General features: G+C 35.5%; 1 protein-coding gene and 1 non-coding gene across 5 annotated transcripts; one reads left to right on the top strand and one right to left on the bottom strand.

Moving 5' to 3' along the window:
* Positions 1–46,037: 46,037 nt before the first annotated feature.
* Positions 46,038–91,596, top strand: LOC131148669 (glycolipid transfer protein 3). 4 transcript variants are annotated; one of them, XM_058098534.1, is made up of 6 exons: positions 46,038–46,505; positions 46,692–46,747; positions 47,695–47,825; positions 50,214–50,349; positions 80,469–80,612; positions 81,341–81,571. In XM_058098534.1, the coding sequence occupies exons 1-6, from the start codon at positions 46,256–46,258 to the stop codon at positions 81,374–81,376; spliced, it is 753 nt and encodes a 250-aa protein (XP_057954517.1). In that variant the 5' UTR covers positions 46,038–46,255; the 3' UTR covers positions 81,377–81,571. The 4 variants fall into 4 exon arrangements, with proteins under 4 accessions (XP_057954517.1, XP_057954518.1, XP_057954519.1 ...); XM_058098535.1 differs by having other exon boundaries at positions 80,469–80,526; XM_058098536.1 differs by lacking the exons at positions 80,469–80,612; positions 81,341–81,571 and adding an exon at positions 91,286–91,596.
* Positions 91,597–123,310: 31,714 nt separating this feature from the next.
* Positions 123,311–123,417, bottom strand: LOC131149958 (small nucleolar RNA R71). Its single transcript, XR_009135348.1, has one exon. It is a non-coding gene; the product is annotated as a small nucleolar RNA R71 (small nucleolar RNA).
* Between the last annotated feature and the right edge of the window lie 20,762 nt (positions 123,418–144,179).

Consider the following 144,179-nt stretch of genomic DNA (forward strand, 5'->3'; position numbering starts at 1 on the left):
AAGTTACAAGCCAAACTAAAAGAGAAAAAAGAAAACAAGCAAAAGAAAGCAACACAAGGGCAAAGCCAATACATAGAAAATACTGAAATACAACACAAAATGACAAACAAATCAATCATCATCAGAAGCATTTTCATCATTAGTTGCTTCATCACCTTCTTCAGTACCCACTTCACTTCCTTCTTCATATTCTTCATCATATGAATCATCAGTACGAGGAACAAAACTCGTATCCATGGGATCAACACTTCGAGACGAGCTAGCCCTATATTGCTTTATGCGAGTAAAGCGCTGGTCAAATGAAGAGCAAGTAGTGTGGAGTGAGGATACATTCTCCTAAAGTTACTGGAGACTTGAATGCATATCTCTGCTGAATGTAGTGAATTCATGGTGAAAGGGTACAAACCAAGAAGGAGTATTAGATGTAGGTCCTTGTTCCTGTTCTGGAGGAGGAGGTACAGCTGTTGGCCTTTGTGGTTATCCTCCTTTCAAAAACCAACCTTGCCCATGCTTCTCGTATCCCATTTGCTTTAAAGTTAAAAAGGTCGTACTGTGTATGGTTTATGAACAACTTAGTTGGGGTAGTGACATTAAGATGAGCAAAGAGGAGGTTTAAAGCACCACCATATGGAAGAATGACTTGTCAAGCTTCTAATTTTGCCCACATCCACTTCAAAATTAAGGTAGATAGATCGAGTTTCTTTCCTTTCAGCAACACCATAACAAAAAACAATCTATGTAGGATATGTGATCATATGAACCAACTTGTGGTAGGATATTGTTTATGATGATTTTCTGGTGGATTTGAGATTTTAAGTTCAGATGCTTATACATTGGAGGATGGCCAAAGTATACTGGTTCCTCTACCATGATCAGCAGCAAGAGTTCCTCAAGAGTGAAACCTTGCTCCATAATCCAAGTTTAAGCAAGTGTTGGGCATTCCAATTCTCCTAGGCTAATATGCAAAATTGGAGCCAAGGTGTTTGGCGTTAGGACTATCTTCTTTCCCTGAACCTCAGTGGTTAGTACATTTTCTCCATGTATCATATTTGTGTAGAAGATCTCTACTAAGTTTGGATATAATCCTTTTGATTGGTAAACCACAAAATTCTTCCAGCCAATTTCTTGAAACATTGGTAGAATTTCGGGAAATTCCAAACGAAAGAAGGAGGTATCAAGAATTTTACCAAAGATAGGTTCCATAGAACGAAGATAAGTTCAGTATCAATGCTTCGATTGAGGAGTTACGAGCTATTGTTCAATATTATTATCATCTCTGCTTAAAGAAGCACCTCGGTTTGCTGTAGTTTTGGTGCGAGGCATCATGATATTGAGAAACAACCGAATAGCCAAGTGACACCCTAGAAAATGTGGAAAAGATGTAGGAGAGTGATTATGAGGCTTTGATTCAAAGGGTTTTGAGCTAAGAATCAAGGGAAACCAAGAGTAGGAGCCTCGGTTGAGTGATGGAACAAAGGTCAGTAGCCTGGAGTCTAAAAAGTTTGAGTTTTTTATGCTTAAAATATAGAGGATCCGCAAGCATGCGGTTGATGATTTGGACTCATTTGCTTGACGATTTATGGAAATTAAATTTCAGCAAGCAATGTTACATCAGTCGCCTAAGGTCAGATGGCTCATGTGCCTAACCCTCCAATTTGCACCGCTTGGTCGACTAAGCTTCCAAGCTCAATCGCCTGACCCCCTTAATCTTTTAAATGTTCTCTTTTCACTCAACATAACCTCTTCCTAAACAAATTCCCTACTATTTAATAAACTTAGTTCTCTTCTAATTGATATAAATTTCTCTTTGGGAAGAGATTTTGTGAAAATATTCGCCCATTGATCATTTGTGTTTATGAATTCAAGTAATATGTCTTCCTTTTGTATGTGATCTCTTAGGAAATGATGTCTTATATCAATATGTTTAATTCTTGAGTGTGATATTGGATTTTTTGAAATGTTTATTGCACTTGCATTATCACACTTAATTGGTATGACTGAGTACTCTAAATTAAAGTCCTTTAATTGTTGTTTTATATAGAGTGTTTCTGCACAACAACTACCTACTGCCACATACTTAGCTTTAGCAGTTGATAAAGTTACAAAATTTTGTTTCTTGGAAAACCAAGAGAGTGAGAAGTCCCACTTGTACTTTTTCTATCAATCTTACAACCTGCATAATCAGCATTTGAATAACTAATCATTTCAAATTCGGTGTCCTTAAGGTACCAAAGTCCTAAATCAATAGTTCCTATTAAGTATGTTAGAATTATTTTCATGGCTATTTGATGAGATTCCTTAGGAGCTAATTGAAACCGAGTGCACATACATATGCTAAACATTATATCCGGTCTACTAGCTGTCAAATATAATAAATTTCCTATCATACCTCTATAGTACTTCATATCTACTAATTTTCATTTTTCATCTTTATCTAGGCTTATAAAGGTACTCATGGGGGTTCCTATTGGTATATTTCCTTCCATGTAAAACTTTTTAAGCATATCCCTTATGTATTTTGATTGATTTATAAATGTTCCATTTTTAGCTTACTTGATTTGTAATCCTAGGAAGTAATTTAACTCTCCCATCATACTCATCTCAAACTCATCTTGCATACACTTTGCAAATTCCTTACATAATTCATCATTTGTAGCAACAGATATAATATCATCAAAATTGATTTGTATGATAAGCATGTCTTTATTTTTTGTTTTAATGAGTAAGGGGCTATCCACCTTTCCTCTTAAGAAACCATTCTCTAGTAAGAATATGCTTGATCTCTCATGCCAAACTCTAGGAGCTTGTTTTAACTCGTATAATGCTTTTGTGAATCCAAATACATAATTGGGATTGTTTATGTCCTCAAAACTAGGAGGTTGTTCCACATAAACTTCTTCATTTATAAAACCATTTAGAAAAGCATTTTTTACATCCATTTGATATAGTTTGAATTCTTTATTAGATGCATATGCTAATAACATTCTAATAGCTTTCATTCTTGCTACGGGAGCAAAAGTCTCATTGTAGTCTATTCCTTCTTCTTGATTGTATCCTTGCGCTACAAGTCTTACTTTATTTCTTACAACTATGTCATTTTCATCCTTTCTATTCCTAAATACCTATTTAGTTCCAATTATTGAGTAGTCATCGGGTCTAGGAACTTAAATCCAAACTCTATTTCTTTCAAATTAATTCAATTATTCTTGCATAGCTATTATCCAAGAATCATCACTTAAAGCTTCGTCTATGTTTCTAGGTTCGTCTTGTGATATAAATGCATAGTGATTACATAAGTTCTTCAATGATGGTTAAGTAGTTACTCCTCTTGTAGGTTCTCCTATGATTTGATATTTAAGGTGAATCAACTCATAGTTTTCTATAGGATCATAATTTTTGAGTTTCTTCAATTTCCTCTTCTTTTTCTTCTTTGATTTCTAGGTCTTCTAGTTTTTGTGAAGCATCATATTTTTCTTCATTCTCAATTTCTTTTGTAAATGGGTTTGATTCATCAAAGGTTACATGGATTGATTCAATAATTTTTAGTGTTCTCTTATTATAGATTCTAAAAGCTTTACTATTTCCTGCATATCCTAGAAAAATACCCTCATCTGACTTAACATCAAATTTCCCCAAGTCATCTTTGTCATTAAGTACAAAACACTTACATCCAAAACCATGAAAGTAAACAATGTTACACCTTTTTCCTTTCCATAATCCATAGGGAGTTTTATTTAGGCTTTATCTAATGGACACTATTTATAACATAACAAGCGGTGTTAACCGCTTCAGCCTAAAAGTACGTAGGTAGTTGGTTTTCATTTAACATTGTCCTAACCATTTCTTGAAGGGTTCTACTCCTTTGTTAGACAACTCCATTTTGTTGTGGAGTTCTAGGTGCTTAGAAGTTATGTCTAATTCCATGTTCATTGCAAAATTTTTCAACATCTTTATTATTAAATTCTCTTCCTTGATCACTTCTAATATTTAAGACACCATAGCCCTTTGCATTTTGAAGTCTTTTACACAAGTTTATCAAGGTGTTACATGCTTCATCTTTTGAGGTTAGGAAAAGTACCCAAGTAAACCTAGAGTAGTCATCTACAATGATGAAAGCATATTGCTTTCCTCCTATACTTTGAGTTCTAGTAGGACAAAATAAATCTAAGTGAATAAGCCCTAGGGGCTTGCTAATGATGATGTGTTTCTTTTTCTTAAAGCTGGTCTTAGTTTGTTTTCCAAATTGACAAGAATCACAAATTTTATCTTTAACAAACTTTGTACTAGATAGTCCTCTAACTAAGTTCTTCTTAGCTAGTTTGGATAGTAAGTCCATACTTGCATGACCTAGCCTTGTATGTCATAACCAACTTGCCTCATTCATAGTTGCTAAGCATGTGACATTTTGAGACTTTAACTTTTCAAAATTTATGCAATATACATTATCAATTCTTCTAGCGGTGAATAGAATATTTCGTTTTTCACTATTTTTAACAATACATTTGTCTTGCTTAAATATCACATCAAATCCTTTGTCACTTAATTGACTTATGCTCAATAGGTTATGTTTTAATCAATAGACCAATAACACATCATCAATGGTGGGGGAAGATTCTTTACCTATCTTACCGATCCCAATGATTTTGCCTTTGGCATTGTCTCCGAATGTAACGTATCCACCATATTTTAGCCTTAATGAAGTGAACTTGGATTTATTCCCGGTCATGTGCCTAGAGCACCCATTGTACAAGTACCATTTGTCTTTAGATGAGGTTGTCCTAAGGTAGACCTACAAGAAGGGTTCAATAAGTTACTCTTAGGTAACCAAACTTTCTTAAGTTTCTTTATTTCAGATTTGTTTTCTTTAATTTTCCAAACTTTCTTGATTTTCACATTCTTTCTTTTAAATGGACAATCAAATTTTATGTGTCCATTTTTCTTACATAAGAAGCACATAGTATGTTGATAGATATTAGATGAAGATGTGCTTGCATAATACTTTGATTCTTTAACAAACACTACAAAAAATAAGGTTATTAGTGACGGTTTTAAACCATCACTAATACTCACAAAACCGTCACTAATAGTATTAGTGACGGTTTTCTGAGTATTAGTGATGATTTTCAATTAGTTGCTATACTTGCCGTTACTAATACTTATTAGTGACAAAATTTTCAAACCGTCACTAATAATAGAGTATTAGTGACGGATTAAAACCGTCACTAAAAATCTAAGCCCCTCACAATAGATTCTATACCGGATCGACCAACAAAAATCGTCACTATTGCTCCATTATTAGTGACGGTTTCAAAACCGTCACTAATGGTCTATTATTAGTGACAGTTCTCCCAAACCATCACTAATGCTCTATTATTAGTGACGGTTCTAAAATCGTCACTATTTCTCTATTATTAGTGACCGTTTTTAAAACCGTCACTAATGCTCTATTATTAGTGTTAGTTTCAAAACCGTCACTAATGCTCTATTATTAGTGACGGTTTTAAAACCGTCACTAATGCTCTATTATTAGTGACGATTTTAGAACCGTCACTATTACTCTATTATTAGTGAAGGTTTTAGAACCGTCACTATTGCTCTGCAGAACCATCACTAATACTTAAATTGGACAATTATTAGTGAATTTAATTTTTTTCCCAATCATTAATTCCTGTAAAAAATTGTAATTAAATTACATTTTTTTATACATAACATTAAACCATAATTTCAATAAAATTAATAAATTATTTAAAATTCTAATTCAAATTTAAATACAAATATATTATACAAATTCAAATTCAAATACATTTCATCTGTTCAAATAACAAAAAAAGTGAAAAACTGCATCCCTAGTGCATGACATCGTCCTGACGTTGTCACAGTTGCAAACCCTACAAATTAAGAAAGTTAAAAAAATTAGTATATGTTTTTTGAAAAATTTTGGCAGCATTTCTCCTGTAAATATGATATTTTCCATAGAGATATGCTCCAAACCTAGGTGTTTACAATAAATAGTTTATAATAATCCAACTAGTAATGAATTTTGCGAGTGCACATGAGCTTCATATAATAAACATTAAATAATGTAACAGTTATATATTCATGACATATGAATTATGTGACAAAAAGTAAATCAACGAACCATTTTAAAACTTGTTCGACCTTCTATCATGTAGGCTTGTAACTCTACAATTACTCCCCCCATATGTAATTACTAAAATAAAAATAATAGTGATTTATTGTTGTGTTGATCAATATTCATGGAACTTAAAATTAAGAAATAAATGTTGTAATGCTTTTCATCAATTCAATGAGCAGCACTATATTTTGGATTATCTGAATCCGGCAAGCTTATTGCGGTGCTCGACAACACCCAGTGGATTATACAACTACAAAGAAGACCCTTCAATGTATTTAAGTTCTAAAAACCAGAAAATTTTTTTGTCCTAAGAGTTTGACAAGGACTGAAATTGCAGCCAAGCCAGACCCATGTTCAAAATACAGGAAAGGCAAGACCAGAAAAAAACCAAGCAAGGCTCAATTTGACAAGGACTATTTTTTCCCAGGCCAAACACATCATATGCTATATTGACATACCCAATTGGAAAATATTTTCTGGACAATAAAGATGATTCAAATAAAATAAGAGTATTAATGATCATGCCTCAAAGACAACAGGTTCATTTTTTGAGCTGGGCATAATGCACAGCGACTGGGATCAATAAGCATTTACAGTTTCAACATACCTCTTGATTTGATTCCAACTCATATCCATTCTTTGCAGGCAATGCTTTAGCAATTCCAACAGATTCCTTTGAGTTCCAAAAGTAATGGTTCATCAAAAATCAACTTCACAAATTTAATTTAAAAAAAAAACAAAAATCATAATGGCCAACCTAACTTCTCTTACCAATATAGCAACACCAGTAATAAGCATTGCGGTAGGAATCAAAGACTTTGCATAACTAAAATTTTTGGGGATGGAAAATTTTGGGAGGCCCTCAGGTATATCTCCAACCTAAAACAACAACCCAACATTTACTAACATTTATGTTAAACTTCAATTAAAATGAAATTATAGAACAAGTTTGTATGATAAAATTTAACTAAGACAAAAACAGTAAAGACACATATGAACAAATAAATAAATAAACAATGAAATAACAGGGCTTAAAAACCAATCGTTGAATTGGTATCTACATATCCCCTGAGTGGGTGATGTATGAAAAAGAAGATTAGAGAACATACCACTTGTTGGCAGCAATAGCCACCAGTTCAGTAAAAGAATCATATCAGCTTAACTTCTAACAAGCACAAATTATTTGTATCTTAATATATGAACATCTTTTATATTTAAATCTGTAAATCTTAATTGATATGATTAATTGACTATTCAGGTTTTTTTTAATAGAGAATTGACTATTCATGTTGTTGTCACTTTTGCAATTTATACCTTATTGTTAAATTGAATACCCAATAGTTTAAAATGAGTTAGATTCATGCTATTCTCACCAAAGAAATGGAAGATGGATGAAATATTTTCACAAAAGTTGTACCCAAAGCAACAGCTGTGAGGGGACCGGCTGCTCGTAGGAATCGTAAATGCTTCCTTGATTTTCCTTGAACATAAACTTCAAAATCAAAATTAAATAAAAAATTAACAAGTACTTAGTTTATAAAAAAAAATACAATCATCTCATACCAAGTGCTTCATAAACATCACAAAAGGGGCTATGAGAACTACAAAAGGAAAAACACATGTGGTTAAATAAGGAATAAATGAGTGGAACCCCAGTGAAGACACGTCTTATAAAAAATAAAAAGATATACAAATGATAGAAGAAAGATTAAATCCACAAACTAGAATATGAACTAAAAAGTGCAAGAACACATCATGTGTACCTCACCTACAAGCTACAACTTCAATTACTGTATGAAGAGAAACAGGGCTTTTTAACAATGTGTACGGTCAAGGTTCTAAGGGTTTTATGATCCCCACAAACAAAGTGCAGTTTCCATAACATTAATAGAAATGCCACCTAGTAACATTTAGATGCACTGGCAGAGTTTGTTACAACCATATTCCTTGTACATATTGGCAAAGGAGATACAAGCACAAAGGATACGTGTTTTTGAAGTCTAGGACATGCAATTAGATAGAAAACTGAAAAACACTGCTAAACTGAGTACTCAGCAGAGTATAAAAAAGTGTTAAATATCTTTGACATAAGCAATCGACTAAGGATTCCATATCCAGCTCAGCAGACAACCAGATAACTGGTACCACATACCAATCAAAATACTTTTTGATGCATTTTAATAAGAAAATGTGATGTATGGAAAAATTATGATGCAGAAGACCTACTGCATAAGCATTGAAAGCATACATTGTCCAGACCAGATATTATACTCTTGATCAGTGGCACAATTTTACTACTTCGTATTATATCATACCCCAAGAAATATTTTGCTTGTGATAAGGCGATAACAATGGCTGAAGCTGTTGTAAATTCAGAAATCATAGAGTGGCTAATAAAATAAATAAGCCAGCCAAGCCTGGAGAAGAAAGGAAATAAATAATAGTCATAGGTTGGCACTGATGATAATGATAATATCTGGAAAACAAAAATGTATCATTTCCTTTTCAGTAAGGCAACAAAAATAAAATCATAGGGAATATGAAACCCCCTTCCCACCTTGACCCCCCACACGCACAAAGCCCTCATCTCTTTAACACCCAAAAAAAGGACAATATATGAATGCACGCATGTCCTTTAAGAACAAGAAAAGATAAATTACCTCAAGAGCCCCATTATGCATTCCAGTATCCCAACCATAAGATCATAGGGAATATGAAACTCCCTTCCCACCCTGACCCCCCACACACATACAGAGCATTCCATCGGCTAAGATGGCGTCGCAAATCGAGATGGAGGTGGAAAGCAGAAGGACCTCCGAGCTTGTGGCGGAGCTACCACTGAGAGAGAAGCAGAGGGTGTGAGTGAGTGGCCTACGGGCGGGAGTGGATAAATTTGGGAAGAAAAAGAGACCACAGGAGGGAGGATTCTGGAGGAGCAGAATGAAATTTGGGGAAAGGGTGGGAATTTAAGATTTCGAGCATCAGTGATGGTTTAAAAACCGTCACTAATACCCCATTATTAGTGACGATTCTCTCAAACCATCACTAATACTCTTAACTAAATTTTTTAAAATAAAAAACTATTAGTGACGGTTTAAAAACCATCACTAATACCTCTTAACTAAATTTTTTAAAATATTTTTTAAATAAAAAAATATTTGTGATGGTTTAAAAACCATCACTAATACCTCATTATTAGTGACGGTTCTCCTAAACTATCACTAATGCTCTTAACTAAATTTTTTAAATAAAAAAATATTAGTGACGGTTTAAAAACCATCACTAATACCCTATTATTAGTGACGATTCTCTCAAAACATCACTAATACTCTTAACTAAATTTTTGAAAATATTTTTTAAATAAAAAACTATTAGTGATGGTTTAAAAACCGTCACTAATACCCAATTATTAGTGACGGTTCTCCCAAACTGTCACTAATACCCCATTATTAGCAACGGTTCTCACAAACCGTCACTAATAGCCTTAACTAAATTTTTTATATATATTCATAAATATTATTAGTAATGGTTTGTTTGTCGTCACTAATAAGAGACTTTTAGTGACGAATTTAATCTGTCACTAATACCCTAAAATCGTTGCTAATATTTTCCCGAAAAAAATTTCGTGTGAAAATCATTTACCACAGTGTTTTTAGTGACGAAAGTATTAGTGACGGTTTTAAAACTATCACTAATAGGGTCATATTAGTGACGACTGCTTAACCGTCACTAATGCTTACACTATTAGTGACGGTTCATAAAAACCGTCACTAATACCAACTTTTAGTGACAGTTTTAAAACCGTCACTAATACTTTCGTCACTAAAAACCAGTATATTTGTAGTGAAAGTATCCCATATAAAGATTCTTCTTCTTTTTGTTCTCAATTCCATTAAATCCTATTCCTTCTTTATCTAACGACATTTTTTTTTTCCAAGAAATTTTTCAAAGTTCTCCTTTACTTTAGTAAAATTGTAAATGATTTTCTCTTTTTCTTCAATTTTACTTTTAAGGTAATTTATTTCTAAGTCTTTCTTGCTTTCACCATTTACTTGTAATTTAACTAAATCTTGAGATATGTTATTTATTTTCTTCATAAGCTCGTCAATGTGTGAGTCTTTTTCCTTTTCATCTACTTTTGATGTATCTAGTTGATTTTTGAGTGATTCATTTTGTTCCTTTAAAGCAATGTTCATTTTAGTTAATTTTATGAACCTATTGTGTAAGGCAAATAATTCAACTTGAATTTCTTTGTATGATGGTATGCTCACATACATCACTACATGATTCATCACTTGAATCTTTGGATGAACTATAGTAGGAATTTACCTCATCCTTATGAGCCATGAAGCATACGTTGGCCATCTTTTGTTCACTTGATTCGTTTTCTGATTTTCTTGAGCTTGTATCATCCCATGTTGCTTTCATTGCCTTATTTTTCTTCTTTTTGTCTTTCTTTAGTTGTGGACAATTAGGTTTAATATATCCAACCTTTTTGCAATTATAACAAGTAGGGGGTTCATTCTTATTCTTATTTTCCTTTTTACTTGCATCTCCTTTTTTGGTTTTTGAACCTCTAAACTTTCTAGAAAACTTCCTATTTCTTTTAAATAATTTACCAAGTCTTTTAGTAATGAAGGTTAGTTCTTCATCATCTAATTTATGTGCATCTTCCTCTTCTTCACTCGAGCTTTCTTTGGCGGCCTTAAGGGCTGTAGATTTTTTATTTTTGTTTTCAGCATTCCTTTCATTCATGGCTATCTCATGGGTGAGAAGAGATCCAATTAGTTCATCCAGTGATATATTTTTAAGGTTTCTTACTTCCTTTATAGCTGTGGCTTTGGGTTCCCAAACTAGTGGAAGCCCTCTAAGGATTTTTATATTCATCTCATAAGTAGAGTAAGTTTTCCCTAAAGCATTAAGGGAGTTTATGATATAAGTGAACCTAGTGTATATATTTATGATAGATTCATCCGGATTCATCCTAAAAGCTTCATATTCGCTAATAAGCATGTCAATTCTATTATCTCTCACATCAACGGTACCTTCATAGGTTACCTCTAGTTTGTCCCATAATTTCTTTTGCTGTTTTGCATGTCATAACCCTATTGAATTCATTTATGTCAATAGCATAATATAAAGTATTTATAGCACTTGAGTTAACTTGCAACCTCTTATGGTTGTTTTTGGTCATGTCTTTTTCTTCTTTGGGAACTTCTTTTCCTTCCACAAGTTTGGCAGGGATAATATCACAATGTGTGACAACCCTCCATGCTTTCTAGTCCATGGTTTGAAGGTAGATTCTCATTCTTTGTTTCCAAAAAGTATAGTGAATTCCACAAAAGATCAGAGGTCTGGTTAAGGATTGATCTTCTCCAAAGGGAGCTATGCCTATGTGTGCCATATAGATTTTTATATAGCTTTTAATTAATATTTTCTATAACCTCGCTCCGACACCAATTGAAAACTAAGGTGTAGTCCCAAGAGGGGGGGGAGGGGTGAATTGGGTTTTTAAAAGTTTCTTTTAAATGTTTTTACAAATTCACAACATTTTAGTAAATTTAGTAAACACACAAAAATGTTTTGATTTTTAATACTTAATTGAACCAACCACAATCCACACTCAATATCAACAAAAACCAAATACTTTCAACAATGACAATCATTCAACCAAACAACCAATCAATCAAACACAAGATACTAAGCCAATATATGAGCTGTAGCACCTCCAAGATTCAGTGTTTGCAAAACTTAGCATAGAGTTTGATTAAAGCCCTGTATTTAGGGATCTTATGCACTTTCTTTTAACTGAAATTTCTGAAAACGATTGATCAATGTACTCCTTTTAAGGTTTCCGCAAAAGATCAATCAACATACTTCCCTAAATTAAAATTTTTTCTCAATCTCAATGTTTTAGCTTCCTGCACTCAGATACACAACCATGCAATTTATATATACTAAAAAATTAAAGAGTAAGGATAGAGAATGAGATGGAGTTTTTATGAGGTTCGGCTTACACCAACCTACGTCCTCACCTTAGGCAAGACCACATAAGGATTCCACTATAACATTCCTTTACGGGTGGAATAAAACTATATAATCCCTCCTTCAATTAGGGTAGAGCCCCCTCTCCAAGCGATACCTCATGCTCGGTACAATGATTCAATAACCCTGAACTATCAAGAAGACAAAGAGACAAGAAAGAATTCTTGTGTATAAGAAGTGCTCTCAAATAGAGTTGGTTAAAGTAAAAGATTAAGCACAGTTAATACTTCAAGTAAATATCAAATAAAATGAAATTAAAGCTCAAGAATTTCACCAGGTTTCTTCCTTTTGATATGAATCAAAACTCAAAAGATTAGCTTTCAGAACAATGATTAGAGACTATTTTTTTTAGAAATTTCTCACAAAGAATATGTGTGCAAGAGGGCTTTGAGAGAGAGTGGGCAATATATCTTGAAAACTCATTTTCAATTCTTGGTAATTAATTTGATTTGAGAAACCATGTATTTATAGGCTTAAAAAGAATTAAATTCATGTTGCCCAAGTTACGTGGAGTGTTTCCCAAGTTTTAACAAAGTTTGGGGTACAAGCAACTCGATTTTGTAATTTTAAACTTTTTAAAAAACTAGTCGTTAACGAGGGTTAGTCGCCTGAACCCTTTGTGGTCAGCCGACTGACCTTTGAACACAGTGTAATTTTTCGATTCCCCTGAGGTTCCAGGGGTCAGTCGCTTGATCCTTCACTATTTGTTAAAAATTAATTCAGGTAAAATGTTAGTCGCCTAACCAAACACAAGTCAGTCCCCTAAACAGTTATAAATATTGTTTTTCAGATTACTTTCCAAAACTCTTAGCCATCTTATTTTGTTACATTTAAAATGCATTTTCTAGGTTTTCAAAGTAAGGTCTCTAAGTCAATATTAACCCCTAAAGAGCTTCAAAGCATTCAAAGTGATACTTAAAGTGAAGTACTTACATAAGACTTCCTAAAGACTTTAAAACTCGCTTAAAGTTGAAGTCTTCATGTATTTCTTTGCTTTCAGTCATCCTTGCCTTAATCTTGAGTATTCTTTAAGCCTCATATGTCTTCACCATCATGGATCTCTTTGAGCTTTTATTTTATCACCTTGTGAATGGAGTATAGCTTTATGATTCTTGTTATCTTTGGACTTTCATTTCTTGAACCTTTTCAACTTGTTATAGTTGGTTTCCTAAAATATCATCACTTAAACCATAACTTGAAATTATCCTTTATTTGTTATCATCAAAACAAGATTCGAAAGTCATGTTAGGCCAACACTATCATATATTATAGGTACTCGGTTAGAAGAAGGATTCCCCCCACGCATGTGTGCACATAGGTCTACTCTAAGAACCCAGAAAGCCCTACAACCTCTTTCAAAATAGGAGATCCCAGCCTTAGAACCAAACCCAAGCTGTAATGACCTAAAAATTTATATCATTCTTTTTTTACATATGAACTATTATGAACCCGCCTACTATGAAACTTGGGCCTCAGAAGGCACTGGGGTAATCCTGTATACAAAAATCATACCTACGCAGTGGAAACATAAATCATACAACCACATATACCATACAATACGAGAACTCAGTATTCCCATCACATAGTCATAAAATACATCTCTCCCCAGTAAAATCTATCTAAAAAAAAATATAAAACTATACACCATCTTACCCTGTAACCAAGGTAACGAAGAAATCTTTATCCGCGAGCCTGATCTGCTCGTCTAACTGTCTCACCTGAAAAAATGTTGGAATAATAAGGTGAGTCGATGCTTAGTAAGTGAAAATATGCTATTACTAGTGTGTGGCGACTAAGTTACCTACATACTTTAAATAGCATCTAAGCTATAATAAAATGATAAATCTGTAAAGCATATCTTACATTTTTCGCAATTTAAAACACAATTGTATTATCTGAGTTTTTCTACTTTTCATAATACTAATATCATACTATATTTATCAAATACCGTAAAACTATATACATATACATAACTTTGCTTTATCCCTAGAACTCTGTATGTCATGATTTGACCCCTTATGACAGGGTTGTGCGGCTCGTATACGGGAGTTAACCTGGTTGGCCCTCTAAGAAAGTCACTATACTCTACACTACCTCAACTCAGCCAAACTTCATACTCTCCTAGGTGTGGGACTAGCTGCTACCTCATTGTAGACACCCCATTTTTACCCAGGCCCAATATTATTATCATTATTTTTAATATTATTATTATTTTGCTATTATTATTATTTTTATTACTATTATTATTATTATTATTATTATTATTATTAGTTTTTTTATTATCTTTATTTTATTATGTTATTATTATTATTATTATTTTTATTATTATTATTTTGATTTTATTATTATTATTATTATTATTTTATTATTATTGTTATTAAATATTTTAAAATATTATTATTATCACTTTATTATCTTGCTATTGTTATTATTATTATATTACTATTATTATTATTTTATTATCTTTGTTATTTTATTTTAAAATTTCATTTATTATTATTTTATTACCATTTTACTCTTATCATATTTACTATTTTAATTATTATTTATTTTATTTTCATTATTATTTTCATTATTATTGTATATATTGTTACCATAAAAGTATGAAGAGAATAAAATGAAAAAGGAAAAGAAAAGAAGGATTTTTTTTAGGGTTGAAAAATTTTATAAAATGAGTCGGGGGAGGCAGGGGGCCGCACACAGCCGCCGCAACTTCTTCTTCTTCTCCTTCCACCCGGGGACTCCCTTGCCGGCGAGCCAGCACCAGCTGCTCTAGTCCACGCACCAGCAGCATCCTCTTCTTCCATCACTTTGGCGAGCCTACGGTTTGCCACATTCCAGCACCCCAGTTCCAATCCGACAGCCTCTCACGGCCTCGCCTGTAACCACACCACTGTGCATCCTCCGCGACCAAACACCACCGCCGCATCCACCGATCTTGCCAACACATCCCTGGCTTCCGGCATGTTACAACACAAACTTGAAGAAGACGTCCTGATTCTGATGGTTTCTCCACAGCTGCCATCACTCCGGCGACTCTTCACGGCAGCATCTCAAGCTCTCCGTTGTCATCACTGATTTGCTGCCCATCAACTCTAGCAGCCGGTTCTTCCAACTCCGGCAGCAATCCCCTGGTGAGTACTCTGCATGCGAACACTGACACACACAATACACATATATATTTATATATTTATTAGTGTTAATATATATATACGTATATATTGGTTTTGTTTGGAGTTTTAATACTTAAAGTTTAAATTTTTTTTATATATTGGCATCTGTATGTATATATTATATTGACCATATTAGTATTATTATTCGTATATTATTGATAGTAATATTATTATTATTTATATATTATATTATTATATTATTTGTATATCATTATTAATAATATTATTATATTGTTTGTATATTACCATTAATAATATTATTATATGATTTGTATAATATTTCTAATATTGTCATCACATTATAGGTGTATTGTTATTATTAGTATTATATGATTTATATATCATTATTAGTCATATTGTTATGTAGTTGGTTCATTATCGTTAGCATTATTATTATATTAATTAGCATTATTACTATATTGTTTATATAGCATTATTGGTAAGATTATTGTATAATTAGTATGTTACTATTATTGGTTATATCATTGTTAATTTATTGAGTATTACTATTAGATGAATTGTGTTAATATAAATGTTATATTATTTGTACATTATGGGTAGTATTAGGTACATTGTTTATATATAAATACAAGCATATTGTTTATTATTGTTAAAATATTATTATTATTATCATCATTATTATAATTAGCATGTTATTGATGTTTTTAGGGTTTGATCGCCTCTATATAAATTGTGTATTAATTTTAGGGTCATGAGTGTTTCCATATTATTATCACATTGTAACTTTAGGAATTGTTACGTTTCCAAATTATTGGTACATATTTTTTAGGATTTTTGATTTATTTCTATTTTATTGCACGTTTAACTTTTTCGGGTTTGATTATTTCCATGTCATTGTATATTTATTTTTAGGTTTGTCTAAATGCTATAATTTCGTCTTATTTGTTTCCATGTTTGTTTATATTCAACTTTTAGGGTTTGACCTATTGCCATATTTCCTTTATTGTTAATATTAGAGTGTTGTTAGTGTCATGTCAAAATCTTGATTATTTATAATTAGGGCTTTTGCCTGTATTTGTTAGGATATGTTATTATTATATTGTATAGTTATTTAAATTATGATGTATATGTATTATTAGTCTAGTAGAATTATTATGGTATAATATTAATATTTACGTGTTATGGTATATATAAATATTAAAGTGGTATTATAATATTGTATTGGTATTTATGTGTTATTAATATTGTGAGATATACATGTGTTATTATTATAGTAGTATTGTTATTATAGGTAAAGTATTATCATTATAATATATTAGGGCTATTATTATCACATATTTCTGGAATTTTCAACTATATCTTATGTTTATACTTCGTATTGTAGTATCTTATATTCTAGTATTACTATTTTTTATCTTTGTTATTAAGTTTAAATTATTATACCTATTATACAAAACCTCCCAAACTAGTATTTTCATACTTAGGAAAGCCCATAAAATTTCTAAAATTTGGGAGTGTATTTGATGAGGTATTTTTGATTTTTATTCCCTATGATTTTAATGCGGGGGTATGAGCCTTTGGGTTTCACGTACCTTAAGCTCTGAGGGAATATATGTATATATTTATTTATTTATTTATTTTTCATAGGTATTTATAAATTCATAAAAAGGAGTAATTTAAAGACTTATTAGATTAACTTAAGGATAATTTCAAATTAATTAGGTACCGTTCGTAAGAATGGGCGCGTAGGGGGTGCTCGTACCTTCCCCTCGCGTAACCAAACTCCCGAGCGTAACTCTGGTAATGTAGACCTATTTTACCCCTAATGGGGTAATCATCACGTGTTCTAACCACACTAAAGGTTAGTGGCGACTCCGACACTTTCATATTTTTAATTGAAAATTAAAAATAATTTTTAATTTCGCCGCCCGGGGCACACGCGCGCCCGGGACATCGCGACACTCATCAAATTGGCCTCCTCAACCCAACGAACTAGGATGCTGCATACTCTGCGAGCACAGTTGACAATACCCGCACACTATCTGAGATATGTGGTTGCACTCTTTCTGTATTAGCAACGATACCGTGCTCTATATTTTGTATTTGTATTCTGTATCTGTATCTATCTGTAATCTTTTCATAGGGATCTGATACTATATATTTACATATATACTCTTTTACTATTTTCATCATGTTTCCAAAATAACCATAACACTCTAATTTTGTATTGTAAATACTGTAATATCTGTAGCATCTTGATGCTATAACTGTATAATCTGTCTATATCTTCTATCTGTATAATTTGTTTGTATACTCTGAGTGTTATGGCATTTAAGAAAAACATGGCTTTCTATATACTTTGTATATACTGATTTGAAAACACATCTGTATACTGCTATATATATATCTCTCTGTGTAATCATCTGAATAAAACTGCATATGTATACATATTCTGTCTGTATAAAATCTGTAAATACTAACTATCTGCATAACTTGATATACTGAAAAACTGTATAAAACTCCATATCAGATAATATCTACTCAGGCCACACATACTTTAAAAGACTCATATTTTGTATAATAACAGGTATATATGCATATATATATATATATATATATATATATATATATATAATTTCTGTTGTGAATAATAAACAGGTAAAACATATAATTTATGCTGAAAACATACTAGAATTGCCTAGCATAGCATATTTTCCTTACCTAGTCTCTAAAAAGCCCTCACTGAACTCTGGCCTTACACTCGTAGGGTTCTCCACTCAACACCCTAAAAACGACATCTCTCAAAACAAAACGTGAGTATTTTCCTACAAACAATATTTCCTATAACTACAAGAAAAGCAGATTCTGAACAAAACACCTTACATTGAATTTGGGGATGAATTTTAAACCGACTTTCCCAACGATCAACTCCAGCAGACTTGCAGAGAACTTCGCTAGGAGCATCGTGGTAGCCTCAGATCTTCCATCTAGCAAGAAACGGAGACGGGATTGAAGAGAGAAGGGGAGAGGGGCGTAGAGAGAGAAAAAGAAGATTCCTACACTATAAATTCTATCAAAATCCAGTTTTTAGAAGTACTTATAGGCTCGGATTTGTCGATGAGACACGTCATCTCGTCGATGAGTCCTTAAGGAATTTCTTCGGTGAACCTTCCTTCCTTGTCGACGAATTTTAGACTGCTTAAAATCCCTCTCAGTATCTTCTCATTGATGAGGCATGGCTTCGTCGACGAAGCCCCCTTATATGCTCATTGACAAACTCCCCGTATTCGTCGATGAGATCCTGCGTAAATTTTCTAGGTTATTTTGCTTGCAGGGGGCTAAGACCCCCATGTCCGAACAAACCCCATGTTTTTAGATAGCCTTTCCACCGACATCCTTTAAGTAACCCCAAAGCCCACATTTTTTTATAGCCCAGGTAGTTAGCAAAGCTTAGCCTAGTAGCCCACAGTTTTCAAATATCCCATAAATCGTGAGTCTTGTTTTAAAAAAGCAGAAGGGGGCCAGCCCATCAAGGTTTTAATAAATATCCTAGACCCAGTTCTAGAAGGGTCCACTATTTCTTCTAAAACAAAGCCCACGCTTTTTAAAAATAAAAAATAAATAAATAATCCAAAGCTGATATTCTGAAAACTGCTTGAAGGCAACATTTTTAAACAGCCTAAAGCACAGTAGCCTGAAGCTTATGTTTTTAAAATAATCCAAATCCCTATTTTATAAAAACCCTTGTAGCCCAAATATTAAAACCAAACCCCAAAGCCCAGAGCTTAAGTTAGGCCCACACAATACAAGGCCAAGGTATTCAAGCCCCAAACTGGGGATATGAGAATACAAGTTCCAACCCAAGATAACCCTAACACAATTGCGTCCACGTGTCCCAAGCTCGAACCCCGAGTCACTTAGAGCCAACCTAGTGGGTTGACTCACTTGCAAACGAAATAATTTTTTGGCAATCCTATAATTAATTAAAAAAGATTGAAAAGGTTAGGATATATCCCCTCATATCTTTGGTCAAAGACTCAATCAGAAGAGGAGAATCAGCCCAAATCACATAAAAGAGGGGATTGGTTGTTGTAGGAAGGAAAGCACATGTGAGGATTTTAATGAAAGGAAGGCACTGGGAAAGGAAAGTCCTGAAGGTTGCCTAGTTAAGCTAATGCTCCAACTCTACAAATAGGGGGTTCGCAGACATAGAAGAACACACCAATACATTGAGCAGAAAGAAAGAACATTGAAAGAAAAAAGAGAGGCATTGCTGTGAGTTAAGGGATAGGTTAGTCTCAAAGGGAAAAAAACCTAGAGAAACTGAGGGGTAAGCTCTCACCCTACTCATATAAGGAGGTAGCATAACCCAGTGCCCCATGCAACTCAAAGGCATAGGCCAGAGCCCTTTGCCTACCCGAGGAAGTACTCAACATAGAAGACTACCCAAGGACAAAGCCAGAGCCTGGACAAAAAGGAATGCAGGGTTAAGAATACTCGAAGAAGTAGAAGACCTCATGTATATAATTCTTAGCTTACCCTTCCATAAAGTATCATATATCACAGGTACTCGGTCAAAATAAGGATTCCCCTCATGCATGTGTGCACATAGGTTTGCTTTGAGAACCAAGAAAGCCTTACGACTTCTTTCAGAAAAGGAGATCCCAACCTTAGAACCAAACCCAAGCCTTGCAGTGGGCTAAGACTCCCATGTATGAACAAACCCCATGTTTTTAAATAACCTTGCTACCCATATCATTTAAATAACGCCAAAGCCCATATTTTTTTTATAGCCCAGATAGTTAGCTAAGCTCAGTCTAATAGCTCACATTTTTCAAATAGCCCATAAATTGTGAGTCTTGTTTTAAGAAAGCATAAGGGGGCCAACCCATCAAGTTCTTAATAAATACCCCAAACCCAGTTCTAGAAGGGTTCACTATTTCTTTTAAAACAAAACCCATGCTTTTTAAAAAAAAAAAAAATAAATAACCCAAAGTCGATATTCTGAACACTGCCTAAAGCCTAGATTTTTAAACAACCTAAAGCATAATAGCCTGAAGCCCATGTTTTTAAAATAACCCAAATCCCTATTTTAAAAAAATCCATGCAGCCCAAATGTTAGCTTTGGTGTAATCCTAAGAGGGGGGGGGGGGTGAATTGGGTATTTAAACTTATTAATAGGTTTGACTAAATTCGGCAACGGTAATACTTAACATAGGGTCTGTCAATATACACATAGACCCAAATGCACAGATAAATATAAGAAGCAAAAATTAAATCATGCGCTACATTCATAGAATAACATACATATGTAGGAATGTAAATTATGGAAATGTAAAGTGCACACATGATATGTTATCAAGGTTCGGCCAACTGTGCCTACGTCCTCGCCTCTAGCTCGCAAGCCCGAGAATTCCACTAATGCTCACTTAATGGTTGGAGTGGCACCGGCTACAATCATGTCGATTAATGAGGCTAACCTCAACCTATAACCACACCTTACCAGGATGGTGCACCTAGCTTCTTAACCGAGTTTAAGCCAATTTAGGACTATTCATCAAGGCTAGTCTCCCTCTTCAGGCCCACACCTGGAATGCAAAAGATATAAAAATTTATGTACAACCAAATGCTTCTTTTGCAAGCAGATATGTACTACAATATAATTAATATGCACCAATAGTGTAAAAACTATAAGCTCAATGGTGTATATGTGCAATCAACACTCAGAATAGTGATGATCTCAAATCAAGCACAAAAGTATATCTACAAGCTAATATTTGAAACTGTGTAAAGATAAATCTCAATCACAACTTTAGGATTTCAAAGATTTGTACCTAGAGAAATTTAGAATATCTCAAAAATCATTTTCTCAATATATAGGCACAAAGAGGTATTCAAATATAATCTTGTAAAATATTTTTGCACAACCAAAAATACAAGCCCAATGAGTCTTGCAATATTAATGCAAAGACTCATTTAGCTATAATACTTTTCCCAACTAAAGATTTATTAAATAAAATCAAGGGAAAAAATGTAAGAACTTGAACCGTGATAAGTGGGTTTAAGTATTTAAAGAGAGGGGCATTTTGGTAAAAAAGCAGGCCTCATCGATGAAGTCTTTGTCCTTCTTGTCGACGAAATTCAGAGGCTTGTTGACGAGGAGAAGCCGAGGAGTTTCAGGAAACCAGGAATATCAGGATTCGTCGATGAATCCTCTGTCCCATCGATGATAGGACTATAGAGTCTCTTCGACGAGGACACCATCTCGTCGACGAGTTTACCCAAACTAAAGGGGCTATAAATAGAATTCTCTTTACTTCTCAACTAAGAAAACTTAAATATCTCTCTCTCTCTCTCTCTCTCTCTCTAAAACTCTCCCTACTCTCTAGATTTCTTCTTCGTTCATTGTTGGAATCGTGAATCTGAAGTTACCACGAGGATCGTGGAAGGATTCTCTACAAGTTCTATGGATCAGAATTACATTTCAGAGATTTTTGGGTTTCGGCATAAAATCGAGGTAATGCTCGGTTTCAAATTCTGATCTGATAGTTTTGTAGGAAATAGTCTTATAAGTATATTATGTACTGTGATTTGTAACTCGGTTCGCTATTTAGGGGCCTTGGAGTTTGGGATTTGTTAATCAAGAAAAAGGTAAGGGGAACTGTGTTTATATTGGTTATTTTTGAAATTGAACTCAGTGAAACTGTGGTTCACGGTCTTGTGTGTGTTTTGGCTACTAATTTGGGGGGATCTGATAGGGAAAACTATGGGTTTTTCATTATTACAGCTTTGGGAAAAAGGGGGCAATGGGCTGCATCCCTGGTTTTTTTGGAAACCAAACTTATATGTTGATTTATACTGTGTTATATAGATGGTCGTGCCTTGACTTGTTTAAACTGTATGTGTTTGGAAAACTGTGATTTTATATTTACCAAATGGGTGTGGTTTTTTTTGGTTATATGAGCATGCATATGTTGTATTTTGGTGAAATAGGAATGGGGTTTTGAATTGTTCTAGGTTTTAAAATCTGGCTTTTTCTGAAGAGTGCACAATACCACTAGATTGCTCGAATCTCGAGCCGAAGGGTGTGCGAACACCAGATCTGCACCGGTTCAACTCTGATGCTATGCCAGATTACCGAGGGCACCGACGTTTGCCAAAGGGTGTGAAATATCACCAGACTGCCGGCATTGACCGAAGGATGTGAAATATCACCAGATTGCTGGGTTTTACCGAAGGGTGTGAAATACCACTAGACAGTCCGACTTCGAGCCGAAGGGTGCGACGACACCAAATTGTATTGCTTGTTTTGTGAAGATATTGGAACTAGTTTTGATTGGTTTGACTATTGAACTATGCATGTTAGTATGTCATGATAACACTCAAATGCCACACACCAATATAACTTGTGTTCTTCCTTACTAAGAGGTGTCTCACCCCTACCATACATACATTTTTATTGGCCCTTCGAGTAACCAGAACTAGCATCCTGGTGTAGGGAGTGTAGTGGCCGGTGTACTGCAGTTAGTGCTTGGGTAAGTGCTAGGACTGTATTTTGGTGGGTTGCCATTTTAAGATGTTTTGGGCACCCATTTGTACGTTTTTGATAAAGTCGTGTTCTGCTCTTGTATAGACTCTGGTATGGTACTACATATGGATATATATAGAATGACCTTTTCCCGCTGCGTATATGAATGTGTTTGGATGTGTTTAGGGTGCCTGGGAACCCCACGGGGTCGGACCCTCATCCGTTGTACTGTATCTGAGGATGATTTGTATGATACAGGGACAATTTAGGTTACATTTTCACCCTTGGGTCCCATTTCAGGATTCGGGGCGTGACAGCTTGGTATCAGAGCTAACCAGCTTGTTAGGTATTGTAGACTTGGTTAGGCTTAGCTGTGAGTACATACTAGAGTATAGGATGATGGATATAGGTAGAGTTGGTTGAGGGTTGTCCGATTTCTAGACCGGGATTTATCGATGGTATTCCTTGTTTTTCCTGGGATGACGATTCCAGTAAAAGCAGGGCAGATCATTGATGACTTTCATGTCGGTGTGATAGGACAGACTCAGACCTAGTAGGGAATAGTTAACACGATTAGTGTAGATCAGGGTGTTAACTGAACGAGTTGTAGGGATACATATAGATTTCTATTGTGATGCATCATGGAGCCCAAGGATAATGATTTGGGAAGTGGTTCTGAGGAAACTCCAAGTGATGAGTCTCCTTCTGTGCCTCGGGGTTTGATGAGGCAGGTGTTACAGGAGATTAGGCAGAGTGTAAGGAGATGCAAGCGCTCTCCTACTGCTACAGGGTGCACCATTGAGAGGTTCACACGCATGCATCCTCCGAGGTTCTCTAGAGGACCTGACCCAACGGTAGCAAAGGATTGGGTGGAAAAGATTGAGAGCATCTTGGAGGTCCCGCACTGGATGGATAGGCAGCGAGTCCTTTATGCCACCTTCCAGCTATCTAGGGAGGCGGGTCAATGGTGGACTACAGTGAATTTGCTGGAGAAGCAGAGAGGTGGTCCTGAGGAGATGACATGGAGCCATTTCAAGGAGGTGTTCTTTGACAAATACTTCACGGCTTCAGTATGTGATGCGAAGGCCGATGAGTTTTCTACTCTAACTTAGGGGAGTTTGACGGTGTAGGGGTATGCGGCTCGGTACATAGAGTTTTCCCGCTTTGCACCATGTTTAATCTCAAGCGAGTATGAGAAGACTCGGATGTTTGAGAAGGGCCTAAGGAAGGATATCCACAAACTAGTGGGTATGCTTCTGATCTGTGAGTTCTCGGTGTTGGTGGATAAAGCCACGGTGATTAAGACTGGTATTCGAGAGGACGAGGTGGATCAGGGATCGAGGAAGAGGACATTACCTTCTGGTTCTCAGACAGGATCTCGTCAAGGATCGTGGAAGAAGAGGAGCAAGGGCTTGGGTTACCATTAGAATACCGAGCGCCAGGATTCTTAGATGAGCCGAACTCGTGGATGTTGTACCAGATGCCACAAATGGCACGAGGGTGAGTGCCGATCGTTTAGAGGTAACTGCTACAACTGTGGCTAGTTAGGTCATATGTTTCGTGATTGTCATGTACCGAGGCGAGACATGCCTGCATCAAGTGTGAACCGAGGGAGCAATCAGATACCTCAGGGAACCATTCAAACGAATACAACTCTGGCCAAAGTATACTCTCTTACTCCAGCGGACGCTGAGCATGCAGGGAACGCGGTGATAGGTACCTTATTGTTACTTTCAAGTAAAGCTTCTATTTTGTTTGATTCGGGTGCAACCCATTCTTTTTTATCTGTGAATTTTGTGGGATGATGTGGGGTTGAGACCCGAGACATGATTGAAGTGCTATTTGTTACTACACCATCTAGGAGTGTATCTTTCCGTAGGAAGATGTTGGTAGACTGCCTAGTGGAAATTCAGGGGAAGCTGCTACCTATAAATCTTGTGGTATACGACATGTCAGGGTTCGATGTCATTTTGGGGATGGATTGGTTGTTCTCCAGTTATGCTGTGATCGATTGTCGTAGGAAGGTGGTGGTTTTTAGACCTATTGGGGAGCAGGAGTACAAATTTGTGGGATCGTGTGTGCGTCCAGCGCAACAAATTCTGTCGGTACTACAGGCAAGGAGGCTACTCTTGGATGGATGTCAGGGGTACCTAGCTTATGTGTAGGAACCATCTCAGAATGAGTTGAGACTCGAGGACATTCGGGTAGTTAACGAGTTTCCGGATGTGTTTCCAAATGATTTACTCGGTTTACCTCCGGATCTTGAGGTGGAGTTTGTGAAAGAGTTGCTACCTGGTAAGGCACCGATCTTTAAAGCTTTGTACAGGATGGCTCCAGTAGAACTTTGGGAGTTGAAGGAGCAGTTACAGGAATTACTGGATAGGGGATTCATTCGACCTAGTGTTTTACCATGGGGAGCTCCAGTATTGTTTGTGAAGAAGAAGGATGGGTCGATGCGGATGTGCGTTGATTACTATGAGATTAACACGGTAATTGTGAAGAATCGCTATCCTTTACCTCATATAGGTGATCTCTTTGACTAGTTGTAGGGGACGCGGGTCTTTTTGAAGATCGATTTGCAGTCAGGATATCATCAGGTGAGGGTCAAATCAGAGGATGTAGCAAGGATGGCTTTCCGAACCAAATATGGCCACTACGAGTTTTTGGTCATGCCTTTTGGGTTGACAAATGCTCTGGCGGTGTGCATGGATCTAATGAACTGGGTTTTCCATGAGTACCTAGATCGATTCATGGTGGTGTTCATTGATGACATTATGGTATACTCAAGGAGTTCAGAAGAGCATGAGGATCATTTGAGGTTTGTATTACAGATTCTACGGGAGAAGAAGTTGTATGCTAAACTGAAGAAGTGTGAATTCTGGTTGAGTCAGATTGCGTTCTTAGGCCATGTGGTTATTGGGGAAGGTATATCAGTTGATCCCAGCAAGATTGAAGCTGAGGTCGACTGGGTAAGGTGGAAGAATGTGCAAGAGGTTCAGAGTTTTCTTGGACTCGCGGGTTACTATCGTCAGTTCGTAGAGGGTTTCTCTAAACTGTCTGGACCTCTAACACGATTGACCAGGAAAGGATTACAATTTGACTGGACTAGTGATTGCGAGCAGTGTTTTTAGGAATTAAAGCATAGGCTAGTTACTGCTATAGTATTGACCATTCCTTCAGGAGATGGTGGGTTTGTAATTTATAGCGACGCGTCTCTGAAAGGTTTGGGGTGTGTGCTTATGCAGCAAGGTAAGTGAAATTAGGATAGCTTCCCAAGAAGGGGGTGAATTGGAATTTTAAAATTATTTCAATTTGATTCTTTATTTTTATATCAACAATTTCAACAAATAAATATAAGAACAATTTAACCACAACCAATAAAAAACTCAATCTTTGTCTCAATAGCCCTGTAATGAATTGTAAAGCACACTGAATTTATATAAGCCTTGTGTTTATTCCAAACTCATAATTCTTCTTTGTGTTTAGCTTTTAAACAAATTTTCAGATTAGTAAGTTTAGATTGATCAACCAACATAGTCCCTTTTGGTTTCCACAATCAATGCTAATCAAGCCAAAAACAAATTATCCTTCGGTATATTTAACAACTACACACTCAAAATTAACAATTTAAAAACATACACACAAGTTATAACTGTTGCTGAAAAAGTAAAGAGTAAGGAAAAAGAGAGACACAGGATTTTACAAGGTTTGGCTTATACCCAGCCTACGTCCTCACCTTTGGCAAATCACCAAACGATTCACTAGTTCAGTTCCGTTAACAAGTGGAACAATACTGATTACAAACACTCCTTCCGTTATACTAAAGCCCGCCTCTCCAAACGATATTCCCTCATTTCGTCCAATGATTCTACAGCCCTGAATCGTCTATGAATAAGAACCAAGATAAAGAAGAGTTTGTGTACAAGAAAACACTCTTATAGCAGAGTAGGTTAGTACAACATTCAACACTATTATGCTTCAAAGTAATTCAAATATAAAAGAATTTGAAGCTCAATACTCAATATAAATCACCAAGTATCTTCCAAAACTTGAAATATTATGACTTTGAAAGCTTTACTTTGGAGTTTGAATTAGTAGCAATTCAGTAGTTGAACACAAGAGAGTTTAAGAGCCTTTGAGAACTTTGATTGCTTGAAAAATTTCTTGGTGTCTCAAACCTTTGAAGATTGGGGCTATTTATAGATGTTTAAAATTAATTCCTTACCCCCAAAGTTTCCTTGAAGTAGTTTTCAAGTTTTTCAAAATAATAGTGTCCAAAAAATTCATTTAAAAAATCTTGTCGTTGAGATTTTTTAAGCCAATGTTCGAGTGGCAGTCGCCTGAAACGACTTAGTAGTCGCCTGTCATAGAATAAACTCACAACGTAGAACACTGGCAGTCGCCTCCAGAACCAAGGCAATCGCCTGGCATGACCACCCAAGCGCCTAGCATGTTTAGGCAGTCGCTTGTTATGCTATTGTCTCTTTAAAAAATCCTTTACTTAATTTGGCAGTCACTTGCCATAATAGGAAAGTTGCCTAACCCTTCTGTTTAAAAAAAAAAAAAAAACTTTTCTTGTTCAAAACCTTTTCTTTTCATTGATTATAAAAGTTTTCTTTAGAGTTTTCTCAAAAATATATTTCTGAATTTCTTGAGAGCTTCAAATCAATTTGTACTCAAAATGATACTTGAAGTACTTACATTTAGAATATCCTTAAAAATTTAAATCTTTTGATCTTCAAATTTGTTCTTCCATCATCTTTGAGTTTTTGATCTTTTCTTTGAGCTTTCACCATGTTATCTTTAATCCTCATACTCATCAAAATCTCTTTTTATTCCATAAGCTTTATCATCCTCTTGAGCTTTGTCACTTCCTTTAAACTTTGTCTTTTTCCTAAAAAACTTTCACTTGAACCATATTAAACATATCATGTTTTGTTATTATCAAAATAAGAATTGTAAGCCTTATTAGGCCAACAATCACCCACTTTTTTATGATGACAAATCGAGAGCAAAAATAATAAAAATTAATACTCATGACTCCCCCTTTCAACAAGCATGATATATTCATCTTAATAAAATCAATATTAATTTCATCAATCATGCTCATCACTTTCTTTTGGTTTTACAAGCTTTTTCAAAATAATGTTCATGCTTAATTATGCTCAATTTTTGCTTCACAACTTCTCCCCCTTTTGACATCAATCAAAAAGAAAAGTAATGATTTAGTTCAAGTAAAATCACATGTTGAGCATATTATCAAACATACATATCAACATATGTACACGTTCAATTTATTTTTCAATATAGCATGTGTAGTGTGTTATAACATTCAAGTATATGAGTTGTAATCTTTATTACTAATAGCTTTTTCCTTTAGACAATATTCAAGATTTTAATTTTTGATTTTATGATACCGATTTAATATTGAATTCATGATATTTATTTAAAAATCATGATACCAATTGAGAAGTGATACCAATTGAAAATTTAATTCATGATACCAATTTAAAATTCTCTGAATTGATTAATAGGGAAACAATCATAATATAAGTAATATGACATAACACTCCCCCTGAATTTAATGCATTCAATTTTGTTATCAATTTTGCTTTCATCATCCCATGTTTCAAAACATTGATCAACATCATGTATCAAATATCAATAGCATGCTAATATCATCAATGTCATACTATGCTCATAGATATAATCATACTTGTCATGCTTAAAATGCAAATTTAACTTTTAGATTTTGATACCAAGTGAGCTTTGTAAAATTTTGATACCAATTAAAATTTTTAGAATGTGATACCAAAAATATTCTGGGATACCAAAGACTTTATCACATTATACACAACTCATGGATACCAATATAACCATTATATCTCTCATAGTTCATGGATATCAATATAAAAAGCAGTAAGTCTATCCATGTAATTCATCAATATAATGCATGATCAAGAAATAATCTCATATCAAAATTCATGCTTATACTCAATAATCTCATGCTCAAATTTTCAACATAGTTTGCCATAAATTTTCAATATAAGTCAAGCATATCATGTAGCATATCATATAGGCATGTAAGCATATAGCATCTCATATAGTCATTTATTCTCAAACTTATCTTAGACTCCTCTGTAACTTTTTCTATTTTAACTAGTTTGTTTGTTGGTAATGAATTAAGTTACTTTCTTAAATTTTAAAGGGAATGACTTCATCTATGGAGTTTTTCATTTATGAACTAGTCTATCATCTCGGTACCCATACTTTCTTGGGTTCAGTTGGTTTAACAAGGAATGATTCCTTAATCTTCCATACTTGTTTAATTTTCACACCCTTTCTCTTAAATGGTTCAAACTTTATATGCCCATTTTTCTTACATTGATAGCATATGGTGTTAGTGTAAGCATTAAGGGATGTGCTTGCATTATCATTGGAGGCTTTTGAGAAATAACCCATGTAAAGATTCCTTTTCTTTTTATTTTCAATTCCATTAAATCCAATGCCTTCTTTGTTTAGAGACATTCTTTGTGAGCCTATCATCTTATCAAGATTTTATTTTCCTTTAGTGAAGTTTTAAATGATCTTATCTTTATCTTCAATTTTACTTTTGAGATCATTTATCTCTATGTCTTTCTTGCCATCAACTTTCTTTAATGATTTCTCTAATTCTAGAGATAATTTTCTGATTTTATCCTCTAATTCAGAAATATACATATTGTTAGAATTAGTGTATTCCCAAGAGGGGGGGGGGGGAGGGGTGAATTGGAATTTAAAATTTATCGCCTAGGTTAAACCAAATGAACAGCAGTATATACAAAACCTAGGGTCGGTCTATTCAATTTCTGAATGCGTAGATAAATATAATATGGAAGTTAAGTCATACGCATCATTCGCCCATAATATACATGTACGGTAAATATAAAGTGCGGAAATGTAAATGAACACACGATATGTTATCGAGGTTCAGCCAACTGTGCCTACGTCTCTGCCTCTAGCTTGCAAGCAGGAGGATTTCACTAATAGCTCACTTAAGGGTGGAGCGGCACCGTTTACAACTACGTCAAATTAACACAGGGCTGACCTCAACCTTAACCAAGTCAATTAGCGGGGCTGACCTCAACCTACACGCCTTAACAAGACGACGCACCTAGCTTTCCTAACCAGGTCTAAGCCAATCCGGGACTATTCCAAAGCTAGTCTCCCTCTTCAGGCCCGTGCCTGAAAATATAACAGTATTTGAAATACAATCAAATGGTACAATGAATAAGCTTTCAATTAAAGAAGATGTGTACCCAAATACGTGCAATTACAAACACCACAGTATGATTCAATATGTAAGCTCAATGTGGTCTAAGATGTCAACTCTCAAATAGATTTACTATCGTTGTAATGAGTGCGTGAGAGTGCAAACAGTATGATCTTTGTATCATAAGATATTCAGGTAATATGTTCACACAAAGATACTAGCCAAGCAATATATGTGTATATTTCAAAGAGCGGGTTTTCTTAAATGTATGATGCTCTTGAAGTGTATATGTTTGGTTTGCAGAAGGATATTCAATCTTTGTATTCAGCAAAGGATATATGAGTTAACAAATATTGCAACAAAGATTTTATCACATAAGCAAATATCTCATCAAATATTTTCAAGATACAAACACAGTAGATATTTGAAAATGTCTTTACAACCAATATACAAATACAAACTTCTTAAGATATTGCAATAAATATGCAATACTCTGAAGTTTTATATAAGTCTTCTTAGGAGAGACTTATTACCAAAGTCCCCTAAGAATTCTTAAGGTTTTAGCTCTCAAAAATAAGTTATTCAATCCAAAGATAGGAGAGCAAACCAATCAAGACAAACACTCAAAAACCAACTTACAAATGATGTAGGCAATATGGGAAGGTAAGATTGAGTATATGAAGCTTGGAATGAGTATTATAGGGTTTTGATTTTTCAAAGAATTTTCCCTAACCAAAGTGGCTAATCTATCCTAATTTTCTCAAATGAACTCATATATATAGGCAAGGGAGAAAATATGACCGTTGGGGACCTATTGGGTATTATTAGAAAAGTTTAATGATGTTTAAAGCATTTTAACCCTGTTTAAAAAATATTAACTGCGGTAAAAAATTAGGGCAACTCGAGAGGTCCGGTCGACCACAAATAGTTTGGTCGACCAGGACTCAAATGGCTTGGTTGACCAGGGGACTTTTGAACTGAATGGTTGGTCGACCGGGGCAAGGCGATTTTCCAAATTTCAGAGGTTCAACCGATCGGGCCTTTTTGAACTGCATGGTTTGGTCAACCAGACCGCTGGGAATTGTCCCGAGGACCCTCCGATCGACCAGGTAGTTTGAGTACAAAGGTGGTCGGTCGACCGGGAGGTCAAAATGTTGACTCCTAGGTGGTTCGGTCGACCGGCAAGAAATGAACTGTGAAGTTCGATCGATCAGGCCAAAGTGAACTGTGTTGGTCGGTCGACCGAAAGTGCACCAAGTGTGCATTTCGGTCCCGTATTGAACCAAACAAGTCCTATTTCAAGTGCCTAACAAACATATGTGTACATGTGTGTGTCTTAGGGTCACTTAGGTCCAAAAATAGAGACACCGAAAAAGTCCAGTGTCGGTCGACCGGGTACACCCTAAGGTCCTTTCTTATTCATGGTTTGTTTGAGCTTACGTAGTAAATCATACATGTGATGTGTGTGAGCTTATTACAAACCAAGTACCTACTTACTATTACAGACCAATTAAATATATTACATTATGAAATAAAACTTTGGTCTTCGGGAATTTCTTAACTTTGTGCACATCTTTATTTTAACACCTTTAGTTCCTGCACAAAACCTCAAACACTCATTAGATACAATGAGTATTTGTCATAATCAAAATCGGGCGTGACCAATAAGGTCAACATATATCTTTCTCATATACAGTAGAGGATAAGGATCAAAGGTCTTCTATCATTTGGTCATTCTTGCTTTCTAGTTTGTTAGTTTTCAAGTTGTTTTCTTTTTCAGCAAGATTTTTGGATTCTATTTCTTTCATTGCTGATTTGTACTTATGTTATAATTTCTTGAGTTTTGAGTCTTTATCTCTTTCAGCATTCTTTAGGAATTCTAACTCTTTCATTAAACTTTCATTCTTATTCTTCAATGAGGTGTTTTGTTTATTTGCTTTCATCATTTTATTTGAATAGATCATTTTGAGCATATCAACCCTATTATCCCTAACATTCGTTGTTCCTTCATAAGTAACTTCTAGCTTATCCCATATTTCCTTAACTGATTCACAAGCCACTACTCGATTAAATTCATTAGCATCCAAGGCAAAATATAAAGTATTTATAGCACTTGAATTTGTTTGGAGCATTTTATAATCTCGATCAGTCATATCTTTCTTCTCTTTTGGGATTTGTTTTCATCTACTATCTTAGTGGGAATTTGATCTCCATCTATAATAACTTCTCATACTTTCCAATTCATGTGTTGGAGGTAGATTTGCATTCTCTTTTTCCAAAAGGTGTAGTTGTGTCCACAAAAGATTGGTGGACGAGTTGAGGATTGGCCCTCTCCAAAAGGAGTTACTCCTATATTAGCCATTTAGATCTTTTTATAGGTTATTGTTAGGAATTTGCTACAACTAAGCTCTGATACCAATTGAAATTAGGACAGCTTCCCAAGAAGAGGGGTGAAATGGAATTTTAAAATTATTTCAATATAATTCTTTATTTTTATATCAACAATTTCAACAAATAAATATAAGAACAATTCAACTTATAGGAATTCTAACTCTTTCATTAAACTTTCATTCTTATTCTTCAATGAGGTGTTTTGTTTATTTGCTTTCATCAGCATCTTATGTACTTTGAATAGATCATTTTGAAGTTCATCATAAGATGGCATACCCTCATCACTTGATTCATCACTACAAGAATTATTTGAAGATTTAGTTGAGAAGCTTTCTTCGTTATCCCATGCCATAAAGCACATGTAAGCAACCTATTGGTCACTTATTTTATTCTCCAAACTACTTATACTATCCCAAGTAGTGGCTTTCATGGCCTTCTTCTTTTTCTTTTTAGACTCTTTCTTTAATAGTGGACATTCTGGTTTTAAATGTCCAACTTTATTGCAATTGTAGCATTTAGGAGTTTTATTCTTTGATTTGTTTTTGCTGATATCTTTTTCTTATGATTCAAAGTCTTGATTTCTTCTTTTGAATTTGTTTCCCCTTCTTAGTATCCTTGCTAGTTGTTTAGATATGAAGGCTTCTTCATCTTCATCCATTTAAGTACTTGAGTTTTCTTCTAAGGCTTTAAAGGCTATTATTTTTTGGGCTTTGGTTTTCCCACTCTTTTCATTCATTGTCATTTCATATGTGAGAAGAGAACCTACAAGCTCATCTAAGGAAGTGTTTAGATTTCTTCCTTCCTTTATAGCAATACTTTTGGTTCCCATTTAGGTGGCAGCCCTCTAAGAATTTTCCTTATCATCTCATAAGTAGTGTAGGTTTTTCCTAGTGCATTTAGGGAATTGATTATGTGAGTGAACCTAGTAAACATATTTGTAATTGATTCATCTGGATTCATCTTAAAGGCTTCATACTCGTTTGTGAGCATATCAACCCTATTATCCCTAACATCGGTTGTTCCTTCATAAGTAACTTCTAGCTTATCCCATATTTCCTTAGCTGATTTACAAGCCATTACTCGATTAAATTCATTAGCATCCAAGGCACAATATAAAGCATTTATAGCACTTGAATTTGTTTGGAGCATTTTATAATCTTGATTGGTCATATCTTTCTTCTCTTTTGGGATTTGTTTTCCATCTACTATTTTAGTGGGAATTTGATCTCCATCTATAACAACTTCCCATACTTTCCAATTCATTTGTTGGGGGTAGATTTGCATTTTCTTTTTCCGAAAGGTGTAATTGTGTCCACAAAAGATTTGTGGTCGAGTTGAGGATTGGCCCTCTCCAAAAAAAGCTACTCCTATACTAGCCATTAAGATCTTTTTATAGCTTCTTGTTAGGAATTTGCTACAACTAAGCTCTGATACCAATTGAAATTAGGATAGCTTCCTAAGAGTGGGGGTGAACTGAAATTTTAAAATTATTTCAATTTAATTCTTTATTTTTATATCAACAATTTCAACAAGTAAATATAAAAACAATTCAACCACAACCAATCAAAAACTCAATCTTTGTCTCAGTAGCCCTATAATGAATTATAAAGCATGCTGAATTTATATAAACCCTGTGTTTATTCCAAACTCACAATTCTTCTTTGTGTTTAGCTTTTAAACAAACTTTTAGATTAATAAGTTTAAGTTGATCAACCAACGTAGTCCCTTTCGATTTCTGCAATCAATGCTGATCAAGGCAAAAACAAATTATTCTTTGGTCTATTTAACAACTATACACTCAGAATTAAAATTTTAAAAACATACACGCAGGTTGTAAGTGTTGCTGAAGAAGTAAAGAGTAAGGAAGAAGAGAGACACAAGATTTTATGAGGTTCGGCTTATACCCAACCTACGTTCTCGCCTTTTGCAAATCATCAAAGGATTCACTAGTTTAGTTCCATTGACAGGTGGAACAATACCGATTACAAACACTCCTTCCGTTACGCTAGAGCCCGCCTCTCCAAACGATATTCCCTCGTTTCGTCCAACGATTCTATAGCCCTGAATCGTCTATGAATAAGAACCAAGATAAAGAAAAGTTTGTGCACAAGAAAACACTCTCACAGTAGAGTAGGTTAGTACAACATTCAGCACAATAATACTTCAAAGTAATTCAAATATAAAAGTATTTGAAGCTCAATACTCAATATAAATCACCAAGTATCTTCCAAAACTTGAAATATTATGACTTTGAAAACTTTACTTCGGAGTTTGAATCAATAGCAATTTAGTAGTTGAACTTTTAAGAGCCTTTGAGAACTTTGATTGCTTGAAAAATTTCTTGGCGTCTCAAACCTTTGAAGATTGGGGCTATTTATAGATGTTTAAAAGTAATTCCTTACCCCCAAAGTTTCCTTGAAGTAGTTTCTAAGTTTTTCAAAATAATAGTGCCCAAAAACTTCATTTAAAAAATCTTCCCATTGAGAGTTTTTAGGTCAACGTTCAAGTGGCAATCGCCTGTCATAGAATAAACTTACAACACAGAACACTGGCAGTCACCTGCAGAACCAAGGTAGTCACCTGGCATGACCATCCAAGCGCCTGGCATGTTTAGGCAGTTTCCTGTCATGCTACTATCTCTTTAAAAAATCATTCACTTAATTTGGCAGTCACCTGCCACAATTGGACAGTCGCCTGACCTTTCTATTTTTTTAAAAAAAACTTTTCCTTTTCAAAACCTTTTCTTTTCATTGATTATAAAATTTTTCTTTAGAGTTTTCTCAAAAATATATTTCTAAATTTCTTGATAGCTTCAAATCAATTTATACTTGAAATGATACTTGAAGTACTTACATTTAGAATATCCTTAAAAAATTAAATCTTTTGATCTTCAAATTTGTTCTTCCATCATCTTTGAGTTTTCGATCTTTTCTTTGAGCTTTCACCATGTTATCTTTAATCCTCATGCTCTTCCAAATATCATTTTAATCCATAAGCTTTATCATCCTCTTGAGCTTTGTCACTTCCTTTAAGTTTTGTCTTTTTCCTAAAAAACTTTCACTTGAACCACATTAAACATATCATGATTTGTTATCATAAAAATAAGAATTGTAAGCCTTATTAGGCCAATAGTAAGGTAGTGGTGTATGCTTCTCGGTAATCGAAGGAATATGAGAAGAACTACCCTATGCATGATTTGGAATTGGCTGCTGTGGTATATGCACTGAAGATCTGGTGATACTATCTATACGGGGTCTAGTATGAGATCTTCACTAACCATAAGAACCTCAGGTATTTCTTTACATAGAAGGAGTTAAACATGAGGTCGATGCGGTGGCTAGAATTGATTAAGGACTACGATTGCACGATTAGTTATCACTAGGGAAAGGTGATTACGCGTCAAAACTGCGTAATTTGGCGTTTAACCCGGGCTTTACGGTTTATATTTTTAATTAAATGTCCAAATTTGTTCAATATTTTAACAAAGTGCCACAATTATTATTCTTGAACTTTATTGCACTATTTATGAAGTTTTGGTAATTTTTTATCGCAGGAAAAATTCCCTGGAATCAAAACCGATACCTGTTCGTATTTCATGCATAAATTTTCTGTCCGAGCTCCGATCAAGACGATTCAAATTTTTGGAGAAAGAGAAAAGAATTATCTACAACTTTCATGTTTTTAGTTTTATGAGATACAGGCTCCATAAGAGCAGAATTTGCAACGAACAGAGAACAACAAAAAATGAAAAAAAAAAATATAATAAATGGGTTATTGATGTATGGCCGGGTCGGGTTGTCCATGCCAGATCCTAGGGCACCTAGCTCCTCCTTTAAATTTCCTTCTCTTCCTCTCCCTGCGCAGGCAGCCCAAGGGCTCCCCCACTATCTCCCTTGCTCCTTTGTCCTTTCCTTCCTTTAACCCTCTGCCCCCTCTCTTTCATTCTCTCTGTTTACTCAGCCCTTCTCTCTCTCATTCTCCTTCCCTCTGTTTTTTTTTATCTTTATCTTATTCCTTTCTCTCCCTTCTTCTCTCTGATCTCTCCCTCAACTCCCTCTGTTTCCCGGCCTCCCAGTAACTCCACAGCAGTAGCAGCAGCAGCTACCAGCAGCAGCAGGTTCTCGGCTTTGCTCCATCACAATCTCCACAGTCCCCTACAGCAGCCTCCTCTCAGCTAGCTAGCAACACAGCAGAAACCAGCAGGCTCTCGGCCAGTCTTCCAGCAGAAACCAGCAGCCCCGACCTCCAGTCCTCTCGGCCAACACCAGCACCACCGAGAGCCACCACCATAGCAGCCCTCCTTAGCCGGAATTCCTCTGTTTCACGGCCAACTCCAGCAACACAAGATTCCTTCAAGCTGCTCTGTTTTACTCTCTCTCTCTTTCTCCTTTTATTCCAATTGAAAGTGCTTTGTTTTTAAATTAGTTAGTTAGTTAAATAGAGTTTTTAAAAATTTGTTTGAGTGAATATTAAATACTTTTACTTTATCTTATTTTATTGATGTTTAGTTCGTACTTACTTGAGATTTCTCAATCAATATTGTTATTAGATTGGTAGAGTTTAGTTTTGTTTCTTTCAATTATTTATTTATCGTTCTTTAATTTAAATTCTGTTTTACTTCTAGCCAAATAATAATAAAATAAAATAAAAAAGAGTTTTTGTTTGAAGTTGTTTTTCCAAAATTTAGTCTTTTTATTGAATCTTGGGTTAGTTAGGGTCGGTTTTTATTAAAGTGTGTGTTTTTATTGTATCTTGTTTTCGTTTAATTCATTAATAATTTAGTTTTAATTCGAGGTTCTTCTTGTTAAAGGTTCGTTTTTTTTTTTTTCGTGTGTATTCATATCTAGTTAAGTTTCCTTTGCGTGTTTTAAATTTATATTCAAAGTTTCCTTCTTTAATTGACACGTGCTTTAATATTTCCTTAAGTAGGATAGGGTTTCCATTCTTGCTTTTTAATTTAGTGAATGTTAGTTTTAGGAATTTAATTTACATGTCATTTAATTCATAAAAAGTGAAATGAACGATTTTGAAAAACCCCGAATCTGAACCAAGTTCAGTGCATTTATAATTTCGATTGGAAGAACGTAAAATCTGAGATTAAACGCATTCCCTGAGGAGACGATCTAGCCCTTGGGCTTAATATTACACGACGTAACTCCTATACTTGGGATAGCTTTCGAGCTGCTCATTTTTGAGTGAGTCAAAAGGCTAATGTGGTAGCAGATGCATGGAGTCGAAAGTCAGAGCATGCAGCAGTAACTACAGTTGTAGCTCAGCATCACATTAGGCGGGATCTAGAAAGCCTTGGCATGGAGGTTATGTTTGGTGATCATGAGGCTTTCATTGCTAGCTTGGTGATTCAACCGACCTTATTTAAGCATATAAAAGTCGCGCAGACTAGTGATGCAAAGTTGGTGGAGGTTATGGAAAAGGTATAGCCGGGACTGGCTACAGAGTTTAACATCTCTGAGGGAGGTGTTTTGAGGTTTGGGACAAGACTATGTGTTCCGAACGATGATGAGATCAAAAGGACGATTCTAGAGGAGGCGGATCGTTCTTTGTATATGGTACATCCTGGTAGTACGAAGATGTATCGGGACTTGCGTGAAACCTTCTGGTGGTCTGGTATGAAGAGACAGATTGCTCAGTTTGTGGAGCAGTGTTTGATGTGTCATCTGGTGAAAGCTGAACATCAGAAGCCGGAAGGGCTGTTGCAGCCTTTGCCTATTCTGGTGTGGAAATGGGAGCATATTTCAATGAATTTTGTGATTGGATTGCCACCACCACTTCACGGGCAGAATTCTATTTAGGTGATTGTGGATAGACTGACGAAATCTACTCATTTCATACCGATGAAGGTTACCTAACCTTTGAGTCTAACTAATATGTACGTGCATGAGATTGTGAGAATGCATGGAGTACCAGCATCCATTGTGTTAGATCGAGATCCGAGGTTTTTTTCGTGATTCTGGACGAGTTTGCAGGAAGCATTGGTGACGAAGCTTACTTTCAGTACAGCGTTCCACCCCCAGAATGATGGACAGTCGGAGAGGATGATACAGATATTAGAAGATATGTTGCGAGCTTGTGTGTTAGACTTCGGTGGTAGCTGGATACAGTTTATGCCACTTGTAGAGTTCGCTTATAATAACAGCTTCCAGTCTAGTATTGGGATGGCACCATTCGAGGCTTTGTATGGTCGAAGGTGTTGATCTGCATTATGTTGGTAGGAGGTTGGTGAATGTCAGGTGTTAGGACCTGTACGTGTGCAGCAGGCGTCTGAGAAGGTGGGTTTGATCCGGGAGAGGATTAGATCAGCTCAGAGTCGACAGAAGAGTTATGCATATGTTCGCCGCCGTGAGTTAGAGTTTGAAGTGGGAGGTAAGGTATTTCTATATATTGCTCCGATGAAAGGGGTGATAAGATTTGGGAGGAAGGGCCAGCTGAGCCCGAGGTATATCAAACCATTTGAGGTTCTTAAGCGAGTGGGTCCGGTAGCCTACAAGATTGCATTACCTCCAGCACTTTCGAGGGTCCACAATGTGTTTTATGTATCCATGTTTAGGAGGTACGTGTTGGATCCTTCACATGTGATTAGTTATGATGAGTTGTAAATTGGGGAAACTTTAGCGTGTGAAGAGATACCTATTCAGGTTCTGGACCGTAAAGTTCAGAAGCTTCATACTAAGGAGATATCGTTAGTAAATGTTTTGTGGCGAAACCATGAGGTTGAGGAAGCTTCTTGGGAACTGGAAACAGAAATACGTCGGAAGTATCCACAGTTGTTTTGAGCATTTGTACATGATCCTACTATGGGTTAGGATAGATGGTTAGTCGTTGGGAGTGTGTGTATTGTGAACTCCTGAGATAGTTGTATATGTAACCATGGTTTTCCTTCGCCACAAGTGAGGGTATGCATGTGTATGTGTATGATGGGAATACGCTGTAGTAGTCGCCAGTTTTCTCTAGAGTTGTCTATATGTATTCGATTGTATAAATGAGTTTGCAAACGAGAGATGACAAATTTCGAGGGCGAAATTTTTATAAGGAGGGTAGGTTGTGAGAACCCAAACCGTGATAAGTGGGTTTAAATATTTAAAGAGAGGGGCATTTTGATAAAAGAGCAAACCTCGTTGACGAAGTCAGATTTTGTCGACGAAGTCTTTGTCCTTCTCATCGATGAAATTCAGAGGCTCGTCGACGAGGAGAAGCCAAGGAGTTTTGGGAAATCGAGAATATTAGGATTCATCAACGAATCTTCTATCTCGACGATGAGATGACTATAGAGCCTCGTCGACGAGGACACCATCTCGTCGACGAGTTTACCCGGGTCAAAGGGGCTTTAAATAGAATTCTCCTTACTTCTCAACTAAGAAAACTTAAATATCTCTCTCTCTCTCTCTCTCTCTCTCTCTCTCTAAGACTCTCCCTACTCTTTATCTCTCTAGATTTCTTCGTCGTTCGTCTTTGGAAACGTGAATTTGAAGTTACCATATGAATCGTGGAAGGATTCTTTACAAGTTCTACGGATCGGAATTACGTTTCAGAGATTTTTGGGTTTCGGCATAAAATCGAGGTAAGGCTCGGTTTCCAATTTTGATCTGGTAGTTTTGTAGGAAACAGTCTTGTGAGTATATTCCGTACTATGATTTGTAGGTTTTGGAACTCGGTTCACTGTTTAGGGGCCTTGGAGTTCGGGATTTGTTAATCGGGAAAAAGGTAAAGGGAACTGTGTTTATATTGGTTATTTTTGAAATCAGACTCGGTGAAACTGTAGTTCACGATTCTGCGTGTGTTTTGGCTACTCATTTGGGAGGATCTAACGGGAAAAGCAAAGGGTTTTTCATTATTACAGCTTTGGGAAAAAGGGGGCGACGGGCTGCATCCCTGGTTTTGTTGGAAACCAAACGTATATGTTGATTTATACTGTGTTATAGGGATGGTCATGCCTTGACTTGTTTAAACTATATGCGTTTGGAAAACAGTGATTTTATATTTACCAAATGGGTGCAGTTTGTTTGGTTATATGAGCATGCATATGTTGTATTTTGGTGAAATAGGAATGGGGTTTCGAATTGTTCTAGGTTTGAAAATCCAACTTTTGCCGAAGAGTGCGCAATACCACTAGATTGGCCGGCTCTTGAGCCGAAGGGTGTGCGAACACTAGATCTACACGGTTCAATGCTGATGCTATGCCAAGTTATTGGGGGCACCAACGTTTGCCGAAGGGTGAACTATCTCCAGACTACCAACGTTGGCCGAAGGGTGTGAAATATCACCAGATTTCCGATTTTTACCGAAGGGTGTGAAATACCACTAGACAGTCTGGCATTAAGCCGAAGGGTGTGACGACACCAGATTGTATTGGTTGTTTTGTGAAGATACTGGAACTGGTTTTGATAGTTTTGACTATTGAACTATGCATGTTAGTATGTCATGATAACACTCAAATTTCACACACCGATATAACCTGTGTTCTTCCTTACTGAGAGGTGTCTCACCCCTACTGTATGTACATTTTTACAGGTCCTTCGAGTAACTAGAACTAGCATCCTGGTGTAGGGAGTGTAGTGGCCGGTGTACTGCAGTTAGCGCTTGGATAAGTGCTAGGACTGTATTTTGGTGGGTTGCCATTTTGAGATGCTTTGGGCACCCGTTTGTACGTTTTTGATAGAGCCGTGTTCTGCTCTTGTATAGACTCTGGTATGGTACTGCATATGGATATATATAGAATGACTTTTTTCCACTGCGTATATGATTGTGTTTGGATGTGTTTAGGGTGCTTGGGAACCCCACGAGGTCAGACCCTCATCCTTTGTACTGTATCTGTGGATGATGTGTATGATACAGGGATAGGTTATGTTACATTTTCACCCCTAGGTCCCATTTCAGGGTTCGGGGCGTGATAAAATATCCTTTGCTTAACCCTCAATCAAAAATCATATATGTAAAAGCAAATAAGGGTTTCTAGCAATAATAATCAATAACTAAAACACTCACAATGCTAGATTTCTCAAAGGGATGGTAGTATATGAGTGTATAGAATGTGTAAAAAAAAAGGGCTTAAAAATTTTCAAAGAAAATTTTGACAAATCAAATCCCTAATCTCTCACTAATTTTTGCAATTGAAGGGTATAATTAAAATTTTTTAATGAATTTTAAAAATAATTACCCTTATTTAACCCGAGTTACCGCGGTTAAAAATTAAGCAACCCAAGAGTTTCAGCTGCCAAGATTCTAGGTTCGGTCACCCGAACACTCACAATAGGAAAAGATAATTTTTAACTTGGGGTGCTTGATGACAACTTCGGGTGGCTGAACCAAGGCAATTTTCATTCTATTTGAGGTTCGGTCACCTAGTCCTAAGTTCGGTTTACCAAACTCACAAGTTCGGTCACCCGAGAGTATTTTGAACGTAGAGTTTGGGCATGTGAGTTGGTAGAAAAGGTGAGCTTACAAGTTTGGTTGACCGTGGACGGTGAAGTCCTTATTGGTTCGGTTGCCCGAAGTCAGGTCAACTATTTGACCTTTCAACAGTTCGGTTGCCCGACATGTTTTTGAACATGAAGGTTCGGTCGCGCAAAATCTGTTCATTTAGCCTTTTAAGTCCTGTTTTAAGCCCATTGATTCCCGTGATATTATATGTGCTATTGGGGACAATCTTACGTGTAAGTGCAAGGACCTAGGGTCATTTCTAAGGTTTTAGGCATTTTAACTTAGCCTAAACAACCTGACATTGGTCGACCTGTCAAAGGTGTCTCAATTTCCAAGTGATGTGTAGGGACCTAGGGTCGTTCTAAGGCCATTGAGCTTGCAGTTCCTACATGCATGATGCACATCAATTATTATAGACCTTTTCCTATATTACTATTACAGACCCGAATAAAGCATAAAATAAATTACAAAAAAAATAAATATTCTGGGTCATTAGACTTTAAGTCTTCTCATGCCATCAAGTGATCTTGTTAATATGAACATACACACAAACTTGATAGACACTAAATACCTTGTATTTTTCATTATCAAAAATGAGATAAGACTCAAAAAGTTAACATCAAATATTAAAACAAAACCCCAAAGCCCAAAGCTCAAGTCAAGCCCACACAATACAAGGCCCAGGTATTTAGGTCCCAAATTGGGGATCTGAAAATACAAGTTCCAACCCAAGCCCACCCTAGCATAATTGGGTCCACGTGTCCCAAGTTTGAACCTCGAGTCACTCAGAGCCAACCTAGTGGGTTCACTCGCTTGAGTCAACCTTAACCAAACACCCACTGAGTTGACTCAGAATTAACCGAGTCTGACCTACTGGGTTTGGGGAGAGTTAACTCCCTCGAACCTGATTCAATCCCCAAGTCTAAGTACGAGATGTTTAAAAACAAAAAAAAAAAAGGGGACACATTTGTCATGTTGAAGCATATCTAGGGTTCTTATTTGAGCCCCAGATCTTTGTACAAACCTGCAAAATAGCCACAAAACAAAAAAAAAAAAAGAGAAAAAAAAAAAACATTAGAGGAGAAAAGGAGAAAGAAAGGTGAAGAGAAACGAAACGAAACATATTTAAGGTAGCATCGCAGCTCTAAAAACACTCATAGATCTGAAAACCCGAGGAGAAAAGGGTAATGAAGAGACATTGTAGATCCAAGAGATCGTAGATCTAAGTGAGAGAATAGAGAAAAGAGAGAGGGAGCTATGGGGGGTATGAGAGCACTATAGAAGTAAGGAAGCGATTAGGGATCTAAGAGGTTGCAGATCTAAAGGAGTGAATTAGAAGAATAAAGAAAGAAAATGGGTAGAAACCTTAAGGGAAAGAAAGAATAGAGAGAGAAAAGAGAAAGGGCGCAGAGAAATGAGAGAGAGAGAGAGAGAGAGAGAGAGAGAGAGAACACCGAGGAAGAGAGAGAGATGAGAGAGAAAGAGATTTGAAAAAATGAGAACAAATGGTTTTATATAAAAAGGGTTAGTGGTTGTGAGTCACCACCACGTGGTGACACATGGCACAATCTGGTCCAAGCACCCATTCAACAACGCAACTCAATATGGATTGTCTGATATGTGTTTCTGTGATTGGCTCAGATCACATCACATCAGCAATCCATGTCTCTGAGTTGACATATGGCCCCCCTCCACTCCTTGAACTGGTGGACTCGGATCAGATCGGTTAACCTAGTCCACTTGGAATAAACCGGTTAACCCGGTTCTATGTTTTATTATTTATTTATTCTATTTATTTTGCTTATTATTTTTAATTGAGTTTTTATTTTTAAATTTTTGGAAAATAGTAGAAAAATAAAAAAAAATCCAAAAAAATAAGGTAAACTTTGGAAAAATATACTTGAAGTAAATAAAAATATTTTGAGCTATTTTAACTTAGAAAAATAGAGAAAAATCTTTGAAAACTCCTAGAAATTTTGAAAAACTATTAAAAGTACTGAAAAAATTTTACAAAATTTTGAAAAATATGGGAATATTTTCAAAAGATATTTTTGATGATTCTTTTTTTAGGTGGGTGTGTCATTATGATTTTAAAAAGGGCAAAGGTGTATTTTTAAGCCTCACCTGTATCGGCTCTAAGAGGGGTTTTTATGTCAAGATCCCCTTTATGAAGGTATTATTAGATATTCCTAAGTCACGCCTAGAATTTTAAGTATCGTGTTAATTTTGTATATTTATTCATTTATTTGTTTATTTTAAAAGAAGTTAATTAAAAGGTTATTAAAATAAATTTGAGGATATTTCTTGATTAATTAGGTACTGTTCATAGAATAGGTGTGTAGGGGGTGCGAATACCTTCCCCTTGTATAATTGAACTCCCGATCCCAATCCTAATATATGCAGATCGAGACTACAGCTTCCTTGCCCTAAGTTTAGTCTAGTGACCAATCAAATGAGTAGTAATTATGTTTTCTAACCACACCAAGGAAAAATAGGTTAGTGACAACTCTTAATTCAAAATTTTTTTAAAACCCATATTTTATTCCCTCGCTTCTTCGGGGCACCGCCGCTCCGATTTCGGGACGTCACAACACAAGGTAAAGCATAGAACAAGCAAATGAATTATGTAGATGACAGAAAGTGATTCCAAGCTATTTTCTTGGTAAGATGGTAAATGTCTCTAATATGGATACATTTTTTTTAGAGAAACTATTTATATTTACAACTTGCCCATATTTGTTATGTCTGATGGGGATGTCTAGTTCACTAGTTAATTGTGCAGAACACTTTGGTGACTATTTGATACACATTTAATGTTCGCATTTTATTTACTCCCTCATATGACTACTAGACTAACGTTGTCAATTGCACCTTTGGTAATATACATGCTTCATTGTATGTTTTAAAGGAATGTGAGGTTCATTGGTTATTTGGTAAGAACATTTTTAGTGATTGTTTTGACGCACATCTAATGTTCTTATTGTCTTTCCACCCTTAAAGAATACTACATAGCGAGGTAGTCAATTGCATATCTGGCAATATGCTTTGTTATGTTGGTAAATGTTTAGGCAAATCATTGGAACTTCGTACTTCTCACAACAGAGTTTGTATATCTTATTGAATGATTCATTTTTAGTGCACATTGGGTTGTACTTTCTGCAAGCTTATTAATCTTACTATCATACTGTTGATACTAGCAAGCTTGTTAACCTTATCTCCTATCTATCAAAATTTTGATAATTGCCCTCCCTGATCTACTAAAATTTTGCTTAGTTAACAAATCCATGATATATATCTGATTGTGCAATGGAAAAGCTTACCTCAAGTAATTGAGTAAAATGTAAATCGTAGTTATCTTATATTTAATTAGAGGGACTTTGTAATGACTAACTTGCACTTTTAGTACTACAATGGTCATTTGTTAAAGGAAAAAAAATTGTCTACTTGTGCCATATCTTATCCTTTGCAAACTAGACTTGAAGACTTAGTTTAATTTATAAAATTGCCTTGTAATATGCATATTAACCTAGTTTTGAGTGTGTTAACCATTGCTAGAAATTGTCAGCCCATGAAGGGGAAATGATGAAAACTTTTTTACGTGGTTGAGCATCTACATAATGTTGGGAATGACAATTTAACTAACTTCCTTTACCTCTTGATCATATTTGGTTGTGCATTTTTTTTTTCATAATTTTGCATATGTGGGCGTTTAATTTTAGATTATTAATGAATGTGAAAGTCTATAGATAATGACTCCTACTTCTGTTTCTTCTCCCTTCTCCTTCTTTCATTTGTCTCCCCTGAGTTACATCACATATAGATAATAATGTCCCCGTTTGCTTGCCGTGATGAGCACAACAAATTTTCTTTAATCAATGAATGTGATACCAAGACAAACTTAATCGATGACACAGATTATTATATATAAGAGATAATCCATTTTCGTTTTCAACATCTCCCTACGCTTATAGGATGTATGGATGCGTACCGAGTCTATCAATTATATTTTAGAAACAGTAAAGGGATAGGTGATGAGGGATAACTCCAAGGTCAAATACGAGGTCACAATCACCAATGTCACATACACAAAAGAAAAAACAAACAAAGAAATGAACAATTAACTTTAATAAGGTATTTAAAATTGACCAAGGGCCATAGAAGAAGCTATCTTACTGGTTCAGGATATTAAGTTCCAGCCTGAACACTGCAGGCCGGGTCTCACCAAATGACACCCATTATTGCTACTTCTAAAATCTCTCTCTCTCTCTCTGTGGCACTGTTTACTGAAAAATGTAGAGGACAATAGTGTGTAGTTAGAGAAGAAAGAAAGAAAGATGGAATACTCAAAGGCGGGCGAGAGTACTGATGTGAAAAGGGAAGAACTGGGAAACCAAATAATAGAGAGGCAAAGAAGAGAGATGGAGACGATGAAGGGGTCTGCTTACTCAGAGATAAGGAGTGGCATAGAAGAGCTGTCTAAGCTGCAGGTCAAAGCCACACCATGTGGTGATGATCATCACAAGGCTGCCCATTTCCCCACCATGCCTTTCCTTCATCTCTCGAACCTCCTCATCCAAGTTCTTGGTTCCTCTCTTTCTCTCTCTCTCTCTCTCTCTCTCTCTTACCACAGCTATTTTGTAATATTATTATTTTTAGAATTCTGCTTAGTATTTGTGAGAGTTAATTGCTTGCATATTCCTTATTTTCTTATTAAATATTATTTGAAATTGAGAACTCCCTATATATGGCTCTGCTCTTCACTCTCTGCAGATAAGATAGGCCCAACCATGGCGGTTCTGAGACAAGACATACAACAAAATATTCAGGTATTTTCAAACCCCCTATTGAAAGCATATATCTGTGTGTGTGTGTGTGTGTGTGTGTGTGGGTGTGAATTGATTTACCTCCTTGCTAATCTAATTACAGTCTTCATCCCCCTTTTCAATTTTATCTCATTTGTGGAAAAAAAAAAAACCGACAAAAAAGGTAATACGTATACATTTTTTGTGGACATTTGAAGTGAACTATAAATGGTCTGTAGTAGATTATTCAGTCTCTTACCCATGGGTTCCTTAAAATATCTATTTGGCTGGCCCAAAGTTCCTTGTCAATCATAGTTAAGACTTTCATTGGGTCAGGGAGTTGTACTTATTTCATTGGTTAAGAAAAGTTAAGACATGTTCAATTGTGTAAAATAGTTTATTTGTAGCTTTCATTTTTAAAGATAATATTTTTTTAATTATCTTTTTTACCTTTTTTATTCAAATGTTAGAAAATTAATTTTTTAATGTATAAATATAACATGTTGTAAACAAATCATAAGCCTTGTTAAGTTTTTACCCCAGGGCTAAGCTCAGGTGGTGGAGCGATTTCCAGGGTGTGCCTCTCACGAGGTCAGCAATTAGCCACCCGTGATCGATTCCGCTTTGAGCTCCTGGTTTACCCTCCTCGTGGTGATGTGGGGCCGGATCCACGGGGCGTGGGATTAATCGCTGGCCGGTGCAGTGGACAGTAAAACTGACACTGTTGACGGTAGGCGGATACCCGGACGAATCCAAAAAAAAAATATTAGCTTAGATTTAGAGGGTGGGTGGCATGTTTCCTTTAAGTCATGCCTATAGGTTAGAGAGTCAGCTACCCTCCTCATGGCCCACTATAACTTAAGACATTACGGTTATAAAATAGTACGTCTTGGTTAATTTAATATACATTTGTTGTAATAACAGCGTTTCTATCGAAGGGATTGATTGGATCTCACATTTCCTTATGTCAGAGGTTGGAGATAATATATGAAGGCGACCCTTCAAAATATTCAAATGTGGTTGAGATATTAGAGAAAGAGATGTGTGAAGGCAATTCAAGAAAGCGCACTAGCAGTAGTAAAGCCTTTGTCTGGCTAACAAGGTAAGCAAACCTCTTTTCTTATTTTTTACATTCATCATAAAATAATAAGAATTGTTATATCCTATGTATTATTACCAATCTAATTATACACACACATACATGCGCGCGTATATATGTGTGTCTATATATATATATATCAAACAAATCAACTTTAAATTAACCAAGTAAATTTTTTTAACTGGATATGTATGTGACAAAACTTCACATTCATAGGTCCTACATGCATCATAATGTAATTTTTCAAACCAAGTGTTTTTCTATGCGATTAAACATAGAAAACCCATGCATGACAAAGTTGGAATTATAATTTTGCATTTTAAAAAATATTTTTTATGAAAATTGTGAGAGATGGGTCAAAATAATGGGAGAATTTATTTTTTTAAAACTAAAAATTAATGGTAATTTTATCCTTTTTTTTAAAAAAAAAATTATCAATAAACCTAGCATAATTTTTAATATATATGCGTAAGAACATTATATGTCTTGAAAGTTGAGCTGATTTTATATGTTAGCATCCATGTTAGAGCTCATTTGACTAACTTGTATAATTAGTCCTTAATCTTTGTGTTGGGTTCTATTTTGATCACTCAACTTCAATTCTTTTTTAATTTATGCACTAATGTCCCAATTTCATTAACAAGCAAATAACGAATTGACCAAATGATTGATGTTAATTAAGCTAGCTTATATGCACCCTTAGCTCCAAGTTTCTATTCTTTTGCATTCTCATTTCAATTCTACTAATTACTCAAATGGAGGAGGAAGATAACGAGGGAGGAGGCCTAAAAAAAAAAATTGTACATAATGAGGATTAAGAACATAAACACTCATAATAATCATGAGGAGTTAATTGTTTTATATAATCAGTATAAAAATTGTACATAAACACTATATGCATGTGTCCAATAATCATATGAGGATTAAGAACATAAACACTCATAATAATCATGAGGAGTTAATTATTTTATATAATCAGTATAAAAATAGTAACCCCAAGATGGTCATGTTTAGTACACACAAAGTATACTAGCACAAGGAGTTGGAATTGTACCATTCCCAATAGTCAAGATATACCTATGAAAACCTTGTGGTACAGTCCTACCAATGGTGTGTCCAATTTTATTTAAGACTGTGAACAATAAACTTATATTTTATAAGAATTGATAATCTAATCTTCTATATATTAGTCGTACTCTACACACTAGATCATCTACTATATAGAATAAAAGACACAGATGCATAATCATTGAATAATTAATGTTAGGAAAACATTACTCATAAAGATTCTCATTAAGATGGAATAACTGGAGTTATTAATAAATACTAAAACCGATTACATAAAGCATGTCTTTCAGTATAAATCTCAAACATTAAGTATGTAGTAATAAACAACATTCCTTACATTTTCCATATTCCAAGCCTTTAAGAACAACATTACTGAGATTTACAACCATAACACTAAATTTAGTTATATTAATTGGTGAAAAAAAAATATCGAAAAGAAAAGTGAAAGTGATCTATTTGTTATGCGAAATGCTAATGCTAGAGTAACAATTTCCTTGCCTCTAAATAGAACTCTTCATGTAGATCCAAAGAAGCTATTTTACACGTAACGTCATCTATATCCTTACTTATCCTCATATGCTAAAGCATGTAGGAACTAACTAACCTTCAAAATTGTTGCTCAAGGGGATTCTAATTCAAGATATGTTTGGCAAGATAGCAATACACACTACAAAAACTAGACAATTAGTGACTGATCAAAACCATCACTGATAATCACCAATAGTTACAAATTGTTACTAATAGTAATAATAATGTACATCATTAGTAAATCCTCCTTCATCTCTCAATCTAGCTTGGTTGAACCAAATGGCATCCTCGAGCCACAAGGCTCTCCACTCTGTGAGGATAGGGGAAAGGGTCATCACAATGTACACAACCTTACTACTATTTTATGTATGTAGGTTGTTTTCTTCTATTCAAAACCATGACCAATCAGGAAAAAAATAGAGACTTTACCATTTAAGCCCTACCATCAAATTAGCTACATAGATGATCATAAAGAGTTATTATAGTAAACTCAAAGCAACTCACTGCATATAACCTTAGAGTTGTTTATCTTAATTAAACAAATACTCGAATCCCATCTTAGTAGCTCGAAAATTGGACTTTCCATTTGAATTTGTGTGGATGCTGTCAAAATGAGATGTAAAAAAAAGAAATTGTACTTTTTCGTATAAATCCAAATCAAAGTCTTGAAATTCATGGTACCAAACACAAACAAAGCATAATTTTTAGTAGTTGTTTGTAATTCATCATTGGTAGTTCTTTTCTCATTATCATGGTTGATATATTTAAATTAATAATTTTTTAATTATTTTTTAGATCTATGGATTTTTCCATAGCATTACTACAAAAACTAGTGAAAGATCCTCAAAAGAACATGGTGCAAGCAGTGGAAGAGTCATACAGCACCACTTTGAAACCATGGCATGGATGGATTTCTTCAGCAGCATACAAGGTAATGCATCCCTTTTTACTATTTTTAGAACTTTAATCCACACAACTCACCCATTCACAACTTTTTTACACACTAGTCATACATAAGAAAGTGGTATCCCTAGATTCATTCATTGTTGGTGAATTGGGTTCACACTCCTATATTTTAGCCTTTGGACTATGTGAACAAGGTTGAATAGCAACAAGGATGTGCAATCATTCATTCAAGAAAACTTATTTTATGTACATGCAATATCTTTGCTCCATGAATTTTTTTATGCTATTCTATTTTTAAAAAATACATATATCTAATTGCAGAATATTAAAGGCATGCATTGGTGAAAAGTTATCTAAATGCAATAGATACTCCAATGTATGATTCGATCATGCATATGAGAACTCTAATGCTACTTTATGTTCAATAATAGAGAAAGAGGTTGAAATTAGCTAGGGTTTTGAATAGGAGATCAACCACCATTAGATTTTTTGGAAGTAGTCCCATATAAATCTAAGTTTGATGCACCATAATTTTTAAAAGAAAAATTTATGGGAACAAAATATTATGAAATGCTTCTGTGTCTAGTCAAGCCTTTCTATAGGTTGGTGATGTATCAAATTAGTCTAACAATGTCTCTTATATATGATATGTATCGCATTACTGAGCATGAACTGTATCTCTTTTCATCTTTGGCCATAAAATCCTATATATTTTTTGTACCTTGTAGCTTGTCTATGATATTCTACTTGTTCAATCATTTGGGAGAATGTACGAAATAAATAAAAATGGTAAGAAAGTAAGGAGTTTGCATAAGAGAAGCAAAACAAATATAGGTAGTAAATTAACATGAAGAAGTAACATAATTAACACCCTTCAAACACTTACACTCTCAAAATCGAATTTTAATGAGAAATATAACCAATAAAACAAGAGCATATGTGCAATACATATGTGTACAAGAAGTTAATAAAAACCGTTATAGCAAAAGAAAATGATTTTAAGTGAAGCACATACAAACAAAAAAATTGCATAAATTATGAGCCAAGTACGTTATGAAGCTACGAAATTATTACAACCAAATTTCACAAAAGAAATTAGTTTTCCATCACAATAAACCAATTATTTAAAAAGAAATCGCATGCTTCTTTTTAAAAAGAAAAGAAATGGAATAGATATCAAGCACTTAAATTTAGTTTCATAAAAATCACAATATAAGTTAAAGATGTATTTATGTAACTCTTTAAAAACTAAAAATTATATAAAACAAAAAAATGGAACAAATATTGTGCACTATAATTTTATTTCATATAAAAGGGGGGGGGGGAATCAAAGACACTGTCTTGTTTTTATAATTCTCTAATAAATAAAATGAAAATATTTTTTGTAACTAAACAACCACTTAAGAGTTTCCCAAAGCTTTTAAAAATTTGTTACTTTTCATTGCTTTTTTGCTTCATTTTTGTTTATCTTATTTGTTTCTTAAGTCAATGAGTCTTGGCTAAAGCCCATAGCCTCTCTTTCACTTTCTCTCCCCCACCCCCCTTTCCCGTAGTCTAAGAATGGGCTTCAAGATACATAAAGATGAGAAACAAGGGCATGTTGGATTGCACGATTGAAGATCTTTATGTAAAGGATATAAGTTTAGGATGACACAAAATGGGTGTAGTTGTGATTATCAGATATAGGATGCATAGAGAAATAAGTAAAACAAAAACAAGTAAATGAATCACAACCAAAAAAATAAGAAACAACAAGAATCAACACGAGGATTTACGTGGTTCAGTAAAACCTACATCCATGAAAGCAATCAGCAAAAGAATTTCACTAAGAAATTAGTAAGTACACAATACACTTCATAATGATCTCTTTCTCTTATCTCAAAATAGGCCTAGAACAACATATTTATCGACCCCTCGGAGGTTTCCCCCCAAATACCCGACCACCCCATCGTTCCAATTCAAAATTCAAATTCTTTCTCGCAACCCAGAAGCACTCATCAATGAGAATAGGACACTCTTCGACGAGACATAGAAGACCACTCATTGACTAGTATGGTCACATGTCGACGAGTCTTTACATCTTTGATTTTCGTGCTCTTGGTATCTTAGAACCTCTGAGCTTTTAGGCCTCTCAGTATCTACTCGTCGACGAGCATAGGGCACTCGTCAACGAGTCTCTGTTGTATTTCACCATTTACTCCATATGCTTTTCTTCTTCCTTTTTTTATAAGACCTAAGTATAAGTGCCTCACATAAAAATATAACAATCTCCACCTTGGCGATTATACACCCCTTAGGAGACCTCGAAAAACACATCTGATTGCTCCACCTTGAACTCAGAACACTCAGTGGTTTGTCTCCTTTCTATCACTTGGAGACATGGAGTAAGTTCAAGTAATGCTTGAACTTTTCATTAGTGACCGACTTTGTCAAAATATCTGCTATGTTTTCAGACATGTGAACCTTCTCTAATACTAGCTCACCTGAAGTAATCAACTCCCAAACCATGTGGAACCTCACATCAATATGCTTGGTTATAGCATAGTATACTTGATTCTTCACTAAGGAAATAGCAATCTTACTATCACAATGCAGGAAAACCTCGTCTTACTATAAGCCCAACTCTTTAACCAAACTGGTAAGCCATAACGCTTCCTTTGCAGCTTCGGCAATTGCCATATACTCAGCTTTAGTTGTCGACAATGCAATTAGAGATTGAACCATGGATCTCCAACATATAGGTTCTCCTATAAGGGTAAAAGCATAACCTATCGTAGACCTTTTGTCATCCATATCCCTTGCATAATCAGAATCGATGAACCCTATAACTAAATGATAACCCTGTTGCTTGCCGAACATGATGCTATAATCCTACTTACCCCGCAAGTATCTAGATATCCATTTAACGGCTTCCCAATGTTGTCTTCGTGGGTTAAAGAGAAACTTACTTACCATGCTCATAGCATATTCCAAGTCTAGCCTTGTACACACCATGGCATACATTAAACTCCCCACGATGTTAGCATAGGGGACCTTTGACATGTCCTAGATTTCCTCATCCATACTTGGGCTATTGCAGTAGACAACTTTAAATGACTCGCTAGATGTGTGCACACCGATTTTGCATTGGCGATGCTAAACATTTCAAACACCTTCTTCATATAACTATCCTAAGATGACCATAACCTCCCTATAGTTCTATCACGGCGAATCTCCATCCCATGTATCATCTTGGCTGAACCAAGATCTTTCACATCAAACTCCTTACGCAACCATTCTTTTACTAATTCACCTTAGTTAAATCTTTGGCAACTATCAACATGTCATCAAGGTACAATAACAAGAAAATAAGAGAACCATCATTAAGCCTGTTCACATATACGCAGTAGTCATACTCACACCTTTTGTAGTCAATCTTGATCATATAGGAATCAAATCTTTTATATCACTGCCTTGGAGACTGTTTCAACTCGTAAAGAGATTTCTTCAACTTGTAAACCAAGTTTTCTTTCCTTAATTCAATAAATCCCTCCGGCTGCACCATATAAATCTCTTCCTCCAAGTCATTGTGAAGAAATGTCATATTCACGTCCATTTGCTCCAAATGAAGATCGTAACGGGCTACCGACCCCAACATTATTCTAATTGAAGTGTGTCGGACCACAGGTGAAAAGATCTCATCATATTCTATTCCCTTCTTCCGTGAGTACCCTTTTTCCACCAACTGTGCCTTGAATTTTTCTCCTTCCTTTTCTACAATTGCTTCCTTATTCATAAATACCTATTTGCAGTCTATCGGTCTCTTCCCATCTAGAAGCTTCACCAATTTCCATGTTTGATTTTTATGTAGTGATTCCATCTCTTCAATCATTACATCCCCCACCTACCTTTCATCTATTCATGCACTGTCTCTTGAAATGTAGTTAGATCATTGCAACTGGTAAGAAAAATGTAAGACACTAACTCATCAAACTTATACCTTGGTGGTGGTCTGATATTACGTCTGGATCTCCGTTTAGGAAGATTGTCAACTTACTAGTTTCATGAGTTAGAGCTCCCCGCAACTATAGGACCATGATCATTGCCGTTGCTCTAAGCTTCCAACTCCACCTATATGACATGTTTATCTTTGCCCCAATTTTTTCGCTCCTTATGACAAGTTTGAGTATGCTTCACCATAGCCTTCTCATCAAAGACTACATCTTTACAAATCACCACATTATTTGCCCTTTGATCCCACAACTTATACCCCTTCACACCTTTTTAATATCCCAAAAAGATGTAACGCCGCGATTTTGGGTCAAGCTTAGACCTCTCCTCACTAGACACATGAACATAGGTTGGACATCCAAATACCTTCAATTCGAAGTAGTCTACTGCATTTCCTATCCACACCTCTTCTACCACTTTCCCTTCTAGTGATGCCCTTGGTGATCAGTTTATCAGAAAACAAATTATACTAACTGCCTCAGCCCATAGTTCTTCAATAGCCCTGCATTAAGCCTGAGACATCGAGCTCTTTCAATAAGAGCTCGATTCATCCTTTCAGCCACACCGTTTTGCTGAGGTGTCTGACAAATGGTAAAGTGTCTTTTAATGCTCTGCTGGGCACAAAACTCCATAAACCAAGAATCAGTGTACTTGGTCCCATTGTTCAACCTTAGATATTTGATTCTCCTCCTTGTCTGGTTTTCCACTTCAACTTTCCACAAATTGAACTTGACAAACATATCAGACTTGTGCCACATGAAGCATACCCAAACTTTCCATGAGTAATTGTCAACAAAACTCACATAATACACATGTCCACCTCTTGATGCTACTCTAATCGGGCCCAAAAAATTAGAATTAATATACTCAAGAATACCTTTCGTCTTGTGAACAACTGACTTGAATTTTGCCCAGTTTTGTTTTTCACAAACACAAATCTTGAAAAAGTCCAACAAACATGATTTTATATCTTTTAATAGTTTCTCGTGTAGTTCCTTCATACCATGTAACCCTATATTCCCAAGATGCATATGCCACAATACAGTTTTATCAGACTCAACATCTACGGCTGCAGCTCCACCTACAACAGTAGTTCCCTACAGTGTATAAATATTCCCATCTAACTTTTGTCCTTTCATCATCATCAGATTTCCTTTCCAAACTTTAATAACCCCACCATCATACTTGTAAATGAAACCATTACAATCCATGGTGCTAAGTGATATCAAACTATTCCTTAACTTCGGTATATGTCTTACATTGCTCAAGGTTCTTACAACACCATCAAACATTTTTATCTTAACATTTCCTATGTCAATGATCTTACAAGAAACATCATTACCCATAAGAATTTAACCTGAATTCACTAACTTGTAGGCGCTGAACCACTCCTTCTTTGGAGTCATATGGTAAGAACATGCCGAGTCAAGTATCCATGAGTCTGTAACGTTATCTGACCCTAATGAAACCGAAAGAACATCACCATCACTACAAACTGAACCTCCTTTTTGAACCAAATTCATTGATTTTGAAATTCCTTCATTCTCTTCAGCATTTCCTTACTTCCAATCTGGACACTTTGGTTTACCATGCCCCTTTTTATCGTATTTATAACACCGGATATCGTTTTTCTTCTTGGATTGATTATGGGATTTCTTACTTGAGCCACTCTTAAACTTTCCTTTGTCATGTTTATTGTGACCTTTCACCATAAGTCCTTCTCCTTCATCACATATTTTCGTCCTTTGATGAAAATTCAGTAAGGCACTTGTCACCTCCTCTAAATCAATAGTCTATTTTCCCCATATAAGAGTGGTAACTAGATTTTCATAAGTATGAGTCGATGACAAGGAGTTTAGTAACATCAAAGCCTTATCATCTTCATCAAATTTAACATAAACCCGTCTCAAATCACTTATGATTTGATTAAAGGCATTGATATGTTGATTTAAGTTTAAAAATTTAACCATCTTAAGTCAATAAAGACGCTGCTTAAGAAAAAGTATATTATTGAGTTATTTGGACATGTACCGGCTTTCTAACTTTCATCATACAGTCACTGGATAATCCTCCTCCATCACATGATAGAGCACTTCGCAAGCCAAACACAATCGTATTATAGAAGGAGCCTTTCCTTCCAATTCTTTCCAAGTTGCCTAATCTATTCCATCCAGTTGAATGCCAAGTAGAGGCTTAGTCATTCCTTGTTGCACAAGTATATCCTTAACTCTCCTCTGCCACAAACCAAAATTTTTTATTCCATCCAATTTGACAATGTCAAATCCTGCAGAAGATAATCTTGATGCCATGACAACAATCGCTCTGATAACAATTTGTCGTGATTATTAGATATACGATGCAAAGAAGATTATGTAAAACACAACTGGTAAATGAAACATGACCAGAAAAAAAAAACAAAAAACAAAAAGCAAATATCAACATAAGGATTTACGTGGTTCATCAAAGCCTGCATCCACGGAAACAATCAACACGAGAATTTCACTAAGAAATTAGTAAGTACACAATACACTTCACAATGATCTCTCTCTCTCTCTTGTCTCCAAATATGCCCAAAAAAACATATTTATCTACCCCTCAAATGTTTCCCTCCAAATACCCAACCACTTCAATGTTCCAATTCAAAATTCAAATTCTTTCGCGCAGCCCATATTCACTTGTCGACGAGAACAAGAAACTCATTAATGAGACATTGAAGACCACTTGTCAACTAGTATGGTCACTTGTCGATGATTCTTTACATCTCTGATTTCCCTTCTCTTATTATCTTAGAACCTCTGAGCTTTTGGGCCTCTCAATATCTACTTGTCAACAAGCATAAGGCACTCGTCGATGAGTCCTCGCTGTGCTGCACCATTTGCACTATATGCTTTTCTTCTTGCTTTGTTTACGAGACCTAAGTATAAGAGCCACACATACAAATGTAACAGATATCATAAACTTTTCATTGCGCTCAAGTCTTACTTAGCATAGGCACCAAGATGACATACCAAGTTTCCGTTATTTCTATTTTATTATGATGGACTAGATTTTTATGTGCCGTCGATGTATTTTTATATTTTTCACATATTTTGATTTAGTTTCATGTTACTATTGTGAGACCTTACAAATAAAGGTTTGTAATTTTGTATGGGGACTTTCAATATGATTATTAATTTCCCGTTTCTCCTATATTTTTATTCTCTTTTCTTTTGTCCATTCTTTTCTTTGTTTTTCACCCTTTCTTCTATTTTCTTTATCATTCTATTTTGATTCACATCAAAGTGAAAGTCTTGAAAATTCATCCATTTTTGCTCTTTCTTATGGAAATTCCCTATTCATCAAGATGTTTTTGTTATTCCTTCATTTCAATCCCAAATACATCTTCTTTTCCCCGAATATCAACCCTAAATCCCTAGTCCATAACACTTGTACTAGGCCCTCTTCATCCCATCCCCTCGCTAAAAAAGAAGAACCATTTCTCATAAAAAAAATATATATATATATTATCCCAATAAAAGTTTGCCTTCTTTTGTGATTTATCATAACCTTAGTTAAAACTAGGATGCAATCCCATTTTATTTTATTTTTTAAACAATCACTTTATAGTTTTTAAAGAATATAGAAGTGTTCATTTAGCTGTTGACATGCTAGTCATTGTTAATGTTGATTGCCCACAATTGAGTTATATCATTCCAAGTATCATTCATTGCCTTAACATACCATTACAATAAAAATCGCTTATCATTACTTCCATCACCACAAAGTTTCTACACATCTTCTTAATGTTTGAATATATCATTTTTTATCAATCATTGAGCTCACTGGTGGATTTAGTCATCATTAAGTGCTATGTGCCATCATCCATCTGCATTGATGCCATTTATATTATTTTGGGTACAAAATAACCCTTCAATCACATTGCAACAAGTGGCTTTCAATGGTATAGTGAAGTTTTTTTGCTTGTCAAATCTAGGATTCTAAATAACTATATTTTCTCACCCTCCCCCCCCCCCCCCAATCCAATGGAGAGGCAAGAGTACTCTTCTTAATCCTAAACCCTTATCATTGCACAAAACACCTCCATAATTCTAAATTTGCATGAGATCCTATAAGCCATCATAGGTCTCTGAGGATTTTCCTTCTTGATTATAGGTGTTCACTAGGGAAGCTATTGGTATGTAAACTGAATTTTGCATTAGCATAATCTAAGCTACCGCTATCATTTATTCAGATTTGATTAAAACCATTACTAAAAATATAAAGTATGTAAAGGGGTTCTTTTTTTCATTACAACAAATGAATTTTTATAGTCCACGCCAAACTAATCTTGCCTTAGTTAATATAGGTTAAATGTTTAAACTAGTTGATCCAGCTGTAATCGAACTAGCTTGAACAAATTTGAATTGGTTAATAAATGTATTAGATTTGTAGTTGTGCTTTTAAGGCTCATAACACTACTTCTAAAGTTTTTCATACTCTTGTGGCTATCTTCGCCCAAGTATGCCTCTTTATTTGAATATAGGGTCTAGTATTTCATCAGATCCTATAATTTTAAATTGGCTTTATACTCTTAGAACAATTTATTAGCTACTATGCTTGCAATTCCTATTCAGTTTTTGGACATACCTTTAATCCCACAATCACTCATTTTGCAAGTTATTTGTTAAGCTATTCTTATTAATTTTTTGTTCTCTATGTCTATGTTAGTTTAGTTTATATTTTAATTGCATGTTCCTACTTTGCTTTTGTTGTGGGATAAGATCAGTAGGACTGCTCTTTCAACCTCCGTAAACCTGAGAAAGGGAAAGGAAGAAAGGGCTTGGAGGACCCAGGGTGTACTCCGGGGGATTGCTCCAATGCCTAAGTAAGGAAAATGCTTCAGGGAGAGTAAATGCAATAGTAAGAATGGGAGTTGAATTACTTACCTTGGCCTCTTCCCTGTGTCCCTTCTTATAGGGGCTAGAGTTGATCCTTGAGTTGATTTATCTTTATGGTGCGGGGGCGTGAATTGCTCTCGAGTCATAAAGTGTCCGCGTGCATCACTCCAACCGTTTAAGGTGCCAGCATGGATCTCTCCTCCTCTTTATTAGGTTGGAGTTGATTACTCTCACCTGCAGGTTGGACTTGGGGAGTGATGACTATGTGTTGACTTCCTCTTATAAACTGATATATTTTGGGCACATCAGTTGTCCCCCCCTTAGTTTCAAATCTCTAAAAGGAATTTTGATAGTTTTCGTGTCCTCTTCTTATATATACTAATCATTATGCCCTTATCTTCAAAAATATTTTTTTTGTTTGGAAGTATATGTTGCTCGACTGGCTAACTCTAACCTAGTTCAGCTGACCTAAGTAGACAGTGGGTTTCGAACGGCTTGCTGAGTTGAGCAGGGTGGTGCAATGTTTCCAAGCCAAACTGAGAGAGGACACCTGATCCAAGCCATTAATGGGGTTTAGATGGCTTATCGAGCTCGACCGAGAGAGGATGGCTGATCCAAGATGTAATGGTGTTTAGATGACTTATCGAGCCGGCCCTGATAGGGTTTTGCTGATCCGAGCTATAGTGGCACGCAGCTTATGCCGAGCTGGTTGTCCCCTTCTTGAGGACCTGTGTCAGGTAGATATCCCCGAGCGACTCAGCTTGCTAATTCGTGCCTGATGGATCATCCTGACCAGATTCTAGTGAGCTACTCTTTGGAGCATTTTTGGCCAAGTTGCTGCTCGAGACATTTTTGCCAAGTTGCTGCTCAGGGAATTTTGGGTGAGAAGGTTCTGTCGAGCTGCTCTCTGGAGCAATCTTTGCTGAGGTATTGCTCCGAGGCTTTTTACTGAGTAGGTTTTTTCCAAGCTGCTCTCTAGCACAATCTTTGCTGAGCTGTTGCTTCGAGGCTTTATGTCAAATAGGTTTTATTGAGTTGTTCTCTAGGGCAATCTTTGCCAAGTTGTTGCTTTGTGGCATCTTAGTCACACAATGAACTATGCTCATTTGCTAGGCGATCATGTGGCCTTACGAGTTGTGCTTATCAATTTGGCCTTATCTGCCTAATGAGCTGTGCTTATTTGTTGAGCTATGTGGTGGCCTCATGAGTCGTGCTCGTCAGCTAGGCCTATTATGCCTGATGAGCTATGCTCATTCGCTGGCCTGTTTGGTGGCCTCACGAGTCATGCTCGTCATTTGGGTCTGTTCTACCTAATGAGCTGTGCTCATTTCTTAGGCAGCTGCATGGCCTTATAAGTCATGCTCGTCAGTTGAGCCTTACTTTCTTGATGAGCTGTGCTCATTTATGGGGCTGTCGATCTAACCACCTTCAATTTGGCCTCATCTGCCTAATGAGCTGTGCTCATTTTTGGGGGTGTCAGTCTGATGCGTTTTTGAAGTGACGTTGTAGTTTTTTCGCGACATCTTCTTTCCTACAAAAGAGTAATGAATGCATGTTAAATCGGATGGATCTCAGGAAGTCACGAGTTCTTGGAATTAGCACCACGTCAACATATGTACAAGGATTTTTCATATCTTTTCCCTCAAGATGCACATCCCTTTTCTACAGCCAAGCCTCCTTGAGATGCCAACTTCCTGGGGGATTCGTGCAGGTTTTTCTCTATAAAGGTGTGGGCTCCTTCATTTGCTTCTCATCTCACCCAAAGGGTTCCTTCTTTTTGCTAGGTACGCTCTACTTCAACCCCTTTCCTTGGTTGTTTTTCTCAGCTTTTGTGTTGAATTGTAGATTTTTTTTGCTCTTCATGTTCTTCAATGTTCTTGTTAGAACTTTGCCTGTTTGATCTATTTTTGCATAGTATCTGTCTTGTTTTTATGCAAAGTCTATCTGTTTGATCTTGTTTGGCACATTCTCTTCCTTGTTTTTGTGGGAGGCTCGCCTATTTAATCTGTTTGCATAAATTATTTGTGTCGTTTGTTCCACATTTTGGTTTTTTGATGGAGTCTTCCTCGCACCCAGCAAGGGCTTTGGCCATATTAAGGAGTGCTCGATGTGACTTGTCTTCCTCCGATATACAAAATGTTCGGTACTTTTTTGTTTTTCCTACAAACATTATTATTAGGCTACCCACCAGCTCAGAGTCGACCCTTGATCCGGGCCCCAGTGAGCTTTTCTTGTACATAGACTACCTAGACTTAGGTCTTAAACTTTATTTTCCCTCCTTTCATTTCTGATGTACTACGTTTTTACTGCATAGCCCCCTCACAGCTTGTTCCGAACTCCTACCTTTCTTTTGTTGCTTTGCCATTCTCCTGCTTAAACAAGGTTATCAGCCCACCTGGCCTCTCTTTGGAAGTTGCTTCCAAATGAGGACGCACTCGGTAGAGAAGGAACTTTACTATTTCAACTCTTTGTCTGGCTATAAACTCTTTACTTCGGACAGTTCTTCTATACACAATTGGAAGTACCGGTACTTCTTTGTGTCCGAGGAGTTGAATTATACCGGCTCTAACGTTTGGTCTACTCCTTTTGATGGTGACATTTTCTCCCCTTTATTTATTTATTGCATATGCAGGGACTATGTGTAGGGTACCATATTGCTTACCTGTTTCTTTTTTTCCTCTTTCAGCTCGGGTGCATCATATTCATCCGAGGCTCTCTCCTGGCCAGCAAGCCATGTTGAAAGAGCTATGAGCCCTTTGTCAGTAGGGGATAGTCCCTCACGAGAAGCTGCTCAAGGAGCGAGTCCCTGTGCAGTGGGGATAGTCCCTGTTTCCCCAAGTCTTATCTTGCCTTTGATTTCTATATATAGATATATCCAAATATTTATGTTGTTCTTGGTATTCTTACCTCCTCTTCTACCTTTACAGATAAGGATTTTAAGAAGTATGAATCTCTCATGGGGGAAACCAAAAAGCGAAGGGCAAGCAGGAGTAAGAAGAAGAGAAAGGAGCTTGAAAGAGAGTCATATCAAAGGGAAGTGATCATTGTAGGTAACAGTGAGGCTCTTGCTGTAGAGAACGTTGCAGTAGCGCATCCCCTAATCCCTATGGTTTATAATAAGGCAATTTTCCATAAGCCGACTCGTTCTGCTCCGGTGCTGCACAGGGCAGTCCATGTGGAAGATTTTGTGCAGGCCCAATGTTCTCTAGCCAACATCCTTTAGGCAAAGATCCGGCACACCACCTACTAGGCATCTGTTTAATTCATGCTTTTTGACTATGCTTTTCCTTTTCTCCTTGGAGGTTTTTAACCTGTTCTTCCCTTTCTTTGTTCTCAGTTAGCGACGATGTCCTTGGCACAAGAAGAGAAGGTTGCCGAGATGTATCAGCAGACCTTGGATGCCAGGGAAATATATGTTGTTGCCCAGAATGAGCTCCATGATGCTGAGATACATGAGCGGTCCCTTCAGACAGAGATCAAACATATCCGAAGGGAGGAGGTACCTATTGCTGCAGCTACTGCTGCTGCTGATGCTGCCTGAGCTGCAGTAAGGGAGTATAAGGATTCAACACGGTTTGTCATGGACACTATCAAAACTTATAGAGCAGGATTCAAAAGGTACTGAGAGCAGGTGAGGACTATGCACCCTAACCTTCCCTTGGATGGTGTGTGTTCACACGCGTATGGCCATGAGAATCCTAACTCCGTGGCAGAGATGGACGAGGAGGAGGAAGAGGAAGTTGGAGAGGGGAGCAAAGCAAGCTGATCTGCTGAACAATTTTATTTTATTTTTATTCAACATGATGCAATGCATTTTTCAGTTTATTAATGGTACAACTGTTGTATTGGAAATTTTACTACTTCGTTGTACGATACATTCAAGAGTAATATTTTTTTAGCATATCAGAGTTCCATGTATTTTTAATCTTCTTTTCCTCTATGTCCTCTAATTTGTATGTCCCTAGTTTTATTTTCACTATAACCCGATATGGTCCCTCCCAGTTCAGTTTTAGCTTGTGTGGCCCTGGTTCTTGTGGGCTAGTTCACGTCTTCCTGAGGACCAAGTCTCCAAGTTGGAAGTTCCGCACTCTTATGTGAGTGTTAAAGTACTTCACAACCCTTTGTTGGTATGCTGTGATTTTTAGGCTTGCCTGTTCTTGTCTCTCTTCTAGCAAGTCTATCTCTGCCCTAAGCTTTTCATTATTGTCCTACTCATTAAAGTATTGCCTTTGCCAAAAGTAGATCCCCACTTCTACAGGGATGACAACTTCTACACCAAATGTGAGCATAAATGGGGTTTCCCCTATCACTACTCGTTGGGTTTCCCCTTCAATTGTATAGTATCGTTCGGTTCATGTTTTCCACTAGGGGTGTGCCACTGATGCAAACAGGAGTTTAATGGACAGGTTAGAACAGAATTTTCTGAAGCACTCATTGTCGAACTGTCTTCCTTGGTAAGTGACTATAGCCAGTGGGATTCCAAACTAACAAACCACTGTTGTCCAAATAAATCGCGTTATGTTTCGCTCGGCTATGTGGATCAAGGCTTTGACCTCTACCCTCTTAGTGAAGTAATCAATTGCCACCAATAGGAACTTCCTTTGGCCGGTGGCTAGAGGTAGAGGTCCCAAGATGTCTAGTCCCCACTGAGTGAAAGGACAACGACTGGTTAAAGGGGAAAGAAGATTAGATAGCACATAAGGTACTTCCGTGCACCGCTAGAACTGTCACACCGTTTGACGAACTTGATCACGTCCTTCCTTATTGTGGGCTAGAAAAATCCTTGCTGAAAAGCCTTGTGACCTAGAGCCCTACTGGCTAGATGGTTTCCACATACCCCTTCGCGGATTTCCCTTACTACGTACTCTCCTTCTTTATACTCATACATCAAAGGTATGGCAATTTTAAAGATCGTCTGTATAGCTCCTTGTTTATTAGTGTGTACCTTGCTACCTTCCTTCTCAACTTTAGATACTCCTTCTTGTCCTCTAGTAAGGATTTGTCGTAGAGGTATTATCGTAGAGGCGCCTTCCAGTCCCCTTCATTGATTTTAGAATCCAGCAAGTTAACATTGCCCTCTTCATATAAGAGTTTTCCAACTTGCTCTAGGTAAATAACATCTCTCCATTCCAAGCTAGTGGCTGAGGCTAATTTCACAAGGGCATCAACCTTGATTTTCTCAGCTCTTGGCACGCATTCTATATTTGAAATGAATGAATTCCTTTGCATATTCTTAGGCCTTGGCAAGATACTTCTTCATTCTCTAATCCCTAGCCTCAAATTCTCCTTTCATCTACTTTACCACCAACTGAGAATCACTTGATACCTTAATCTGTGCTACCCCTAGTGCTTCTTCTAGGCGTAGTCCTGCGAACAAAGATTCATACTCAGTGTCATTGTTTGTCGCTGAGAACTCCAACTTTAGTGCATAAAGAGTCTTGGTACCATCTGGTGTCGTGAGGATAAAACCTGCTCCTCCTCTAGCTACATTAGATGACCCGTTAACGTGTAGTGTCCATACGTCCGACTTTCCTGCTATCTCGAGGGGTCTTTCAACTGTGAAGTCGGCTAGCACCTGAGCCTTGACAACAGGCCTTGGTAAGTATTGTATGTTGAACTCGCCCAATTCAATGGACCACTTCATCATCCTCCCCGAACTCTCCTGCCACTGAAGAATCTACCTCAATTGTAGGTTGGTCAGCATAATTACCTTGTGTGCCTGAAAGTAAGGCCTTAACTTTCGTGTGGCACAAATAATGGAGAAGGCCGCCTTTTTAGCTGTACTGTAATTCTTCTCGGCTCCACTCAGCACATTGCTAGTATAGTATATGGGTTTATGTTGTCTGCCTTCTTCTCAAACTAGGATCAAGCTGACCACATTTGAAGTTGAAGCTATGTATAAGTAGAGGTCTTCTCCTATCTTCACCTTTATTAATAGAGGTGGAGGGTCGAGATACTGTTTGAGTTGTTCGAAGGATTTATTCTATTCCTCCCCCCATTCAAATCCTCCTTTCTTCCTTAGTGCCTTGAAGAAGGGTAGGCCTTTGTCCTCTGAGCAGGAGAGAAATCTACTGAGGGAGGCTATCCTTCATGTCAATATTTGGATCTCTTTCTTCGTCCGCGGGGCCTCCATCTCTAGTAGTGCCCTTATTTTGTCTGAGTTGGCTTCTATCCCTCAGTGTGTCCCCATAAAACAAAGAAACTTTCCTGCCGAAACACCAAACACGCACTTCGAAGGGTTTAGCTTCATTTGGTACCTGCGCAACAGCTCAAACATCTCCCTCAGATCTTTGCAGTGTCCCCCCCTCTACTTTTAAAATTTTCACCAACATGTCCTCTACGTATGCCTCCATATTTTTTCCGAGCTAGTCTTTAAATATCCTATTCACCAATGTCTGATACATGGCCCCTACATTTTTTAGTCCGAAGGGCATTACTCGGTAACAATATAGCCCTATTTTGGTGATAAAGGATGTTTTCTCTTCATCATCTTGATGCATTGGGATTTGATTGTATCTCGAGTAAGCATCCATGAAGATGAGAAGTTCATGGTTAAATTCACTAGCTGATCAATTCGGGGAAGGGGGAAGCTATCCTTCGGGCATGCCTTATTTAGGTCAGTGAAATCTATGCAGGTGCGCCATTTTCTATTTGGCTTCCTTACTAGAACCACGTTGCTTAGCCACTATGGATAGTTAACCTCCCTGATGAACTTCGCTTGCACTAGCTTTGTCACCTCTTCATCAATTACCTTGATTTGCTCCATCACGAAGCTCTTTTTCTTTTGTTTCATAGGTCAGTGGTTGGGATCAACTTGCAACCTGTGCTCTATGATCGCTAGGTCAATACCCGACATATCTTCAGCTGACCAAGCAAACACGTCTACAAATTTTCCCAAAAGTTCGCTTAGTTCTGCTCTCAAGGTGTTAGGTAGGCGGCTCCCGATCTGCACACACCTCTCATGTTTGCCTTTTAGGGGTACCCATGTGATGTCTTCATCCACCGTATTGATTTTAGGGTATTACCCCCTCACCTCCAAGTCTTCTACAGTTGAGGTCTCCCAGGCTTCGGTTTTCCCTTTTAGGGCCATTACGTAGCAGTTCTGAGCTACTGCTTGGTCTCCCTTGACCACCCCAGTCCCGTGCGGGGTTAGGAATTTCATCTTGAGGTGGTATGTTGATGTTATGGCCCGAACCACATTAAGAAAGGGCTGACCTAGTATGATGTTGTATACTGATGGCTGGTCGAGAACCAAGAATTTCGTTAAGGAAGTAAGTTGTTGTGGGGTTGTTCCCATTGTTACCGGTAGTGTGATTGTTCCCATGGGATGAACTACGTCCCCACCGAAACTGACCAAGAGGGTTAAGATTGGTTTGAGTCGTTCCTTGCCGATCTTCATTTCTTCGAGCACCGACCATAACATAACGTTGGCCGAGCTCCCGTTATCTATCAATACACATCTTACTTTGTAATTTTCCACCAGGAGGGAGAGTACTAGGGCGTCGTCGTGTGATTGTTGCACTCCTTCTTTGTCTCTGCTGTCAAAGATGATAACCTCGTCTTGTTTATTCCTTTTGCTGCTTGGTTCCCCATTCTCCACCGAGAGTATCTTCTTAGCATATCTTTTGCAAGCACCTCTGCTGTCTCCGCTACTAGTGGATCCTCCAAAGATCACTGCAATTTGCCTTATGATTTGTTCTTTCTTCTCATCCCCATTTTTCTGTTCGCAAGGTTCTCCACGTCGATCTTCCATCTTTATGAATCTTAACAGGTATCCCCTTTTGATCAAGGTTTCAATCTCGTTCTTCAGCTGAATGCACTTCTCTATAACGTGCCCATGATCCCTATGGAATTGATAGAACTTGGATATGTTGCGTTTGTATGAAGGGGTTTGCATAGGTTCGATCCATGAGACATAGTCCTTCTTCCTTATATGCATCAACACATCGAATCGCGGTGCGTTTAGAGGTGTATAGGTGGAGAACTTACTTGACTACCCTCCCGACTTAGAGCTGGTGAGCAGTATACTGGTTCCCTGTCTCTTTGTGGGTCTAGAGGGTTCTCCCGTCTCTTGACTACTACCCTTCCTCTTGAGCTCGATGTGATTTCCCCTACTGTCCATCATTTCTTCCAAGTTGATGTACTTTTGTGCTTGGGCCATTAATGCTCCCACATTAGTCAGCGATTTCTTCCCTAGAGAGTACAAGAAGTTTTTGGGTTGAAGGATCATGGTTAAAGTTGCCAAAGATAAACCCATGTCTAGGTTGCTGATCTCCATGGTCACGGTGTTGAAGCGGTGCATGAACTTCTTCAGCGTCACCCTTTCTTCTTGGACCATGCTCATTAGATGGGTTGATGTTCTAACAATTCTATGACTACTGAGGAAGTGGCTGGTGAATAAATGTTCCATCTTCGAGAAGGAACCAACTAATCTAGGTCACAAGGTCCGGTACCAATCCCTGGCACTACCTTTAAGGGTTGCTACAAAAGCTCGACATATGATGGCATCAGGAGCTCCTTACAACTGCATCAACACCCTAAAGGTGTCCAAATGGTTGATTGGATCGAATAGACCCCCGTACCTTTCAAAAGTTAGCATCTTGAATTTGCTCGGTAGTGCAATCTCCATCACTTCTTTGGTGAATGGCAGCTCTGACGATCTTAAAGATGCTTCCTTATAGGAGGGGTTGGTCTTGCCTTCTTTCATAATTTTCTCTATTTGGTCTATTTTCTTAATTCTTTCTTCTAACTCTGTGGATCTTTGTTGGTTGACACCTATGCTATTCGTGTGTTTTACCTTCTTGGTGAGGTAGGTTTTATCCTCACTCTCATTGCTTATCAGCCTTCTTGGTTGTATCAGGGCTCGCCTATTGTTGATGGGGGACATGCCCTTCCCGACTCTTCTGTTGAAAGAACATGTTGAACATATCCTCCATTTTATTTTGAAAAGCAAGGAATTCTTCCCTGGTAACCCCGATGGTTATGCGGGTGTGGAGTGAATGGATTGAGGTGACTCTTTTTCGGCTGCAGGATTGGAGCTAGAACTGCTTGTGGTTGGCATTATTTGAATGTCAGAGGTCAAGAGCAAAATGATCACCTCTCAAAAGCAAGTTCCCAATGACGGCGCCAACTGTTGCGAGATAAGATCTGCAAGACTGCTCTTTCGACCTCCGTAGACTTGGAAAAGGGAAAGAAATAAAGGCTTAAAGGACCCGGGGTGTACTTCGGGGGATCGCTCCGATGCCTAAGTAAGGGAAATGCTTCAAAGAGACTAAATGCAACAGTAAGAATGGGTGTTCAATCACTTACCTTCGCCTCTTCCCTACGTCCCTTCTTATAGGGGCTAGAGTTGACCCTTGAGTTAATTTGTATTTATGGTGTGGGGGCGTGAATTGCTCTCGAGTCATAAAGTGTCTATGTGCATCACTCTAACCGTTTAAGGCACCAACGTGAATCTCTGCTCTTCTTTATTGGGTTGGAGTTAATTGCTCTCGCTAACAGATCGAACTTGGGGAGTGATGACTAGGTGTTGACTTCCTCTTATAAACTAATATATTTTGGGCACATCAGCTTCACATTGGCATACTCACTAATGGGATCTACAATATTTCTCCCATTCCCTGTCATTATTGAATTATAATTCTCAATAAAACCCCTGATAACATTCATTCACTAGGATGAAACTACTTGCGACTGGCGAGCAATTTCAGCAGGTCTTACAAAGTGAGAGTCCTTTAGTTTATCAATCCTATATCTAATTAGCATGTGCATTCACATAAAGGAGACCTTATAAAGGAAATTATTTCCTACCATAGTAGTATGCTATATGAGTGGCTTATAAACTTGCACAAGTCAAGCCTTAACATCATAGAATATATTCATTGCATTTGATTATAAGGTTTAGCCATGGGGAGGTTAAGTGGAATTTAGTGAATCAATTTGTTAATGAAACGAGACTAAAAGTCAAGTGGAAAGTTTATAGATATTTTTTTAGCCTCATACAAGGTAGATTGTATGTGGTTGAGATGTTTAGCTATTATTATCCAAAAAGATGATTTAATATGCCTTTGTTTATTCCTCTTGTTTTTCATAGTTCTTATGTTGTCTTATTGATTAGGCTTGTTTCATTTTACTATATCACTAATGCTACCCAATAAAGTTTTGTTTGCCATCAGATAGAGTCAATGACCTCTAATGCTCACCTAGTTGAATCCAAAGGATCTGGTAGTCATTGTTGGTATTGAGGATACTTCATTAATTAATGTTCTCATAGAGCCTTATCTTTAAATCAAGACCAAAGTTCTACTCCAGGCAACAATAATGTTATATAGGTCCATGCTTGCTAAGCATATAGAAATAGACAAAGGAAACATGCATTTGGGCGTGAGGGAGGACCACACACACACAAAACCATTTTTATGTGTAGGGATTGACTTTGCAATATTTTTAGTAACCCACTACAAAAAAACAAGACCTTTAGTGACAATTTCACTAATACTAGAAAATCGTCATTAATATGTTTTAGTGACGGCTTTGTGACGATTTTGAATTTGTAACTAAAACGACAGTGACAACTAACCATTAGTGACAATTTTAAAAACTGTTACTAATAATGGAATATTTGTAATTGTTTCATTCCGTTACTAAAAGTCTAAGACCATCACTATAACTAGCATATGTTCTAAGCTAAAAATTGTTACTAAAAGTCATAGTATTAGTGACAGATTTAAAAACTGTCACTAAAAATCATACTATTAGTGACGATTTCAAAACCATCACTAAAAGTCATACTATTAGTAATGATTTTTAAAACCGTCACTAAAAGTCATACGATTAGTGACAGTTTCAAAACCGTCACTAAAAAATCACTATTAGTGACGGTTTGGGAATCTGTCACTAATAGTCAATGTCATAAGTTTTAGTAATGGTTTTAAAACCGTCGCTAAAAGTTTAAAATAATTAATTTTTTTTAAGTCACCCATTACATTCTGTCAAAAGTTGTAATTAAATTTCTAGACACACAATATTGAACCAAAATTAATTAATGAAAAATTCATAATTTGTTCATAAAACTTCATATATATACATACATAACAAATTGTTAAGAAACGTTATATGTATACATGATTTGTTTAGATAACAAAAAAAAAAAAAAATTGCATTTGACTATAATGCTCGGCATCGTCCTCATCTTCTCCTAACACCCCGCAGACCCTACAAAGTAATAATTGCACAAAAACTTAGCATACAACTTTTAAATATGTACGTACTATAAGAAAAAAATGATTTTATAGCAAGAATGATCGGACATAGTTAAAAAAAAAAAAATGATATAATTTTAAATAACTAAGTTTGATCAATTGGAACTGACCCCACTCGGTGGCTACCTCGTATGTCTGACTTGGACACCTGAGTGCTTAAATCAACTAAGTTTGCTAGGTTAGCTCCTAAGTGCATAATTTTCAATCGAGGAGGAGTCTTATGTCAACTGAGTGATTAAATGCACTAAGTTTGTTAAGTTTATTTGTATTCTTATTTTGCTTCTAAGTACGTAAAAAGCTTACCAAGAGGAGGTTTTGGGCACTGTCAGCTTCACCATGTCCTGCTTAATGTCACAGACATATCAGAGCTGACCCCACTCCGTTTTGACCTCGTATACCTGACTTGGACACTTGAGTTCTTAAAATCAACTAAGTTTACTAAGTTCACTTCTAAACCTGATAATTTTCAATCGACGAGGATATTTTTGGGTACTGACAACTCCGGCTCATCAAGCTAAATGTTACAAATGTGGCAGGACTGACCCCACTCAGTTTGGACATCGTATGCCTGACTTGGACACTTAAGTGCGGTTAAAGCCACTAAGTTTTCTTTTATTCTAATTTTGCTTCTAAGTGTGTAAAAAGCTCACGGGGAAGAGTTTTTAGGCAACATATGATCTAGCACGTCCATCTCGATGTCACTGATGTGTTGAGACTGACTCTATTTGGTTTGGATCTGGTATGCCCGACTTGGACGCTTGAGTGCTTAAAATCAACTAAGTTTACTAAGTTCGCTTCTAAACACATAATTTTATACCAAGGAGGATTTTTTGGGTACTATCAAATCCAGAACATCAAGCTCAATGTCAGGGATATGTTGGAACTAACTCCACTCAATTTACATATCGTATGCTCGACTTGGACTCCTGAGTAGTTAAATCAACTAAGTTTTCTAAGTTTGTTTGTATTCTAACTTTGCTTTTAAGTGCATAAAAAGCTCTCAGGAGGAGTTTTTGGGTACTATCAGCTCTAGCATGTCCAACTCAATGTCACAAACATGTCTGGACTGGCCATACTTGGTTTGGATCTCGTATGCTTGACTTGGACACCATACTTCTTAAAATCAACTAAATTTACTAAGTTCACTTCTAAATGCATAATTTTCAACCGCAGAGGATTTTTTGGGCATCGTTAGCTTTAACACATTGATCTCAATGTCACAAATGTGTTGGGACTAACCCCACTTGGTTTAGATGTTGTATGCACAACTTGGACACCTGAATGGTTAAATCCACTAAGTTTGCTAAGTTTGTTTGTATTCTAACTTTGCTTTTTAATGCGTAAAAAGCTCTTGAGGAGGAGTTTTTGGGCACCGTCAACTCCAGCACATCCAACTCAATATCATGGATGTGTTAATACTGACCCCACTTGGTTTGGACCTGGTATGCTTAACTTGGACACCTGAGCGCTTAAATCAACTAAATTCACTAAGTTCACTTCTAAATGCAAAATTTTCAACTAGTGAGGATTTTTCGGATACCGTCAACTCTGGCACATCAAAATTCATGTCATGAATGTGTCAAGACTGACCCAACTCGGTTTGGACATCGTATGCCCGACTTGGACACTTGAGTGGTTAAATCCACTAGACTTGCTAAGTTAGTGACAGAACAAACTGTCACTAATGCTAACTTTGTTTGTATTAGTGACAGATCAGAACCATCACTAAAAGTCCACTATTAATGACAAAAATATTCGTCACTAATGCCCAAAAATTTGTCGCTAATATTTTCACACAATAACTTGAGCGCGAAATCTACTATTAGTGACGAAAGTATTAGTGATAATTTTATTTTCGTCACTAATAATGCATTTTTAGTGATGGTTTATAATTTCGTCACTATTACCTTAACTATTAGTGAAGAAATTAGTTTTCATCACTAATGGTCCATTATTAGTGACGAATTTTGTTTCATCACTAATAAATTCATCACCACACATACCTTTTTTTTGTAGTGACCAATTATGATTCAACTATACCTATAAAAGGTTTAATCGTAAACTAGATAGAGTCCAAACACATCACTTTAGGGTTGCTTGATCAATAGGACATCCATTTCTTCGACACAGAGCTTCTTAGTTGCTATTAGATAAGTAGAGGGATACTAAAAGTGAAATTTTGTGATATGTTATGTTTGGCTAACCATGGCTTTGTAATAAGGCAATGAAGCACTATTTGTGGGAGATGATATACACTAATTTAATTTGCTTTCAAATTAGGGAATATTTTCTTTGTTAACATTGTGAAGTGTAAGGCCCTAAATGTCGAGTTCTCCATTACATATGCTTTGCTAATTTAGCCTTCTATTTAGGTTGATTATTATGGTTTAAAAGGTGTAGGTCCAACTTTATGGTGGTTAGGATGTCATAGGTTTAAATAGTAGTTTGGTTCTTATTTTATACTTGATGTTAAAGGATTTATTGGTAGTAGATGCATACAATGTGCTAAACATACTTGTTACAGTGTCCCTTTTGTTAGAGGTGTTATAGAAATCAATTGCTTGATTGACTTCCTAATTGTATATTCCTTTTAGATGACATCCAACATGCCATAATCTATATCCCAAGATCTTCATGACCTAATCCACATCATTATATATAGAGCAAATCTTAAAGATTACTTTGAGTTGTGGATAAAGAAAAAAGGGACTCCTTTATAAAGGGGTCCAATAGGAGAGTAGTAGTCCGTGTGTGGTTCCTACTTGTTAACACATGATAAGAACCAAAAGGAACATTTGGAGCACCTTTTGTTATTTTTAAGACCATTATTGGAACTTTACTATATGTAAATCTTAATAAGTGTTGTTTAAGCAACCTTTAGTTTCCCTTTTCCATCATTTTCTTCTGAGGATGGTGTTGTTGAGCCATTAGAGACTAGTTTACATAAAAAAGTACCATAAATAAGACTCATGGTATTTTATTGTTAACCACTTTCTATAAGTATTTTATTTATGGTTTTGGAACCTTCCTAGCTCTTATCATAAAGAACAAGTATAGATTACCTAATGCATGAGGGATGGCAAGATGATGATGTTGGGATAGGGTTTCTAAACCCTTTAAGTTGAATAGAGTTACTACTAAACATTATTTAACATAGATATGTTTAAGTCGCGTAATTAACTATCAATTTATGAAATCCTAAGTAAATTATAGATCATAAAATAAATTGGGTTGGCTTTGTGTAATCAAACAAAGTTTAATTGGGAGCACGTTGACGCCAAGGGAAGGTTATGCACTCCTACACACCCTTTGCACAAATGGTACCTAATTGAACTAAGCTTATCTTAAAATTGACAAATAATGATATTTAGCATATTGAATTATTCATAATTACACTCCAATATTTTAGTACATTTATAATGCAATAATGGAAATTACCCTAGACCCTAATTCCCTTAAAAAGTATAAACAAATAAAATTTCTTTGCAAAAATAAATAGTGGAAATGAGTATAAAATACCCATTTATGAAAAACATAAATGCTAGATCATAGCACATCGAATTGCGAAAACAAATAAAATCAAAATTTCTTAAAGAAGTCAATATTTATGTATAAAAATGAAACATCTTTTTCGTTTATTTATTTATTTTTCCAATTTTTGTGGGTCTTTAAATTTTAAAAGATGACCATAAAAGTAAATAATTATATAAAATGTGACAAAATGTAGGAAATAAGAATATAAGTAATAACAATAACATACTAATGATGCTAAAAATAAATTAAACTAGCGAAAAGAGACCTTTTCCATTTTGAATATTTTTTTATTGTTATGAGTTTCTTGGATGAATAAGTGCAAATAAAAATAGTAATAATAGTAATCCTAAAATTAAATATACAACACAATTTTTTAAAAATATTTTTACTTTTTATTAAATTATGTGTGTTTTTTATTTTAAAATGGAAAAAAAATAAAAAAGAAACAAATGAATAATAAACAAATTCAGTCAACTTACCTAACCCGACTGGTAAAACTCGGCCAATCTAACTCTTTAATTTACATGGATCAAACTGCATAGTAATAGCTAGGAGGCCCTCATCTACTTCCTTGAAGCTTCGGCGAGGTGCTAATAGACCTGCTACATGCCACCACCAATATGCTATGAATGTTATTATCCACATTGTTGGGCTACCTTATTGTCAAGCTTTGAACATCACAAGTGAAATGCTTGCCATGCAAAGTCATTGTGGCTTATCTCTTTCTTCTTCTCTATCTCATCTTTCTCTCTATTAATACACAAAGATGGGCATCCATGGATGCCACCCAAACGCTTAGCCACAACTACATCATTCCAGTTTAGGAAGTCACTAACGAATTCTTGCCTTTATGTTGAAAAAAGCTATAGATTGTAAGTCAATGTTCTACATGATCTCTCTTTCCTTCCCTCTTTCTTTATCTCTCTTTAATAAACTAGAGGGTTACTCCTATATTATAAGAACAATTAGAATAAGAGCAAGAAGAAGGATCTAGGTATAGTAGAGTTGTTTGGGGCATATAAGTGTGTGTGTTCCCATGACTGGATCAAGTGACCCAATTTTGTGCATAACTGGTGGATTAGGAAGGTGTTGGGTTCATATGCTATTAATGAATATCATATAAATATATAAATACGCACGCGCACACACACACACACACACACACACACACACACACACACACACACACACACACACAGAGAGAGAGAGAGAGAGAGAGAGAGAGAGGAGATGACAATGATGATGGAAATCTTAAGGATGGTAAAGGACATATATGATGATGATGTTACTAAACATGGAAGGTAATGGTATAACTTATGGATGCATGAAAGAGTTCATGCCTAAAGGGAAAAGGTTGTTTTCCAAACCTCTTTAATGACCACATATAGAAATCCCCAATGTTTTCTCTCCAATTTCTCCATTAGTGCTAGTGTTGTGTAGATCAATGCACTGTGGATGCCAATAAAATTTTCACTATCTTGTGTTCAAAGACACTGAGTTACATCATATAGCAAGTATATATAACTTTCCAAAACTCTTTCCCTCCAAAACCCAACCTACAACTTTCCAATTTAAAATTTAAAAACCAACGTTGAGTTACCAAGCCAAACCGTCGATAGTTTCAAACATACCATTGATGATTTAATACCAAAAGCAAAGAGTCGATGTAACAAGAAAAAATAGTCAATTGTATCTTTTCAAGTCTACATCTTATTTTCTTTTATGTTTTCTCTTTGTACATTTCTTCCACTCAACATATAAGCCACATATTACAACAATATCTACCTTGGTGAATATACACCCCTTAGAAGAAAACTGAAAACATAAACCCGCTGCTCCACCTTGGGAAAATAGGTTGGGACCACCTCCTGTCTAGCAACTGGAGACATTTAGCAAGTCCACACAATGCTTGAACTTATTTGTCGTAACCAGCTTTGTTAAGATATCTACTGCGTTTTCTGAAGTATGAACTTTCTCAAGAGCAAGTTCACCTGAAGAAACCAACTCCCAAATCCTATGTAACTTGACATCTATATGTTTGGATCTTGCATTATAAACTTGGTTCATCTCCAAAATAGATTGCACTCTGACTATCACAACACAGTTGAATTCCACCTTGCTTTATACCCAGTTCCTTGACTAAACCTGTGAGCCATAATGCTTCCTTAGCAGCTTCAGTGACTGCAATATACTTTGACTTAGTTGTTGATAATGCAACCACATATTGTACCATCGACTTCTAAAAAATAGGTCCTCCCACAAGGGTGAGCACATAGCCTGTTGTATACCTTCTACCATCTAGATCCTCTGCGCAATCTGCATCAACATATTGCACAATTGGCAGATCATTCTGTTGCTTTCTGAACATGATGCCATAGTGAGAAGTACCTCGCAAGTATCTCAAAATCCATTTAACAGCATCCTAATATTACCTACCCAGATCTGAAAGAAACTTACTTTCCACATTGACATCTTGTGCCAGGTTTGGTCTTGTACATACCATAGTATACATTAAACACCTTATTGCACTAGCATAGGGTACATTTGACATGTCACAGATACCATCATCAGTCCTTGGGCATTGAGTGGTAGACAATTTAAAGTAGTTCGCTAACAGTGTATTTATCGATTTTGCATTAGTCATGCAAAACCTCTTCAACCCCTTCTCCACATAACTACCATAAGATAATCACAATCTCCCTACAGTTCCGTCCCTATGAATTTCCATCCCAATAATTTTCTTAGCTGCACCTAGATCTTTCATATCAAACTCTTTATTCAATAGAGTTTTCAATTGATTAACCTCAATCATACCCTTCTCAGCAATTAGCATGTCAACAACAAAAAGCAATAGAAAAATGACAGAATCATCATCAATATTCTTTACATACTTGCAAAAATCACACTCACACCTCCTGTAGCCTATACGGGTCATATAGGAATTAAAACATTTGTACGAATGCCTTGGAGACTGTTTCAGCTCATAAATTGACTTCTTCAGTTTGCAAACCAAATGCTTATGTTCGGGTTGATTAAACCCTTGTTTATACCATATAAATCCGCTCCTCCTAATCACCAAAGAGAAACACTATTGTTTTCATGCCTATTTGCTCTAATTGCATATCACAATGTGCCGCCAATCCCAACACTACCTTGATGGAAGTGTGCCTAACCACATGGGAGAATGTGATTGTTAACATACTCTATTATTCTATGTCCATTTGCTCTTCTCTCTCTCTCTCTCTCTCTCTCTCTCTCTCTCTCTCTCTCTCTCTCTCTTTCTCCTTTTATTCCCCTAACATACTCTATTATTCTATGTCAATGTGAAGAATATCCTAATTTGTTACATATTGAATTTTTTCTTCAAAATTTAGATGTATATTGAGTTTATCAAATTGTATTTGACAATAAATACAAAGAAGAAAAAGAAATATAGGTAGAAGTGTGTAACCATTAAAAAAGGACAAAGACCGTTTTTTTTTTTTTCTCAAAGGTTCTACCTACTTTGTACTTATAAATTTAGCATCTTATTTGCATTCCGACTAGTATTTTAAAGGAATTGGGACTTATATAGAATTTTATTTTATTTTATTTTAATTTTTTATTTTATTTACATTTACACACTCATATGAGAATAGGGGAGGAGGGCAAAGCCTTTACCTTGTCCACTCTATGTCCATAATGCTAAGCGTCACAATCCAACATTTAATATGCACTAGGGAGACCTTGACCTTATAAAGATAGGCAAGTTCTAAATTATAATTATATAAATCTTTTATAAAATAAATCGCAAGATAGAATATCATAAATTGTAAGACTGAAGCATAATTGTAAGTGTTAGAATTGGTGTATTCCCAAGAGGGGGAATGAATTGGAATTTTAAACTTTTCTCCTAGATTGAACTAGATGTTAGCAAAATATTACAACCTAGGGTCTTTCTATGCCGTTCCAAATACGCCGATAAATATAATATACGAGAATTTAAATCAAGCACATCATTCACATAATAACATACACGTGCGGTAAATATAAAGTGCGGAAATATAAATAAACACATGATATGTTATCGGGGTTCGGCCAACTGTGCCTACGTCCTCGCCTCTAGCTCGCAAGCCTGAGGATTCCACTAATAGCTCACTTAAGGGTGGAGTGGCACCGATTACAACCAGATCAATTACCAAAGGGCTAACCTCAACCTTAACTAGGTCAATTAGCGAGGCTGACCTTAACGTACACGCCTTATCAGGATGGCGCACCTAGCTTTCCTAACCGGGTTTAAGCCAATCTGGGACTATTTCAAATGGCTAGTCTCCCTCTTCAGGCCCGTGCCTAGAAATACAATAGTATTTGCAATCAAATAATATCGGTACAGTAATTGTGCTTTCGTGCAAAGCAGATATGTACCTGAATGCACTCAGTCACATACACCACATGATGATTTAATATGTAAGCTTAGTGTGGTCTAATATTTCAACTCTCAAAATATTTGCTATTAGTGTAATGAGTGCGTGAGAGTGTCAACAAGCAATTTTTGTTTCTCAAGATATTCAATTAATCGTGTTCACACAAAGATGTCAAAAAGCCTTAGGGATATCAATCAGCAGGATATCTCAATCATGTGAATATTAGATAATGTATATGCTTGGTTTGCAAAAGATGTGTAATCTTTGTATTCAACAAGTAATATGTGAGTGAATAACTATTGCACAAAGATTAATATCACAAACACAAATATCTCCTCACAAGTATATCAAATATAAATCACACAAGATATTTGAGCATGTTTTGAAAATTATTTTGCTACCCAAAGAGAAATACAAGTTTCCTAAGATATTGCAACACAAATGCAACACTCATAAGTTTAAGCAAGTTTTCTTAAGATAGGCTTATGAACGAAGCCCCCTAAGAACACTTAGGTTTAGCTCTCAAGAAAATTGTTTCAATCAAATAAACAAGGAGAGCAAACCTTTCTAATCAAGCACTCAATCAACTTACAGAGAGTTTGAGCAATAAGAGAAAGTAAGTATGAGTGGTTTTAGTATGAAATTGAGTATTATAGGTTTTTGGATTTTCAAAGAATTTTCCCTAATCAAATCTGCTAATCTCCTACTAATAATCCCAAATGAAGGGGTATTTATAGACACCCCATGAAATATAATCGTTGGGGACCTATTGGGAATTATTATGAAAGTTTAATGACATTTTAGCAAATTTAACCCTGTTTAAAATATTAACCACGGTAAAAAATTCAGGGCAACACGAGAGGTCCCGTCGACCAAAAACCTTTTCGATCGACCGTAGTTTATATGGTTCGGTCGACCGGGCCATTTTTAAATTGGGGACTCGGTCGACCGGATGAGTATGTTGGAGGTGATTTTTTCATTTTTTCGAGGTTCGATCAACCGGGCTATTTTGAACTGGGCGATTCGGTCGACTAGACAGTTGGGATTTCTCTCGAGGACCCTCAGTCAACCAAACAGTTGCAATGCATTTTGGACTCGGTCAACTAGATGGTCAAATTGTTGACCTCAAAAGGTTTTGGTTGACCGGGGGATTTAAACTACAATGGTTCGGTCAACCGGACTGAGGTCAAATTGTTGACCCAGACTGGATTCAGTCGACCAGGGTAAAATGGACTGCCAAGGTCGGTCAACCGAAAGTGCATATTCTGTGCAATTTGGTCCTTTATCATGCAACAAAACACTCTAAACAAAAGTATGACATATGCAAGTGAGTGTGTGAGTGTCCTAGGGTCTCTTCTAAGCCTTTTTTCAGTACACTGAAAAAATCCGGTGTCGGTCGGCCTTCGATCGACCGAAGGGTAACCCCTAAGGTCTTTCTAAGGTTATTTGCATTATTTGCATTATGAGCTTACGTATTTAACCATGCATGTGATGTGTGTGATTATTACATACAGAACGCCCTAATCACTATTACAGACCATTTACATGAATGAATTATAATACAACATGAGAAATAGGGTCTTCAAGCTACACTTGGTTTGTGTCCATCTTGATCTTTTCAATTTTAGTTATTGCACAAAACCTTGAACACTCATTAGATAGAATGAGTATTTGTCATGATCAAAACCGGGCGTGACCTATAAGGTTAAAAGTAAGGTAGGTGGCTTTGGGTAGTCTTGAGTTTAAGTTGTTCTTATTAACGATAGAAATAAAAATGGATAAGTTTAGAATGTTGGGATGAAAATATGAAAATTAAATGATCATGAAAAGTATGCCAATTTTCTTTATTACTAATACCACTTTTTTCCATACAAAAAAAAAAAAAAATTATGCAAAATTATTAGCATTTGCAAGGTGAATATGATAAATTTAACATGAAAAGTTGTAAGTACTTCAATCCAAAATGATGAATAACATAATATAAAGTGTATTTTTAAATGCATACACATATAACAAGTGAAATAGTTGATATGGTAGGCTTCAAATTCTCCTTGAGCTAACAAATGTGACATTTTACAGGTTGCTCTCAAATTACTTCCTGACAACAAAACCTTCATTAATCTTCTTATGGCCAAAGGTGAAAACCAAGAAACCCTTAAGGAGGAAATGCAAAACTTCATTTCATTACTTCTACCTGTCCTAGAAGAAAGCCACTATATCATGGTGAAATTCATAATCCTTATAATCAATATTTGATTACAGTATATAAACACATACAAATATGCATATATGCATGCATACACACATACACATATACATACATAGTTTAGAACCTAAGTCTTCCTCCTAAATAGGGAGGAGGAATTGTTTCTAGTCACCCAACCTTCTATTTGTGATATGCTACTCATCAAGTATTATGTATGTAACCTACTCTACATTCATATATACTTGCATTTACACATGCACAAACTTAATACACAAATTTTTAATGGAATCAAAACTCATTTCTCTTTGTGCTTGGAAATTTTTTTTTTTTTTTTTTTTGACTCTTAATGTGTTATAATAAACAATAAATTTTAATAATATTTTATAAAATAGAAAATTATAAAATTTATCTAATATATTTTTATCAATTATCTTTTTATTAATTATAATTAGTTAATAGGTGATTGTTAGTCTATGACCACATATCTATAATATTATATTTTATTATTATGATATATATAATGCTAAAATCACCAATTTGACTATCATTTTATCCACTAGTTCGATCGACCTGGTGGCTTCACCAGGTTGGTCACTAATTTGGTCACTAGTTTAGGTTTTTAAATCCATAGGTACAAACATACATACATACATACATATTTATGACTCTTCGTACTAATTCGTTATTCTTTTCCATTTTATTAATTAAGTTTTTTTTTTTTTTTGCTTGTTTATTGCACTTGTAGAGATCATATAACTTGGATAAAGTAAAGTCTACTTAAGGAGGGAAGACGCATGGAACATAAGAAATGTATAGAGTTTTTTATTCCCTTTTACTTTTCATGTACATGTAATCTGTAACTAATTTTTCTAATTAAGTTACTGTAAGTAAAATGTTCTACAAAACAATTAGATTTGTGTCTTAAACTACATTTGTCTCTGTATAGTAAAAGATCAACAAATTTTTATTGTGGTAATTTTTGTATTTTGTGCCTTAAGACTCTCAATGATCTTTAATTAAATTGAAAATCATGCACATGTTTACTAAAATTTTCAATTTGTAAGTGTTTGGCAATAAGTAATACTTGTGTGAGGGAAACAAAACATGGGGTGAATAATAATGAGGGGAACAACACGTGGGATGAATGATAATGAGGGGAACAATGCATGGGATGAATAATAATGAGGGGAATATAGCATGGGATGAATGATAATGAGAGGAACAATGCATGTGGTGAATGATAATGAGGGGGAAAATGCATGGGTGAATAATAATGAGGAGAATATAGCATGGGGTAAATGATAATGAGGGGAACAATGTATGTGATGAATAACAATGAGGGAAATATAGCATGGGGTGAGGAACAAAGCATGCTTGCATTTTACAAATTAGATAAATAATAATAATAATAATAATAATAATAATAATAATAATAATAATAATATGTCAAGTACAGCCCAATCTGCGTGGGGCCCATAAAGTCATGTGGAGCCCAACGAAGATATGTAGGGCCCACAAGCCCTGTAAGGGTTGTAAGAACCCGAGCTAGCGTCAAAGAGGGTAACGTTCACCGGATGTAGGAATCTGAGTGAGCGTACTAAAAGGGGTAATGTGCACTAGATATAGGAATCCATGCTAACGTACTAAAGGGGGTAACGCACACCGGATGTAGGAATCCGAGCCAGCATACTAGGAGATGCCGTGCATCGGATATGAGAATTCGAGTTGTAGTGTACCAGGGGATGTAGGGCCCAATTGAGATATGTGGGGCTTAATAGAGATATCTGGGGCCCACAAGTCATGTGGGGCCTACAAGCTACGTGAGGGTTGTAAGAACCCAAGCTAGCATCAAAGAAGGTAACGTATCGGATGTAGGAATCCGAACTAGCGTACCACAAGATGTGAGGCCAAATGGAGATATATGGGGCCCATAAGTCATATGGAGCCCACAAGCGTTATGTGGGGCCCATAAGCCATATGGAGCCCACAAGAGATATATGGGGTCCACAAGCTACGTGGGGCCTGCAAGCCACGTGAGGGTTGTAGGAATCTGAGTTAGCATCAAAGAGACTCAATTGTGAAATAAATCGGGACTTAATCGGATCCTCCTACTCTCGATGTACAAAGTTGACTTTCTTGTTACACAAGGTCTCCTTGGAAAGGCCTAGTGAAAATTGGGGTGCTTACATGTTGGATAGCAAAAGAAAGACTAGGGACCATCTTTTGCAAGGATGTGCCATTGGAAAACCTGAAATCATTTCTTGAAAATTCGCCCAGCATATGAGCACCGCTCATAAGGCCTAAATAATTAGCCCAACTAATGACCATAACTCGTGAGACTTGAAGAATTGGCCTAACTAATAAGCACAACTCATGAGGCCCTAAATAACTGGCACAATCGATGAGCACAACTCATTAGGCCTAAAAAATTGACCCAACTGATGAGCATAGCTCATGAGGCTTCAAGACCAGCCCACTTGATGAGCACACATCATAAGGCAAAAAAAAAGACTAAGCACTGCTCAATAAAATGACCCAACTGATGAGCACTGCTCAGGAGGCCTGAAGACTAGCCCACTCGATGAGCACAACTTATAAGGAAAAACAAAGGTTGACCACTACTTTGCAAAATGGTCCGAATGATGAGCACTGCTCATGAGGCCTGAAGACTAACCTACTTAATAAGCACAACTTATAAGGCAAAGCAAAGACCAAGCACTACTCGGCTGATTGGCCTAACTGATGAGCATCGCTCATAATGCTCAAAGACCGGCCCAACAGATGAGCATTGCTCATAAGACCCAAAGATCAACCATTTGATGAGTGCAACTTATAAGGCAAAACAAGGATCAAACACTGCTCAGCAAAGTGGCCCAATTGACGAGCATGAATCATAAGGCCCGAACAGCTGCTTGGATCTTTGATGTATGCTTGAATGAAAATAAAAAATTCTAAAAAATGCAGTCGAACAACTACTTGGATCAATTAATAGTTGCTGATATAAAATGAAGATGACTTGGATGAGCTACAAATGACTCAAAAAGAAGTTAAGAACTAGTGAGGACAGATCAAATTGTCTTGGACGAGCTGAACACGGCTTGGACAAAAACCATGAGTCGATAGGGTCAGATCTAAGCGACTCGTATGGAGCTGAAAAGGTTTTGTAGAAAGGATTTAAGCGGCTTGGGCGAAGTTCAAGCAAGATAACAAACGACTCAATTAGCCAAAGATGGCCAGTGTGAGTAGAAAACAGCTTGGATGGAAGCTATGAGTCGTTGCGAATATATCAAATTGGCTCAAAAGAAGCCAAAGCATGTTGGCAAGGTGGCTCAGCAATGGAAAAAATAGCTTGTAATAAGCCAGAGTGGCAACTTGGAAATTTCTTAAGATGTTCAAACATTGGTAATTAAATCCCAAAATTCAAATTCTGAGGAAGGGGGCAATTGATATACCCCAAATTAATACTTATAAAGAGGAAAAGAGTTACGAATTAACCATAAAGACACCTCTGGGAGCTTTAAAACATATACATTCATAGTTACAAGACTACAATAAAAACCCCATCTAAAAGCTCATAAAAACCTTGTAACCCCTATAAATGCAACAATGCACCCATTAATACCAGACCAAGAAAGGGTCAACTGCCACCACTATAAAAGAGGGCTTGGAGAAGAGATAAAGATCTGAGTCATACGCATTCTTTCTACTATTGCAATTTAAAGCTTCACATTAGTCCCTTATTTAGGCATTGGAGTGATCCCTTGAGGCATACCATGGGTCCTCCACACCATTCTTATTTTATCCTTTTCATGTGGTCATGATCAAGGAGCGTCTCTGAAAGTCGTTCAATTTTCAGGCAGAAAAACTATCTCTATGAGAATATATAGAAGAATTGATTAAGCTTATGATGAACAAAATTCAATATTTTTTTAAATTCAGTCATATTCCTTTTATTTATTGGATAAAATAAGGTGTGAGTTATATAGCTAGCTCAATTCGACATCTTTTGTATTTGGATACTAACTAAATAGATGAAGAATTTGATGTCAATGAAGGTGTGTATGGAGATTTATATGTGTAAAGCGCTACCATATTTTGTGGACATAAAATTACCAGATGGGGAGATTTTAACTAAGGGGTGTGGAGTATTGGAAACCTTTAACACTAAGTTTAGAGAGACCTTGGATTTGAATTTGTACTGGAATTGGATAAGATGTTTAAAGAGGTCTTGCATTTGAAATTCATGGTCCTAAATGCAGCCTAAGTGTTCAAAATGTTTGATGTTTGGTCAAGTGATAAGGCATGTTCAAAAAGGTAGGTTCCAAAAAGAGAAGAAGGAGAAGATGTTATAGCAACAAAGGAAGGTAAGGAAAGAAAGGCTAAAGATGGTATAAATATCAATCTTTCAAATTCTCCTAAGGTTCTGACCAATAATATTGAAGTGGTTGGGAATTAAGGTCTTAATAAGAGGGCATCTGGTTAGTTGGCAAAGAAGAAAATGCTAAGCTAGGAAATGGATGTACAAAATAGCCAAGTTATGTACAAGTTGAAGTTGAACATAATATATCAAGGACTTATGAGGGAAAAAATTGTGGATTTCTATTAGGGAGTTGTTTTAAGTCAATAAAATTAAGGGCTTCATCTATGAAAGCAGGTAATAAAGTCCTTCAAGTTCTCAGGCTAAAGTAGTGGGCAAAGAAATCCTAACTGAGAAGACTATAAAATCTAAATAATAAAGAAAGGGGAAGAAGAAGGGTTGGCCTCCAAAAAAATTAAAAAATTAGGCGAAGACAGAGGATTCTTTCATATAGCAACTTGGAACGTAAGACGCTTTAATAACCCCTAGATATTAAGCTAATATTGGAGGAGAAACAAATGATAGGAAATTTTGAATAAAAAATAAAGCCAAGAAGATATGATGAGGTTACTAAAAGCATTAGGAATGGATGAATCTCTGTATATAACTAGGATTTTTTTTGCAAGGATATGAGTTTGGTTTTAACATGTCTCAACATGAATTACCATAGATTAAAAGACATCAACAAGCTATCTCCGTGTTGGCAAAATTAGGAGTAATTTTTTAAAATTTACATGGTCCCTAGTTCTAGTTGTTTTCATAAGAGAGGAAAATTATGGGAGTAGTTGTAGTACTTTGCTACTTAAAAAAAAAAGTCTACCCATGGATTTTAATGGGTACTTCTGATATAGTAAAATAGTTGAAGGAAAGTTCTAAGGCTATCTTCTAGTGAGGTGATGAGTATGGGAGATATCGCTTATTCTTTTATCATAATGATCTTGATGATTTTGCGGTTATTGGGCCATTGTATACCTAGACAAATAAAAGAGAAATGGGCTTCATTGTAAGGAAGTTAGATAGAATACTGGAGTCTCCAAAAGTAAATGATCTATTTCCAAGATTTCAGTTGAAGAAATTGTCTTTAGGAATGCCTGACCACCATTTTTTTCTTATCAATATGAGTTACCCTATAGGGCCTTTCAGGTTCCTTAAAGACATGAACTACTTGTGAAATTAGTAGTTGATTCTTAAAATATTGTAATTAGTGGTACCCCTATTTTTTTTTCTAGACCATAAGCTCAAGATTCTTAAAGGGAGACTGAAATGGTTTCATAGACAATATTTTAGTTCTTTGAGTAATATAGTGAATGTGGATAGGGAAGAGATGATGTAAGCGCAAAAGGGGGTTTTAGGTCGAACGTTAGTCTTGATAAAGCTGAATTGCAATTGGAAGAAGTTATGAAACTTCATGTTGAAAAGGAGGAATGTTTGAAGTAGAGGGTTAAACATAAATGGTTACAACTAGGAGATAGGAATTATAAATTCTTTTCTAAAACAATTACGGATAGGATGAGCAAGACCCAAATAGTATTTTTGATTAATTAAAATGGATATAGTATTGAAAATCCAAATGAAATTTCCTCTCATCATTGAGTTTTTATGCTAGGTTGCTAGGTAAGAAGGATGAGAATTTTAAAATTCATATTACCACTCCTTTTTCTATAATGTTTAATGGATCTCCAAAGGGTTTCTTTAAAGGAGAAAGAGGGATTAGACAAAGAGATACCACATCCCCTTATTTATTTATTATCATGTGAGGACAGGTGTATTCCAAAGAGGGGGGTGAATTGGATTTTAAAACTTTTGGATAATTATTTTTTCCGATTCACCAACCAATATCCCAATCATAATTTAAAGCATGAATGTAAGTCAATCATGAGAATAAATAAATAAACATACTTGTGCCGAAATATAAATAAGATAAGGGGGGGGGGAGAGAGAGAGAGAGAGAGAGAGAGAGAGAGAGAGCAAACACAAGAATTTTTACGAGGTTTGTCAAATTCTGCCTACGTCCTCGCCTCAAGCCAAACTGCTTGAGGATTTCACTATCCTACTCCATTAAACGGGTGGAACAAAACCACTTACAACACTCCTTATAGGGTGGAGCCCCCCTTTACAGCACTCCTTTAGTAGGATGGAGCCCTCCTCTTCAAGCAATACCCCACCCTTGCTCCGCTCCTCTTCAAGCAATACCCCATGCTTGCTCTACTCCTTCCAGGTGGGGCTACCTCTCTAGGCGATACCCCACACTCGACACAATTCACTACCCAAACCACAGGGATACAAATGAAAATGAAATTTTGTACAATAGGATGCTTCTCAAAAGCTAATGTGTACAAATTGAAATCCAATACACTCTCACAATATATGATTTAAAGCTCAATAGAGTTTAGGGATATTTTCTCTAAAAAATATTTTTGGAATGAATGAGAGAGATGATCTTTGAATAAAATGAATGTGATAAATACTTCAAAGATTTTCGCCCAATAAAAGATTTTTCCAGCAAAGATTTTTGCAATAAATTTTGTTTAGAGAAGCTAGAATTTTGCTCTCAAAAATATATTCAATTGAATGAGTATATGAGAACAATAGCTTCTTTGATTTTAGAAAATGAATGCACAATAAAAGCTTCATAGATTCAAGAGCAATAAGAGATTTCTCCAAAGATATTCTCTAAAGAAGGTGTAGGAGAAACTAGGTTTTTCTCTCAAAATGATTTTTACAAAGAAATAAAGTGAGAAAACCTTTGATCTGTAAAATCAATGCCCAACAATGTAAGTGTATAAAAATAAATTAGCAAAAGTCATTTTAATTGCTTTGGGCAAGGTATTTATAGGCCATTTCAATTTCTAGCCGTTATGTGATTATTGGGGCATTAAATAAATATTATTTTTGAATTTTTCCACCGTTCAAAAGCTTAAAAATAGCCCAGCCTGAGAGTTACGGTTGAGTGGTAGTGTTTCCGATCAACTAGCCTTAAGCGATTTTTCAAATCCCCAAGGTTCGATCGACTGGGCTCAAGATACGATCGACTCAATCATCAGGTAGGTCGACTAGGCTTTAAGGAGCTTTCAAGGGTTGATTGACTGAGTCCTTTGTTAAGATGCAATTCTAGCCAAATGTATTGTCTGATCAACTAGCTATAAGGGGCGGTCAACTAGGCCTTTACAGAATTGATAAACTGGTTGTATGGTTTGACCGGTCGACTGGAGCTTAAGAGCTAGTCGAATCAACCTTAACAAAAATGAGCTTTTGACCCTTTTTGACCTTAAAATCATTTCAAACCTTTTTGTGAGTTTGGCTTTTTATGTAAAAGGTTTTTTATGAAAAGTTTGGTTCCTTAAGGTCATTTTATGGTCATTATTAAGCTTTGAAAAAAATCAAGATAGACATGTATATACAATAAAATCTAGATGCATTACAACTCAAATAATATATGTCTTCTCTTCTTTGCTCTTCAAACCTCTGTAGAATACATCAGATAATATGAGCTTCAAGTACTTCTTTGACTTCCATTTTGCATCCGTCATGTCTGCTTAGAAAAAATAAACATGTTCATTCACTCAGAACACAAATGAGATGTTGTGGTTTGTCATAATCAAAATAGGGATCAGACTAAAAAATTCAACAATCTCTCCCTTTTTGAAGATGACAAACACGAAAGCAAAATGAGGTCAGCCTGAAAAGGCTCCCCTTTACAATATGCATAATTTTAAAAATAGACAATGTATCTCAAGCATATCTAATGACATTATAATTTAACATGCATTTAGTTATGGAAATATTGCTCAGACATTTCCCCATCTAAAATTTTCAAGTAGTAGGGAGAATTTGAAAATTTTGCCATTTTGCTCAGAAATTTCTCCCCCTTTTGTCATCAACAAGGTTCGTTCGATCATCTTTCATACATGGAATGTTTTGTTCTTTGGTGTCTTCTTAAAGAAAAATAACTAGATTTGGCCAGCTTGATTATAAAATGGACATGGACCAAACTAGATTCCACCAGGGTTGTTCTCCGCTATGGTGGTGTCCTCACCCTTCTCTTTGCTCATCTTCATATCTCAAATGTTTCCAAATTCTTCATTAAAAGGACCTGATATGATCTTTACAATCATGCCACCTTAAAAAAAAATTGGGTACGACAAAGGCAATGAGGGTTGGTATTTTAAGGCTAGTAGACCTCAGCGTGCTCCATCAACCTCAACAGTAGCTCCTCCTCCTCCTACACATGATCAGGGATCTTCACAAGAAGCACCCTCGTGGTTTTTGTCCTTTCAGCAAGACTTCTCAAATTTCTCATCTAAAGTGCAATCTAGGAGTCAGAGCATCAAGGAGAAAGTCACCTCACTTGATTAGCACTTAACCCAAATTGAGGAACATCAAGCAAAATCCTCTAGGGGTGGTGACCCCATGGACATCAGCTCAGCTCCCTGTAGTGAAGCTAATAGTTATGAAGAAGAAAGTGATGATGAAGAAGAAGGATTTGAGGAAGAAGAAGTTCAAGAAGAAGAAGGTCAAGAAGAAGAAGAGGAATAGGAAGATGAAGAAAATGAAGATAGAGTAGATGACTAGCTGATGTTGTATTTATGAGTTGTTACTGTTTGAGTTGTTTGACTAGCTAAAGTTGTTTTGTGAGTTGTTCGTTTTTGTTACTTTCTCCCTTTATGTGTAATGACATATTTGCTATTATAATATGATTCTATTCCCTATCCCTTGTTTCTTTTTAAACGATGACAAAGGGGGAGAAAATTGTTAGCAAAGATGATACAAAATGAGCTAAAATGCTAAAGTGAAACGTGGCACAATATGGCACATAACTTGTAAAGAAAAGCAAGAAAAGGTGAATAAGTTATACAAATATAAGAAATCATACTTTAAGTGATACATGTCTTGTGAATGAATTTAAAGAGCTTATACAAAAATGAAAGTAAGAAATCATACTTTATGAGCTAAAAGTTACATATTGAATAATGTGTGATAATATGCTATTTGTTTACTTGAAATTTTTATCATTACTCTTATCAAATGTTAAAAGGATGCTTATTGTAAGAGGGAGCCTTTTTCAAAGGAACTCTCATCTCTGCTCTTTATTTGTCATCATCAAAAAGGGGGAGATTATTGGCCTAACCGGGTTTTTCAATTAGTTTTGGTGATAACAAACAAAGGATAATCTAACTTGGAATGGTTGAGTAATGATATTTCAAGTTTGATAATAATACCAGGATCATTATGGACCATCAAGCCACATTCATCAACAAGTGATCCAAGAGAAGCTCAAAGCAACGCCAAATTGATCAATGCATGAGAAATCTAAAACCAGCTCAAGCTAAAGTCAAGGGGATTTCAAAGTGACCATATCATAGAAGATTTTAAGCTTAGAGTATAAGGTTTTAGGATGACCAATGTAAGTACTTCAAAGTTGAATATCTGTTGAAATATCACTTGAAGATCTTTAGGGGAAATACATGGACTTAGATACTTATTTTAAAACCCCAAAAAATGTTTTATAAAAGAGCAAAGAAAGAGAGTAAAACAGATTTTGGAAACTAAAAATTAAAAACCAGAAAATGAATTGTTCAAAAGACCAAAGCCACTGCCTAGAAGATTGAAGAGTCAACTTGAGAAGACTAAAGTTTAAGCACAATAATCTAAAGAATTACTTTAGAATGCCGATAATTAAGCTCAGTCGTCTGAAAATTTATTAGAAAAACACAGAAACAGGCAGAATCACATTAGAAGATTGAACCCTGACTTTAGTCGTCTAAACCCTGGACTTTAGAAGTCTAAACTCCAACTTTAGACGTCTGACCTTGTGTCTAGTTCAAAATTTTCAAAACTTTAAGGAACTTTAGAAGACTAAACCTAAAAGTTCAGTCGTTTGAACACTATTAACAGTCAAATTTTTTAAATATTTTAAATGTTTTAAATTGGTTTATTATACTCCAAATTTTCTTAAAACTTGGGAAAAACTCCAAGTATTCTTGGGTAGTACGAAACTAACTTTATTGGCCTATAAATACATGGTTTTACAAATTGAATCATACCAAGAATTGAAAATTCTACCCTAAGCTCTCTTGCATTCGAAGTCACTGCTTGCTCAATATCTTGTAATTTGAAAGTACCGATATTGTGAAAGTGTTGATCATCGATCCCTGAGTTCTACATACTGATTTCTTATCTTGAGAAAAGGGGACTTGGTGAATTCTAATCATGAGCTTCGAATTGTATTTCAAATTTGATATTTAAATTCTGAAGTATATAGATTTAAATTGTACTAATCAGCTCTGTGTGAGAGAACTCTTTGTACACATCTACTTGTCATTTCTCTTGTAGTTATTGGACAATTCTAGGCTTGTTGGATCATTGACCGAATGAGGGAATATAGTTTGGAGAGGCAGGCTCTAGTCTACTTGAAGGAGTGCTCGTAAAAGGTGCTGTACCGCCCGGTAAAGGAACTAAGCTAGTGGAATCCTTTAGTGGTTTGCCAAAGGCGAGGACATAGGCTTAGAATAAGCTGAACCTTGTAAAATTTCGGTGTTCTTCTCTCCTCCTTACTCTTTACTTTCTGCATTTTACTTGTATTTGTTGGATGCAAATTGATTGATTGCAGGGCTTAAGTAAAAATTCAGAGAAGACTCTTAATCCTAGAAAGTACGTTTCAATTAACCTTTTGTGGAAACCCTCAAGGGAGTACATTGGTTAATTTGCATAACTCTTGATTAAGAGAGCGCATTGCAAAACAAAAACAAAACAGGGCTTGCATATAATCACAGGGCTATTACCAAATGCAAAAAGCATTGAGCTTTTTGTTTATGATTGATTGATTTCAATATTGTGGTTAATTGGAATTTGTGGTGTGTTTTGGTTTAATTGATTTACTTACGTTCTTGTTGTTGCACTAAAACAAGTAAAAGTTTTAAAAAAGAGCCTAACAGTTTTAAATAATCTAATTCACCCCCCTTGGGAATCTTATTCTATTTTCATGATTGATAAAATAAAATTAAATATTTTCAAAATACCTAATTCACCCCCCCCCCCTCTTGGGATTACACTTGAATTCACATTTACTTTATCAATTACTTTCAAGGGAACATGGTTTCCTTTAAAAACTATTCTCCACACATTCCAATTAACATTTAGGAGATATATACTCATCCTTTGTTTCTAGTAGGTGTAATTTATACCACAAAAAATTGGTGGTCTAGTGAACGAGTGTCCCTCACTGAACGGGTTTACACCGATGTGTGACATTGTGATCTTTTTACAAAAGTAACGGTTAAGTCTATGTAACCCGTCTCTAATACCAAATGTGAATTTTGGTGTTATCCTAAGAGGGGAGGAATTGGGCATTTTAAAAAATTAAGTCCTTCAAGTTTTAATTTTGAAAACTATCAATCACAAACTTACAACCTACTTACAACTACCTCAATGTTTTTCAATTAATCAACCAAATGAGTGATTTTATTAATCAAACAAATTTACCCAATTACTTTTGAAGACCTACTATCTATTTAAAACATTCACAATATTCAAACAAATAAGGTTACACAAAAATTAAATAGAGGTAATGGTAAGAGAGATGCAAACTCGATTTTTACGAGGCTCGGCCTACCCCAGCCTACGTCCTCATCTTGTGCAACCAACTTAAGGATTCCACTAAAAATCCACTCCTTTAACTGGGACGGAACTTCCCTTACAATCTGCTGCTTACAAGAGGCATAGTGTTGACCTAACTAGGCTTTTCAATCCTGTTTTGATGATAACAAAATGAAGGATGCTTTAACATATGATATTAAGTGATGTGTTTTAGGTAAAAGAACTCTCAAGGTTGATAAGTTGAAGCTCAATGCTAATCTAATGAAAGCTTAATTTTAATCTAATGAAAGCTCCTTAGAATGTTGAAGGCAATGAATGACAAATGAAGAAGTTTAAGGGCAAGCAAACCCAGAGTCAAAAGTGAACCTCAAAAGGTTGAAGGAGGTTGAAGAATTTAAGAAGACCATAATTAGAAGAACTGTTGTAAGTACTTCAAAGCCAAATGCTATTTAGATATGTGAAACTCTCATAAATTAAAAGAAACTAAAAAACGCCATGTTAAAAGAGCTTAAAATATATATATATATATATATATATATATTTTTTTTTTTTCATTTTGAAACTCATTAGACAAAGAGACTTAGAGACTTTAGCTTAAATCTTGGAACACTTTTTTCAAGGTTAAACAAGTTAATATTCCAAGATTAATTAAGTAAAGAAGAGTTTAATTCAACAATTTAATTAAATGAAGAAATTGTTCTTTGGAAAAATTTTGAATTTCAAAATTAGTTCAATAATTTAATTAAATGAGGAAATTGTTTTTTGGAAAAATTTTGAATTTTAAAGTTAATTCAATAATTTAATGCTACCTAATAAATAAGGAAATTGTTCCTTGGAAAAATTTTGAATATCAAAATTAATTGAATGATTTAATTAAATAAGGAAATTGTTCTTTGAAAAAATTTTAAATTTAAAAATTAATTCAATAATTTATTGCTACCTAAATAAATGAGAAAATTGTTTTTTGAAAAATTTTTAATTTCAAAATTATTTCAATAATTTAATGCTACCTAATTTAATGAGGACATTATTCTTTGAAAAAGCCTATAAATACCTCTTTGGGTAATGAAAAAAACATGATAGAGAAAACAAAAGAAAAAAGAGAAACCAGATAAAATTTGAAATTCATGCGCTGAAATTTTGCTGAAGTTCTTCTTTGCTCACATCTTTTGCTAGAGAGGAATTCTACAATTTTGGTAGATTGAAAATATCAAAGCTCGGTTTCGGGTTGTAATTTCATTTCTCTTTTAAATGAACCATTCATGACTTCTAAAAACTTTAGAGCTTCATATATTCTAATTTGTTTTGGTTTTTTTTTTTTTTTTGAAGTACAATTTACATCTCAATTTGTGCAACCTGCTCTAAATTTTGAGAGTATTTTTTGTACGCAGAATTTATATTATATTCTTGTAGATTGTGATGATTCCAGGTTTTCTGGATCGTTGGCTAGGCGAGGGATTATCGCTTAGAGAGGTGCTGCTCTAGCCTTCTGAAAGAGTGTGTAAAGGTATTGTTCCGCCTCGTAAAGGAACATGTTTAGTGAATCCTTTGGTGGTTTTTCTAAAGGCGAGGACGTAGGTTGTGTTAAAGCCAAACCTCGTAAAATCCTGTGTCTCACTCTCTTTCCCGTACTCTTTATTTTCAGCATATTTATACTCCGTGGATGGTTTAAATTTGAAATCATATACACTACGTATATTTGGAAATCAAACAAACTTAAAGTTTGATTTTGATTTGGGTTGTGGAAACCGAAGGGGAGTACGTTGGTTAAACCATACTTTGCGAAAATCATACGGGAGTACGTTACTTGGTTAAAACACCCAAAGAAAATTAACTAAGAGTTTACTTGAATTTTGAATTTTGGGAAGAGTGTGGATGTGTGGTTATAAATCATATAAAAAGAAGCAAATTTATATTAACAAGCATATCATTCAACTACAGGGCTTGGTTCATAATTATAAGGCATACATAAACAAGCAACCATCCTAATTTCTTACTACTGTATATCTTAATTTTGGTTTGGTTGTTTGCTTTCAAGTTGTGTTTAATTAGTTTGGATAGTGTGGTTGATTGAAAGGTTGTTTGGTGATTTAGTTGTTTAAGTGCTTGTATTGCTGATTGTATAAAAGAAACCAAGTTATTGTGTGTTTGACAAATTAAACAAACAAGTAAAAGAATTGGCTAAACAATAAAAGAAGTCAAGTATTCTTAAAATGAATTAAAAAGAAAGTTTTTAAATTCTCAATTCACCCCCCTCTTGGGAAGCTATCCTAATTTCAATTGGTATCAGAGCACAGTTATAGCAAAACCTAACAAGTAGCTATATAAGGATCTAAATGGCACAAATAGGAGTAACTCCCTTTGGTGAGGGTCAATCCTCAACTAGGCCACCTGTTTTTTGTGGAATAAATTACACCTTCTGGAAGCAACGAATGAGAATCTATCTTCAAACAATGGATTGGAAGGCATGGAACGTTGTAAAAAATAGAAATCTAATCCCCACTAAACTAGTTGATGGAAAAGAGGTACCTAAAGAAGATATAGAACTAAACGATTCAGATTATAAAATGTTGCAAATTAACTCAAGTGCAATAAACGCATTATATTGTGCACTTGATGCAAATGAATTCAACAGAGTAATAGCATGTAAAACAGCCAAAGAGATTTGGGATAAATTGGAAGTAACTTATGAAGACACTGTAGATGTTAGAGAAAGTAGAATTGATATGTTAACCAGTGAATATAAAGCTTTAAGGACGAACTCTGATAAAAGTATAACAAGCATGTACACTAGGTTCACCCATATCATAAACTCATTAAGTGCCTTAGGAAAAACTTATTCTACCCATGAGATGATTCGTAAAATTATAAGAGCACTTCCACCTATTTGGGAACCAAAAGCCACAACCATTACAGAAGGAAAAAATCTTAAAACAACTTCCTTAGATGAACTCATAGGATCTCTTCTAACCTATGAAATGATGTTGAAAGAAAGAAGCACTGAAAATAAAAATAAGAAGTATATACCTCTAAAAGCTTTGAAATAATATTCAAATGAGGAAGATGATGAATCTAGTGAATTAGAAGACGATGATTTAGCTCTAATAACTAAAAGGCTTGGAAAATTCTTAAGAAGAAACAAAAAATTCACTAGAAAATTTAATGGATCAAAAGCTGAAAAAGGAGAAAGCAATAAAAAGGAATACAAAAATAAAAATGATCCTCCCACTTACTATCATTGTAAAAAGGTTGGGCACATTAAACCAGAATGCCCACAACTCAAGAAGGACAAGAAGAAGAAGATGCTTGCAATGAAGGCAACTTGGGATGACACTAGTTCGAGTGAATTGGAAAGTGAACCAAGTGATCAAGAAATAGCAAACATGTGCTTCATGGTGCATAACGAAGAGGTAAACTCTTATTATTCCCTCTCTGAAGATTCGTGTAATGAATCTTATAGTAATTCGTGTGAAAGCATGTCCTCTTACAAAGAACTTCAAAATGAATTACTCTTTCTACATAACAAGTTTATTAAAGTCTCAAAAAGGAACATTAGCTTGAAACAAAAAAACGAGGCACTTAAAAGTCAACTTGAATCTACAAAATATGTTGAAAAATAAAAAGACTTAAAAATTGAAGAACTTGAGAAGAAAATAGATAATTTATCTCAAAAACTAGCTAAGTCTCAAGAGAATGAAGATAGTAAGAAAATGCAAGAAATGAATGATCTCAAAAACCAAATTCTAGAGAAAGAAAAGGTCATCTACAACTTTATTAGAGGAAAGGATAATTTTGAAAAGATGGTAGGACAACAAATGATGGCAAACAACAAAGAAGTAATTGGATATAATGGAGCCTCAAACAAAAGAAAGAAAAACTTGTATATGGGATATTTTGTAAATCAATCTAAATATTATGCAAGTACTTCATCAACAAATATTCATGAGCACACCACTTGCCACATGTGTAAAAAGAAAGGACACATAATGTTTAATTGTCCACTTAAGAAAAAGTATACTAAAGTAAAATATGAGGCGAAGATAAATACTAAAAATAGACAAAATTTATAGAAAATTAATAAGGTTTGGGTTCCAAAAGTAACAACTAGAATCATTTCTTGTAGGTTTGCTTTAGGACCACTCCGTCTAAGGATAAATGGTACTTGGTCAGCGGATGTTCAAGGTATATGACGAAAGATAAATCTAAGTTTACCTCTCTCACTCCAAAGGATGGAGGATTTGTAACCTTCGGTGACAATGCAAAAGGCAAGATCATCGGAATAGGTAAAATAGGTAAAGACTCTTCATTTTCTATAGATGATGTTTTGTTAGTAGATGGTCTAAAGCATAATTTACTAAGTATTAGTCAACTTAGCGACAAAGGATGTGAAATAATGTTTAAAAGAGACAAATGCATAATACGAGATTTTAAGAATCAAGAAACGTTATTCACTGCACTTAGAATGAACAATGTTTATTGTATAAATTTTGACAGTTTAATCTCTCAAGACATAACTTTCCTAGCAGCCATGAGTGAAAATAGTTGGCTTTGGCATAGGAGGCTAGGACATGCTAGCATGGATCTTATATCCCAACTCTCCAAAAAGAATTTAGTTAAAGGCTTGCCTAAAACAAAATTTGTCAAAGATAAAGTATGTGATGCTTGTCAATTAAACAAACCAAGAAAAGTTTCTAAAAGAATAAACATATATCAACTAGTAACCCCTAGAACTCATACACTTAGACTTGTTTGGTCCTACTAGAATCCAATGTTTCAGAGGAAAACAATACGCCTTTGTAATTGTTGATGATTACTCAAGATACACATGGGTGTTGTTCCTAGCTAACAAAGAAGAAGCTTGCAACTCATTAATCACTTTATGTAAGAAGCTTCAAAATGAGAAAGGGTATTATGTCTCAAATATTAGAAGTGACCAAGGAAGAGAATTTAAGAATAAAAATGTTAAAATTTTTTGTAATGAATATGGCACAAATCACAACTTTTCGGCACCTAGAACCCCACAACAAAATGGAGTTGTGGAAAGGAAAAATAGAACCCTCCAAGAAATGGCAAGGACCATGCTTAATGAAAATGACCTACCCAAATATTTTTGGGTCGAAGCTGTAAATACAGGTAGCCATATAATTAATAGGGTCTCCATTAGATCAAACCTAAATAAAACACCCTATGAATTGTAGAAAGGAAGAAGGCCTAACATAAAGTACTTTAATGCTTTTGGATGTAAGTGTTTCATCCTAAATAACAAAGGCAACTTAGGAAAATTTGATGCTAAATCGGATGAAGGCATTTTCCTAGGATACTCCACAAATAGTAAAGCCTATAGAGTCTACAACAAAAGAACTCTAACCATAGTTGAATCAATTCACGTAGACTTTGATGAATCTAGCCCTCTTTCAAGAGAGGTTAAAAAATGAAGAAAAAGATGATGTATTCAAAAAGGAGGATGAGATAGAAATCAAGGAGGAAAATGAAATAATCAAAGAAAAGTCAAAAGATGAACTCGTAGAAAATACGGAATTTCCAAAAGAATGGAAATATAAGAAAGATCACCCTCAAGAACAAATTATAGGTGAACCATCTAGAGGTGTGACTACTAGATCTTCACTAAAGAACCTTTGCAATCATTATGCATTCCTATCCCAAAATGAACCTATTGAAGAAGCCCTTAAGGATGAATCCTGGATAGTTGCAATGCAAGAAGAATTAAACCAATTTGAAAGAAGTCAAGTATGGAAATTAGTACCCAAACCAGAAAATCATTCGATCATAGGAACTAAATGGGTATTTAGAAATAAAAAGGATGAAAATGTGATAATCACTAGAAACAAAGCTAGACTTGTAGCAAAGCGGTACAATCAAGAAGAAGGAATAGACTATGATGAAACCTTTGCCCCTGTAGCTAGAATGGAAGCTATTAGAATGTTGTTAGCCTATGCTTCCTACAAAGAGTTTAAGTTATACCAAATGGATGTCAAAAGTGCATTCTTGAATGGATATACCAATGAAGAGGTATATGTTGAACAACCCCCTAGTTTTGAGAATATTGAAAATCCTAATCATGTATTTAGACTAACCAAGACTTTGTATGGACTTCAACAGGCCCCTAGGGCTTGGTATGAAAGACTTAGTGAAATTCTAATTGACAAGAAATTTTTAAGAGGAAAAATTGATAGCACTTTGTTCATTAAAAAAAAGGAAAATAATATACTTTTAGTTCAAATATACGTAGATGATATAATATTTGGTGCTACAAATAAACATCTATGTAAAGAATTGGCAAAATGTATGCAAGAAGAATTTGAAATAAGCTTGATGAGGGAATTAAAATATTTTCTTGGACTGCAAATTAAACTAGCAAAAAATGGGACTTTTATAAGTCAAACAAAATATATAAAAGATATGATACAAAAATTTGGAATGGAAAATAGTAAACCCATAGGCACAGCTATGAGTACCTCCATCAGTATAGACAAAGATGAAAAGGAAAAATCCATAGAGACAAAGCACTATAGAGGCATGATTGGAGGTCTATTATATCTAACAGCCAGTAGACCCAATATAAGGTTTAGTGCGTGTATATGTGCACGTTTTCAATATGCACCTAAGGAATCACACCAAATTAACGTTAAAAGAATCCTAAGATACTTAATAGGCACAATGGACTTAGGACTATGGTATCCTAAAGACACTAGTTTTGAAATGATAAGTTATTTAGATGCAGACTATGTTGGTTGTAAGATAGATAGAAAAAGTACAAGTGGCACATGCCACTTCTTAGGAAGATCTTTAGTTTCTTGGTTTTCTAAGAAACAAAATTCTGTGGCTTTGTCAACTGCTGAGGCCGAATGTGTAGCAGTTGGTAGTTGTTGTGCACAAACTCTTTACATGAAACAACAATTAAGAGATTTCAATTTAAACTACACAACTGTACCAATTAAGTGTGATAACACGAGTGCGATTAACATATCAAAAAATCCTATTTCACACTCAAGAACAAAGCACATTGACATAAGACACCACTTCCTAAGAGATCATATTCAAAAAGAAGACATAATTCTGGAATTCACTAATACAAATGACCAATGGGTTGATATCTTTATTAAACCACTCTTAGAAGATAAATTTATAACCATAAGAAGAGAACATGGTCTACTACATAGTAAAGAAGCAAACTAAAAGGAACCAGACTTAAAGAAATATCTACAATTTCTAGGATCACCTAGGGTTTAAGTGATCAAAATTTGTTTTGGCATGTACTTTGATGTGTTGTATAATTCAACACTGAGTTTGAATTGCTTTCCTTGTTGCTTGTAAAATAGATTCATGATATATGATACACAGCATGCTACATGTGGACGTTTGAAAAATTGGCATCTTGAAATTGGTATTTTGAAAATCTAAGCATAAAGTTATTTTTTAATATCTTGATCATGTATGCTTATAATCACATGAAAGAATAAAAAATTTGAATCTATGAGAAGTGCATGATAAAATTTCAATATGAATAACTAATATGTATATTGGTATCCATGAATATATCACTTGATCTTTAAGCAATACAACATGATCATGAGCATTGGTAATATTGTCATGATCATGGTATTTGAATGATGCATTATGCATGACAATTTCTTTTTTTTAAGTTTTTTTTCACAAATATGAATGTTGAGCACCATATGCATGATTTAAAATTCCAAGATGTCACAACACATATGAAATAAGAATGCCTAATATGAAATATGATTTTGGATTTTGGCATGATTGAGAAGTGTGTGATCATATGTTCTTTTAAATGTTTACCCTTTTTGATTGATGTCAAAAGGGGGAGTAGTATTTGAGCAAAATCATGATTGTGAGCTTGATAGGCATGATAAAGATTAAATTGATTAAAAGCATGATAAAGCATGATATTGAGAGCATGATATTGAAACTTGAGCATGTTGAGTATGATTAGAATGAAAAATTTAAGCAATAAGAAAATTGAGTAATGAGCATAATTGGACTTGAATCTACAAATTGTTAAAGAAATGCTCATCATAAGGGGGAGTAGAATAAAGCAAGTTGTAAGGGGGAGATTTTTTAGGCTTATTCATATTTTTTGCTCCACATTTGTCATCATCAAAAAGGGGGAGATTGTTGACCTAACTATGCTTTTCAATCCTATTTTAATGATAACAAAATGAAGGATGCTTTAACATATGATATTAAGTGATGTGATTTAGGTAAAAAAACTCTCAAGGTTGATAGGTTGAAGCTCAATGTTAATCTAATGAAAGCTCAATGTTAATCTAATGAAAGCTCCTCAGGATGTTGAAGGCAATGAATGACAAATTAAGAAGTTTAATGACAAGCAAACCCAGAGTCAAAAGTGAACCTCAAAAGGTTGAAGGAGGTTGAAGAATTTAAGAAGATCATAATTAGAAGAACTGTTGTAAGTACTTCAAAGCCAAATGCTATTTAGATATGTGAAGCTCTCATAAATCAAAAGAAACTAATAAATACCTTGTTAAAAGAGCTTAAAATATGTTTTTTTTTTTTTTTTTCATTTTGAAGCTCATTAGACAAAGAGACTTAGAGACTTTAGCTTAAATCTTGGAACACTTTTTTCAAGGTTAAATAAGTTAATATTCCAAGATTAATTAAGCAAAGAAGAGTTTAATTCAACAATTTAATTAAATGAAGAAATTGTTCTTTGGAAAAATTTTGAATTTCAAAATTAATTCAATAATTTAATTAAATGAGGAAATTGTTCTTTAGAAAAATTCTGAATTTCAAAGTTAATTCAATAATTTAATGCTACCTAATTAAATGAGGAAATTGTTCCTTGGAAAAATTTTGAATTTCAAAATTAATTCAATGATTTAATTAAATGAGGAAATTGTTCTTTGGAAAAATTTTAAATTTCAAAATTAATTCAATAATTTATTGCTACCTAAATAAATGAGAAATTTGTTTTTTGAAAAATTTTTAATTTCAAAATTATTTCAATAATTTAATGCTACCTAATTTAATGAGGACATTATTATTTGAAAAAGCCCATACATACCTCTTTGAGTAATGAAAAAAACATGATAGAGAAAACACAAGAAAAGAAAGAAATTAGATAAAATTTGAAATTCATCTTGTGCTGAAATTCTGCTAAAGTTCTTCTTTGCTCACATCTTTTGCTGGAAAGGAATTCTACAATTTTGGTAGATTGAAAATATCAAAGCTCGGTTCTGGGTTGCAATTTCATTTCTCTTTTAAACGAACCATTGGTGACTTCTAAAAACTTTAGAGTTTCATATATTCTAATTTACTTTGGTTTTTTTTTTTTAAGTACAATTTACATCTCAATTTGTACAACCTGCTCTAAATTTTGAAAGTATTTTTTGTACACAGAATTTATATTATATTCTTGTAGATTGTGATGATTCCAAGTTTTCTAGAACATTGGCTAGGCGAGGGATTATCGCTTAGAGAGGTGCTGCTCTAACCATCTGAAGGAGTGTGTAAAGGTATTGTTCCGCCCCATAAAGGAACATGTTTAGTGAATCCTTTGGTGGTTTTTCCAAAGGCGAGGACGTAGGCTGTGTTGAAGCCGAACCTCGTAAAATCCTGTGTCTCACTCTCTTTCCCTTACTCTTTATTTTTAGCATATTTATATTGCGTGGATGGTTTAAATTTGAAATCATATACATTACGTATATTTGGAAATCAAACAAACTTAAAGTTCAATTTTGATTTGGGTTGTGGAAACCGAAAGGGAGTATGTTGGTTAAACCATACTTTGCGGAAACCATACGGGAGTACGTTACTTGGTTAAAACATCCAAAGAAAATTAACTAAGAGTTTACTTGAATTTTGAATTTTGGGAAGAGTGTGGATGCGTGGTTATAAATCATATAAAAAGAAGCAAATTTATTTTAACAAGCATATCATTCAACTACAGGGCTTGGTTCATAATTATAAGGCATACATAAGCAAACAACCATCCTAATTTCTTACTACTGTATATCTTAATTTTGGTTTGGTTGTTTGCTTTCAAGTTGTGTTTAATTAGTTTGGATAGTGTGGTTGATTGAAAGGTTGTTTGGTGATTTAGATGTTTAAGTGCTTGTGTTGCTGATTGTATAAAATAAACCAAGTTATTGTGTATTTGAAAAATTAAACAAACAAGTAAAAGAATTGGTTAAACAATAAAAGAAGTCAAGTATTCTTAAAATGAATTAAAAAGAAATTTTTTAAATTCCCAATTCACCCCCCTCTTGAGAAGCTATCCTAATTTCACATAGCTTCCTCCTCAAACCAGGTTCACAACCCGAACCTTGAAAATATAAAGATTACAATTTTTACAAAACTCAAAATGCATCTAACTAAGCTAGTGAGTACAATAGAAATTTCTAGTACATACTCATATGATAAAACATGAAACTCAATCTGTATGTAACGAAATGATTGTTATATGAGTAATGTGATGCTTCCCAAATTTATTTTTAATTAATATCTCCCAAAAATAATTTCTTAAAAATAAAACTTTGGAGATGTTAGGGTTTGATTTCAACTCACTTTAGGAAAGAACAACAAATAAGATCTTTATAAATAAAGTCTTGAATAATATGCAGATCAAAGTTCTTGCTATCAAATAACTTGTAAAATTAAATCCTTGAAAAAAAAAATATGACCTTGAATATCGCAAAGATTTAAACAATATTTTAGAAAACTATTCCTAAAAAATATGTATCTAGAAGCTCTTAGAATTTGCAATCAGATAATTTTTGCAATAACCAAATATCAAATCTTTGAATGAAAATATAGCTTTGAATATCTCAAAGATTTTAGTTTTAGTAAAACTTTTCTCAAGTATTTTATTCGATCAATGAATATAAAAAACACAAGAATATTTTTGCTCCCAAGAAAATATTAAATATAATGAATGTGGGAAACAAGAAAATAGGATTTGAATGCTCAAACTACTCAAACCTCAATAGTAATAACGCTTGCAAAGTAAGCGCATGAATACCTTTTGATCAACGTAACAAATGCCCAAAATTGGATGTAAAATCTTTGGAGTGAAGGAACAAGTTTAGCAATATGTTCAAGGCTCTCAGAATATTGGCAAAAAGTTCAAGGCACTCAATAATATGCAAAAAAGTGTTCTTCTAGTGTTTAGAGATTATTTTTATAAGTGTTCTCGACCCTAGATTAAGTTCTAGCCGTTGGATCAATTAGATTACGTAATTTTCGCGTGAATCCTCGCTGAGACGCCATTTAGTGCCGCGACCTTCGTCAACAAATGGGTATGTTCATCGACGAGTGTACAACACTCATTCTTCGATGAGGCCATGAGTTCGTCGATGAGAGCACTGTCTAAAATTTTTGGGCTCTCAGTATTTTTTTGTCGATGAGAGAAAATTGTTCATTGCCGAGTGGCCTTCATGCATTCATCCATGAGGCCATGGGGTTCGTAGATGAGGCCTCAAAAATTTGCCTCTAAAAATTCATTCAACCTATAACTAATGTAAATGAATCTTTCATAAAATGCATGAGTCCTCAGGTCTGTCTAGGGTATATTTGAGCTTCAAATTATATCATATGACATATGTACATACATTCAATTCTAAATACCCATTCCCATTGAAGATCTTGAACATGAACCTTGCTTCTTCATCTTTTTATTCTTCTAGTTCCATGGATTGAGCCAAGTGATATGTACTTTAGATTCCTCGTGGCTTTTGAAATTAGGATAGCTTCCCAAGAGGGGGGTGAATTGGGTTTTAAAAAAAATTATTTCTTTTTTAATGTTATTGTGTTATAACAACAAGCACAACAAACACACCTCCAATACAGTCACAAGCTTAAATCAAGTCAACCACAATAAAATAAAAAACAATCAATATCTTGATCTTTGTTTCAATAGCCTTGCAACATAGTGTAAACCACATTGAATTTATATAAGCCCTGTGTTATTTCACAATCACACTTCTTCCTAGTGTTTAGTTTTTTAAAATAAACTTTCAGTTTTATAAGTTTAGGATAATCAACCAACGTAGTCCCTTTTAGTTTAGGCAATCAATGTTGATCAAGCCAAAACAAATTAGCTTCTGGTCTATTTAACAACCATACACTCAGAATTTATCAATTTTAAAGCATCTACGCAGGTTGTAAATTTTGCTAAAAAATAAACAGTAAGAAAGAAGAGAGAGACACAAGGTTTTACGAAGTTCGGCTTATACCCAGCCTACGTCCTCGCCTTTAGCAAACCACTAAAGGATTCACTAGTTCAGTTCCGTTAACGGGTCGAACAATATCAATTATAACTACTCCTTCCTTTAGGCTATAGTCAGCCTCTCCAAACGATATTCCCTCAATCCAATGATTCTATAGCCTTGAATCATCTATAAACAAGAAACAAGATAAAAAACGATTTGTGTACAAGAGACACTCTCATAGCAGAGTTGATTAGTACAAGATTCAGCACAAATATACTTCAAAGTAAATCAATATAAAAAGATTGAAGCTCAAATTGAATTTAGATAACCAAATAGATCTTCCAAGTATTGAAAGATTCGGACTCTGAAGGCTCTAATTCATAATTTGTATCAGCAGCAATTCAATAGTTGAAGTAGGATGAACACAAGAGAGTTTAAGAGCTTTTAGAGAACTTTGATTGTTGAAAAATTTCTTGGTATAAAAATATTTGAAGTTTGGGGCTATTTAGAGATGTTTAAAAGTAATCCCTTGCCCCCCCAAGTTTACTTGGAGTAATCTTCAAGTTTTTCAAAAGAGTAGTGCCCAAGAAATCCATTTAAAAAATCTTCCCGTTAAGAATTTTTAAAAATATGTTCGAGTGGCAGTTGCCTGCCACGACCTGGCTGTTGCCTGCCATAGAAGAAATTGAACGATCCAGAATATTGGCAGTCGCCTTCCAAAACCTAGGCAATCACTTGGCACCCTACTGCCACTTTAAAAATTCCTTTTCTAAATTGGGTAGTCTCCTAGCTCTTCAGCTTCACTTTATATTGTTTAAAAAAATTTTCTTCTTTTAAACCTTTATTTACTTTGATTTTAAAAACATACTTTAGGGTTTTTCTAAATATACATTTCTAAGTTTCTTTTGATTTATAAAAGGTTCAATTCAGTTTATATTGAAGTTTACATGAAGTACTTACATACACACATCCTTAAAACTCTATTCTTTTGATCTTCAAGTAAGTCCTTGTTCTTCTATGATCATATATCACCTTTGAGCTTTTGATCATCTTTCTTTCTTGAACCTTTTGTATAGGACATTCATCATGAGCTTTATCATCCATTTGGGCTTGGAGTTTCTGTAAGCTTTGCCTTCTTCCTGAAAGAGTTTCACTTGAAACAAACCATATCAAACTTATCGTGATTTGTTATCATCAAAATAAGAATTGTAAGTCTTGTTAGGCCAACAATCTCCTCCTTTTTGATGATGACAAATCTAAAGCAAAAAGTAGGAAAATACCACTTACATACTTTCCTTTTGAGCAAAAAATTTACGGCTCATGGCTCCCCCTTTCAACAAACATGGGGTTTTCATACACAATGATCAGGTTATGAAGCATATACCAAATGTATTCATTCAAGCATATATTCATACAAGCATATCAAATACATTCATAAAGTCATGTACAAAATGCATTGATACAAGCCATTCATATGCATTCATACAAGCCATTATATTACAAGCATACATATTTCCTTTTGCTCTTCTCTCTCTCAAACACTCTCCCCCTTTGGACATCAATCAAAAAGGAAAAGAGGGTGATACAACAAAAAACATAGGGAAGAACTGAAATACAGAGTACTTTTAGGTCTTACAAACACAAAAGAAATGTTGTCCAATGAAATACATAGAAATACTAATACATAAGCAAAATAAAATATCACAAGGATGAAGCATATCAATCTGAGGCTTCCTTAGACCCACTTTCATCTTCTTCTTCTTCTTCTTCTTCTTCAGAATTTTCAGCAGATTCATCATCACTATATGGAACCGTGCTAATATCCATTGGATTTTTGCCTTTGGAAGAACAAACCAAGTGTTTCTTAATCTTATCAACACGTTGAACAAGATTTGAACAATGAGTTTCCACAGTGGAAACCTTCTCCTAAAGAGTACCAAGACCAGTGCTCATCCCATCGCTGAAATTCATATAGTGATTGTAAAATGGAATGTGTAATGCCCCAACCTGGGTCTACTTGGGAGCACTACATCTCTTCTCCTCCACCTAAACCAGACAACAGGGGGCGGGCCTTATCAAACTAATGACTGGCCCCACCAACCAACACGTGTCCTTTTTAGTGTGTTTTGTCCTCACTCACACACTTCTTGAGAAAATTTCCTAGGTGGTCACCCATCCCAAGATTGCTCCAAGCCAAGCACGTTTAACTATGGAGTTCTTGTGGGAAAGCTTCCGAAAAGAAAGGTGCACCTTGTTGATATGAGTAACATCTAATCTTTTTAAGTCTTTCATCCATGGGGTATCACATTCTCCCCCACTTATAGAACGCAACATCCTCGTTGCGAACCCACATTTTCAAACCCAGGCGATGTGAATCTCATCACACTTTCGTCTGGGTGTTGGCTCTGACACCATTTGTAATACCCCAACCTAGGTCTGCCAGGGAGCACTACATCTCTCCTCCTCCACCTGGACCAGACAACAGGGGGCGGGCCTTATCAGACTAATGACTAGCCCTAGAAACCAACACGTGTCCTTTTCAGTGTGTTTTGTCCTCACTCACACACTTCCTGAGAAAACTTCTCAGGTGGTCACCCATCCCAAGATTGCTCCAAGCCAAGCACACTTAACTATGGAGTTCTTATGGGAAAGGTTCCGATGAGAAAGGTGCACCTTGTTGATATGGGTAGTAACATCTAATCTTTTTAAGTCTTTCATCCATGGGGTATCACATAATGAACCAAGAGGGAGTTTATGAGTCTAGCTGTACTAAAGGTGCTGGCATGGAAGGCTGAGGAGATGGTGCAGATGTGGTGTGGCGATGTCCCTTGTGAAACCATCCTTGAGTAGTTTACTTATATCCCATATGCTTAAAAATTGTGTCAGAAAAGATATCATAATGAGTTTTTCTAGTGAAGTTGAATGATGGTGTGAGAACATTAAAATGTGCAAATACCATATTCAATATCCCAGCATATGGTAAAATGATACAAGGGGCATCAACTTTCATATTTATCCATTTGAGAAGTAAACTTGGAAGATCTAGCTTTTTCCTTTTAAGAATACATGACATAATAAAACAATCTAAGAAAGAAACATGGTCATGGGAACCAGATCAAGATAGGATATTATACGTAATATGTTTATGCAAGATTATAGCTTCGTGATTGAGCTTTTTGTAAAGGGGTGGATGCCCAAAGGAGATGAGTGTATCAGTCATGACTAGAGGTAAAAATTCCTCTAGAGTGAATCCATGTGCCATTATCCATTGTTTTTCAGAAATTTGAACTTCGAAATCTCCCGACTTAATGCGAAAATTTTTTCCCAAAGATATGGGAGTAAGATGAATACTCTACCCTAGGAGATTTGTTTTTATTCCATTGTCAAGTATCTCCATGTTAGCATATAAAATCCGTACTACATTTGGATAGTACCCTTTTGCTTGATATGTGATAAATCATTCCCATCCAATTTCCATAAAAAACTCTATGATTTTAGGAAAATCAAAATTGAAGAATGTAACATCAAGTACTTTACCTAGAATCGGTTCTGCTTAAGCTATTTGATTTCTATTGAGGGTTTGGGCGTGAGGAGTTACTAACCACTTCTCTACTTCATCGTAGTTGATTCGTGTGGAGAAAGAGATACCCTTGTTAGAAACCAATTTGATCTGAGGCATGTTTTTTTTTGAAGAGTGAAACTAATAAACCTTAGAACTTTATGCGAGATGATGCAAAGTTTGGGTTTGAATCACGATTTCAGACGGATTTGGAAGAGAAATTTGTTTGAAAAAGAGTAGGAATGAAAGATTTTGGAGTGAGAGGAGAATGGGCAGGCACTTGAGAGTAGTTAAAAGGACACATAATAGGGTTTTAAACCCTTACCCGTCATAAGGCAATCACCTGCTACGAGGAGGCAGGCGCCTATCAACAAGGAAAAATGCAAAGTCAGTAGCATGGCAGTCGCCTGCCAAGAAGATTTTCTGATTAAATAGCTTCTCGTATATGCATCATTCCTAATTCTCGTCTAATGAATATGAACTGCTCTTCGGAGAGTGATTTTGTGAATATGTCTACTAATTGATCGTTTGCATTGACAAATTCTAGTGTTATGTCCTCATTTTGCACGTGATATCTCAAGAAGTGATGTCTTATGTCAATATGTTTTGTTCTTGAGTGAGATACCAGATTTTTTGAAATATTTATGGCACTTGTGTTGTCACACTTTATTGGAATAGATTGATATTGAATTTTAAAATCTCATAATTGTTGTTTCATATATAACGTTTGGGCACAACAACTCCCAGCTACTATGTATTCTGCTTCAGCTGTGGATAATGCCATAGAATTTTGTTTCTTTGAAGACCATGAGACTAACGAGTGTCCTAGAAAATGACAAGTTCCACTAATGCTCTTTCTATCTATTTTGCATCCAGCAAAATCTATATCTAAACAGCTTATCATTTCAAACTCAGTTTCCTTTGGATACCATAAGCCTAGTTCGAGTATGCCTAGTAGATATCTAAGAACTCATTTTACTGCTATTTTATGTGATTCCTTAGGAGCTGATTGGAACCTAGCACATATACATACACTAAACATGATATCTGGTATGGTTGCTGTTAGATATAGTAAGCTTCCTATCATCCCTCGATAATGCTTGGTATCCACAAGTTTTCCTTTTTCATCCTTATCAAGACTCGCTGAGGTGCTCATAGGAGTTCCTATAGGTTTGCTTTCTTCCATATCAAACTTTTTCAACATTTCTTTAATATATTTAGTTTGATTTATGAATGTTCCATTTTTAGCTTGTTTAATTTGTAACCCTAGGAAGTAATTTAACTCTCCCATCATGCTCATCTCAAACTCTTTTTGCATAGACTTAGCAAATTCATTGCATAAATCCTCATGAGTTGCTCCAAAAAATAATGTCATCAACATAAATTTGTACTATAAGCATGTCTTTATTTTTGGTTTTTATAATTAAAGTGCTATCTATCTTTCCTTTTGAAATATTGTTTTGAAGTAGGAACTTGCTTAGTCTTTCATACCAAGCTCTAGGAGCTTGTTTTAATCCATATAAATCTTTTGTTAACTTAAATACATGATTTGGATTTTTTGAATTTTCGAAAACAAGGAGGTTGTTTAACATATACTTCTTCATTTATATATCCATTTAAGAATGCACTCTTTACATCTATTTGGTATAATTTAAAATCCTTATGGACTGCATAAGTTAAGAGCATCCTAATTGCTTCCATTCTAGCTATAGGAGCAAAAGTTTGATCGTAATCAATACCTTCTTCTTGATAGTAGCCTTGTGCTACTAACCTAGCTTTATTTCTTATAACTACCCCATTTTCATTTTGTAATTTCTTGCACAAGGTGATTGGTATGTCACGGGCTTCATCTTTGTTTACTAAGAATAATACCCAAGCAAATCTTGAATAGTCATCTACTATTACAAAAGCATATTGTTTACCTCCTAGGCTTAAGGTTCTAATTGGACCAAATAAGTCTAGGTGTAATAGTTCTAGGGGTCTTTTAGTAGATATATATTTTTTTTCTTTTTGAAGCTTGTTTTGACTTGCTTTCCCTTTTGGCATGCATCACACATCTTGTCTTTTATGAATTTGGTATTTGGTAATCCATTTACAAGATTTTTCTTTGATAATTTGGATAATAAGTCCATGGTAGCATGTCCTAGTTTCCTATGCCATAGCCAACTTATTTCATTCATTGCTGCCAGAAAAGTTACGTTTTGATTTACTAAGCTCTCAAGGTTTATACAATAAACATTGTTTATCCTATGAGTTATAAACAATGTTTCATTGTTCTTAGGATTTTGGATAATGCATTTTTCTTTCTTAAAGATTATTTCAAACCCTTTGTCACTTAATTGGCTAATGCTCAAAAGGTTGTGTTTCAATCCTTCTACTAATAGAACATTGTTAATGGTGAGACAAGGTTCTTTACTTATTTTTCCAATGCTGATAATTTTACCTTTGGCATTGTCGTCGAAGGTGAAGTATCTCCCATCCTTGTGTTTCAAAGTAGTGAACTTTGTCCTATCACCGGTCATGTGTCTTAAACATCCGCTGTCCAAGTACCATTTATCCGTTGACAGTGTAGTCGTAAAGCATACCTACAATGAGGGATTCATTGTAGCAGTCTTTGGAACCCAAATTCTTTTAACTTTCTTTGAGTTGTTTTTAGTTTCATTATTGACTTTCCATTCTCCTTGAACTTTAACATACTTTTTTTTTAAAGGGCAGTTGAACATTACATGACCTTTAGCCTTACACATGTAGCAAGTGGTGTGTTCATGTTTTTTGTTTGAAGAAGTATTGGTATAGTGTGTGGCTTCTTTGACAAAGTATCCCATATATAATATTTTATTCCTTTTATTTGTTTTACCATTATAACCAATCCCTTCTTTATTTCCATGAAGCCTTTGCTGCACAAACATCTTTTCAAAAAATTTTTTACCTTTGGTCAAGTTATATATAATTTTCTCCTTATCCTCCACTGACTTCTTAAGTTCATTTACTTCTAAATCCTTTTTATTCAAATCATCTTCATGAGTTTTGCCTAACTCTTGAGTTACTTTATTTCCTTCCTCTTTTAACTTCTTAATACAAGAGTCCTTTTCTTTTTCAATGGTTTTGAATCATTCAAGTTGCTTCAATAGTTCTTTATATTGATCTTTTAAGGTCATATTTCTTTTGGAAATTTTTATGAATCTTTTATGTAAAGAAAAAAATTTAGCTTGTAATTCCTTGTATGAGGGCATACTATCACATGACTCATCACAAGACTCATTGTATGGTTCTGATGAAGAGTAGTAGGAATTTACCTCTTCGTTATTCGCCATGAAGCATATATTTTCCATCTCTTGTCCACTTGATTCGTTTTCCATCTCGCTAGAGCTTGTGTCATCCCAAGTGGCCTTCATAGCTTCCTTCTTTTTCTTCTTGTCTTTCTTGAGCAACGAGCAGTCCGATTTGATATGCCCTGGTTTCTTATAGTGATAGCATATTGGAGGTTCATTCTTAGTCTTATTTTCTTTTCTACATGCCTCTCCTTTTTTAGGTTTCCTTTTATTGAACTTTCTAGGAAATCTTTTATTCCTTCTATAGAACTTACCTAGTCTCAAAGTGATGAATGCTAATTCTTCTTGATCTAAGTCACTTGTTTCACTTTCCTCTTCACTTGAGCTGTGGCTAGATGCTTTTAGTGCAATGAATCTCTTATGCTTTGGTTCAGGATTCCTTTCTTTTAAAGACATTTCATAGGTAAGGAGTGAACCTATGAGTTCATCTAAGGAAGTGGTCTTAAGGTTTCTACCTTCTGTAATTGCTATAGCCTTTGGTTCCCATATGGAGGGAAGGCCTCTTAGAATTTTTCTAATCATTTCGTAAGTAGTATAAGTTTTTGCTAAGGCACTTAAGGAATTGATTATGTGGGTAAATCTTGTGTACATACTTGATATGGTTTCATCTGAATTCATCTTGAATGCTTCATACTTGCTTGTTAACATGTCTATCCTATTGTCCCTAACATCAATAGTTCCTTTATATGTCACTTCAAATTTGTCCCATATTTCTTTAGCCGTCTTGTAGGCCATGGCCCTATTAAATTCGTTAACATCTAAAGCACAGTATAAAGCATTTATAGCACTTGAATTTATTTGAAGCATTTTATAATCTGAATCAATCATATCTTTTTTCTCTTTTGGAACCTGTTTTCCATCTACTATTGTAGTGGGAATAAGGTCTCCATCCATAACTACTTCCCACGCTTTCCAATCCATGTGTTAGAGATAGATTTGCATTCTCTTTTTCGAAAAGGTATAGTTGTGTCCACAAAAGATTGGTGGACGAGTTGAGGATTGGCCCTCTCCAAAAGGAGCTACTCCTATGTTTGCCATTTAGATCTTTTTATAACTTCTTGTTAGGAATTTACTATAACTAGGCTTTGATACCAATTGAAATTAGGATAGCTTCCCAAGAGGAGGGTGAATTGGGTTTTAAAAATAATTATTTGTTTCTTCATGTTATTGTGTTATAACAACAAGCACAACAAACACACCTCCAATACAATCACAAACTTAAATCAACTCAACCACAACCAAAAAAAAATAATCAATATCTTGATCTTTGTTTCAATGGCCCCATAACAAAGTGTAAACCATGCTGAATTTATATAAGCCCTGTGTTATTTCACAATCACACTTCTTCCTAGTGTTTAGTTTTTTTATATAAACTTTCAGTTTAATAAGTTTAGGATGATCAACCAACGTAGTCCCTTTCGGTTTCCGCAATCAATGCTGATCAAGACAAAACAAATTAACTTCCGATCTATTTAACAACCATACAATCGGAATTTATCAATTTTAAAGCATCCACGTAGGTTGTAAATTTTGCTGAAAAATAAAGAGTAAGAAAGAAGAGAGAGACACAAGGTTTTACAAGGTTCGACTTATACCCAGTCTACGTCCTCGCCTTTGGCAAACCACCAAAGGATTCACTAGTTCAGTTCCGCTGACGGGTGGAACAATACCGATTACAACCACTCCTTCCTTTAGGTTAGAGCCCACCTCTTCAAACAATATTTCTTCATTCGGTCCAACGATTCTACAACCTTGAATCATCTATAAACAAGAAACAAGATAAAGAAAGATTTGTGTACAACAGACACTTTCACAGCAGAGTTGATTAGTACAAGATTCAGCACAAATATACTTCAAAGTAAACCAATATAAAAATATTGAAGCTCAAATTGAATTTAGATCACCAGATAGATCTTCCAAGTATTGAAAGTATTGACCTTATAGGTCATGCCCAATTTTGATAATGACAAATACTCATGTATTTAATAAACATCTAATTCATTTGTAGGTCTATATTAGCAGACACATTGATGGCACGTGAAAGCTTAAAGCTTAAAGACAAATTTATGTTCTCAATTGTAATATTTAGTAGTGAAATTTGTCTGTAATAGAAATTAGGATATTTGGTATGTAATAAGCACACACAACACATGCATGGTTTATTTTGTAAGCTCAAACCAAATACAAACCAAAAATGACCGTAGAAAGACCTTAGGGTTTACCCTTCGGTCGACCGACATCAAACTTTTTCGGTGTCTTAAATTTGGACACAGATGACCCTAGGACACACACATTTGCACATATGTTTATTAGGCACTTGGATAGGGTTTGTATGTTTCGAAACGGGACCTAAATGCATACTTGGTGTACTTTCAGTTGACCGGCCAACATAGTTCATTTTGGCCTGGACGACCGAATCGGACCTGGGTCAACAGTTGACCAAGGCCTTAGTCGACTGAACCATGTAGTTCAAAAAGCCCCGGTTGATCGAAACCTCCCTCTGTCAACAGTTTGACCATCTAGTCGGCCGAGCCTTTTTTGTACTCCAACTACCTGGTTCATCGAGGGTCCTCGGAAGAAATCCCAATGGTTTGGTCGACTGAACCAGCCAGTTCAAAATGATTCATTCAACCAAACCTCAGAATTTGGAAAATCACCTTCTCCTGGTCAACTGAGCCTTTAGTTCAAAATCCCCTCAATCGACCGAACCATATGAGACTTAATTGACCGAAACATTTCTGGTCGACCGGACCTCTCGGGTTGCACCTAATTTTTACCGCAGTTAATATTTTTAAACAGGGTTAAAATGCTCTAAACACCATTAAACTTTTCTAACAATTCCTAATAGGTCCCCAACAGTCAAAATTTCTGATATGTCTATATATACTATTTCATTTGGGAGAATTAAGCATCAATTAGCAAAAAATAGAAAATCAAATTCTCTCTAAAGCAAAATATTTCTTATTGCTCATACTCTTCCAAATACACTCTAACTTACATTCAAAACTCATTAAATCATCTGTAAGTGTTCTTGAGTGTTTAGATAGGAAGGTTTGCTCTCTCATTGTTGTGAGATTGATCCATTTTTATTGAAAACCAAACCAAAAGGATTCTTAGGGGACTTTACTGATAAGTTCATCCTAAGAAGACTTTACTAGATCTTCTGAGATTGCATATTTGTTGCAACATCTTGAGAAGCTCGTACTTGCTTTTAGTTGCGAAATATTTTCAAAATCATTTACAAATATCTGTTACTCTTTATTTTGAAAACCATTTGAGGAGATATTTGTTTTTGAAGTGAAACATCTTTGTTGCAATATTTATTCACTCATATATGTTTTTTTGAAAACAAAGATAATATATATTTTACAAGTCCAAGCATATACCTACTTATGTGATTAAGATATTCTGCAGATCGATATTTGTTGAGGTTTGGTTGATATTCTGTGTGAACACGTTTGATTGAATATTTTGAAATACACAGATTGTTGTTTGACACTCTCACCTACGCATTACACTGATGGAATATATCTTTGAGAGTTGAACTATTTAGACCACATCAAACTTACATTTTAAATCATCTGTGGTGTTTGTGATTGTGCGTATTTGGGGTACAAATCTGCTTTACCTGAAAGTACCCTTATATTATACCTTTTGATTGTATATCTGAGAGATTTCAGGCATGTCCTAAGGGGGCTGTAATCCAGCCCGGTAAGGATTGGTGTAAAGGTTGAGGTCAGCCCAATGCTAATTGACCTAGTTTGTATAGGTGTCGCTTCACCCGTTTAAGTGAGCAAGTTATTGTGATAATCCTTGTGCTGGTTAGCCAAGGCGGGGACGTAGGCAGTTGGCCAAACCTCAATAACATATTTGCATCTCACCCCCTCATTACTGCTTTCTGGTGCTTGTATGATTGATTAAATTGCTTTATTTAATTTTTTATATTACTTGCACTAGATTGACTATAGGATTGTGAACATACTACTGTTAGGAGGAATACCTAGGGGTTAAATTTTAAAAATACCAATTCACCCCCCCCCCTATTGGGATCACGGTAAAGCTAACAATTGGTATCAGAGCCATGTAGCATAGACTAGTTGTTATTTTGCAAAACGATCACATATGGCTCATAACTCCGTGACCCATTTCCCTGAGGGACCATCTTCCACACGACCTCCTATTTTCAGTGGTGTTAATTACACCTTCTGGAAACAGAGGATACGTATCTACCTTTAGATTACTAATTGGAAGGTGTGGAGGATTGTCTCTAAGGGACACTATGTCCCTATGAAAATTGAGGGTACAACTAGGGTTCCTAAGACTGAGGATGAATATGATGATGATGATATGAAAGCTGTTAGTCTTAATGCCACTTCCATGAATATTTTATACTGTAGTCTTGATGTAAATGAATTTAACAGGATTATGTCATGTTCTACTACAAAGGAAATATGGGATAAGTTAGAGGTCACATATGAGGGTACTAAAGATGTGAAAGATAATAGGATAGATATGCTAACCAGTGAGTATGAGGCCTTTAGGATGAATGTAAGTGAGTCCATTCAGAGCATGTACACTAGATTCACACACATTATAAACTCACTGCATGCATTAGGAAAGACTTATCCCACATATGAGATGATCAGGAAAATCCTTAGAGGCTTACCTCCTGTTTGGGAAGCCAAGGCTATAACCATTGCTGAGGGTAGAGACCTTAAGGCCATGAGCTTAGATGAACTGATAGGTTCCTTGATCACTTATGAATTGTCTATAAATGAAAAACTTAATGAACGTAACAGGGCTAAGAAAGTGACTGCACTAAAAGCATCTAATAACACATCTAGTGAATGCAGTGAGTCTAACACTGATGATGAAATGGCTATGCTAATCAGAAAGTTTAGCGGATTTTTTAGGAAAAATAGGAAGCCATTTAAAAAATATAGAGACTCCACTAATAAGAAGGGAGAGTTTAGCAAAAGAAAAGAAAAATCAAATGCTCCTATGTGCTACAATTGCAACAAGGTGGGGCACATCAAACTTGATTGCCCACTGCTGAAAAAGGAGACTAAGAAAAAGAAGAAAGCCATGAAGGCTGGGACTTCATGGGACCAATTCAGCAGTAGCGACTCGGATTTAGATCATAGTGACATGGAGGTCGCTAATCTGTGCTTGATGGCATATGAGGAGGAGGTATTGTCTTCTTGTTCATCATCTTCTTATTATTCATTTGATGATTGTGATTCTGACAGCATGCCTACATTTAGAGAATTACAGTTTGAATATATTCGTGTTTCAAAATTGTTAGGCAAAATGACCAAAGAGAATAATGACTTGAAAAAGAAATGTGAAAATTGGCCAAAATTATTTAATATGGAAAAAACCTCTCATGCCTCTATTTTAAAAGAAAAAAATACTACTATTGTTGAGCTTGAGAGGAAATTGGAGGATAGCTCCAAAATCATTTTTAAATTCATGAAGGACAAAGAAAATTTTGAAAAATTACTTCGTGCTCAAAGAAATTCCTTAAGTAAAAAGGGTCTTGGTTTTAATGGTATTGAAAATGTTAGACGACCTAATCTTTACTTAGGACATTTTACATGTGAGTCAAAATCTCATATTCCTCCTAAAGAATCTAAGTGTAGATTGATATGTTTTAAATGTAAACAGATTGGTCACATTCAATTTGATTGTCCACTTAGGAATAAGCATGCTAGAATTAGGAAAGTATGGATAGTTAAGGGAGATCTTGCTACTAACCCTCGTGGACCCAACAAAATTTGGGGACCAACATCAGTCACTTAGCTTATTTTGCAGGTATGCCTAAGATCGTGGATGACTTTTCTAGATTCACATGGGTGTTGTTTCTTGTACATAAAAATGAATCATGTGAACAATTTACCAAACTTTGCAGGAGAATTCAAAATGAAAAAGGATATAAAATCACTCACATAAGAAGTGATAGAGGCACAGAATTCAAAAATTAAAGCATAGAAAAATATTGTGACTTAGAGGGCATTTCACATAACTTCTTTGCACCTAGGACACCCCAACAAAATGGTGTAGTGGAAAGAAAGAATAAGTCATTGCAAGAAATGGGTAGAACTATGTTAAATGAGCATAACTTACCTAAATATTTTTGGGCTGAAGCCATTAGTGCATGCTATGTTATGAATAGGGTGTTGGTTAGACCATCAATTAATAAAACCCCTTATGAATTGTGGAACAACCATAAGCCTAATATTTCCTATTTTAATGTGTTTAGTTGTAAATGTTTTGTGCTTAGAGATAATGAGCATCTAGGAAAGTTTGACTCTAAATCTGATGAAGGCATCTTTCTAGGCTATGCACTTAATAGTAAAGCATATAGGGTTTTCAATAAAAGAACTTTAATTGTCATTGAGTCTAATCCATTTTCTAACAAATATGATGAAGATGATATTTGATATTAGAAAATGCTTAGAGAAAATTTCTATTGAAAACAATGCAAGTGAAAATCAAGAAGCAAATGAAAAATCACTTGAAGAAAATGAAAATGGAAATCAGGAGTTGCCTAGAGATTAGAAATATATAAAAAGTCATCCTTTAGACCAAATCATAGGTGAACCATCCCGTGGCGTAGCCACAAGATCTTCCTTGAGAAATATAGTGAATCATTCCGCTTTCTTATCCCAATAAGAACCTAAAAATATTAAAGAAACCATAGAGGATGAGTCTTGGGTGATGTCCCTGCAAGAAGAACTTAACCAATTTGAAAGAAGCAAAGTGTGGACCTTAGTTCCTAGGCCTAACAAGCACACCATCATTGGAACTAAATGGGTATATAGAAATAAGAAAGATGAGAATAGGGTAGTAACTAGGAATAAAGTTAGACTAGTTGCCCAAGGATATAACCAACAGGAAGGGATTGACTTTGATGAAACATATGCTCCTGTTGCTAGATTAGAAGCCATTCGTATGCTACTTACCTTTGCCACTTTTAAAAACTTTAAATTGTTTCAAATGGATGTTAAAAGCGCTTTTCTAAATTGCTACATAAATGAAGAGGTATACGTAGAACAACCACCCGGTTTTGAAAATCATAATTATCCTGATCATGTTTACCGGTTATCTAAAGCCTTGTATGGATTGAAACAAACTCCTAGAGCTTGGTATAAGAGGCTTAGTGGTTTTCTACTAGAAAATGGGTTTACCCGTGGCAAAATTGACACTACACTCTTCATCAAATCCAAAAATGATGATATGCTCCTTGTTCAAATCTATGTGGACGATATCATTTTTGGAGCAACTAATGATGAGTTGTGTAATGAGTTTGCCAAATGCATGCAAAGTGAATTTGAAATGAGCATGATGGGTGAACTCAGTTTCTTCTTAGGTCTATAAATTAAGCAAGCTAATCATGGAACTTTCATATGCCAATCTAAATACATTAGAGACTTGCTAAAGAAATTTAATATGGAAGATTGTAAAATTCTTGGCACACCTACGAACTCTTCCATTAAGCTTGATAAAGATGAGCAAGGAATCCCTGTTGACATAAAATTATATTGTGGCCTGATTGGGAGTAACCTATACCTCACTACTAGTAGACTTGATATTATGTTTAGTGTGTGTATGTGTGCTAGATTTCAGGCTGCCCCTAAGGAACCTCATCTAAAAGCTGTTAAACGAATCCTTAGGTATCTAGTTGGGACTATTGAATTAGGATTGTGGTACCCTAAGCAGGTAACCTTTGAGATTGTTAGTTACACTGATGCTGACTTTGCCAGAAGTAAAGTTGATAGAAAAAGCACTAGTGGCACTTGTCATTACTTTGGACAATCTCTTGTTTCTTGGTTCTCCAAGAAGCAAAACTCAGTTGCCTTATCGACAGCCAAAGCTGAATATATTGCGGCTGAAAGTTGTTGTGCCCAAACTCTCTATATAAAATAACAGCTTCTGGATTATGGATTGCACTATGAAACAATACCGATTAAATTTGATAATACTAGTGCAATCAACATCTCCAAAAATCCTATCTCACATTCACGAACTAAACACATTGAGATTAGACATCATTTTCTTCGTGATCATGTTCAAAAAGGAGATGTGGCTCTTGAGTTTGTATGCACTAATGAACAATGGGCTGACATATTCACTAAACCACTACCTGAGGATAGGTTCATACAAATTAGACGTGAGTTAGGCTTAATGCATAGTAGAGATGCTTCCTAAAACTTGAATGTTTCATAACTTGCATAAATTTAGGGGGAGCCCTCTCATGGGAACTTTCCAAGTCTTAGTAACTGATACTATTGATTAATTAATCCTCTTGCCTTAGACTTTGTGACAATTGACTATTGATTGTATGCATACTCTGTACGTCTACTGCATGATTATATTGATTATCATCTGAGATGCACAAATTGTCCATTAAATGATCGTATTGAACTTATATATTTTAGTATTGGACCATACTGAACTATTTGAGTAGTTGTTGATAAATTGTTAGGAAATTTAGACTCAAACAAGTTACGATTATACAGGATGACTTTTGGAAAGTCCGATTTACAAACGGCACTATACCAAAATTTTTCTAAATCTTTCCAAAAATTCTTCTTGTATAACTGTAATATTTACCCACTGCCTAGGCTTTTAATTCAAACGACCCTTTTTACTGTTGCCAAAAGGGGGAGATAGAAAGAGGCAAAAATAATGGGTACATTGGATGCATATTGTGAGGGGGAGTCTTCTTGGGCTTAACCCTATATTTTGCCAATCGAAATTGTCATCATCAAAAAGGGAGAGAATGTTGATCTTATAGGTCACGCACGGTTTTGATAATGGCAAATACTCCTGTATCTAATAAATATCTAGTTCATATGCAGGTCTATATTAGCAGACACATTGATGGCACGTGAGAGCTTAAAGCTTGAAGACAAATTTATGTTCTCAATTGTAATATTCAGTAGTGAAATTTTTCTATAATAGTAATTAGGATATTTGGTTTGTAATAAACACACACAACACATGCATGGTTTATTTTGTAAGCTCACACCAAATATGAACCAAAAATGACTGTAAAAAGACCTTATGGAAGGTCGACCGACACTAGACTTTTTCGGTGTCTTAATGATTACGCGCTTAAATTGCGTAATAAGGTGCTTTAATTCATGCATTGGGAATCCTATTTTGTATTTAAATGCCTAATTACTCTCAATATTTTAAAATTATGTTCTATTTATAATATTTGAGTTTTATTAAGTAATTTATGAAATTTTGGTATTTTTTCTTGTAGGGCAACTATCGGAAGCAAAAAACCAACGACAGTACTTTGCAATCTGTGCGTAAATCTCTCATCCAACCTCCGATTTAGATGATTCAAGATGCCGTAGAAAGATAAGAAAACAATCTACAATTTTTGTGTTTTGTGTTTTGCAAAATACTAGCAGCATCAAGGCGGAAATCAGACGTGAAGTTAGCATACGCCGTTTTATGGACTTTTTCGACAATTCTTCGTAATCTTGGCGTAACTTTCTCATATAAGCTCCGATCGAGATGATTCAAAATTCTAGGAAAATCTGAAAAAAAATCTCTGCATCTTTTGTGTTTTAAGTTTTAAGAGTTAAGAGCTATAAGAGGGTCAAAAGTGGGCTTGAAAGAGGAGGTCAGTTCATGTACCTTTGAAAAAAAAAAAATCAAAAAATCAAAAAATGAGATGTGACCTAGCCATGCAGCCGGGTCATCTCATAAGGGCAGTGTGATCTGGGTACATACAAAGGAAATACAAAAGAATGGAAAGAAAAAAAAAGAAAGGATAGAAAAGCAAAGAAAGAAAGGACAAAAAGGAAAGGAATTGGAAAAGTCAAAGGAGGTTTCCTTGTGGAGAGTGTCGTGTGCAAGAAGAGATTTGGGGAGAGTAGCATGCGCTGGGGTTGGAAAGAAGGGAGAGGCCGGACCATAGAAAAGAGAAGAAAAGATTTTTCTTGGAAAAAGACATAAGAGAGGCCGCACCATAGGAAAGAAAAAAAAAAGGATTTTCTTGGGGAGAAAGAGAAGGGAGGCGAAAGCACAGAGAGTTTCTTGGAAAAATTATTTTTTGGAGAGCTTTCTGGTGGTTTTCTTTTGGTGGTGCTGCGGAGATACACACACAGCCAGCAAAGGAGAGTTGGAAGCACGCAAAAATACTATCTTTTCAGAATCAGAAGGCGGCGAACAACGGCGGTGTTCGGGGTGTTCGTGACGCGCGACGGCGGTGTGGCGAGTGTTGATCTTTCCCGTACGCTCCAAATTGAAGAAAATATGGTGAAATCTGTTATGTTGGATTTTATTTTCGGAATGAACTAAATTTTTTGAATTCTAGGAAAACGATGTAGCCAGTTTCGAACTATGCTTGCTCTTTGATGCTAATCTGAAATAGTTTTCATTAATGTTTGTTTGAGTTATTCTATGCCTAATGCTTTTAATTAACTGGCCATTAATTAAATGATTTTAGTCTTGTGATTTGCTACTGAAAGGGGGGATTATAGGATAGATCTTGGATAATTCAGCGTAGGTAAATATGGAGATCGAAAGACTTGTATGAACCTACGTAGCATAAAAAAATAGAGGGTCTTACTGCTTTCTTGCGTTATTAATTTGCATACTCTTATGTTAAATAATAAACAAGAATAGGTTCCGATTGACTATCGAAAGAGGCTTTTGGAAAAATTGGCGATTTGCTAACAAACAGAGAAAACGAAGTTAAATTAGCTAAATGAGTAAAGCATAGTGAGAAACTAGGTGAAATTGGTTTCCTAGAAGTTTTCACCATCATCAATTTGACACGCGGTATCCAGCTTTAAATTCTCCTGAATAGTTTATTTAAAGTAGGTTTGTTTAAATTTTGCAGTCTAAAATTGTTAATTTTTCTAAATAAAATCAAGGTTAGTAAAATTTCGGTAGTTGGTAAAATTAAGACATCAATCCCTGAGGACAATACTCTACACATCATTATATTATAAAACTACGATACTGTGCACTTGCAGTTTGCATCGGTCAAGTTTTTGGCGCCGTTGCCGGAGATTGAGTTTTTCTTATTTTTGCCAATATCAATACAAAGTAATCTTCGTTTTAATTTAGAATTCTCTTTTTATATTTTTATTTATTTATTTTATTATTTTTTTTTTTTGTATTTCTGGTGTGTTTTTTTTTATGTTGGATGCGTAGGGCTAGAACATGTCACATTATTCCTTTTGATCCGGAGATTGAAAGAACGCTCAGAGCACTAAGGAAAAAGAGGGTATTAGCCATGGAGAACGGACAAGATAATGCGCAGCCACGCGCCTTGAAGGATTATGTGCGACCAGTTGTGAATGACAATTATTCGGGTATCAGACGCCAGCCCATTAATGCCAACAATTTTGAGCTCAAACCCGCATTAATCGGCATGGTGCAGTAGGCCCAATTCAGTGGATCACCACTTGATGATCCCAATATCCATATGGAGATGTTTTTGGAGATTTGTGATACTATGAAGATCAATGGTGTTACTGAAGACACCATTAGACTAAGATTATTCCCTTTCTCTTTGAGGGACAAAGCAAGAGGTTGGCTACAGTCGCTACAACCTGGGAGTATTACTAGTTGGCAGGACATGGCATAAAAATTTCTAGCTAAATTCTTTCTACCTGCAAAAACAGCTCAACTCTGGAGTGAGATTGGTCAATTCAAGCAGCATGATTTTGAATCACTCTATGAAGCATAGGAAAGGTATAAAGATTTGATTCAACGCTGCCCACAACATGGATTGCCAGATTGGTTGCAAATTCAAATGTTCTATAATGGATTAAATGGGCAAACGCGAACTTTAGTTGATGCTGCATCTGGGGGAACTTTGATGTCAAAGACACCAGAGGGTGCTACTACTCTTTTGGAAGAAATGGCATCAAATAACTATCAATGACCAACTGAAAGAACTATGGCTAAGAAAGTTGCTGGAATTCATGAATTGGAGCCGTTTGCTGCACTTTCAGCTCAAGTTGCTTCTTTGTCTCATCAGATTTCATCTTTGACAACCCAGAGGATACCACAAGGTGCAGAATATGTGGCAACTACAAGTAGGACAGATCTGAGCAATGGAGAGAGTCATGAACAGGTTCAATACATCAACAATCGGAACTACAACTATAGGGGTAATCCAGTGCCACAATATTACCATCCAGGGCTTCGAAATCATGAGAATTTGTCTTATGGAAATACAAGGAATGTGCTGCAACCTCCTCCAAGACTTGATAGTCAATATAGTGAGAAGAAGATGTCACTTGAGGATGCCATGATATCATTTGTTGAGGAGACAAAAGCAAGGTTTAAAAAGACTTATTCACGGCTAGACAACATCGAGACTCATTGCAATAATATGGGAGCCACTATGAAGAATCTTAAAATGAAAATTGGGCAACTGGCCACAACTATAAATTCTCAACAGAAAGGAACTTTTCCTAGCAACACAGAAGTGAATCCTAAGGAACAATGCAATGTCATCACACTCAAGAGTGGAAGAGAAATTGATAAATCACCAGCAAAGGAAACCATGTCCACGCCTACCCCTGAAAAGAATGGCCGAAGCAAGAATAAAGGGGAAGAAGAGGAGATTGTGGATGATACACCAAGAGAGACGGACACGCTTCCATCAATTTCATTTCCTGACAATCCTCCTATTCTCTCTACTCCACTTCCTTATCCTCAACGTTTTCAAAAACAAAAATTAAATAAGCAATTTTCTAAGTTTTTGGATATTTTTAAGAAAATTCACATAAATATTCCTCTTACAGATGCCTTGGAATAAATGCCAAACTATGTCAAATTCCTGAAGGACATCATTTCAAAGAAAAGAAGGTTGGAGGAGTTCGAAACAGTGAAGCTTACTGAGGAGTGTAGTGCTATTCTTCAAAAGAAATTGCCTCAAAAATTAAAAGATCCAGGGAGTTTTACTTTGCCTTGCACTATTGGAATTTATTTTTTGATAAAGTTTTATGTGATCTTGGTGCTAGTATTAATCTTATGCCACTTTCTGTTTGCAGGAAATTGGGACTTGGAGAGATGAAACAAACAACCATTTCGTTGCAACTAGCAGACCGATCCATCAAGTATCCACGTGGAATCATAGAAGATGTATTGGTAAAAGTGGATAAATTTATTTTTCCTGCTGATTTTGTGGTGTTAGATATGGAGGAAGACCAAGAAGTCCCGCTAATTCTTGGCCGACCATTCTTGGCCACTGGAAGGTCTTTAATTGATGTTCAAAAGGGTGAGTTAACATTGAGAGTGGATAAGGAAGAGGTTATGTTAAAAATCTACCAAGACATGAGATTCCCAGAAGATCCAAGCACTTGCTTTCGGGTAGATGTCATTCAGCAAGGTGTAGAAAAAGTCTTTCAAAAAGATGTACAAGTTGATCACCTAAAACGATCCTTGCAGTAGATTACAACACAACAGCGTGTGGGGAGGCTAGAACCTATGGTATCAAAGACGGATTCTGTAATCTCTAAAGAAAAGATGCAGCAACTTATATCTCCAGAGTTGAAACAATTCCCTAAGCATCTTCGCTATGCATTCTCAGGTGATGCGTATGAAAATGCAAAATCTACAAAGAGCAGACGAAGAAGTGGCATGAAAAACAGATTCTTAGGTGTGAGTTTGCTCCAGGACAACAGGTTCTACTCTTCAACTCTTCCCAGGGAATATATTCAGAGTTAATGGTCAGAGATTGAAGCACTATTATGGAGAACAAATAGAGAGGAACTATGCATTTATTCTTTTTGGTGATCCTGGTTGATGAAGATTGAAATGTCTGGCTAGAGACATTAAAACAAGCACTTATGGGAGGCAACCCAAAGAGTTTTTCTTTTGTTTATTTCCTTTTTCTTTATTATTTATTTATTAATCTATGCACTTTTGAATAAATTAGATTTTTGATGCAGGTTTATTTGGCATGAGTACAGAGCTGAAAATTAAACTCCTCGACGGATTCACCAATAAGCCAGGGAAGTTTCTTTCTTTTCTTCAATCTTTCTCATTTTTGAATAAAATTGAAAAAAAAAAGTGTGAATATGGATGATTAGGCCATGCGTGACACTACTTATGCCCTTCATATACTTGCATATATCCTAAGAGTACACACTGGGTCATTTATGTGTAGTTTCTATTTATATGACTAAACTGGGAATCGTAACTCATTGAAAGTTGATCGGTAGTGCAATTTTGTTAATCTGCCTATATAAACTCTTGTATCTACATGGTATCTCTTGAGGCTAAAAAAAAAAAATACACGTTCACATGACTTGTAGCACTTAGGGTTCCTTGTGAACACTGAGAGAGCGCCCGTAGAGACTTTGACACCTTGTGAGGTATTGTTGAGCCATTTATCGCTCTTTTGATTTTTGACATCAACTCAGAGTTCATGAAACTCAACTTTCCCTATTTTTTTCCTGATACTCTTTGCACACTAGTCTTGGTTTTTGAATTGCTAGCCTAGAGGTGACATCTAGTGGGGAGATAAAAACTTAGGTCTTGTAGCCTACTCAAGATGCGAAGGCCGAACCACCCCTAGAAATAGACTTATTTCATGGACTCTTGTTCGAGCTTAATGCACATGGGTGGTATGAAAACAATAAAAGAAGTGTTATGATTGTCCTAATTGACCATGAAAAGAAAGAAATTGAAAAATGAGCAGAAGAAAGAAAAAAAGAAATAGAAATACCCTAGAAGAGGTGAAAGATTAATACATACTCCACACAACTACAACAAAAGTCAAGGACAAGACGCATGTTATCCACATATGAAGACTCTTCACCCACCTAATACCTCAGATGTATTCACGACTAGTTTGTGAATAAGTTGATCTAGGGTGGTCTCGGTTGGACATGGCGAGTAGGTGAGAAGATGCTAGGGTGAAGGACCCAACACCTCCTAAATAGGCTTGATTCTTTTCAGACTAGTCCACTCCATACATTTAGCGTTTGTTCCTTGCAGTATGTGGGATGTTTGATCATGACACTCCTCCTCACATACGATGAGTGAACCCATCCTTTTTGAGTGTTTTTGAGAGTATACCAGTTAGGCCGAGTCAAAGCGACAGTTCTTTAGGTGTCCACGGATATCCTGGGTGTAATGAGTCACACACATTACATGTGCTTCAAGATTTCGCCTATTTATACTTGAATTTATATGGCTACATTAACTCTGAATTGTGCTCACTGGTTAATTTTACGTGAGTTTACTGTTCTTAATGGCTATATAATGATGAGATTTGCATGAATGACTTACTTCGGAGTTGCGTGAATTCGGTATGAATGAGTTTGTGTGTAATTTGGTGATATTCCTGTATGTGAAAGGGTATAGTTGTGTTGCCTGTGTATTCATTCATTGAAATTGGTATAACACCACCCTAAATAGCATTCACGTTATTTGCTAGGGACTAGCAAAACCTTAGTTGGGGGGTGTGATTACGCGCTTAAATTGCATAATTAGGTGCTTTAATTCATGCATTGGGAATCCTATTTTGTATTTAAATGCCTAATTACTCTCACTATTTTAAAATTATGTTCTATTTATAATATTTGAGTTTTATTAAGTAATTTATGAAATTTTGGTATTTTTTCTTGTAGGGCGACTATCGGAAGCCAAAAACCAATGACAGTACTTTGCAATCTATGCGTAAATCTCTCATCCAACCTTTGATTCAGATGATTCAAGATGCCATAGAAAGATAAGAAAACAATATACAATTTTCATGTTTTGTGTTTTGCAAAATACTGGCATCATCAAGGCCAAAATCAGACGTGAAGTTAGCATACGCCATTTTATGGATTTTTTCGACAATTCTTCGTAATCTTGGCGTAACTTTCTCATAAAAGCTCCAATCGAGATGATTCAAAATTATGGGAAAAGCTGAAAAAGAGCTCTACATCTTTTGTGTTTTAATTTTTGAAAGTTACGAGCTTTAAGAGGGTCTAAAGTGGGCTTGAAAGAGGAGGTCAGTTCATGTACCTTTGAAAAAAAAAATCAAAAAATCAAAAAATGAGATGTGACCCAGCCATGCAGCCGGGTCATCTCATAAGGGTAGTTTGAGCTGGGTACATACAAAGGAAAGACAAAAGAATGGAAAGAAAAAAAAGAAAGGAAAGAAAAGCAAAGAAAGAAAGGACAAAAAGGAAAGGAATTGGAAAAGTCAAAGGAGGTTTCCTTGTGGAGAGTGCCGTGTGCAAGAAAAGATTTGGGGAGAGCAGCATGCGCTGGGGCTGGAAAGAAGGGAGAGGCCGGACCATAGAAAAGGGAAGAAAAGATTTTTCTTGGAAAAAGACATAAGAGAGGCCGCACCATAGGAAAGAAAAAAAAAAGATTTTCTTGGGGAGAAAGAGAAGGGAGGCGAAAGCACAGAGAGTTTCTTGGAAAAATTATTTTTTTGAGAGCTTCTTGGTGGTTTTCTTTTGGTGGTGCTGCGGAGATACACACACAGCCAACAAAGGAGAGTTGGAAGCACGCAAAAATACTATCTTTTCATAATCGGAAGGCGGCGAACAACGGTGGTGTTCGGGGTGTTCGTGACGCGCTACGGCGGTGTGGCGAGTGTTGATCTTTCCCGTACGCTCCAAATTGAAGAAAATATGGTGAAATCTGTTATGTTGGATTTTATTTTCGGAATGAACTAAATTTTTTGAATTCTAGGAAAACGATGTAGCCAGTTTCGAACTATGCTTGCTCTTTGATGCTAATCTGAAATAGTTTTCATTAATGTTTTTTTGAGTTATTCTGTGCCTAATGCTTTTAATTAACTGGCCATTAATTAAATGATTTTAGTCTTGTGATTTTCTACCGAAAGGGGGGATTATAGGATAGATCTTGGATAATTCAGCGTAGCTAAATATGGAGATCGAAAGACTTGTATGAACCTACGTAGCATAAAAAAATCAAGGGTCTTACTGCGTTCTTTGGGTTAACAGTTTGACTATCTGGTCGAACGAGCCTTTTTTGTGCTCCAACTACCTGGTTGACCGAGGGTCCTCAAGAGAAATCCCAATGGTCTAATTGATCGAACCAGCTAGTTCAAAATGGCCCGGTCGACCAAACCTTGGAAATTTAAAAAATCACCTTCTCCTGGTCAACCGAGCCTTTAGTTCAAAATCCCCCTAATCGACCGAACCATATGAGACCTGGTCGACCAAAACATTTTTGGTCGACTGGACCTCTCGGGTTGCACCTAATTTTTTACCACAGTTAATATTTTTAAACAGGGTTAAAATACTTTAAACGTCATTAAACTTTTCTAACAATTCCTAATAGGTCCCCAACGGTCAAAAATTCTGATATGTCTATATATACTCTTTCATTTGGCAGAATTAAGCAACGATTAGCAAAAAAAAGAAAATCAAATCGTCTCTTAAGCATAATATTTCTCATTGCTCATACTCTTCCAAATACGCTCTAGCTTACATTCAAAACTCATTCAATCATCTGTAAGTGTTCTTGAGTGTTTAGATAGGAAGGTTTGCTCTCTCGTTGTTGTGAGATTGATCCATTTTTATTGAGAGCCAAACCAAAAGGATTCTCAGGGGACTTTGTTGATAAGTTCATCCTAAGGAGAATTTACTAGATCTTCTGAGATTGCAGATTCGTTGCAACATCTTGAGAAGCTCGTATTTGCTTTTGGTTGTGAAATATTTTCAGAATCATTTACAAATATCTATTGCTTTTATTTTGAAAACCATTTGAGGAGATATTTGGTTTTGAAGTGAAACATCATTGTTGCAATATTTATTCACTCATATATGTTTTGCTAAAAACAAAGATAATATATATTTTGCAAGTCCAAGCATATACATATTTATGTGATTGAGATATTCTGCTGATTGATATTCTTGAGGCTTGTTTGATATTCTGTGTGAACACGTTTGATTGAATATTTTGAAATACACAGATTGTTGTTTGACACTCTCACCTACGCATTACATTGATAGAAAATATCTTTGAGAGTTGAACTATTTAGACCACATCGAGCTTACATTTTAAATCATCTGTGGTGTTTGTGATTGTGCGCATTTGGGGTACAAATCTTCTTTACGTGAAAGCACCTTTATATTGTACCTTTTGATTTTATATCTGAGAGATTCCAGGGGTGCCCTGAGGGGGCAGTAATCCAGCTTGGTAAGGATTGGTGTAAATGTTAAGGTTAGCCCTGTGCTAATTGACTTGGTTTGTATAGGTGCCACTCCACCCGTTTAAGTGAGCAAGTTATTGTGATAATCCTTGTGCTAGTTAGCCAAGGCAGGGATGTAGGCAGTTGGCCGAACCTCGATAACATATCTGCGTGTCACCCCCTCATTACTGCTTTCTAATGCTTGTGTGATTGATTAAACTGCTTTATTTAATTTCTGATATTACTTGCACTAGATTGACCATAGGGTTGTGAACATACTGCTGTTAGGAGGAATACCTAGGGGTTAAATTTTAAAAATACTAATTCACCCCCCCTCTTGGGATCACGGTAAAGTTAAGAGAAAGATTCAAACTTTGAAGGCTATACTACAGAATTTGTATCAGCAACAATTTAGTAGTTGAAGTAGGATGAACACAAGAGAGTTTGAGAGCTTTTAGAGAACTTTGATTGTTAGAAAATTTCTTGGTATAAAAATCTTTGAAGTTTGGGGCAATTTACAAATGTTTAAAAGTAATCCCTTGCCCCCTAAGTTACTTGGAGTAATCCTCAAGTTTTTCAAAAGAGTAGTGCCAAATAAATCCATTTAAAAAATCTTCCTGTTGAGAATTTTTTAAAAACTGTTCGAGTGGCAGTCGCCTGCCATAGAAGAAACCGAATGATCCAGAATACTGGCAGTCGCCTGGCTTGACCACCTCGGCGCCTGGCTGTGCTCAGGTAGTCACCTGGCGCCCTACTGCCTCTTTAAATATTCCTTTTCTAAATTGGGCAGTCGCCTGCCACATGTAGGCAGTCGCTTGGCTCTTCAGCTTCGCTTTATATTCTTTAAAAAACTTTTCTTCTTTTAAACCCTTATTCACTTTGATTTTAAAAACATACTTTAGGGTTTTTCTAAATATACATTTCTAAGTTTTTCTTTGATTTATAAGAGCTTCAATTCAATTTATATTGAAGTTTACATGAAGTACTTACATACACACATCCTTAAAACTCTATTCTTTTGATCTTTAAGTAAGTCCTTGTTCTTCTATGATCATATATCATCTTTGAGCTTTTGATCATCTTTCTTTCTTGAACCTTTTGTATAGGAAATTCGTCATGAGCTTTATCACCCATTTGAGCTTGGAGTTTCTGCAAGCTTTGTCTTCTTCCTGAAAGAGTTTCACTTGAAACAAACCATATCAAACTTATCATGATTTGTTATCATCAAAATAAGAATTGTAAGTCTTGTTAGGCCAACAGCTTCCATATCAAGCTTACCATTCGTGCATTCTAAATCATGATCCTTTTCACAAACTCAAATGCACAAGTCAAATACCAAATGATTTGTCATTATCAAAACAGGATTAGACTCATAGAGTCAACAACCGACCGTATCTTTGCAACTCCAGCCACCACCGACCATAAGTTCAGTCGTCTGAGGAATTAATAGTGAAACACAGAACCTGGAAGTAGCACATCAGAAGAATGAACTTAGACTTTAGTTTTCAGAACTCGACAGTTCAGAAGACTGAACCCTAACTTCAATCGTCTGACCCTGTGTCTAGGTTTATTTTTCGAAGCTCTAAGGAACTTCAGTTGTCTGAGCATTAACCCTCAGTCGTCTGAACTTATAGGAAGATTAAAAATTTTGATTTTTAATTAGAGAACACGCAAGTTAATTTTTGATCAAATAGTTAAGATTCATTCTAAGGGCAAGGCTACCTATATAATCAACATCTAAACCCTAGTGCCCCATGAGAAAAAGAGGAGAACAAACCTTGGGCATACGATTGAACATATTGCACATTTAGCACAACTTGGGGGAACACACTACTGAAACTTTTGATTGGGATTTCAAATCTTATACCTCTAATCTAAGCTAAAGCTACATTGATCTTCAAAAGACTTTCTTGTGATTTTTGTGCAATCAACTTGGTACTGAGATTTGGTAAATTGATCTGCTTGTTAATAGTTATTCTCATTGAGTTTTTCATCTAAACTGGATTGCTTGTTAATTTTATTCTCAAAGAACTTTTCATCTTAAAATCTATTATTGAATATAAGTTGAGTGATTGATCTTGAGTATCCTTACATATAGATTGTTTTGACAAGATCACTACTTGAGAAAAACTTTAGCCATTGGTTAAATATTTTTTTATTCAAGTGAGTTTTCATTTAAAGACTTGATATTTTCGATATTACAAAACTACTTGATTGAATATCCTTAGTGTTCATAACTATATATATTATTGAGGGATATTTTCTAAAAAATATTATATTAGATTTTGATCTTTGGAAATCATATATATATATTTGCATATTACAAAGATCATATTGTTGTTGAATATTTGGAAGAAAGCTTATTGATTTTGATCGTTATAATATTCAAGACAAATCTTTTGATAAGTTCACATTTGATATTTGTGCATTAAGTAAGTTGAACTAGAACCCTAAATTTTCCAAAGCTTTTACTTGTATCATTATTTTGGGAGATTTGATAAGAAGGGAAATTATGTGTTGAAGTATATCATTCATATAATGATTATATTGTTACATACATACTGATATTCAAGTTTCATCATATGGATATGTGTTAGGATTTCAATTGTACTCACTAACTTTGTTAGAAACAAATCTTGAGTTGTTTTGAAGATTTAAATTTTATAATTGTAATCACGGTTCGGATTGTGAATCGGGTGAGGAGGAAGTTGTGCCCCTTGTAAGCAATGGATGTAAGGGATGCTTCGTATCGGTTAAAGGAGTAGGGATATAGTGGAATCCTTGAGTGGGTAGCTCAAGGCGAGGACATAGGTCGGGTTGGTTGAACCTCGTAAAAACTGTGTTTGTCTTCTCTCTTCTTTTACTCCTTTTATTTTTCGCAACGCATTTCAATATCTATCTTGCATGTGTAAGTTGAATAATCCCACACGCACTTGATTGGGTAAAAAGAATTCATTGATATAATAATTTAAATCAGTCTTAAATCCTTACAATCAATTTATTGAATTTAGAAATAGAGATTAAGTGGCAAATAATCTGAAAGAATTTAAAATACCCAATTCATCTCCCTCTTGGGATTACACCTAAATTAACAAGCTCTAACCATCTTCTTTGTCGCATATTCAAGTCATTCTACATGAAGAAGTAGTTTAAACTTTTATGATCTGAAAATATTTCACATCTCTCTCCATACAGATAATGCCTCCAAATTTTCAATGCATGAACCACTGCAGCCAATTCTAGATCATGGGTGGGATAATTTTTTTCATATTCTTTCAATTGTCTAGAAGCATATGCTACAACTCTACCCAGCTGCATCAACACACATCCGAGCCCTTTCAAAGATGCATTACTGTAGATCACATAACCATCACCTCCTTATGAAATGGTCAAAATCAGTGCAATAATAAGCCTCTGCTTCAATTTCGGGAAGATCTACTCACAATCGTCGTTCCATTCAAACCTGACATTCTTTCTAGTTAGATGCGTCAGAGGTCCTGATAAAGCTGAGAATCCTTCTACAAACCAATGGTAATATCCCACCAGTTGATTACGCGCCGAAACTGCGTAATTGGACGTTTAACCCGAGCTTTACGGTTTATATTTTTAATTAAATATCTAAAATTATCCAATATTTTAATAAAATGCCAAAATCATCATTCTTGAACTTTATTGCACTATTTATGAAGTTTTGGTAATTTTTTATCGCAGGAAAATTCCCGGGAATCAAAACCAACACCTGTTCGTATTTTGTACATAACTTTTCCATCCAATCTCCGATTGAGACGATTCAAATTTTTGGAGAAAGAGGAAAGGATTATCTACGACTTTTGTGTTTTAAGTTTTATGAGATACAGGCTCCAGAAGAGTAGAATTTGTAATGAACAGAGAATGAAAAAAATGAAAAAATATAGCAATTCGGGTTTCCTATTCGGGTCTAGGGCTTTCCCCCCTATCCTATTTAACCCTTCTCTTTCTCTTCCTGCAGAGGCAGCCCCCATGGCTCCCCATTCTTCTTTTTTCCTTCTTCTTCTTCTTCTTCTTCTTCTTCTTCTTCTTCTTCTTCTTCTTCTTCTTTAGTTTGTTTTTTTTGTTCTTTTCAATTCTGCTTCTCTCCCCTTGTCTCTCTTCCTTCCCTTTGTCTTTCCTCCCTCACTCTCCCCCTTTCCTCTGTTTCTCTTGGCCTCCTCTGCCCTCTTGTAGTACGGCCAGCCTCCTCCACCATCTTCAGCAGTCCGCAGTCCCCAAGCACAGCAGAACACTAGCCGACTCCATAGCAGGACCACCAAAGCGCAGCAGCAACTTCTCCAACACAGCAGCAACTTCACGGCTCCATGGATTTGTTTCTCTCTCTCCCTTTTCCTTTCTTTCTTTCTTTTATTTACTTTTCTTTGAATCTTGGAATATTGAAGAAGTTTTAGTTGTTTTTAATGTTATTAGAGTTTTCTTTCTTTTTGTTTAAGTTGAGTAATGTTGGGTATTTCATTATTGTTAAATTAATCTCTTTGTTTATCTAATTGATAGTTATTTTAATTTAGCATTCTTAATTAAATTCAAATATTTTTTTTGTCGAAATTCGATTTAGTTAGGGTCTATGATTAGTAAAGGTTGTGTTTTTATTGTGTTCCGTTATTGTTTATGTCTTTTAAATTTCCGTTGAGTTCATGTTTACATTTAAATTATGAGTCTTGATTTGATCTCTTAATTGTGCTAAAGGTTCGATTTTTAGTAGGTTTGGTTTTTTTTTTAGTGTGTGTCTAATTTAGTTTCCATTGTGTGTTTTTAATTCCATGTTCTAGGTTACCATCTTTAATTAGTGGGTGTGTCGATGTTTCCTTAGGTAGATTAGAGTTTCTATTCTAGCGTATTTTAATTCCTTATTTGTAGTTTCCATTTTTAATTAGTGTGTGTCCCAATGTTTCTTTAAGTAAACTAGGATTTCTATTCTTGTTTCTTTTATTTAGTACATGTTAGTTTTAGGGTTTTTAAATTACGTGCCATCTAATTCGGCAAAAGTAAAATTGAACAACTCTTGAAAAACCCGAATCTGAACTAAGTTCAGTGCATTTTTGTTTTCGATTGGACGAACGTAAACTTTGAGATTAAAAAGCATTCCCTGAGGAGACGATCTAACCCTTGGGCTTAATATTACACGACGTAACTCCTATACTTGGGATAGCTTCCGAGTTACTCATTTTTTTAGTGAGTCACCAGTCCCAAGAAACTCCTGATTTCCTGTACGTTCCTCGGCCTGGCCCAATTCACCACTATCTCTATTTTGTTGGAATCTACTGAAATTCCATCCCCTGATATAACATGCCCCAAAAACACAACTTTCTCTAACCAAAATTCACATTTTCTAAACTTAGAATACAATTTCTTTTCCATGAGCATCCGAAGTACCATCCTCAAGTGCATCTTATGTTCCTCAAAACTCCTCAAGTAGACCAGTATATCATCAATGAAAACTACAACGAACTGGTCTAAATACTGGTGAAAGATTCTATTCATCAAATCCATGAATACAGCAGGAGCATTTATTAGACCAAATGGCATAACTAGAAAATCATAATGCCCATACTTGGTCCTAAAAGCTGTCTTTGAGATGTCTTCAGTTTTAACTTTCACCTAATGATAACCTAACCTGAGGTTGATCTTGGAATAGACCTGGGTCCCCTAGAGTTAATCAAATAAATCATCTATAAGAGGTAAGGGATACCTGTTCTTAATTTTTACTTCGTTTATTTCCCTATAATCTATGCACATTCTTATAGACCTGTCTTTCTTTTTCAAAAATGAAACTGGAGCTCCCCAGGGTGATACACTAGGTCTGATAAACCATTTATTCAATAAATCCTGCAACTGATCCTTTGATTCTCCCAATTCTATTGGAGCCATTTGGTAAGGAGCTTTAAAGATCGGTGTCATCCTTGGAAGTATGTCGATAGCAAAATCTATCTCACAGTCAGAAGGCAACCTAGGTAGTTCCCCTAGAAAAACGTTTAGAAACTCCTTTACCACTGGTGTACCGACAAGCTTGAATTTATTTTTTGTCACCTCCTTTACATAAGCCATAAATCCTTAGCATCCATCCAAGAGTAGTCTTCCCACATGTATGGCTGACACTAACTCAGGAAGAGAATGCACCCATGACCCCACAAATCTGAATTCTTGCTTTCTCATTGGTCTGAATATCACCTCTTTTGGATTACAATCAATACTAGCATGATTAGTAGCTAGCCAGTCCATACTCAGTATTACATTGAATCCATGCATATCTTGCACAATTAGGTCATGCATATCTTGCACAATTAGGTCAACTAGCAATACTCTCCCCTGAATTTCTACTCGATAGCCACTGAGCACCCTATGACACCTCACCACTGACCATGTCGGTGTTGCTAATGACAATTCAACATCCAATAACTGTGTCACAACACTAGACAATGTAATGTATCCTACAGACACAAAAGAATGGGTGGCACCTATATCAAATAAAACAATAGCTTGAATTGACAAAGAAATAACGGTACCTCTCACAACATCGCCTGCGACCTTCGCGCCTCCTAATGTCAAAGCATATACCCTCGCCGGAGATACACTCCTCTATTAGTCTCCACTAGGCGTCTGATAACCTCCCTAGTAAGGCCAGGGAGTAGGAGTAGTACCAGGTGATGTAGGGCAATCTCGCACCAAATGTCTCGATCTACTGTAGCGATAACAGGCGCCTCTGCCTACTCGATACTCTCCCAAGTGTCTCTTCGAACATGTCTGACATAAAAGGTAGGTCTGCACTCCCTAAACCTCACTTCCCCCAATCTCCTGCCTCTATCCTCTTCCACAATTTCCTCTCCTCCGCTGGCCTCTACTAGATCCCTACTAAAAGCCTAAAGGCGTGGACCTCTTCTTTTGTCCCTGCTCCTCTGCACCCATCCGCTCATTGGCCTCAGCCACAGCTGCTCTATCTACTAATTTAGCAAAGTCCTACATTTTCAACACCACTACCAATTGTATATTTCTTACCTCAAACCTCTTTCGAACTGCCTCGCCTTCTTTGCCTCATCAGGTACGATGTACGAGGCAAAGCGGGACAACTCTATAAACTTTGCCGCGTAGTGCTGAACTGTTTGTTGTCCCTACTTTAGATTTAGGAATTCCTCCACTTTGGCCTCCTTGATAATGGCTAGAAAGTATCTGTTGAAGAAAAAATCTTTAAAATGGCACCAGGTCATAACTATAGGCACCACCCTCTGCTCCTCCAAAAGTTTTACCGCAGTCCACCATCTTTCAGCCTCTTCTGTCAGTTCATAAGTGGAAAAGTAGACCCTCTGCTCCTTCATGCACTGTAGTACTACAAAAACTTTCTCAATTTCCTATATCCAATTTTTGGCGACTACAGGATCAACTCCTCTTGAAAATGTCATAGGATTCATCTTGGTAAATTTCTCTATTGTACACTCATGGCCTACCGACAGACCTCCCTGTTCCCTCGAGCTCTGTGCAATCTCAACCATGAATTTTTGAGCTACACTACATAATAACGCATTTGAATCACCTCCGCCTACACTCGAGGGCACTACACCCTCGCTACCGCTTGCATGAGCACTACCACCACCAAGGTCCATCTTGAAAATATAATAAACATGGCTTAGGGACCCTATCCTTATAATTTACATATCTAACCAAAATCTCATATTTCCCTTCTATCCTAACATCCTTATCTTAATTCAAGAGTCAGTCCTACACTTTAGAAACATAACCCGGAAAAAGTTTACTATGGCTTTCCTGAAATCGTCACCCTAGGAAAGACACAGAAACCACCACGGAAGTCCTGCCTCCGCACTACATAACAAAACCTTGAATCCTTTTTCCTATACTCTAGTTTTATTTTCACTACACTCTAGAGTCTATAGAACCTAGCAACCTAGGCTCTGATACTAAATTGTAATGACCTGCCCATTTTTTCTATATATTTTTTTCCAGATAATTATATTTATAGTAATTCTAACATTATGTTAAACTATTATAGTTATGATTATCCTGGACCCATGAGTACCAGGAATATACCTATCATACATCTTTTATACCTAAGCAACAAAAAACATAAATTACAATCATGTCATACCACATCAAACACAATACAAGAGTTCTTCTAGGTCTATTATATATATACAATCATCCACAAAAAGTCCAAAAAGCATCCTAGGGTCTCAATCCAAAAACCAATCTAACCCTAGCTCAACTACTTACCCTTCTAACAGGGTAGCTTGGTCAACTTTTACTGTTGCGGAGCTCTATCCATCCTCCTACCTAGATTTCCTAAAATGTTTATATTGTTGGGGTGAGACACCTCTCGGTAAGGGAGATAAACTAACATCAGTGTGTTGCAACATAAGTATTATCGTGACATAATCATGAACTATACTTAATTGCATAACATGTAAAACTGCCTGTATAGTTTCTAAATAAAACATTATTTGACATAACTTTATATAACATATTACATTTCTGTATATATGAATCATCTTATATAATTGTACAATATTGAAATAATACCTAGGATGGATAGTTTGCTGATGTCATGTCTTAAACCCCATATGACAAGGTTGTGCGGCCTGAAGGCAGGACCTAGCAATGGCTAGCCAACCACACTAAGTCAACATAAGTCTATAAGTACGATGGGCTCGCCCCACCTAGTCCTGACTTCCAGTGGGACATCTACACTACCATGAAGCCACATCCACTGTCATTTGCAACTCTATCTGAGATGTGTTGTAACACTAACATAAACATAATCTTGAACATACAGCTACAGTACCGTGCTTCATGAAACTAAACTAAGTTATTCGGGTTCTGATAACATATAATACATTTCATAATACTGATATATAACTGCTTCATATTTCATAGAAATATTTGACATGATTATATTTTCAAGAATCTTGACATAAGATACATATTTACGACATTTATGCCGACATAAATCACGACATCTACACTGGCATATCATAACGTCTAAATCACAGCATTTGTGTCGGCATATCATATCATATAAAACACGACATCTGTGCCAGCATATCATATCATATAAATCATGGCATCTGTGTTGGCATATCATATTGTTTAAATCATGGCATCTGCGCCTGCATAAAACATAACATACTGAATCATGATATTTTTGCACCGTTAACGTATTATTTAAAAACAATAGTTCCTGCACTGTTTTATGGTTTTTTTTTTTTTTTTTGAAAACTATTATAATATGTTTAATCTGAGAAATCATAATATTTTGGTATAATATGATTGTCATAGAAAAACATACTCATGCCACACAAAGGTGAATATTATTTTAAATATAAAATCTGAAATGAAACCATGTTTTCTGCTAAAATGTATAAAATACATTTCCTTGTTCAATAGTAGTATTCCCTAACACTGTATTATATCATACACAATTTCTAAAAATTCTTGTTGTATAATAATAAATAATTTCATAAAATGCTGACTTAATTTATCCCCTTACCTGACTTATTGAGAAGCCCACAAAATTAACCAAACTTGCTACTGAGTGTGTTCCCAGCTCAACATCCTAAAATTCACATTTTCCCACAAAACTCCAATATTAACTCACCTAATACATTTTCCTCTGTCCAAAAATACCAAATACCTTATAAAATTTAAAATAACCAACTTGCCCAGATTTTAGGATGGTGCCTAAGTTGGCCTAACCAATAATTTACTCCAGTAAACTTGTAGAGAATCTTCCCATAAGTAGCGTGGCAGCTTCCAATCATCGAATTGATGAAAAACAAAGCCAGAACTCTATAGAGAAGGAAGGGTAGACGAATTTTATAGAGAGAAAAAGAGAGAGGCTTGCATGCAAAAATTATCACGGAAATCCCGAGTTTAAGATATTTATAAAATATGGCCACGTCGACGAGCCACGTCACCTCATCGACGAGTCCAAGAAGGTGGTTCATCAACGAACAGTTACCCTTTGTCGACGAATTCCAGGCCCTAAAATCAACCCTCTCAGTAATTCCTCATCGACGAGACACACAGCCACGTTGACATGCCCAAAAAGGCTTCTCATCGATGATCACTCTACACTCGTCGACGAGACCCTATGTAGTCCCCCTTGGAATTTTCCTTTTTATCTCATTTATTTTATTATTTAATTGCTATAATTATTCAGGTCTCTACACATCACGAATTCATTAAATGCTCTTGGTAAATCTTACCCTACTTATCAGTTGATCAGGAAAATCCTTAGGGGACTACTGCAAGTTTGGGAAGCTAAAGCTATTGCTATAGCCAATGGAAGGAATTTGAAAGAGATGTCAGTTGATGAACTGATCGGTTCACTTATCACTTATGAGCTAACAACAAATTAGAGGAAAAATGAGCAGAATAAAGCAAAGAGTGTTACAGCTCTTAAGGCATCGTCTAGCAGCTCTAGTGAAGGAAGTGAGTCAAAATCAGAAGATGACATGGCCTTGTTGACTAAGAAATTAGAAAAATTTCTGAAGAAGAATAAGAAGTTGACAAATTCAGAAACTCAAAATCAAAAAGGGGAGAATCAAGAAAGAAGAAGCAGAAAGATGATCCGCCAACTTGCTACAACTGCAGAGAGGTTGGACACATCAAGCTTGAATGTCTTAAACTAAACAAAGCCTCCAAAAAAAAAAAAAGAAGAAGAAGGTTCTAAAAGTCGTTGGGACACGCACAACACGAGTAGTTTAGACACTGAGTCCAGTGATGATCAGGTAGCCAATCTATGTCTAATGGCACATGATGACCTTGAGGTCCAAATCATCTTTCTCAGCATCTTCTTATTATTCCATTGATTCTGAAAATGAAAATAACATGCTTTCTTATAATGAAATGCAACAAGAATATTTGTACACTCTTAAAATGCTTGAGAAGAAAACTAAGAAAAAATTTGATTTGAAATGTAAAGTAAAAGAACTTTCAAAGTTTATTGAAAAATAGAATGAGTCTTATGCATCTATGATAAAAGAAAAGGATTTAAAAATTGAGGAATTGGAAAGTAAGTTAAAAGACAACTCTAAAATTATCCATAAGTTCACTGAAGGCCAAAGTAATTCTGAAAGACTTCTTGGGGCACAAAGAAATTCCCTAGATAAAGAAGGACTTGGTTTTAATGGAAAAGAAAATTTGAAACAAAAACATCTTTATATGGGTTATTTTGTAAAAGAATCAAAAGCTTATGCACCATCAAAAGACTCTTATAAATACACTGCATGCTTTAAATGTAAAAGGATAGGTCACATAAAATTTGATTGTCCTTTTAAGAATAAAGATGTTAAAATTAAGAAAGGTATGGAGAGTTAAAGGAGATTCAAGCACTAACCCCCATGGACCTAAGAAAAAATGGGTACAAAAAATAGGTTCTTAAATGTCTATTGCAGGTATGCTTGAGATCGTCCTCCTCAAAGGATAGATGGTATATGGACAGCGAATGTTCACAGCATATGACTGGGGATAAAACTAAATTCGAATCCATCACATTAAAGGACGGAGGATTTGTCACTTTTGGGGATAATGCAAAAGGGAAAATCATAGGTGTAGGTAAAGTTGGTAATGTTCCATCACTTATTATAGGTGATGTTTTACTAGTTAATGATTTAAAACATAACTTATTAAGTATAAGTCAACTGTGTGATAAAGGTTATAGAGTATCCTTTGAACATGACAAATGCATTATTGAGTATAAAACTAATAACAAAATTTTATTTATTGCTGACCGTCATGAAAATGTATATACCACTAGTTTTGATAACTTAACTTCTCAATGTGTGACATGTTTCTCTGCTATGAATGAGATTAATTGGATTTGGCATAGGAGACTAGGACATGCAAACGTAGACTTAATATCTAAACTAGTTAAGGGAGAGTTAGTTAAGGGATTGCTTAAGACAAAATTCGTGAAAGATAAAATCTATGATGCATGTCAACTATGAAAACAAGCAAGATCTAGTTTCAAGAAGAAAAAAGTAATCTCTACTACTAGGCCACTTCAAAATTTACATTTAAATTTATTTGATCCAATTCAGAGTTTAGGAGAAAAATCATCCGCATTGTGAACAATTCATTAAACTATGCAAGAAAATTCAAAATGAAAAAGGATATACAATAACAAAAATCTAGAGTCATAAGGGGTAAAAAATTTAAAAATCAAGGTATGGAAGAATACTGTGATTCATTAGGAATATCTCATAACTTTTCAGCTCCTAGAACACCACAACAGAATGGTGTAGTTGAAAGAAAAAAATAGTTCTATACAAGAAATGGCTAGAACTATGCTTAACGAACATAAACTACCTAAGTACTTCTGGGCTGAGGTAGTAAACACCGCCTGTTATGTTCTGAATAGAGTTTTGATTAGACCATATCTAAATAAGACTCCTAATGAATTATGGAATGGTCATAGACCAAACATCTCATAATTCCATGTTTTTGGCTGCAAATGCTTTGTGCTTAGAGACAATGAACATTTAGGAAAGTTTGATGTGAAATATGATGAAGGTATTTTTCTTGGATATGCCTTAGATAGTAAAACCTACGAGGTATATAATAAATGAACTTTAACTATTGTAGAATCCATTCATGTAGTATTCGATGAGTCCAATCCATTCACGTAGTTACATGATCCTCACTTAGAAATATGATTAGTCATTTTGCATTCTTATCACAAGAAGAACCTAAGAATGTGAGTGGAGCAATTGAGGATGAATCATGGGTAATATCTATGCAAGAAGAATTAAATCAGTTTGAGAGAAATAAAGTGTGGACATTAGTTCCTAGACCTAAGTATCATATAGTTATTGGAACAAAATGGGTATACAAGAATAAGAAAAATGAAAATGGAATAGTTGTAAGAAATAAATCAAGACTAGTAGCTCAGGGATATAACCAGGAGGATGGAATAGATTCTGAGGAAATCTTCGCACCTGTAGCTAGAATGGAAGTCATTCAAATGCTGTTAGCTTATGCTGCTTTAAAGGATTTCAAACTATATCAAAAGAATGTTAAAAGAACATTTTTAAATGGCTACATAAGTGAAGAAGTTTATGTAGAACAACCCCTAGGTTTTGAAAATCATTAGCATCCAAATCACGTTTATAGACTAACTAAAGCCTTGTATGGTTTAAAGCAAGCTCCTAAAGCTTGGTATGAAAGGCTAAGCGATTTTCTACTAGATAATGGATTTATCTGAGGCAAGATAGATACAACACTTTTCATAAAGTCTAAGAATGACAACATACTCTTAGTACAAGTATACGTAGATGATATCATCTTTGGAGCAACAAATAAAGAGTTATGCAATGTATTTGCAAGTTGTATGCAAAACGAATATGAGATGAGCATAATGGGAGAACTAAATTTCTTCCTAGGACTTTAGCTCAAACAAGAAAAACATGGAATTTTCATAAATCAATTGAAGTATATTAGAGACTTGCTCAAAAGGTTTAATATGGAAGATGGTAAAATTCTAGGAACGCCTATGAGCTCTTCCTTAAAATTAGACAAAGACATGCAAAGCATACCAGGAGATGTTAAGCTCTATAGTAGGATGATTGCTAGCTTACTATATCTGACTATCAGCAGGTCTGACATAATGTTTAGTGTATGTATGTGCACAAGATTTTAGGCTACACCTACCTAATTGGAACCATTGAACTTATATTATGGTATTCTTAATATACCTCCTTTGAGATTGTTAGCTATTCGGATGCTAATTTTGCCGATAGTAAAGTGGATAGAAAAAGTACGAGCAGCACATGTCATTTCTTATTACATTCTTTAGTCTCTTGGTTCTCAAAGAAGCAAAATTCAGTTGCTCTTTCCACAGCCGAAGTTGAATACATAGTGGTTGGAAGTTGTTGGACTCAAACACTATATATGAAGCAACAAATCATGGATTTTGGATTACACTATGACACAGTTCCTATAAGATGCGACAATATGAATGCAATAAACATCTCAAAGAATCCTATATCACATTCATGAACTAAACACAAAGAAATTAGGCATCATTTTCTTCGTGACCATATGCAAAAAGGAGATGTGACACTTGAATTTGTATGCACATATGAACAATGGGGAGATGTATTCACTAAACCACTTATGGAAGATAGGTTTATCTAAATTAGACGTGAATTAGGCCTAATGCATAGCCGAGAGCGAAAACTAAGGTGTAGTCCCAAAAGGGGGGTGAATTGGGTTTTTAAAAGTTTCTTTTAAATCTTTTTACTGATTCGCAACCTTTTGTAATTTAACAAACACACAAGAATTATTTTTTAATGCTTAATTATACCAACTACAATCCACACCCAATATTAACACAAGCCAA

Source organism: Malania oleifera, chromosome 2 (assembly GCF_029873635.1).
Source record: "Malania oleifera isolate guangnan ecotype guangnan chromosome 2, ASM2987363v1, whole genome shotgun sequence".
Lineage (NCBI taxonomy): Eukaryota > Viridiplantae > Streptophyta > Magnoliopsida > Santalales > Ximeniaceae > Malania > Malania oleifera.

Bases quoted from the DNA above. Each gene is read 5' to 3' on its own strand.
- LOC131148669 (XM_058098534.1), top strand. From the start codon at position 46,256: ATGGAATACTCAAAGGCGGGCGAGAGTACTGATGTGAAAAGGGAAGAA. The intron at 46,506-46,691 runs GTTCCTCTCTTT...CACTCTCTGCAG, and splicing joins CCTCCTCATCCAAGTTCTTG to ATAAGATAGGCCCAACCATG. The intron at 80,613-81,340 runs GTGAAATTCATA...TTGCACTTGTAG, and splicing joins AAGAAAGCCACTATATCATG to AGATCATATAACTTGGATAA.